This window comes from Labrus bergylta, chromosome 10 (assembly GCF_963930695.1).
Source record: "Labrus bergylta chromosome 10, fLabBer1.1, whole genome shotgun sequence".
NCBI lineage: Eukaryota > Metazoa > Chordata > Actinopteri > Labriformes > Labridae > Labrus > Labrus bergylta.
This window is the reverse complement of record NC_089204.1, coordinates 15,719,351-15,863,529: the sequence shown is the minus strand read 5'-3', so window position 1 is coordinate 15,863,529 and position 144,179 is coordinate 15,719,351. Positions and strand designations below refer to the sequence as shown.

Genomic DNA, 144,179 nt, shown 5'->3' with positions numbered 1-144,179 from the left:
TGCCTAAATACAATTACACAAATGTACAGAGATGAAAACATGCCATGTCATATTACACTGTGATAACTTTATTTCTTTGTAATAAAAAATACATAAATATAAATATTAAGGCTGTTAAAGTATTAATATTTTGAAACGTATTCGCTAATATTCAGAAATTTTAACACATTTTTAATTGTAGGTTTCAAATTCAATTTGTTCGCATTTAAAATTGTGGCCCTTATTTTTGAATGTTTGTACTGTGTTAAGATAAGGGAACTTAACTTTTTTTGTGATTCAACCCTGCTTTTATTTTGAAATAAAGTAAGGACATTCTGGTAGATCGAAGGTTACTTGTGGTCTAATTTGTTAATCAAGTTGGTCTTCATGCAAGTGATGAGTGTTGCTGGAGCTTTTTGACCTCTTCTAGCATTTCACCCTTCGTGCACCTTAATAGGCGTGCCAGAAAATCCCACTCTGCTTCTTCAGATCCAAGGTTATGACATTTACTTAACCCGAAAGAAAGGAACTCAATACGGTTCAAAAACTAAATAAAAACAGCAATAAGGAACGGCAGAAAGGAGAGTTAGTTAATCTAAAAATTATGCAACAATTACAGACCTTATCTAATTGTGATTAACTAGTTCATGCTGATAGCCCTAATAAATACACTTCATTGAAAATGTGTATTACCCACTGAGGAATGCATGATATTATGTTGGTGATAAAGGTGTCTGGCTTTGTGTTTTTCTATGTTTGCAGCACAGGGCCACATGAGGAGGACCATCTACACAGGCCTCAGCATGGAAAGAAATATTGTCTTATGTTTGGTCCAAGCTCCAGTCAATGCTTTTCCTTCAATTTGGTCGTCATTAGGGGAGTATTTTGGTGTGCTCATAGTAACCTGATACCATTGACTGATGCTGATCGCTCCCCACAGGGCCCCTCTCTCCCTCCCTCAGCCAGCCAAGGCGAACCCAGCTGCAATTATAATACTTAAAATAATTCCACAAAAGTGGAGCCATCATTGAATAATTCAGCCTTCCAGTCTTGTCAGGACTTTTCTAGACTTATGACATCATTCATTTTGCACATGTGTGAGCCTATAAATACCCGAACAGGAATCACATTCCCAGCAAATTTGAATGTTTTCAAATAGAGTTTCAAACTGCTGTTTCCTAAAACTGTGTTATGTCCAGCAAAGTGTCTCATAACTAAATGAAACCGGTGCTTTCACCCTTATCAGGCTTTGCAACAAAGCCCCAGAGTGGTCTGATTTGCACGGCTATGTAAACAAATCGTGTTTAATTTTACATGAGTATTTGCTTGGCGCCCGACACCCTAAGAGCACGGCCATATCATTAATAAGCCAGACTTGCTCATCAGACTGTAAATGGCTCTCTTCATGTATAAAATATCAGAGGAATAGAGTGGCCCTGCATTTCTAAAGAGTCCTGAATGGACCGCTACATTCTCAGCTGGAATTTATGGAGCATGTCAACACCTGGACTTGGCGATGTTTACAGCGCCACTCCCACTGTGCCTAATGGATGATGAAGGGCCGGTATGGACCGGTTCTTTTTGTTGATCCCTGGATGGTTCTGAGTTTAAAGCTGTCTTTTGGGAGTCTAAATGCTTCTCTGTACACAAGGCTGTTCACAGAGTGTATTAACCAAGTTCCATGCAGCCAAAATGCAGCTGCATAGAATTGTTAGTGCAAGAACCACACCTTCTTTTACTTTATGGCTCTAAGTTTGTTGTGTAAATGCTGCAAATACCCTTATCTTTCTAATGAAGTTTGAGCCGGGGATGCATATTTTATACAAAAACAAAATTACCAGGCATTGGGAGCAGTATCCTATCATACCAACCCAATCATTTCAGACATGAATGCAGGATATTCTTTGTAAAATGCAAAAGAAACCATATTTAATCGAAATTTCAACTGTAATCAATATATTCAGGATATTTCCAACAAAAAGTACCCAAGTTATTTTCCAGCATAACTCACATGACACAACCAGTTTTTAATAAGTACTGTGCTTACACTGATAAACTTGTTTAAGATAAAGAAAAAACATGGTTTCATTATAATAATAATAATAATAATAAGGTATATTTTGCATAAAGCTCAAGGCTGAATTTATCAGCATTTGCCTCAATCTATCCATCTGTCTATCCATCAATCCATCTTTCCGTCCATCTATCCCACCATTCATCCAGCCATCCATCTGTCCATCTATCTATCCATCCATCCATTTATCCATTCATCCATCCATCCATCTACCAAGTTCCTAGAGTCTTATTTTTCCTAAAAGCAGTTACAGGACTCTGCGACTGAAGCGTCCTTATGATGAAAAGTTTGCACCGGGTTGCCAGATAAACTCTTGAAAAGGGACCCAAAATGGATGGCGGGCAGAAGAGAACTGATATTTAATAAGACATGAGTCCCACAGTGAAGCTGCATTGACTCCATTGAGCTGAAGAAGTTTGAGGGGATCCTTCTTTGTAAAGGATTCATGCAGCATATAGCATGTCCAGACTTCCTGGCAGTTGATATTAACTATTAAGCATGGCAAGTTTTAAACCCACAAGTTGCAGAAGATACTTGCAGCAACTTATACAGTGCATGTGTGTTTTTTCCCTATTCCCTCTTGGATCTTTCTGCACAAGCTTTTCCCCCTCAGCACCCCATTTGTCTGCACTGCGGTGTGTAACTGTAAATAAAGAAGAAGCCACTCGTGAACGCTCCCTCTGCATAGATGATGTCCTAATTGAGAGATGCAGTGAAATGGTTATAGGGTGTTTTCATTTCATGGTTCACTCCACACTCACCATCCACTTGCACACGGTCCCTCCCCAGCACACATACACATTGACTCTGTGGTTTGCATCATGAATAAATTGAATATCCTCTTACTAAGCTACTAAATACATCTGCAGTGTCACGCTACAGTGGGTTTTTGGTGATGGCTGTTCTATACAGATGGTTGCTTCCCACCAACACATACTGTCAGAATATAAACATTTAGGTCATGTGATGTTACCAAGACACACATTCTGTATGGATTAAAGGCCCATATGCCTTTAATGTGATCCAAGGTCATAAGGTCAAAGATTCTGTTAAGTTCACACAAATATAATACATGAGAAAAGGGAATATAGGTTGCTGTAGGAAGTTAGTTGGTTTTTATTTTTAACCACGAACGCCTGATGTTGAATCTGAGGTTACATGCAGGAAGCTTACATTTTTGTGCATCCTTTGATGCTCTTAAGACAATTGTTTGGGGTTAATTTTCAGAGGGTTAAAATAACCTACACAAATTTGCTAACACAATAAACCTAACACAAAAAAACAAGAAGCGAGGATCTGTTTGTAAAGCACATTGAAGGGAATTTTGTTTTGTTTTCTGTGTCCACACACATTTTGATAGGAAATGTTATATTTAAACTATAATATTCCTCTGTGTTTGTGTTGACAAACAGATGAATTCTTAACTACCCTGTGCCAGACTCCCTCGTCCTGTTTGATGGCCATGTCTGGTCCAGGTGTTGCATATTGCAAGGAGCAGTGTAAGAAGTGAAACAGTGCAAGAAGCTCCTACATATACCAGGATGCATAGCGTAAAATCAGCCTAAGCACTCAACCACGTGACAGGATAACTTTAGATTCAGTTTTCACATTTAGCCGTGACGTTTTGTGGCTAGTTTGCAATACAAGGAGAATTTAAAGGCACAGTGAGCTTGAGCCAACAGACACAGAGAAAACTAGCAACATTTATATTTTTCTTACACCAAATGCTTAGATTAAATAGATAGAGATCACTCCTTGTGCATTTCTTCTGTACTATAGCAATAAAAACAGCCTTGTGCTACAATATGCAGCCTTCAAGTGGCACTTTTAAGAGAGTCGAGACCTGATAAACAAAGCCGTGTAAAGAAAGAAAGTGTGTTAAAACCAACCTGACATCTCCAGGTCTGCAAACTGGATGCCCGCTAAGCCAAGCGAAAAAGACACAAACACACCATTTTGAAGTTTCTGAATTTCCATTATAGCCTGCCCGAAATCTAGGGGTTAATCTCGTGAATATTTCAACAGACATCCATTAATTTAGTTGTTATAATGCCTTATGTATAACTTGCCTCACATAACCTCCCTCCTGTACTTTGCTGCATTGAAGGAGAAATGCACTTATAACAGAGAAGATGAGCGAAGAAGCTCATTGGCTATGTAGCCATGGTCTGTAGATCATTGGTCAGGATCTACCAGAGAATTTTATTGTTCTCTGTATAAGTGCAGTGTCCTTTTTTCGGTTATACAAGGACATTTTCTTTATGCATCAAGGCCTAAAGCAGGAAAAAAAAAACAGAAAATTTGGGGATGGAGCAACTTCTTTAAGCAAGATTTATGAGAACGTTGTACTGTTTGTGCAAGATGGTTTTATGTGTGTGAGTGTGTGAGTGTGCACGTGTGTGTGCGTCTGTGCGTGTGTGTGTGTGTGTGTATTACAGTAGTCGGTGAAGCACACAGCCAGAGGGCTCAGTGTTTGATCCCTGGCTGTAAAATGGATTATCTGGTGGCAGGAGGGTGAAGGGATAGCAGTGTGTTAGCTTTGAAAAAAATAGACACAAGTAAGTGCGTGTGCGTGTGTGTAGATTTGTGTGTAGGGGGGGTGCGGGTGTGTACTTGTGTGCCTGTGATCTCTGTAGTGGACAGCCCAGGGAGTGGGCGGCCCCTGAGGAAAACATGTCTTAAAAAGCTCTCTGTGGCTCCAGCTAATGCTCACTTTGTCACCCAAACAGGGTGGGAAAGATAATCAATAGCCTTTGATAGCTACTATTAGGGTTTTAACAAGCTTTTCCTCACGCTGGGCTGCTCTGCTGAGGAGAAACGAGGGGAGCAAAACGAGCCTTCATCATCTTAGCCCTTGCAACCTTGCTCTCACTGCACCACACCACAAGCTCTATTTCTTCTTCTGTTTGCGCAAAGATTCCCAAACCTTTCAATTAAGAGAAACCTATATAGATCAACAAGAAGGATGTTTATTTTCTTTTTGAGTTTGCCTCAGATTTGGGTATGCAAAAATGCATTACTGTTTTTAACTTGTACTGCAAGTTAGCAGAAAAAGTATAGAACAAAGTCTGGAAGACAGCACTGATTCTTCTTTTTCTTCTTGTGTAAACTCATATTTTGGATCATACTCTTCAATTTAGAAGTCCTCTGCCGCATCAGTGAATTCATTTAAACAGTTTGACACCAATTTGAATCAAAATTAGATATCAAATTAAACATTTACTTTCTTATTTCTGATGGGTAGTTGTATTTAGGATTGTATTTCTTTAAGTCTGTAAAAAATGTCTTCCTGTTAAGCTCATGCATACATTGTTGTGTATTTTGTATATTGTGTATTTTAAAGCACTTTGTCTTCTTAAGTGCGATCAAAACATTTTATTATTATTTGAGCCATCAAACTTCTTGATGTTGTTGAGATTATCTTGTACAGCCCTTTCTGAATGTTCCTTAATAACTTGGATCCTTCTTGAAGAGTTCGAGTTCCTCTCACACACACACTAAGAGGTGCCCACACCGTCACCCCTCCAGTTTGAGCATCCCAGTAGCACCAGGTAGGGGAGCACCTTTGCTCAACTAAATCTAATTTGTAGTGTCTGTGTTTGTCGCACCATCACAATAATTGTTCCCTCCTCAGCTGTTTCCCTGCTGTTTGTATCAATTTCCGTCCCCTCAAAACTAAACGATCAATTTATTTCAGATACTCCTGAGGTTGTTTTTTTTCTTCTGTTCAATCCCAAGCCACTCTTCACAAAAATTTGCCCCCTCACTTAAAACACATCATGCTAATGACCATAATTAACCCCAAAAAAAGAACTCCAATAATTACAGACGTTAAGGATTGCTCATTCAAGAGAACAGTGAGTTAATCCTCCATCTGAGAGGCTGATCAAGGTGTATTGTGTCGTATTCCTGCTAACACTTAATCTTCATTTACTAACAAGCAGTATCAAGTGCAGCTGAGCGTCACTATAGCTGCAGTCACCTTGACACAACGCAAACAGGTTGTAACAAAAGCCATTAGGGGCTGTGGGTGGACTGAATGAGTGATGGTTTATTTTTATTTTATCGAATACAATCAAGAGCCTCTTGAGCAAGGCCAAACATAAAGATCAAGGGTTATAGCAGTGTGTGTGTGTGTGTGTGTGTGTGTGTGTGTGTGTGTGTGTGTGTGTGTGTGTGTGTGTGTGTGTGTGTGTGTGTGTGTGTGTGTGTGTGTGTGTGAAGATATTGAGGTGTTACAAGTAGAGATAACTCATACATTTTCTATACAGCACATTGATTTGATTTGATTTGTGTTAGTGTTGTAAAAAAATTACAATTACTTTGAATTCATCTGTTAAAATGCAAATTTCATGTGTTAGAAATTGTGATATTTCTAAAAAGGTTATTCATTCTTGAGGACTGATAAAAATCATAAAATCTTAATAAAATATGTTAATAACTGCTTATGTGATTTTTACTTCACATAAGGTACTGCATTCATTCTTGATTCATTTTAACTTTTAAATTGTTGATCTGTAATCTGCGAAACCGTCTAACATCTGTTTGCCTGAGATCGATTGCTTCTGTCTCCTTCCACAAACCATGGAACTCTTACCCGTTTGGCTAAAGTTGTCTTATAATTTATTATAACACCAGTGAAATTCCAACAGGTGATTTGTTCAACCGTTGAGGAATGTTTCTGTGGATGTCTGATAAACTTATCAACTTTCTATGGAACTGCCAAATATACTGTAAAGCAAGAACTGAGTTCATTCCAGACTTGATCTATACTGTACTTTAAAACAACAGAAACATATATTGTTGTCAGAATGCTTACTTTTCTGCAGCTATTTTTTATGCAAGCATTATGTTTAGCAGTGACCTTAAGTAAGGCAGGAAGAGGGTTTTGTGTAATTGATGCAATTTTCCCTCCTGGTATTATCCAGGGAGAAAGGCATGATGGGTAAAGGGATGCATGGTGGTAACCCAGGTGGGGCCAATCTTTCCTCTCAGTGAGATCCAATAAGAGCCATTACAGAGGTTTGGTGTGGATCACTGTAGCGTCACAGTTAACAGCCTTACACAAGGAGCAACAGATGTATTATTTACACTACTTGTCCAGTGGAGATCTGTGTCCTGACTTACCACATTCAAAGACTTGTTTCACTTATTCCTAAATGTATTGTCATGGAACGTAATTATGACCTCAAACTGACCTCTTGGAGCTGAAAATGATAGTGATTTTTTGATATCATACTGGATGATAGTGATTCAGTAGTTGAGGTCTGGGTGAGAGAAACCTGCTGAAAGACAGGAAGGAAAACAGAGGCCGAGTAAATGAAATCTCATCCGTCTATCTACGTCCCTGGTTTCCTCTTTATCTCATCCTGCAGAAGAGGGAGGAGAGGCGAATTTGTGCTTTTTTTTTTATGGGGTTTACAGTAATGCTCAGAGGGTGAAATTATTCCTGGAGCCCGAGTTTAATTATTTCCTCTGGTATCAATACAGTCCACCGACGTAATTTCCGTGTTGATCTGATTAGAGAAATATTACATTCTGCCAGGGCACGGGCAAATTGACTTTGGTGGCAAGGTCTTGACAAGAACCAGACACGCAGCTTTATGCATCAGTAACGGCGTAACCATATTATCCATGCACTGCTTCCTTCAGTGAAGAGGAAGATGCGGGCTGTTTCCAATGAAGACAAAAGGGGAGAGGAAGCAAATTCAGAATGGATGATGTCGACGTGCAAGTACACACCTTCTGTAAGAGAACTAATACCCTGACATCAGAATTTAAAACATCAGTAACTTTGCTGATTGAATTATTAAGTCATTTAAAAAAAATCTTTCAAAAGATATAAGGTTAAAACTTAAACAATTAAAAAGAAAAAGAAAAAAAGAAAATCTCTATTTTTTTATTATTTTGATCTTCACAGCTAGAGCAAAACATTAATTAGCCCGCACAAGATCAATATTGGCTGTTAATTTTATCATCAAACAGTTTGCTGGTGTATTGTCCCAGAGCACAGCGACATTAAAAGGCCTGATTTGTTGTGGTTTCTTATCCATTTTCTCTGTTTTTTTACTCCTGCTTTAAACTCACTTTGTGTTTGCTTTTCACTTTTTTTTTATGTCTTCCAGGAAAAAAAAACTGTTTGGCCCACCCATTTAGATAAGTGCAGCATAAATAAAAGTGTTTATTATCCTAATGTCATTGACAACTTACATTTTCTGTAAGAACAACCAAAGGGACTTCAAAACTTCAGGGCTGAAAATGAACCTGAACTTTGGTTGGAAAAACGTCTTGAGGGTGACATTGTTTATATGAACCTAAAACATAATTTGGCATTTCTACAGACGAGTCTCTTCTTACTAATCAGCTAAAATATAAACTCAAAGCAATACAAAAGGTATTTGGTCAGACATAATGCATTATCACTTTTAGTCGGGAGCCATTACCATATTATAAATAATACATTTGGAAGAAGAAAGATTACAACTATAAGGAAGTAGTCAATGTAATGTAAACTTGTAGAACAGACTTTTAGCTTTTGTGTTTTTTCTTTCATTTATTGATTCTTTGAAGGCTGTCAGTGTTTGATGTAATCTATAATTGGTTGATGTTGATGGAAAGAAAAAGCAATAATAATCCTCTATTTTCTCTCATTATGTGTGTCCTCTTAACCTTGAACTATCAAAGGTCTTTCAATGACATAAGGCTTCTTCTTTTCAACAAATGAGCTTGTATGGGCGATGTGTGGAGAAACACAATTGGTCCCCTGCTTAAACTTGGGAAGGTTGCTGACTGCGGCCATTGCTTTTTTGACTACATATTTTATTTGTTTATTTTAAGATTTATTTTGGGGCTTTGTATGCTTTCATTAGAGAGACAGAACAGTGGACAGAGTTGGAAATCGGGCAGAGAGAGTGGGGAATGACATGCGGGAAAGGAGCCACAGGTCGGATTTAAATCTGGACTGTCCGCTTCAGGGACTATAGCCTCTGTATATGGGGCGTGCAAACTAACCACTAGGGCACCGGCGCCCCTGACTACATTATTAGTCTGGTCTCAACAAAAATGAAAAAGACACTACAAAATGCCTACAGAAATCCAGAGGCACTTTGTCAATAGCCATTTACAACAACTGTGCTGTTTTGGGATTCAATCTTTACCACAGGCAAAAAAAATTGGGTTACTTGCATGTAGAAGGAACTGAAGACAAAGTACGAGTCAAACAGAGTGCAGGAATGTGAGTCAGCAATCATGTAAAAGGAGAAGGAGAATAGAAAAAGAAGAGCGAGGAGGAAAGCAGGGAGGGCAAGAGTGCAGCCATGTGCTGGGCTGTACACCTGTACAGAGAACAGGTGTTTTCCGCCCCACTTGCAGGCCCCTGATTAGAAGCCGCCACGCTTGCCTTACTCCGTCAAAGGCTAGCTTATCCCCCCATCAGTGCAGGCCGGGCTCTGTGTAAAATGATGGTTAATTAGGCAACACAAAGCCACAGGCTGAAGGAGAATGAAACCCCACCCTTTCCCGACCTTCTGCTCTCCGTTTATACACACAGGTCTGTGTGTACTGCACACACTGAGGACATAGGAAACAGGAATATTTCAAATACAGAAGGATAAACAGACATTAGTAGATGAGTGAAAATCCTCAATTTCATTGTGCAGCTTCTTCCTGATTTAACCAAATTTACAAAGATGTTTCACCAAGTTTAATTAACTTTATACTCATAATTGGCGAAGCACTATTTCAGGGGTCATTATTGATGATAATGACTATTAATATTGTCCTTTCTTTGTTAGCTATAACAACATATTACAATGGCTGCAGTGAAGTTATAAAGAAAGGAGCTATCAATGAAGCACACTGTACTTTCTGCTTTATAACAAGTCCGATCCCTGGCTAATCTGCACATGGGGAAGCAATCAAAAAAACGAGAGGGAAAGAAAGTATAATCATGCACAGCTGCAAATGCAGGGGGGGTGGGGGGGTGGGTGGGGGGGGGCATGAAAGGTTGCATTACCAAACACTAAACACTTTCACCTGCACAGCTATGTTACCCAGCGTTAAACACTTTCACCTGGCCATAGTCTCATTTTCTATTTTTAATCGTATTTCCACCAAGAAGTTGAATGATGTGTCCAAATATCTTGGTAATAGAGCTACGATGGTGGAATAAAAGATAATTTTGGGGTTAGGTTGATCTAATTCTCAAAGAGCAACAGGCTTTAGTTATTGGTTCAATAACCCGCTTAACTAGCTGATTTTTCTGGAGCAACTTCAAGAATGTTGCCCGTTAAGAGTTGGAAAACAGAATGACTTGAAGACCACGGTATTTGTCTTCAATAGAGCAACAAACAGGGCAATATCTGTATCAATACATAGTTTCAATAGTCGATGGAAAGAAGTTATCTCAGTTCTGTTCTCTTTGGTAGCAACAATGGTGATAAAGGGAGATCGCTGGTGTATAACACAAATATAACTTTAAAAAAAGACCCAAACAACGCCTTTCTGATTGTTTTTACTTTTTATCTTTCTCAAATTTTTTCAATATATTAAAGGTTTTATGCCATCTACTTGCAACTTGGCAGAGAGATTGAAGAACGCTGTAGACTGTCTCAATGTTTTCTCTCTTTTCTCTGGCTATTTCATTATACCAAATAATACTTTGACTGGTTATTTGTCATACATTTCTTATTATGGCCTACAGGCTTTACTCACCTCTGTTAATTGCACTATGGACACTGTATTTCATATGTGTGTTTTATGTTTTTGTCATGTATGCTTGCTGTATACGCACTAAGCTTTTACATTAATTAAGTTCCTAATGAATAAATCAAGTCATTTGAATTGAATAAACAGCCGAGATAGAGATGGAGAAAATACCAAACTCTCGTCTTTAAAAGGGTAGCCCACAATTCATTGGGAGACATGGTGGCAATCCAATTTTTATATGTCTATTGATGGGATATAATGTTACAAGTGATGCAAGTTCTGTCTTCCTTTCATCCTTTTCAGCTGGCCATGTTGCCTCATTGATAACTGTCACTTATCGTTATGAAACAAGCTTACTTTCCAAAAGCCTGACTTTAGCTAATTCCCAAAGCAATCAAGCATGCATTTCTCATGATGCTCACTTTTTTTTTTTTTTTAGATTTTTAAGTTCTAAACAAATACTGCACTAAAATGCAGATCTACTAAGATTTACAAGATGATTTGTTGACAAAAAAAAACTCAGGTGGGAGGAGAGGGGAGGTGGAGTATGGGGCTGTTCAGGGGAATTGGTGTTTTGGCACGCATCACTCTCTGTGGAGCTACTGGTGCTCACATATCAGAGCTTGGATTCCTCTACAGGCTCAGGATGCAACACATAGAGGCAAAAGAAATATATGCATATACACATTTACACACATGCTTATATCGTGGCTACACATACACACACAGGTAGTCATACACAAGCTCACACTCTTACAGTACGTACACTTGTTCCCTCCAGCCATAAGCACTGCTCTGCAACCTAATTAAGAGAACAATTATGTTTGAGGCTATAAGGACTGAAATTGAGGGTCTTTCTGTGTACGTGTGCTGGTGTGTGTATGTGTTTCACTGCAGTCATCAAGATCATACAGTGTCTGATGAAAGAACAAAGCTAGTTGCCACAATGTCAGGTATCTGATACTGCAATGGGGTAATGGTTATCAGCAAGTGTGTCAATGCAGCAATGCAATACCATCATTTTTCCCCCCCCCCACAGAAAAACCTGCTGGTGTAAAGTAAATTATCATTTGAAGATAATTTGCAGTATCAGCTGATACTCAACACTAGGTATAAATAAAAAATGGTATAGGTATATGAAAGCTCACTTTGGAGACAGTGTATGACCACTCGAGGTCCAACAGGTACAAGTCAGATATATGGCACAGGACAAGCATCCAACACAAGTACACCTCTAGAATAAAGTCCCTGGCATGAAATGTGAAGTGCAGTAACTCCGCTGGTTAAGCTTTTCAAATTAAAACCCTGATATACTTTTTTTTGTGATGAGAGTATAGCCACATGTTCAAACAATGCTTTTATTCTGAATTGTTGTCCGGGACAGTTTGTTCAGTGAATGTAGTCACTTTACAAAGCTCTAAGCTCCCTTCTAAACTTTTGTTGAAAAAAAAGTCATTCATGAAACATTTAGTACGTATGCATGTGTGAAACATTTAAAAACATGAGGCATTGTAATTCTGTGTGAGTCTCTCTTGTTTTCTGCCTCTCTCTCATTCTCTCCCTCGCCCTCTGTCTCCAACAGAATAAAGTTGTTTTTGGGGCCTGCATGTTTGTGAAGTACCCAATTTTAATGTGATACCTTAATGTTTACAGTCTATGAGTGATTAGACTTTAGACTTTAGACTTTATTGTCCCCGAGGGGAAATTCTTTTTCACAGCACCGTTACTGTCCAGGGAGTTTGTGGTGACAGAAATATGTTTTGTATCACTGTCCGCCAAGTCTTTCAAACAAAATGACCCCTCTCAATCACTTCTGGCATTTTGTACATCCCCTTTCCGTCAAGATTTTGATGTATGAAAATTTGTTTTGGGACCGGTAAAAGTGTTCTACCCCTTGTAAATTTGTCTCGGCGTTTATATAAGTCTTTCACATCTTGTAAATTTGATTTATAAAATGTAAAAATGTTTTTCAAAATGTAAATTTGGCTAAACTTTTGTTAAAGTGTTTCACACTTTGTAATTTTCTTTTGCACTTCCCAGTCACCGTTCCCACCACTACCTGTCACATTTAAAAACCTAACCTCTTCCATAGTTTTGCTACCGATACCACAAAGAGAATCCCAAAGTCTGGAAGTTTTATAGTTTGCCTCAACCTGAGAGTTTTTGTTGTCATTTCTATTTTAGAGAACTTTTATGAACATACCGTAGGGTCTTGTCCAAACTATTCAAAAACTATCATATACCCACGATGAAAAGTGTCTCTCTTTCTTACATTTGAGCACACCTAGATGTTCATCTGACAGAAATGATATTCTGTCTAAGCTTATATCATAGTGTAGGTTTGTGCTGGCAGCACAAACAGGTTTCTGCAGCCAGGACGCCAAGAAGCAGGGAAATATTAAACAAAGGAGGAGAGAGCAGACGCTGAAAAATACCTGCTGGCCCAATACTGAGGCTCCATATGCCCAACTCTTCCCTGACTGCTGGCTGGCCAGCCTGTATGCCCACTCTCTCCCAGGCCTGAACGCACAACTACACACACAAATACACACACACACACATATGCAACACACGCTTCACTGGGGACAAGCCAGCAAGAGTAATCCTGGCCTACTTTTCTGCCTGGAGTGTACCGCAGCACCGACAACACACAGCTACAGAAGAGTAAAAGGAGGTGCACAAGGGGTGGATGAGGAATGAGGGGAGATGTAGGGGGAAGGTAGAAAGAAGTTGAAGGAGGAGGCAAGATGGAGAGAGCGGTTAAAAATTGGAAAGAGTGATGGAAAGAAAAAAGATGACCGTTGAGGGAGGACTGCCATAATCTTAAATTAGGAGGGTGGGAAAAGGAGAGAATGAGATATTGACAGAAAGTTCAAGAAGTTAAGTAATGACTTAACTATAACTTGTAGTCTGGCTGCTCTTTTGAAAATAAGTACATTAGTTAGTGCCGCTTACTTTTGCAGGGGGATTCCTCTTTTTTTTATATGATAAAAAGTTATATCTGGAAATAATAATAAAAATATTAATACATTTTATTTAAAGGCGCTCTTCAAAGCAGAGATAAAAAAAACAACAAAGTAACAATACATCGATACATTAAAAAGACAAATTTACAGGATGTGGAGGATTTACGTATGAGACCGGATTGATAATGATCAGACTGAATATGCCAGTTTAAAAAGATGTGTTTTGAGATGAGATTTAAAAATGGAGAGAGAGTGAATATTTCGATCAAGGGGTTTTCTAGACCATACTATGGCTTCTTGACATCTCTGCAAGCCAGTACATCGAGAGACGAAGCCACCCACCTATTCCAAACAGCACTGCGCTGCAACAGACACCTCCATCAACACTGCAACCAGCAATATCAGGAGCCAAGCAACTGGCTGTAAGAACAGCCAAGCCTTGTGGAGTACTAGATTAGTACTGAGAGGTCTGTGACAGCACGCACACTCCAGTCTTATCAAGTTGGAGTCCTGAGAGTAAGTTAAGTAGAGTAAGTCCTGAGTAAGGCCCTCCACCTTACTTTCTGTTTTAGCATCTGATGTTTGCGTTGCATGTCAGTGCAGAAGGCAACTGTCCAGATATTTCATTGCAGTTATCAGAGATTATTTGCGCACAACATTATATATTGTAGTTTATAGAATTCCATATTATTTCTCGTTGTAAACAGTCAGGCCATCTTAACATAAGTACAGTTAATTATCTGAATCAATACTGCAAACTTAAACTAGACAGAGGAGCCTGATTACTTTTTTGTCAGCAGGAACCAAGAAAGGTTCTGAATAATCCTGAGGCCTTTCTGCATTGAAAGAAGTGTAGATATGGATCACAGGGGAAGAAGGGTTTTTAAAGGGTCAGGGTAACTACACACACACACACACACACACACACACACACACACACACACACGCTCTCCCTGATGAAAGGTGTGTCTCTGCTCATGGGTCGTTTGTCGCGGGCATCTCCACGGACGGCTCATTGAAGAGTGCAAGGACCCCTTCATCTTTCACTGTGACAGGTCTCGGACACTGGGCCCCCCTGACAGACGACCAATAATTCACTGAAGGGGGGAGTGGAGCTAATGGCCTTGACTCTAGTAATGATCACGTCCAGATTTCCAGGCTGTTGTCGATGTGTGTGGATCAGACAGTGAGGCAGACTGCGTCCTCCCACAATCATCGTGTGAGCTGATTCCACATTGAAACTAGAGGAATAAGGTAAAAATATACTTTGTGCTTTTCGATAAACAGCAGATGGCAGTCAGTTATGCCCCTCCCACCCCTCTTAAATATTGACCGTTTTAGAGCATAATGACTGGTTCTACTTTTTTATGTTTCTCGTCAATAAATACTAAAGGCAGAGCATTCATTTATCACAGTTCCTTCATAAGTCCATTATGGTCCTGCTGGAAGTGTCTCCGAACTGGATCCAGCACCCGAGTGGTCTAAAGCAAATTAACTCATCTCATTGGAGTATTGGTCTTAAAATTAGATGTTGGGAGGCATATTGTTGGCACATTCCCACTTAAGGCAAGAGAAATCGACTGTGCCATTGAACAAAAACTATATCTATATCATGACAATAGCTCTGAATTTACCAACTGTTAAGCTTAGGATGCATTAGCACTGTTTACAACACATACAGTGTGTGGTGATGAATTCCTTCAGTTCACATAGGATGTCCATTTGTGTATTTTTCAGGAATCAACAATTTTCTTCTTCATCTGGAGTAATGTCACTCTCGAAGGAATGAGAATTATAAAATGAACAATGTTGCATATCAGCTCCAATAAACTGATATAAGCAACTCCGGTTTTCAAAATAAAATAACATTCCTTGATGTGCTCCAAGAGATACATTTAGCAGCCACTGCTAATTTCTGACTTTCAGCATTCAATACTATGGGGATTCCAAAACTACTCTTTCAAGAGATATTTTGCCAGTTAAGTGTTTCCTTCGTGAAGCTTTCTTTTCACTTGGATTCTCTGTCACTGAAGTTTGAGTTTCTATAGATCCATCGATCTGTGGTATTCTTCTATTCATGGTCACAAGGGAGTTTTATGCCTTCTTTGATTGTGCCTATGTCTCCTCCAACAATAACAGCAATCTGTTGTGCGTAACACTGTGCTCCTGCATTAGCACCTTCCTTTTCAAAGGTGTTCAATTCAGACACCGTCACAATCACCGCAATTTTTGCCAGGCTTGGCTCGGAATGCGTGTACTAAATCAACTTGTTTGCATTTTCTCTTCCCAGTATTTTGCACGCTAGGGCAGAAACGCCCCATATTGCATATTCATTAAGGCAAACGTACTAAATGGTCAATGCGTGTTGTTTTGCTCATATGAAAGACGCTATCCTCACTGCGTGCCGTTAGTAGATCAGATACCACATTTTTTTTGCTGGTGGTATCAAGTTTGCACACCTTTTAAGACACGCAAACCTTTAGTAAATCTGGCCCTTTGTCTTTACCAATTTTCCTTTCACTCTGAATTCTCTCATGAAAGAACAAATTCCTCAAAATGATCTTTACGAAAGTGCTTTGAAGTGACGGTGTGTTAACATGACATTTAACATGGTGTTCCGCCCCTCTTAATGTTTCTCTCTTCTATACATGCTCTGCACGGCTGAAAAGATCTTACGGCTCCTCTCAGTTGTCTGCACTGTGAAAGTTTGATGTTCCCTGTCTTCACATGTAACTGTATCCCTTGGAGCAATGACGGCTTTTCAAGCAGCTTCTCATCACAAGCAGAAGCTAACCATGATTAGTAATAGCACCATTGATTTTCACCATTGAGTAGTGAGCGCTCGCTCCAATCCTCCACACTCAACGAAAAAAACCTGTTAGAGATATTAAACTGCTGTGTTTCTTCTTAAAAGGGCATGTTTCACATTCAGTGAGAGGGATCAGGATCTATTAGGGTGTTGGTGATTGCACTGAGTACGAGTGCTGACAAGAAAGTGAGGGCTCCCTGTGCTAGACAGCGTGGGATTCAGTCTCTCACAATTTAACTACAGAGACGAGTTCAGAGGAAATAATATCACATTGACCTCGTGGAAAACTGAGCGGTTAAGTACTTTTTGTCTCTCCAAAGCCCACTGAGACTCACCTCAACCCACACATGTTCAATTTCCAGAAATAATCATCCGATACTAATCACAGAATAACACAGGCAAAGGATGTAATTATGATTTTTTTCCTTCTTTTTCTACAACTGTAAAACCTTAAGGGGTGTGACACAATAACCTCTCATATGCCGAAGGCCTCATTTGGAATAGAAAATGAGATGGGAGGACGTTATAAAAAGATGAATAAAGAGGGGTAGGGAGGGGTTACAGGGGGAGGCATGCAAACTGAACTCTTGCTTATGAATATGCATATTTATATTTGGACCCTGGTCAGTGTGTGAAAGACAATGGGGACTCCAAAGTTTTCTGGCCCCTTTGAGTGTATTCAGTCCTGATTCATACAAAGACAAATTTTCCGCTGAGGCCTAGTCAGAGATGGCGTGGAGGGAAGCTCCAGCACCCCTGAGCGTCCCTGAATCAGACAGACAGGAAGTGGTCCTGCAAGAACCCCCGTCCCCACGGCGATTCCCATGAATTCCCACAATTCCACTGGCCTGTTGGTTGGTTACGTACTCAGCGATGCGCCACCGTGCTCCCCTTGAACGCAGCTATTAAAGGGACACGAGGGGAGTGAAGAGCAAGACGGAGACAAAAAAAAAATCATATTTCATTCAGCGTCACAACATGACCCAGAAAACTGTAGATTGCCCTTTTTAGCCCAAACAAAATTGCCTTTGTGTCCGCAGATACAAGGGCGAAAGAGAAACAAAAGGCGAAATGAAAAGGGGGTTCTTCAAAGGTTAATCCGTTACAAGCAAGATCAGAGCATCCCTTCTCTTTTCAGTTTCCCTCCTTTCCCTTTTATGTCTGGCCATAAAGAGACGGTTTTATGTACACTCGAATGGCTGAGGCTCACAGAACATGCATGCGAATGAGAGGGAACCACAGGGGAGCAATATATCTCGACAAACATATATGCACATATAGAGAGGAAGAAGAGGGGTCATAGAAGAGAAGAATGAAAGATCTAGAGACATAGATAAAGAGGAACAAGAGAGTAAGCAGGAACAAAAGGGGGAAGAAGCAGCGATGAAAAATGGAAGAAAGCTATGACGGAGAGAAAAAGAGACAGAAGGGGAGAAACGGTCTGGAAGAAAAGTGGTCTGGTGCTTTAATCACAAAATCAGAGCTGGAGGAGCGAGGCAGGCATGCAGTCATCATAACGGATCCCATCTGAGAATGCTATTACAGCAAGGGCCTGGCTCTGGTTGCGGCTAATGCTACTGGGCTTACAGAACCAGCACTGAAGCTTTTTACTTCAGCCATGACTTGCTTTAAGTACCTGCTAAAATCTATGCCTGTTTAATATCAGAGCACTCGTCAATTACCAGGCTGTGAATGTGTGGTGCTGCAAATAAAACTGCTACCTGAAACTTGCAGGTGTGAAACTTTGCCTTTTGCTCACCTCAGCTTGACACTTTGAACCATTCAGGACAGTATGAATCGTTGAGTTGCATATTAGAAAGTACAACAAATTTTAAAGAAGAAGCTGCTCACTGCTTCAGAAGCAATAGATAAACATTAAATTCTTAACAATTTACAACTATACTGTATATTATTTAGTAATAAGAATAAAAATAACTTGTCTGTCAGAAGCACAGCTTTATTTAGATTTTACTTCATGCAGAGAAGATCCTTTTTAAATAATGTCTGAACATTCAAGACTTCTACTTTTTGCATTTTTAAACATCAATAACTTGTGTTACATGCTTGTTTTTGTTTAAGTCTGTTAACTTTGAATTACATATTAGTTATCCTGAAATATCTTTGATTTCTCAAATGAAGCAAAAACTTCTGAATTGGAACTTCTTTATGCAAGAATATACTGCTCCCTGCTGTTGCCTGTTCCCTAAAAATGAAGGGAAAAAAGTAATATAACATGCTTGAGTTGGAAACACTCGGCAACCAAATGCCTCTATAGTAGAAAAACACAAATTCACAGTATAGGTCTGTTGAGCATATGCCAACTTACCTGCAGGACTGGGGGATGGAGAGATGGATGAAGGGAGAAGGAAGGTTGTAAGAAGAGATAGAGGGGGAGGAAGGAGAGATGCTAGAGGGGGAGCAGGAGTCTGGAGTTAAATATTAATCCGTGGTGATTCATCTGCTGTGGAAGCCTCCAGGCTCCTTCTGCACACAGCCAGCTGTTGGCCCCTGTCTCTTGGCCCTGGACCTGGATGTGAAAGGTTGGGCTGCTGCCCAGAGTGCCCAGGCATGAGCTTCCCTGGCTGGGGGAAAGGCAGCACAGGCCAGGGCAGGTGGTGGTCCTGGCCGGCATGACAGTGTGTGAAAGTGTGTTTGTGTATGTGTGTCATTATGGGGTGTTACACACACTGTATAACCACAATTCTAAAGGTCCAACAGTGTGCGCTGGAGTCAACACACTATGTCACACCCACAGAGGGCAATGAGGCCTGACATTGTCAGGAGGTGAGGTACGGGGATGCTGCAGGGGTTCGAGGATTGAAAGATGGAGAAGAAGGTGGAGAAAAGGAGGCTGGAGACACGGGCAAAACCACATGTGCATTTTGAGCTTTTTGGCTTTGTATCTAAAACCAGCAAATTTTCATAAATGAAACAAGTGATAGCATTAGCAAAGCTGTTAATCAGTCCCTCAAGGATGGTAGTTGTGATGGACATTCTAACAATCAGTGTCAAGCCAATCTCGGCGCGTTTTGCGTACATCAGCAAATTTAACTGCAAATGTTTGTTTCATATTTATTCTCCTTAACTTCAGCAGTTTAGCAGTCTGTCTTGCTTGGACGTGTGACCGGGCTTGTTAAGAGAGGAGGCCACACAGTCACACATACGCTTTGGCTATCACTCATCTAATATAGCTTGGGTGATTTCTGCACACCAAGAAAGCCAATTTAACCACTGAGAGAAGGAAAGTGATGCTGATAATGTTGTCAAAGAAGAAGGTTGCATTCAGTAAAAAAAAAAAAAAAGAAAGAAAGAAAGTCCTGTAACAAGTTGTCTAGAAAGAAGGACCTGTTGGCACCGGTTAAGCTCTCAGGTTTGAGCATGCACCATGTGTACTTGCAAGGTGTTCCACTCTGTCCATCGCACCTTTTGCTGCATGGCATAGTCTCATCTCTTTCCTGTCTATCTTCACCTGTTCTATCATTAAAAGCAAACATTTTCCAAAATAATAATAAAAGAGGAGGACTTATATATATATGTATATGTTTTTTATGTTGTTGACATCATCCCTGTTTCACTACTAGCATGTTTTTTACACAACAGCTTAAGCAAAGGTAAGGAATATCTGAGCAACAGAAGCACAAAAGAACTAACCATCCTCCTCATTATATTCCTGGGTAAAGTATAAAGCTGTATCGCATGTTATCAGTACGCAGTAAAGCACTTGTGAGCAGGCATCAGTTGAAAAGTTTCTATGTTGGTTCTTTACTGTACATTTGCGAAGCTCACATTTGCAGGTGATAAAGTTAAGTTTCACTTAGGGATGTTATCCATCCAAGGTATTGTTCTGTGTCCAAGGTGATACTTTGATTTTAATAGCACAAAAAGGACATCGATCAGTATTTATTGTGCCCTTGTACCTTTGTACTGCCACGGTGTAATAAAGCACAGAAAGGACATAATAATGAAACGATCCTAATAGAAAAAGATTATGCAATCACAAGCCTTTCTCACAGAACAGTGAGAGACTTCAGTGTCATGCAAATTATCACCTCTGCTGCTGGTTCACTGCAAAACACAAGCAATAGGGGAGAAAAGTTGTTCTGTGATGAAGATACTCGGCAGGTCGACTGTAACTACAAAGAAACAAGAATCAAAAAGAGGTGTTTTCTCGCTGTTTCTCAGCAGGTGTCCCCTGAGCTCTCTGAGCCTTGCCTCAAACTACGCTCTTTGACTTTTCTCAGTGTTCCCTGTAAACCTAAGAAGAAAGAGGAGGGATGTGTTCACACCAAATGAAAAGAGAAGCCTTCCTAAAACGCTACAGGAGCCGACAGAACACATCGAAGGCTTGAAGAGTCTTCTCCGTTTAGTGTGCTGCCTCTTCTTTGCTGTTCCTTCTCCTTGTAGAGTTTCAAACTGGGATTCTCCATGTGAGAGAGGTAAAAAAAAAAAAAAATGCTTTACAAAACACTGTAAGCGCCAACATGAAAGTAAAACTCTAAGGAGAGTGAGTCAACATTTGTAACATTTATCTATAGAACACATTTCAAGATCAACCCTCCTACATTTTGAAAAATGGAGTCCTACATGTTAAATATGGCTCTGGAATAACACGCATCAGTAGGTTGAACCTAAAGAAATGTATGCCAGGATTGAAGGCATTATATTTCTTCTGTTGAAACTCAAGGGGAAAAAGTTCTAAGCGTACATTTTTGTTCCTGCAGTTACTTTGAAACGGCTTGTTAGCACTCACAGAATTCCTCACTGAAACCAGGGAACGCAGCTGAGCCCATTAACACCCTACACCCTCCATGTCCATGTTTGACATCACATAGCTCTTTTCAGAATACATTACATCTTCAAAATCACTTGTTCATGATGTGTATCCATGTAGGATGCCCACCCAGTCCTACAGTACCATTTCACAGGGCAAAGGACAGTGAAGAGGACGGTTACTACAGCGCCTTTGGGAAAGAGAGGAAAAATTTGTGAGGGAAAGAAAGAGAAAATGCTGGGTCATGAATTATAGAGCAGATCACTTTCGTCTGGGTCCAGGGAGAGAGGAACATCCACGAGAGAGGGAGATGCACTCCTTATTCTTCCATGGCCTGTCTGGTATGTGGGAAGCCACCGGGGAGAGCGATTTATGGCCAATTGAAGCGGCAGCAACATCCCTCGGAAGGCAACCAGTGGATCCATAGCAACGATCCTAGCGGGGCATATTAATCCCCTGCTTTATGTAGTGCTAAGTGTACAATAGTAATCAGGATTGGAGTAGGCCCCACTGATCATTAAGGGAAAAGGCTATATAAAGAATTCATAATGGGATTAGCCCACGGCGAATGGAGAAAGAGAGAGAGACAAGAGGGTGTGTGGGGAGGTGTCTGGAGGATGAGGACAGGGAGGACTGGGCAGAGGCAGGCGTGGGAGGGAGGGAGGGGTAGGCTGGAATTAAATCACCCATCAAATTGCATGGAGGAATTTTAATTTACAGGTTAATGTTATATTGTGTGACTAATCACAGCAGACCATTTGCATAAACCAGAAGAAAATTGGGCGAAATCAGAGGCTGCTGCAACAAGGTGGAAATGCTGTGTGTAGTTGTTCCTGGTGAAAATACACTGCTGAGTACAAAGAATGTGCTGAGATGACTCAACTGTAGTCAGTTGTACTGAGATTACTTTATACAATGTACAACTACTTCAGAGTCATGTGTCACTGTGTGTAACTGTACCAGTGTTCCCTCACTAAAAGGTAAGTGTAATTAAGTTTTTTTTAAGTTTCCTGATATGAGTTAAGTTTGATGTATGTTTTTATTTTCAGTCTATTCCTCTTTATTTCAAATTGTTTTGTATGTCTTTTGGTCAAGTTCTAGTTTTATCTGCTGTACCTGGGTGTGTTTTTCATCTGCAAGGCAAACATTTTAGTACCAATATATTAATTGTATATCACTCAGACCATAAAAATCCCAACAAGGGCCTCCTTAAAAAAGTTTTTTTTTAAGTTCATAGTTTGTCTAATCCAGTGGCGTACAGCAATCCACATCACATAAGATGCCAGTAGATGCTTACCAAACAGTGGAGGTAGTCAGGGCATGCTCGTCAAGACGGACACCCTAGGGCGGACCAATAAAATGCTGAAGGGGTCGACATATATCAGTCAATGTGGGAATGCCTCAGGATCCCCCAAGAGCAGCTGAACGTGGCATGGAAGAGGCCAGGTAAGCATCTAAAAATGATTGGATGGATTGGTGTGGATAAAATTTTAAAGATTTTAAGGTACACACATGGACTCTTATAAAGCCCAAGGTTGTCTACAGTGAAGATGATCAAAGATAATTGGTCCTGTAGTCAAATGATGAAACAATTATCATTGAAATAAAGCTGAATAGGCTTTAAAGGACAATGACAGTTTTCCCTCAATTACAACGTCCATTTATTTGAATTTACAGTCAAGCTAATTTACATCTTGCATTGTAGTTGACAAAGACATAGATTTGATACTTGAAGATACATTTTGTGTCAACTATTCCTAGAAATCTGGCAAAGGGATGGTTAGAAAAATGCTTAAATGAGATAATTAAATCAATATCTAAGGTTGTGGTTTCATAAGACAGTAACAACAGAAACCAAAAGGACCTGCAATCACCCTTTTAAAATAAAAAGTTATGTTAAGGGTATGCCCAACAAGGTATTTATTATCGGGAATTTGTAGATGACCTCCACAAATAGTTTTTATTATGGACACCTCCCAGGGCCTCATCCTGCTTGTGCCTTTAGTAGCTGAAGAAGAAGCAACAAAAGCTACATTTCCACATATATGAAATCAAAATACAGAGTTCTAATAAGTTTTAACTTTGTTCCCCCAGATACACGAGTGTTTGATGAACACCTGGAAAAAATATAATCACCGATAAGTTTAATTGTAAATGAATAATATTCACTTCTTCTGTAAAAAATAATGAATCGGAACTTGTTGATTGGCGAAATTTAAAGTCAGCTCAATTCAGAATACCCTAAGGCTGGTCGGAAACAACTAACTGTGGCCTATCTAGCAAGATTCAAAGACAATCACAATGAATACCATTGGCATCGTCTACATGTTTTACAATGAGACGACCAAGGCAACACAGGATTTCATTTCCCACTAATCAACATCAGGAATTTCACAAACAAAGAAGTCATGTGTACTGATGGCTGCTGCATGTCGTAGCAAGTTAAATTGTAAAGAAACACTTACAGTGCAATCTCTTCATTTGTGTCTATTGTCAAGACTTAATTGACACCCTGCAGCCAAAGTATTAACCAGAGCATGGTATAATAATAACTGTGGTCTTCCAGCAAGTTTCTTTCATACTGAGAAGTATGAAATACTTTAAATACCTTTTTGGTGTGTCTATGATGAAGAAAACTTACAGGGCAACCTTCTATAAAAAGTAATTTGACCCAACAGTCACAAAGTAAGTTCAGCTGAAGCATTTCCAGTACTAATTCTATCTAGGGCCTTGGCTCAGCCTGCTTTGGGTAGCTCCTTCATCACTGCGGCAGACCGGGGGGAGGACTTTATTACAGCCACAGCTCGTTAGCTTGAGTGGTCTTAATGAAGCAGCGTGGCGATCAGACAGAAATCATGCTGCTGAGGCCCTGCGTCATTACACCAGCCTTTAATTACGTTGATATATGGTCTCTATACTACAGAAATCCTCCAGGTCTCACAAGACTTCACTCTATCTCACAAAGACTTGTATTTCCTCAATGTAGGTAAGTTTAAGAGGCACTCTCAAGAGCAAAAACAAACACCTATTTTTGTACTGAGAATGTAGATAGACAATTTGTTATGTTTTTGTGTTTTAATTTCCATAAAACTCTTATTGAATAGACTGCTGTAGAACTATAACTTATTTAAAATGTGTACCAGACATTTAAACTGTTAACTGGAAGTGTGGACAGTGTTTTTTAATCCCAGCATGCTTCTCTGCACAGCAGGTGGGAGGGAGAATCTCAGGACACACAGGGAATCCAGGCCAACTCTAGGCGAGATCGGAAAAGGAACTTGACTGGGTGACAACAGACTTGAAAAAGGTAGTGTTGTGTTTCATTAATATTCATGGGTGTAGATCCAAATGTGTTCTCTTTCAGAGTAGGAGGAGAAAGACTTCCCAAAGGCCATTGAGGAGTTTGAGAATGAGTAAAACATCACATTTTTGATGGAAAACAACCAGAGAAGGGCTCTGATTGTCGTACCAAACAGGCAGAATACCTAAATACTTATCCATAACATTTTTCTTAAAACATTCTTATAAGAACATCTTCAATAATATTTGTGGAGTTTATGACCACTAAAGAGCAACTTTATAAACAGTTTTTTTTGTGCATTTCAATGACTTGACACTAATTTAATTATCTACCAGCAGCAGAAATGTACAAAGATATGCTGCAATGTGCAAATAAAGCAGAGAACAAGACTTTAGGCAAGTTGACATTGTTTTTTAAAGACACTAATTTGCAATTGTTTGGTGATTTAAGGTAAGCATTAAAAGGTACTTCATCACATTTGGTGAGTTATACAACTTGTAGATAGAATTGTATTTCGTTTACATGTACAGAAATCTTGTCAGTACCTTTTATTGCCCAGTATAATTTTTCAGTAGCTAGTAATGCCGCTCAATCATCACTTATGGGCATCCATGTACGTATGTGTGGTGGTGACTGTGTCTGCGGGGACCCTGTCCTTTGTCTGCATTTTCATGTATCGTCTTGTTTTGGTTGACTCAGGATGTTTCTGGGCGGGCTGTGTTTCCCCCAGCCAATGACAGCACACAGGTGAGTTAAGGAGTGGATTCAATTCAGCAAGTGGTTGATTTCAAACCAGCAAATATGACAAACGTGGACGTGTCGGCAAAGAAGACCAGTTATAGTCAGTGAGGGGAAACTCCAAGCAGATAAAGCTCGTTCCAAAACGAAGGTGAGCAGGTAAAGGTTGTTCCAAAATGAGGGTAAACCTTCGGTTGGCTTTCAATCCGGGATGTGGAGTTGGCCTGCTTTTTTTAGGACAGGCAGGTGCCAAGCACCGGCGGTTGGCTTTTGCTATTGTGTTAAATGATGGGCTTTTCGGTTACAACAATGTAATAGGCCTATTGGTAGCTTGCAGTAAACCTTCAATCTAAGTCCTGCACTGGTGGTGATGAGCCCAGGATTAGGGCTAACCCAGTTTGAATGTTGTGTTTACAACCTGCAACATACATTTCTATGGACTTTACCTTTAAGTTGTTGTTGTTGTTGTTATGTTGAAACTAAACTAAACTAAGTTTGTGAGATGTCTGCCTGGCTCATACCAACACTTATATGTGACATTATTGGGGGTAGAATTGTAAGAATAATGTTTCAGGTGATATGAAAGCTATTTTTTGGGATAAATAGACATACCGGTAAGTGACGCAGTAGCACATCTACAGGTGTAAAACATTATTCTCTGGCTTCCCTGGCCATTGTGTGAAACATATTCCACTTTTCTTTCATTGGCCTCAGAGTTATGATAGCCATATCATTTCATGCTTCCCTGCCTCCTTCATTATTCAAAATGAAGAGAAATCCAGTTATATAACACGAGGGCAGAAGTTCTTATGAGATTTGGAAAGCTCAGCACCAGACATCTTCACTCAGTGTTAATTGGTTTTGCTTTTGAAAGGCCATCATTTTCTTTCAGGCCCATTAACCATAACACTCTAGAGTCCAGGATTAGTTTGCACTCAGTGAGACTGCTGTGTTGTCGTTAAATTCAATTTAACAGGGCACCCACCAGTGCTAATTAGTGCTAACCCTGTGCTAGTTTGGCCACTCATCCTGTAAAACTGTGTTGGATCCCTGTTTCTTCAATCCTTGGCCTGCTGGTTGACTTTTTGAGTACAAGTCTGTGGTTTATCAAGAGAAACATTTCTTAATGTTTCTGTTCCTGCATTTTAAAGCCCTGTCACAAATTTGTCTTGATGAGCTGTGCTACATGTTTCCCATAACAGGTTCCAAATAGATCTTTCACTTCAATGGGCCTTAACAAATTGCAGTGACGAAGTAAAGAAATAAAAAAGTCCACAATGGCTTACGTATTTTTTAAGACAAACTTCTCATAAAAACTCTTTCTAAATAAAGTGAAATCATTTTACATTTGCATTGACTATTTTTATTGTTTTGTTGATTCCTTGCCCATCACAGAAGGGGAGGGTGTCAACTAGGGCTGGTTAAAAATAACGATTCATCAATGCATTGCAATTATTATTTTCCGAATTCAATATCGATTCAGGGATATCCTGATATCGTTTTTTTTGTTGTTGTAATGACACCCCTCTCCACTGGGGGCACTGGGGGTGCTGTGAATTCAGGTCACAATTGTCACTTTACATATAGTTTCTGTCCATGCCATTATAGCACTCTTATGTTTATTAAGTTTTTTTCTGTAAATTCAGCTCAGGCAAAAATGTGCACTTTAGATCATACTTTACATTAATGCTTTATTCTTTGTTTATTTAAGAGTAATGCAACGATAAAATACATTTTTGAGTAAGTTTGTTCTAAACCAATACAAACAATGCATACATAATTATTTCACAAATATTAGAAGGTACTGTGACGAGTTATCTGGGTATTCCTGTCATCTGTATGGAGTTAGATCAGTCTCAATATTCACAAATGCACACAGAAGGATTCACAAAGGTATTTCAATGCACACACAAATATAATTCATTCTGTATACATGTTGTGGACAATACCCAGCTCTAGTGTCAACCCAAGAGCATTATGTTACTGCATTAACACAGATTCCTATTCGAAACTACAATTTGGACAGTCAAAGAATCTTGGTGAAATACTTTGAGTTAATGTCTTATACACAAGGCGGATGGATCAAAGAATTGTGTCGATATCTAATTTTTGAAATGGTATGATGTCTACATATAGGCCAAGATGAATTAGATCAGAATTATTCCTAAAATTAGCATATAATCCTGGTTACAATTACAAGTATTGATTTTTACCAGAGCCGCAAAAAGTCTGGGACACAGCTTTATTAACTCCACTGCTATTTTTAATCACATAAAGACCTCCTTTCTTAACATTTTATCATGTTGAAAATATTTGTCCTTTGTGGAAAAACAATAAGAGCTTGTTTATTCACGGCACTCCTGCAGTTTTCAGTCTACTTCTAGGAGAATCTGACCTTTAATATTGACTCTCCAGCCCATCTGGCCAGCCAGATATGCTTAAGAAACTTTTGCACAGGACGCAGGTAAAAGATTCATAATTCAGCCCGTGGAGTGGGCAGGGGAGGGCCTTTCCAACGGCTTTTACCTAACTACCCCCTAAAAGCTTCCCAAGAAAAATACCTGCATTACAGAACCATGCTGTGGAGAAAGTGTATTCACTATAGAAGCACTCCCAGTACCTGAATAACAGATGAAATATTGAACATAGACTGTGGGGTTTCAAGTTTATTATTTAGGCCAAGATGGTCTAATTGCCTTAATGCAATGGAGTTTTCAAGCAAGGTGGAGACTGCTACTTCTTAACCCTCTACTTAAATGCAGGATTGTGAAAGGACCACTTTACAGCGCACCAATATTTTCCGCGAGGATAGAGGTTGGCACTGTACATTCAAGGTAGAGACATTAATTACTTTTTAATTTGTAAGGAGGGTTTTACAGACTCTTTAATTTTTCAGACTCAGGGCTCTTTACCTGAGGCTCTGAATGGTGAGGAGAGAGGATCTAAATCTAAATGTAGAAGTTTCTAATGCAGAGAACGATCGTGCTGCCTTCATTATTAATGGGTAAAGCATGGCTGCCATCAAAGCCAAATAGACCCAGAGGAACTTCGAGTATTATGAGGGTGAAGGAAGGCTTACACTCCGACAAACATTTTCTTTTCTTTTCCTTTAATTGAATGCGATTAAAATTAATTATTTTTCTCAAATACATTTTCATTTCTTCATCTTGTTTTGCTGGAAATGAAATATACTTTTTTTTTTTAATTACTCACGTGCTGTTCAACTATCTAAATCTCTCTCATTTCCAAAGCATTCTATTCTCACAAACATTGTAATACATCATGTAGAATAAATTATGTCTGGAAAACTAGCATTTCTATAATTGTATATAATTAACTGCTAATTGTGTCTGTGTTACACAATGCACCTGACAGAACTCAATACTAAGCCTGCATTGACGGAAACAATTATTCAGACCAAAATTTTCCAATTATATTATGTCTAAACTTGGACATAATATGAATTATTACTGAATATGGCTGAAAAAATAAGGTTGTAAGCCAAGTTTAAGGCTTTGGGCATGCTCAACATACATACACAGCAATCAATTTCCTTTGATGACACTCTCAGGGTGGGAAGGTAACAAGCTATTATGATGTCGTACCGCTGTGTTCCAGTTTGTAAGTTGTTTTGACAAGCTTTCATTTCACCTGTCGAGATATATCAGCAAGTGAAAACAATTGGGGGGGAAGGAAAATATGGCCATATTTCTGAGTTAAAAAGAATAATAGAAACCTGTTCCCAAAACAGCTAATGTTACCATTCCACTGCTCCTCACTATCTCATTATCGTATAACACTACAAATCTGATATTAACTTTCAGCCACTTCTAAGCAAATGGCTACATTAGCTAATAGGAAGCTATGTAAGGAGGGGATGTTGGTAGAGTCGTCGTCTTTTAACCGGAGGGGGGTCGAGGGTTCGATCCCAAGCTCCTGCAGCTACATGTCCGATGTGTCTTTGGGCACTTAACCCCGAATTGCTCCTGCTGCTGCTGTCGGCGGCGTATGAACGCATATGAATGGGATTAGTTACTTCTGATGGACTCACAACACATCAGTATTTGAATGGGTAGATGTGACATGCAGTGTAAGAGCAGTTTGAGTGGTCACAAGACTAGAAAAGCGCCATACAAGCTCAAGTATATATACCATTAACCATATGCCATAGTTAGCTGGTGCTGTTAATAATGTATGTGGTTAGTAACAACGTGTTACTAAATATGTTTAATATAACATGCCAAGTTCTCTCTCTTGACCTTGACTGTACACAGCCTATTCAGTTGCTGATCAATTTCAAAGCAAAGGAGTGATAATAAACAACACGTACTTTTTGGAACCTATAACACAGCAGTAGAGCATTGTAATAGTATTTGAGCTCCCCAGCCTGAGCATGATATCAGATGAAAGATGGTCGCTATTTGAATATCCAACAATTACTGATTTCATTTAAAAAACTGTCATAATGCTTTATGTCTTATTCCTATATATGCAAGTTTAGAACAGCTGAATATTGAACCCTTATCACAACTTCTCCAGCAGATTAGTCACTGACTTTTGAAAGTCTGTTTGCTCTGAGAGAAAGCTTGGCAGGAAGAGGAGGAGACAGGAAAAAGTGAAAGAGACAGAAAGACCCCGACATCACCTCTCACAGTGCCTACTCCACCCTCTGGTGTGTTGTGTTTGACATTTCCCAGTAATGATGGGAATTTTCTCCCCTCTCCTAGCAGGAGTCACCATTACTCCCCTCTTCAGCGGCCCTCCATGCTGGGAGCCACACAATCCCTCTGCGCCAGAGCCTGTGAAATCCCAGGACGCCAGGTCCAATGAAATCCAATAGAATGGCTTTTATCCCCTGAAGATACAGTACAAATCATCATTGGTTTTATCTCAGCTGGGGATGTCGATTTATCTAAATGAGCTTAGTCCCTCTAGCTGCCTCACAGAGTTATTTCTCCAACACCCGCCCCACCCTGATGCCCGCCCTTCTCCTCATCTTTCACCTCTCTCCTCCCATCGCTCGGCTCTCCTCTTCCTCCTCCCGCCCTGATTTGCTGAGGTTTAGATCCTCTCCATGTCTCTGTCCTTTGTTCTCCGCAGAGGGAGGGGGCAACAGAGGACGGGGCAAGTAATGGGATTGGTACCCTTCAGTGGGCACCAGTTTTGTTCGAAGCCTGCCTTACTGGCCCAAAGACAAGTGTGTGCGCCTGTGTGCGTATTTTTGTGTGTATGTTTTATTCTGAGTCCCTTTAGTGTGCACTGGAATGTACTTAATCTGCCTGCCATCATAATGCAAATGAAGCGCCCTGGTCCCAGCGGGGAGATACTGTGTGTGTGTGTGTGTGTGTGTGTGTGTGTGTGTGTGTGTGTGTGTGTGTGTGTGTGTGTGTGTGTGTGTGTGTGTGTGTGTGTGTGTGTGTGTGTGTGTGTGTGTGTGTGTGTGTGTCGTGGAACAGCAAGGCCCTTGACCAAAAGCTCTGGAGGGGGCATCAAAGAGTGGGCAAAGGCTTCTGTCAGACTAACACAATGGCTCGGAACCAGGTCCAGTTACACACACACACACAAACACATGCACACAAACCCAGAGGTCCATGAAGCAGAGTGAGATATGACACCATGTTGGTGAACTAGTGCAACTGTATTTTCCTTTTCGCTAAGTTTCCTCTGCAAAAGCATTAAATGAGTTTTGAAACCAAATTTATAACACCAAAATCCCTCCAGTTGAAGTATTCTTTAACAGTTTTACATTTTGAGTGTCTGTAACAAGTCATCTTAAAGTATCGCCCCTCTTCTGTCTCACTTTCTTTTCCTTCTCACTTTCTCTACTGGTTTTTGAAAGCGTGATTTACACACTGTTCTGGATTGTACTTAAATTGAAACATGCTGTTGCTGTTTCAGGCCGAGGCTTTAGTCACACTAATGTCGTCTTTAAATAATCTTAGATGTGAGATGTCCCTACACACAATTTTAGAAAAGTTCCATTTCTTAGGTAATTGAAAATATACTTTATGAATGATTACAGTGGACTGTATGGACTTAAAATACTGCAGGACAGTGGTCTGCAGCAGTTTTCATTCAATTCTGAATAAAATGACAAGTGATGGTAACATATGACATCATCATCATCAGAGAGGTACATGAGCTCGTAACAGCTACTTTGTGGACACATTGCAAGTCAGCCCTCCTTTCTGCATAACTTATCTCAACATCTTTTCCACTACTGTGGCAGTTGTTCACCATAATGTCGGCTTGTACTCCGACTCAACAATCGGCATCAGCATGCAGAAGCCTTCACCTTCCACAAAACTTCATGAGAGCATATCTCCAGTCATCATTCTTGGTATTAACAGACATGGAAGACTGCCTGTTGTCTGGCTCTGATGGTTTCTCCTTATGCTTTACCAAACGGCAACTTCCGGTGTTAAAACAATTAAGCCAATGTGGAAGTGAAAAAAAACCACAGAGTCTGCTTTGAGACTGGGTGCAGCACTGGAAGTCCATACACAGCCATTCAAAAAAGACAGTTTTTATAGCAGAAATTAACTTGTTTACAGCCTGGTTAAAAAATGGTCTGATTAGCTCATGTCTCTATTGGCACACACTGTACAGGTGGGAATTTTTTGATAACTAATCTGTTTTGATGTTACAAAGGATAAGAATTATTCATAAGACGCATAGCTGACCTGATTGACAGGCAGGCGTAGTGTAGCGGTCTGTCAGGTTGCTTAGGGCCTGCCTCAGCTTCAACTCTTAGCCTGGCGTGAGGTGGACTGAAAGTTAGGTTGAGACAGCATTTCCAGCATGGCCATCGCCAGGCTTTCAAAGGCCCCTGCAGTAACCAATAGATGGCCTTGCTAATTATCGGGGGCCAATATTCTGCATTTGGCCAATATCCCTGTTTCATTTTTAACGACAGCTGCAGGTGTGTCTTTCCCTGTGAGTCTTTGCTCACTCACCATAAATGGCCTGCCCACAACACTATCTGACTGGCTAGATGTTACACGAGTAACAGCCAATCAACACTGAAGCCTGGGCGCCACTTACATGCACAGAGACGAGAGCAGCCTGAAGCAAAGTCTTGCTTTGGTGTTTGTAATATTCAAAATTTAAAATTTTGATGGAAAGATTTTCATATTTATTGTTAATACGTATCAGTATATATCGGTCGTATGAACTACTAATAATGTATATCGTTAGCCCTAAAAGAAAACTGAGGACAATGAACTGTACATCATTGTCATCTTTTTTTTTGTCAAAGTACTTCCAGACATCAATTTTTCTGGTCACAGCTGACATGGCGCATTCTGTGTTGAACTTGAGCATACAATCAATTTGTGTGCAGGCACAGGAATAATGAAATGTTACACGAATAATGAAGGCAACAACAAGTAATCCCATAATCGTACCAATACCTAGTTAAATATGGTGGCAAACCCCTCTATGGGTTAGGGTTATATGCTTCCTTGTCAAAATGACCTTTGATGGTATACATAAAATACAAAGGACTTTCTTTTACAAAGGTGTAAAATACTGTTTTTCTATCAACTCTACCTTGTCCTTCTTCAAATCCTCACATATCATCCACATTCTTAAGATGAAGGTCAAGGTAGATTTTATTGTCCCAAAGGGAAATTACTTCTGCAGAGAGGTTATAGGAAATACTGTTTTCACATGGAAACTATAAATATTTCTTTAGGGTACAAGCTAAAGTCAATAGTGAACAAAAGGGAAAAGGAAATATACACACTGGATCTTTTCAGAAAAAGAGATGTGCTTTCAGACAGCTATTCTTTCAACATGTTTGTTAAATAATACAGATAATTCATTTTTACAGAATAGATATGATCATTTACTATATTTTAATTGCTGTGAATTCTACTTTTAATACAGAGGAAGACGATGTAAACTGGAATGACCAAAACCAAAAAATGTGTCTGACTTGCAATGAAAGCGTATAAAGGGCTGAAAAGTCACAATATGATTAAAGTGAAAACATTTGAGCAAATTGGCATGTGAACTATGCACACGAAACAACATCAACATGTAATTACTCTGCCAGCCATTTACATGTCTAAATTATCTGGCTTTGGTTTGAAAATATACATTTTGGCCCACATTAATATGCTTTAACAAAACTTTTTAAAACTGTCAGCGGTTCTCCTCCTGTCTGAACTGTAAATCCTCATTTCAGCGCTCTGACAGTCAAAGGTACAAAAATGTGGCCAGACCTATTAATAGCAAGACAGTTAATTAGATTCAAAGATTAATTAAGGGCTTATCTAATCCATCAAAGGGCTAAAGATAACTATCTAATTAACAATCTGAGTGAAGAACAGAGGCAAAGTTTGTCAAACAAAGAGCTCTGTGGTTAGATGTGGAAGTTATCTTCAACCATCACCCTGTGCCCATCTTTTGTTCTTCCATCCCTCTCTTTTACTCTTCCTCTTGTTCTCATTTCTTTGCCCTCTTTCCCTTACACACACTCTGCCTCCCCCCTTGCCCTGATGTTTATTGATTGCCAGAGTTCATACAAGAGCATCACTTAATGTGCTTGCTTTCATGTCCTGCCTTTGTTGCCGGGGCTGCAGCTCACGATATTGCAAATTGATCCGTCTCTCCCTGCCACCCTTTGTGTAGTGAACTACTATTACATTAGCTCTGATTCATGCCCCCACCCCCCACACCCGCCCCCCCAACCCAATCCTAACGCACTCTCCTTTCCCCCCTCTGTGTCTCTCTTTCAGTCATTCTGTCTCTTTCTTGTCACTCGGTGGACGGCATCGGCCCGGCTAAACACCGGCCTGAGAGCTGATTAGCCGAGCCACACGCCTGACTGGCTGCATTGATGAGCTCCTTGAGGTTTGATGATGTAGCCAATAAACGGACACTTTTGATTATCTGACCTCCAACCTTTGCTGTAACAACAAACACCCACCCTCATCCGCCCTCCCCTCTTGCTCCTCATTGTCCCCTTCATGCCTCCTTCTCTCCATTGTCCTTCTCAGGTGACAACTTGAAAATGAGGTCATGCTTGTGTGAACACAAACAAGGGCGCACATCCTCAAGGGCAGCTCATCCTTGAAATGATTCATGCAGGATTTTAACACCTTCTGGGAAAAAAACATGACGAGGGGATGATTTTTTATTTTTTATTTCATTGAATACATTAATCAATTTTGTCAAAATGTAGAATTAGAAAGTAGGAAGAGATTCCTAAAGTGGCTTGTGTATCCTTGCTGCCTAGGTAGGTAGGGCGAACGTCTTCAAAAAGTTTTTCCAAGAAGTTTTCTAAGTGAAATCTCTTATATGGAAAACTTCTTTGCAACTTGTGCTAACCTGTCCCTTTAGGCATTGAAGCTGAAGTTAGCAAACTCCGAGACTCAAGACAAGCATCCAATAATAAGCTTTTTCTCTCACTTCTTCGCTCCTGCCCCGGACAACTTGGCAGGATTTTGGAACGGAGACGAAAAACGCCGGAGCTCTTTGACGAGCCTGAGGTCTGACTTGGACGTCCTCCTGAGCCAATCAACAGTGATTCCTGAAGTCTGTATCCCTGACAGTGTAATTGCCTGTTGGAGTCCCCCCCCCCTCCCCGCTTAAAGCAGAGGGGCCTGTAATTAAGATTGGACGCGCAAGGACCACCACCATAACCACCCTTCGACACACACACGTACAGAATCCTAGAACCTCCCAAAGCTACTGTTGTCATGGAGAGAAGACATGAGAGCATGGGGGGGGGGGGGGGTTGTGTTGGGGAAGTCGAGGCTGCACAGGGGGTTGTTTTCAACTGTGTGTGAAGGCAGGGTGGGGGTCTGAGAAGAGAGCGATAAGGGGCTGGGGGACTGCGGCACAATCATCTTGATTTCTTGTGCTGAACGATTACATGCCACGCTAATTGCTAGCAGAGGGATCTTTAATAAATATTTCATTCAGCGCAGCATCATTACTGCCTAATGTCGTTATTAATCTCCGCCGGTAATTTCCACTCAGGAGAAGCGTCTTTGTGAGGGTAGACGCTGTGTTTTTCCACCCATGAGGAGGGGAAGAGAGAGTGGGAACAATGAGGAAAGGAGGAGAATTAGGAAGAAAGAGCCTGGAGAAGTAGCCTCAAAGTTATGGAAGAAGGAAAAATGAATGTAACGCGAAGAAGAAGCAAAAAGGGGGGGGACATGGTGAGGAAAAGAAAACAGTATGAACAAAAAAGATGAAGAGAGAGTGGGAGGTATAGCTGAGCACCATTACATGGATAATGTGGGAGCTAGCACTGCTGCAAATAATGTTACAGACACATGTCATTTCCTGAGAGACCTTTCCATCAGTGAGATCATAGCCACTAATTTGATTTGTACATGGGGAGGGGGTTGGTGTAACTGCCTCTGTAAAAAAAAAGATTTAACCAGGATAAAAGGGCTACTGCTGCCACTCGTGACTTCTAAAGGTGAAAGACGTGAAGAAAATCTAACCCGGCATCTTACCAACCTTACTTTTATTTATCTCCCTACTGATTGCGCGGATGTTGTTTTGTTTTTGTAAATTTCACCAACTAAATACCAAGATCTTCTCAAGCTCTGCCCAGGAAGTGCTTTAACCAGATAAGAAAGATTAGAGTGAGAATGCAAAAGTCAACCTCTTCATATTGGACATATATTTTGTGACATTTCCTTGAAAAATCTTCACATTTTGCTCATTTTGTTTTCTAGTGAACATTGAAGCACACAATCAATGAGAGTTTACCAAGCTTTGATTCCAAACTTGCTATTTTTTGCAGTTTCTAAACTCCAGTTTTAATGGAGCAAAAATATTTGTAGCCAAGTTCTTTGTTTCAGAAGAAAAGAGGACAGCTATGCTTAGCTAAAACTATTATATCTTAAGTAGTGGAGCAGACCATTAAAATATCTCTACAACACTTCTATTAGGACAGACAAAATGCACAAACTTTGCTTGCACAAGTACATTTTCCTTGCAAATAAAGCTAAAATGTTAAATGTCAAAGTAGCTGTTAAACAAAACACACGGTTGATAACATACCCTTCATTATTTGCAGACCAAAACAGAGAACTGTGCATAGTTCATAACCATGTTGTGCAAGCCACTTCATTCTTCATGCAGTTTAAGACATTAAGAAGGCGTGAAAATGGCAGCAAGCTAAGCCTTGGGCGAATAGCAAATAGCATTAGCAACCGAGCACACATTGCATTTAACTCATTCCAATATCCCTGCGTGCCTGCAGCTGCATGCTAGCTAACGGCTATCAGACAGGCTTATTCACATACATTTTCCACAGCTAGAGTGCTTTTTAGAGGAAATTCAATCTTTGGTAATAAGTGAATTTGAGATGGAGCATAAGCAGAAACTAAAAAGCAAATCCAAATCCATGTCGGTTTTATCTAACATTGTATTTCATGGCCCTATTCCAAACTCCTGAGAAAAGGTTATGAATGATTACCAGAAAAATGATTATATGCTTTGCATGATGTTTCAATAACATATCCATCATGCACGGTCATAGAAAGTGACAGCAGAGCCGGGATGGAATAGGAGGATGGCTAGAAAGAAGAGAAGAGGGAGTGATTTATTAGCTTACAATAAAAAAAAGGAGAAAAAAAAAGGCCTCGGCTGAACCATCCATCCAGACGGTACTTACGCACTCTCTTCTTCACTCTGCCTCCATCTTCTTTTCTCTCCCACGCATACAAACACTCGCACATGCACACACACACTCGCACATGCACACACACACACACACACACACACACACACACACACACACACACACTCACACCAGAGCCACACAAGTGATGGCATTGCCCCCAAAGAAAATAGAGTTGTGTGTACCATCCAATTATCTGTCAGGGGTGAATAATGGCCCCAATAATATATTCACATAGCCGTTGCCGATCAATTTTTAATCAAGCTGAGAAATATGGAGGAAGTGAAGCTAAAATGACCCATCAGGAACTCGCCCATAATGCCTCAGCAGAGGAGTCCCTAATTTTGCACCAATCAAATTACCTACTCCCTAGACTCCCTCCCCTGAACCCCCCTCCCCAGCTCCCCCTCCTTTATCTTGCCTTCATCCTAGGAGCGATAATGGTGTGTCCCAGTGTGGGGAAGACTAATAACTACAAACGGCCTGTTCTTTTATAAGGCTGGAGGTCAGGGGGCAGCGACCTTATTAAAGAATTTTTCACTGATGACAAACTGATTAGCTGTAACTATCTGAACAATATGCATTTGTCCACAGTGAGACAGCAGAGGCAGACACCTGGTTGTTTAATGGCTTTAGTGTATTTGTGTTCTCTATTTTCAAACCAGCCTAATGGTCCTTTATTTGAAATTTAAATGTTTAATGTTTTAGATGGGATGGAGATATATATATACAATGTTTTTTGTGAGAATGTGCTGGGGGGGGGGGGGGGTATGTACATGAGTATGTGAAGCGGAGTCTATGGTGAGGCTTGTGTGGGCCATTATAAAAAGATATTATTGGGTATCTTATTCGTGTAAAACATTCTATAAAGTCATTTAATACGACTTGATTATTTTATCTTCTTTGGCCACTTTGTCACATTGCAACAAACTGTCGACCAGTATTGTTTATCACATCATAAATCTGATGTTCAAAACGTCTAAGCAAACATTTGCATTATGGCATGGAGTACGTAAGTTATGCTCATCAACTGTTTTGCAGCATGACTCAACATTGGTTGTTTAATAATGGGCATCAAATACTCTTCTCTCCTGTCTGTATACTTTATCACCAGAAAGCTCCTCTTTATGTCCTGCTACCTTATTTGACATGAATCACGCTTTGCATTGATTTGCATTTTGATAACATGAAGAAGCCCGTAGCTCCAAAAATGAAAAATCAAGCATGCTGAAAAACAAGCCCATTGTAAACCATAGTACTCTGTTATAACACGTGCACATATCATGTTGTGCTGTATATATACAGCATTTTCTTACCCTTTCCTTCATAGCTCACAGCTACTTGTTTATACACACAGTACTCATACACATATTTTACTGTATGTGTATGCCTACAAACTTACACAAACCCAATTAAATTTTGACTGTGTAGTTTGTGAGGGGAATACAACCCTATAGAGCAGAGCCCAGTGCGCCTGATATGGGTCACGTACCTCTCTGCAGCGCTGGGGCAATCTGCAATGAAAGCTTTCCCATTTGTAATAAACTGCAGCCTCTCAGAAGAGCAATCCTTGAGAGAATCCAGCATGCTCTCTCCTCACTATAACAACCGCGTCTGTAAAACAAATGAGTGGGGAGGTAATTGCAGACAAACAAAAATTACATTTCCAATAAAGGCTCTTGTCTCTTTGGGCTCCCAGAAGCCCCCAGCCCTCCTCAACTGTTTAACAGCCTTAATATACCCTCTCATCAGGCTTCCTGTTGAGAATCCGCCTGAGAGAGGTTATCACAGCACAAACAGAGCTCATCTAATGTGAACAGGTTGAGGCTTTAGTGGTTGAAGTGTTTTAGGCAATTAAAAGGGGAAGTAATGGTGGGATAGATGGATGAGAGCATTAGAGAAAACACTAAAAGTTTACATGGCAGTACTTTATACTTGAACACATTCATGGCACTGTGGTAAGAGTCTCATAATAAGAAGCAGTTATTAGAACACCAATAATACAAAAAAAAAAGCTAAAATAAAAAGCCTTTAATCTAAAGAGCCTTGAAAATGTACTGAGTAAAAATCTCGATTTTTGGATTTAACCAACTTTAATGTATTGTGCAGAGCTAAAACATTTGGCACTTTAGTTTGTTTTTAATAAATACTCTAGAAAGGAAGCTGGTTTGGTTTTTGGGCTGTTGGTTGGCCTAAAAAAGCAATTTAGAGAAGCCACTCTGGGCTCTGGGCTCTGGGAAACTGGGATTAGCACCTTTTACGATATCTGATAATCCTTATAATATTACTTGATCTCTTGTGTAAAATAATAAATAGGGGACTTAATAATGGGAATAATTGTTTTGTGTTTCTGGTAACTGCAAGAGGTAAAATGAATTAAGGACTGGTGGAAAAAAAAGACGACAGAAATATATGTAATCATGAAGAAATTAAAGTTAGGGATGCTGGTTAAGATCAGCTGTTCAAGCGCACCCTACATACAGAGGCTACGGTCCTTGTCTCAGACCTCGACAGTCTGGGACATGTATTTGTTTGGCATGCACAGTATGGGTTGTTTAAAACTTCTTTACTCTCTGCAGATACTACAAAATGTTGTTATGAGGCTGCGTTTTGAACCTATGATCATATTTCCAGATAAACTCGTTTTAAAATGCTACACATATTATTTAACTTTCCTGCACTTGTTTGTATACGATCTTATTATAAACTTTTATTCATAGTCACACATTTTTGTACTTTGACACAGCCACAGAGAGATAATGCAACACACAAGTCGTGGCACACACATGCACATACACATAAAGAGAATTCCTCTGAGTGCAGCAGCAGCGAGATCAAATCAGTGTGTTTTTTTTTTATCTGATGGTGAACCTGAAATCAGGCCAAACTGAAAGTCCCTGCTCAGCTTCCTCTTATCAAACAGTGAACTCTGCAGCCCGGCCCCCTCACAGGGGGGGAATTGATTACAGCCTCGGGGCAGAGCGGCAGTAAGTCCACAGCTCTGTTCATTCCATTATGAGTCCCGGAGCCGAGCGGGCCGAGGTGGCTGTTAGCTACAGGTTCTGGATCAGACAGTCTGATATGACTTGATCTTGTAACAGTGATGGGTTGAGTGAAAGGTGGTGTAATGTGAGCTCTATGCAGGGTTAAGGGTTAATGTGACCTCAGTGGTTACTAAACAGCATCGGTCAGAGCTTTTAACCAGAGGTCACAGGGGTTCATATTGGTTCGACATATTTTACTTTAAATGGATGTGCTGACTGTCCAGGAGCTACTGTTGAACAACAAACTGCAGGATGCACGCTCTATGAAAAGCTCTTTAAAAGGATGTGTGGTTAGTGTGTCTGCCTGCACGCACAGACTGCATGTTTGTGCACACACCCGCCTTTGTTAAACACTCTTATATTATTCTGTGTGTGAGAGAGAGATCGAAGAGGGAAGCAAAGCAAGCAAAGAGTGTGCGAGAGAAGCCAAGACTTAATAGTTTTAGGGCATTCCTGTCAGGCTGCGTATGATTGCAGGTCCTCTGTGGCTTCCTGCAAACTTTAATGCTTAGACGGGTTTGTTGTAAACATTCTGAGGAGACAATGATGGAAAAAGTCCCTAAGATGTTTAACTGACTAATTCCTCCGTTTTCCTTTTTTTTCTTTTTGCCCATCATATTCCTTGCTTTGCCTCTTATCGTCCCACTGCAGCGGAAGAATCTGGAAATCCGGGGCATGCAAAGCAAACGTGCCCCTGTTTTTAAGTCATCAAAAAAAAAAGACATGCGTGTGTGTGCTACAGACAAGCATACAGGAACACACACACAACTCCATCTCACAAACAAAAACACCTTTTGTGTTTAAACTTTGCTTGAGGCATTTAATTTCTTCAATTAGCCTGACAAGTTTCAACTTCGTTTGCTCCACCAGACAGGAAATTAAAAATTGTATCTGAAACCACGAAAGAAAGACAAATCAGTATAGCTGCTGCTTGGCAAAGACACAGACCATCTTTAATTATAAGTCATTCTGAAAATGTAATTGTGCATTACTAATTAACTCCTGCCTTTTTATAGTTTATGACTGAAAGTCTCAGCCTATCAAATATAAATAATCGTCTAATTCAATTTTGTCTAATTTGTTCAACCCATAGCTGTCATATCAGAGAGCCTTGCTTCTGAATGTCACACTAAACAATGAGTGCTGAAACTTAAAGAGTTTAAATTGACGTTCAAATAAATCTTATGTAAATAAATATCAACTGACCATGAATGTCTCACAGTGGCTCTATTGTACGTAAAACATTTTAAATGGCATTGCAGCACACTTTGATGAAACAGACGTTATGCACAAAGGTTACTGAACTTTGAAAAGAGAAAACTAGCACTCATCCAGGCAAAGTGCATACAGGTGCAGGAAATGTGCTAACTGCAGAAAAAAGAGTAAGGTCTGCAAAATGTTCATCTCCCAACGGAAATTTTATTTTAACAGGGCAACTTCTCGATCTACAAGATCTTCCTCAGGTGCTAAATCGCCAAATTTCTGAACAGTGGGAGCTGAACAGTGTGCAGACCTTTCTTTCTTTTCTGTCCTTGATTGAACTTTATCAATTGTAGCCCTCATTTGTAAATTGACAGGATTTTTTTTTCATACTTTTTCCAATTAAATAAAAAAGCCTATCTGTGATCCATCATCCACACGCTGAGATCTAAAAGACCTTTTGTACAGTACATTTAGAATAAACATGTTCAGTAGATGCAAATTGTAATCTAATTAACTTTTATGAAACAGATGTGTAATTTACTCTCTGAACTGTTCTCGCTTTATCTCGACAACAACACACCAAACCTTAAATAAAAAACTGACCCACATCTTTTGTGCATGTAGTCATATCATGCACACTAATTGCAAAGTGGGACATATCGGCCACGTCTGCATTTCCATGCATGCACCCCCCCTCCCACAGACCGCCGGCCCCCCTCCCTCCCCCTTCCACCTCCTTTTCTCCTCTGATGTGTTTTTCATGTTAACACTTTGCAGTGCCTTAGGTACATCGTGCGGCTTCCCGCCATACACAGCCCCACCAAGCCCATTTAGAATGTTTTTATGGGATTACAACATTTTTATTTTTCAATTAAATTTTTATACTTTTGTGTTTTTCCTCCCTTTCTTCTTTAACGGATGTCTATTTTTCCTCTTACCGTTTTCTAATGTGCTGTTTTCTCCTCTCTGTTCTCTCTGTCTCAAAGAAATGCTGGTCGCTTGCTTTGTTTTGGTCCCAAACTGAAAAACTCAGTTTAACGGCCAGAAGAAGATGAGAACACAATTACTTATTTGAAGAATATTTTTTCTTTTAATGTTTCAGTTTTGCTCATACTGGAAGGTCAACATCAATTTGTAGTCCAATTACTTTAATTGTATAAATGGCAAAAACTCTTTTGTTCTGATGTACTTTTTAATATATAAAAGATGACATTCTATAATCCGCTACACTGCAAAAATACTTGGAGACTCTTATTTTAGTTGTTACATTAAGTTTCCATAATTGGCAAAGTCAATGCTTCCTGGAATAACATTGTTGATAAAACACCTTCTGGATATTTAGACTACAATTGAGATCCAGTGGCAGATAAGTAACACAACTATCAATGGAGGAAACCAACATTATCATTATTTTTTATAAAGTACAATTTAGAGAGTCCATCTCTTACCTGAGTGACTCTAAAGCATGTTTAACTATAAAGCTCGGTTTACTTGTGTATCATAAAATATGACTTATCAGCTCACACATTAACAGTCAGTAAGGAAAATCCTTAACACATTCATCAATAATTTAACACTTTCGCCACAACAAATTAAAGTCTCTTTGTTGTCCGTACACTGCCCGTACTTCTTATCTACATTTTTAATAATTTCTTCATTTTGAAAGTGTTGTATTTGTTAAAGGATATTTTTACCTTAACTACCACTGAGTGTGATATTAAATCACTCTTTTCTTTATTAGTGCTATACACTGGAAATACTGGGCTTAAATACAGAAGACATTAATTAATCACAATGTGTACATGTATATTCCCACAGAGAATACATGTGACCTTTCCATCCAACTTCTATAGTGAAATTTTACAATATTTAGTACTTAAGAAATCTATATTCAACTCAATCAAATTATTTTTGCAGAAGTGGTCATTTTCCTATAAACAACAAATGTAATCTATTCCAGTATGCAAGATTTACATGTTGTGATTGGAGGTTGAATTGACCTTAGCAATTGTCTGAAAGCTGACTAACCTTGTTTGTATGTGTGTGAACATGTGGAACATCTGCAGTTACTAAAACACATTCACAAACATGTCCCTATTCTTGTAGTTTAAAAGGTTTTGATGGAGAAACAGCTAGTAAAAAAACTGGACAGAGCCACTGTGAAGTGACAAGTTTGTTAAATGTCATTTTGAAGCCTCGACTCCTCCTAATGTTGACTTCAAATATTGTGTTAACTTGATCAAAATATCAATGTCTTTTAAGTAACATTACTGCCCCAGAACACTGACTGAAAGTAACAGCTGACCGTGATCCTGATAGTATTGTTAGGCACTAGATAGTTCAAAAATATTTGCAATTTTAGGCTACTAAAATATGAGCAATTAAACTTCTCGGTCAGAGAATCTTATATAAAGACCTGCCTTCAAATACCAGCCCCCTTCATATAAAGGCCAGATACTTTCTGTAGTGAAGTAAATAAAGGGATTAGTCAGTTAGAGGATTAACAGTACTTTACTTTTGGGCTCCAAACATTTCCGCTTGCAGAGAATTAGAATACATTCAGAAATGTTTTGGTTTCCATTTCTTGATGTCAAAGAGACATGACATCTGTCTGTACACTGACTAAGTGGACTCATGTATACTGTCTGATGACACTACAACCCACAAGAAACAGTTATCACTAGTTATTACTTAACCATCCAGTTAGTCCACTGTTCGCTTCCATGTTGTTGATCCTGCAGCAGTCATAGACGGTAAATTTGGATAAAAGCGTCTGCGAAATACCTAACCATAACCATAACCAGCGGTGGCTCCACAACACTGCCATCTACTGATTGTTCAGGGGAGGGTGTATTCGCATTCGGGTATATTTATTTGTGGATTGCAGTGTGCGGTAAGAATGTCTCAAAATTACGTCATCGAGAGAAAAGCCGATCCACAAATGCAGAATCCACACACAATGTCAAGCATATTTATTTTCAAATCTCAAAAATATATTTACAAATACACGTTTATTTATACAAATTAGTTTATTTATTTGTATGTCACGTTTTTTTAATATTTGTATATTTCTAAATGTATGCATATTTATGCATATCATTTCGATATGTATAAATCTTTTTGAGACAATTCTATCTCCATACATGCATGCTCGTTGTGACTCATGCAATATCGGCCATGTACTAAAAACTTGCTGGATGAAGGTTTGTACGGACATTAAATCTTCTCATTTAGGGGTTCCTCTGATTCTCCATTGTGTTGTTGTTAGTGAGATTTTGAGAAAAAGGTTGAATACATTGACGTGACTTGCCAAAGTGCATCTTGCCACGACATCCAGATAGAACGATATTTTGTTAACATGTTAGCATTTAGCACAGAACCTACGCTTAAGTATAACATCGCATGGCAGCTACTTATAGAAATTGAGTCTCTAAGGTTTTATCCTCTTCGATCTGTCCCAGAATACAGCACTATCAGAAATGTCACAGCACAACAAACTATTAAAAAGATACTATTAGCTGTTTGCTTTGAGTTTGCATAAAGGATGTATGTCTGTCCTGAAGCATCAACTACAGTTTTTTTAAAGCAGATATAATAAACCCTGATGTTCACCATGGCTGAATGGAATGAGAAAACATCACAAGATAGTTCACATTATTGAGTGAATGGGGATTTTCTGAAATAACATACACCCTAACTTAACAACAAACCATGTTGACAAAATTAATAGTACGATCCACATACGAACTTCACAAATTGTCACCTTGAGAAACTCTAAAAGCAACAACCAATCAATGAAAGGTGATTGTGCTGATCAATCAATCACATTTCTGAAAACAAAGGAGAGCAGAAAAATCAAACCCTCTCATCTCTTTCCCTCTCATCACCTCGCACCAATCTGAATCTCAATTTGAATGCTTCGACTGACGAGAAACCAAAGCTTTGAAGCGTCAGTCAGTCCGGGCTCTTTTACAGCACCCAGCCAAAGTAATGCCATATCACATTTGACACCCCAAAGCCTGAGGAATTGATCCCCCTGTATGGCCATTAATTGGGTCGGGGTTTGAACACTCGCTCGGGCCGAGCTTGGAGGGAAGGGTCAGAAGCGAGATGTGTGCCCGGCTCAGGTCTTTTGTTGCAGGGAATCGATGATCTCCCACCAAGAGGGAGATTAGTCCAGTCAGGTCAGGTGGTGCACAGCATGAGCTGGTGTAAGGTTATGCTTTTGAATATCAGTCTGATCCTGATATGTTGTTTTTTTAGTCTTATTTGATTTAACTCATTTGATGGCATTCTTGCTTTGTGGTCCTTGTGACAACAAAAATAACACATCCTATCTACTTTAAGCTCAATTCTGCATTTTTTGCAAAGGTTGGGCTCTACTAAAAAAAAAAGGATTGCTTGTATTACAAGTTCTTCGGCTCTTCTATATTGTTGATGTTGGAAAGTAAAAGAATTCCACAGGGATAACCTGAACCTAAAAATTCTGAAGCCAGCAGCTCTTACGAAGTAGTATACTTGTGCATTTGAAGATGAAGTAGAAGGGCCTGTGCCACTAACAGTGTTTTTCGCCCTGGGAGTAGATATTTCCTTAACAAAACCAATAGAGTCCAGCGTTTTCAGCTCTCCGCGTTCTAGGCGCAGCTTGGCATCAGCTGTTTTTTGTCACTCACTACACTTTCTACACTCTCAGTTGGAAATAGCTCAACTTTTGGAATATCCATCTCGCTCATCAATGTCTGTTAGGTGGGGGTTGTTTCTATAGTCGATGAACAATGATGAAATCGTGAAACAGACTGTGGATCATCTTAGATTTATTCAGCCATGGTCAGACAACACAGAAACACAACACACATGGCTGACAAAGTGCGGACCATCGCTGACCAAGATCTCACAATCATTGACAATCATTGGCAAAGTGGCAAAGTCTTCATCTTCACAGTGTTGCTTATATTCTGCTAGAAGGTACAGCCCACAAATTCCTGGCTGCTTCGTTACATCTCTAAAAGGCTAGAAAGAAGACATCACCTTGACTCTTAAATATCAGACATATACATTTCTTCAGTGTCAGAGTCACATTTCCTTTTCAGCTCACAACAGACACTTGGCTCCAATCCAAATATAACTCTGCTGCTATGAGGTCTCTTACACATATGTATTAAAGCTTCACAAACCTAAAAGAAGAATTACTCTTAGATGGTTGACACAATTCAAAGATACTGTATATCCACAAAATTATCAGGCTGAATGAATTCATGAAAATACATACTGACAATGTCACTTGTCCTTCATCGACCTATCAAATTCAAGAAGGTTGCAGGTCTTTTAATATGAACTTTATCAACAATGAGTTTCCTTCACACACCCAGACTCCAAGACTCGTCTTTTAGAGGTTACATTTTCCAGGTCTAGAGCAGCTGCTAAACCACAATTAATTTTTCCTTTGTTAATGTTTTATTTTCTTATTTCTTTGAATAAAAGCAAATATTAAGCATACAGAGCAATTTAAAACAGACTTAATGGTAACTATGAAAAGAGTTGAAATCCTGCAAGACAGCTTTTGTAACCTAGCAGCAGTAAGCGTCAGTGAGAAGCGCTCTGTTATTGAAGTTGTGGGCGATGCCGTGGTAATGCCAGCAAATGGTACGTATTCCTGACAGTTCCTTATTGGCTCTGCTGAAAAGTAAGTTAATAAGCAATGACACACACACACATTTCCTCTGAGGCCCAATAAAATGTCCTCTCCATTTATCACAACTACAAGTTCTTACAATAGGCAATTTCCTTATCCATTTCTATAGATTCCACGCCACAGGAACTATGAACTATCTTTGTAGAACCCTTTCTAGAGGAACCTTTTTGTCCCTGCCTCAGAGAAGGTACTCTGCCATCACCATGGCAGTGCAAATGCAGACAGAAAAAAAAATCCCATTGTATGTAGTTCTCAGGGAACTCCCTAGTGGATAGTTCCTCTTCAAAAGGTCAACAGAACAGTTTGGTGTGAATACACCTAATGATACTGAACAATACAGGCACTTTTTGAAGGGAAACGATGTCAGGTTAATGGACTTGATAGAACTAGATGTGTAAAAATGGACATGCAACTCTGACGCACACTCTTATCCCTCCAAAACAAACTTTTTTATTGCTAAAAATATTCCTCTCTTTCTCAACAAGTTAATTAACTTAGCATAATGACTGGAATAGAACACAGGAAATATGGTTGGAGAGAGTGGTGGATGATAAGAACATAATAAGGCATCAGGATCGAAAGTTGAACCTGCGACCAGAGTGATGAGGACTTCAGCCTCTGCAGATGGGGCGCCTGTATCAACTGAGCCGAACTGGGGTGACGCTACTCAAATTTGTTGAGTCAATTTATGACAACATAGTTTGGTGATAAGAGACCTACCAACTTTCTGTAGTTGACAAAATAAAAAATGATTTAATACCAAAATCAAGAGTCCAGCTGTGTTGTACCGTGCAGTGAAAAAAAAAAGGCCAAACCCAGTCAACCAGCACCATGAAGCTCATTAATCAACAGACCACGAAGGAGCAGCACAAAATATAATTCTAAAAATTAAAAAATGTGCTCCACATGGAATTATTTGTTACATGGACAAAGTGTCCAAGTATGGAGAGAAATAGTGAACTAGGTAGAGAAAGAAAAAAAAACATTGTAAAACAGACAAAAGTAAGAGCCTAAGAAGCAAAAAAGAACAAAAAGCAGATAGTGGAGAGCAGAGAGCAGAGAGCAAAGGAGGTGAGAGCTGACGGCTTTGGCAAGGCCAACACAGGCCTCAAACAGACCAGTGCTAAAGGGCCCAGGACAAGTGTTGCCATGTCCCCCTGAAACCGCTGAGGCCGCTGGGTAATGAATAAACAAACAGCCCCTCCAACCATCTAGCCTCTTCCTGCTCTCCATGTTTGGCAGCCAACACAGACACTCACACACACTCGCTCTCACACATACGAATATGCACATACAGAAACTGGCACATGCACAAAAGCAATGCACACAAATGCATGCATGCATGATTGCTATCGGCCTGACAGCCAAAACACAGACTCACAAACATGTAGGTTTTGTAGAGGACAGTGAATGTGTGTGTGTGTGTGTGTGTGTGTGTGTGTGTGTGTGTGTGTGTGTGTGTGTGTGTGTGCCGGTGGTGTTCTGTACATCCAGCTGTCTGTATGCTAGAGTACATTTCCTGCTTTGACTATTTCATATTCTTCCATCTGTATGCATTCTATTTGCCCATATCGATTTATTGAAGCCAGTGTGGAGACATTTGACTGGCTTAGCTAAAACCAAGCAGCCTCCGTACATTCCCACACTTGTGCCATGTATAACCCAACTGAGAAATCCCCCACATGTCGACACAGAAGCATGCGACAATGCCATGTCAGAGCTTATGAAAGCAAGAGACGTGAAGATGCGAGACTCACGGAAACGTTGCCTCGGCTCTTCACATCTCTTGGCCTGACAGTCTGAGAAAATGTTTTTAATTATTCAACTTGGCAGATTGAGAAGCCAAAGACATAGCAAAGGCCTTTTAACATGTTACTTGTTGTGACACTGCTAAATGGCCCTCACCACAGCTGAATGAAATATAGATATTTTGTTTTGTTTGCGAGAGGTTTAATTTGCCTTTACGCATCGTTGCCAAGGCGAAGGGATCCGCTCATGTTTAACGGTAAGAGGCGAGTAAAATAAGGAGGGTTGAGTGGGCGAGGGACAGAGGTGACGAACCTCTAGATGTGATCTGATAAACTAGGACATCGGAGGACATGGGTTTAATTTATGGGGGTATCTAAAGGGTAGGTATGTATTTCTTTAAGTTTGTCTTAAAGTAAACAGGTACAAACGTCATCACTGTAGAAGGTTTGCCCTTGTAGCCAATCTTTCATTCAGAGGCCTCAAAATGAGACAAGATATATTCTTCAATAAAACCAGACTGATTTAATGATTGTATGTCTGCTGGTGACTCTTAAAGCCAAGGGGTGCGAAGTGTCATTATTTGTTTTTTTAACCTGCAATTTGGATACAACAGAGCCAAATCCTATTCTCTTGTCCATTCAAACAAAAACAGTGGCAGTGTGTTTACAATTAACATACCTACAATATTAATGAGTCAAAGGCCAAGGGGTCTCGACACAAAAAAAAACATTAAAAAGTTCACAAAAACGCTTCTTAAATTGAATGTTAGGGTGACTGACTTCAAATGGACAGCAAATTTAGACAAGCAACTGTAAACATGTAAAATTAACCAAAAACCACATGAATCTCCCAAAAATATCATCATAGATCATTTAGTCTTCACACAGGGTCGTGTGTTTTTGTGGGGAGAAATGTGTAGTTTTTCATGAGATCATGAGATCAAGAGATGAGCCAGCAGTAAAAGAGACAACAAACTGACTCAGAGCAGTAACACCAAGAGTTCATTTCTTTCCCCAAACATGCACACTCATGTACTTACACCATCCACTTCCTCTCTTACCACACATGGGCGCTTATTGCTTTCCATCAGACACAAGATTTCATGGCAACCTTGACCTGTCTGCCTATCATAAATTACCAACAGCCTCCTTTGGCACCTCATTCTGGTGTGTCATCAGCTCAAGCCCACAACATCCATTATGCTACATCAGAGCCTAGGTGAGTATATTGTATGTTTTACACCTTCATTTGCAATTTAAGCGATCCTGAGCCGTATAGCAGCATGAGCATAATGCTGTACTGAGAGATATTAGAAGTTAGTCATGGGGGGTCTGAAATGCTGAAGATGTATGGGACAGTTTTTCATATGCTTCGTATAAAAAAGGGCATTAAGAGTCAACTGATTTCAAGGTAAATAAATACAAATTGGATCTCCTGTAGAAATATACAGTTACATAATCTAAATTAACTGCAGACAACAAAGGCTGTTGCAAGAGGAGTAATAATTACATCCAGCTTTATCAAACAAATTGTGCTTTTAAGCTGCAGGTCTCTAAGCTTTAGTTGTGACTTTAAATAAATCAAAGCCAACTTGTCTTCATTGTAACTGATGCCACCTCAAGCGACTGCTATAATTGTTTGACAATGTGAAAGTCAAATAAAAAGCATACTGCCAGCTTTTTTACACCACTATACTACTGGGTGGGATAGTCAGGAAGATGGGGGAAAAAAACAGCTTCCAGGTAATGAGAGAAAGGAGCAGACGATAAGAAATGAAGAGTGTAACGGGAGCCTCACTTTGTGATTAAGCCTGATAAGACTGGAGCATCTCACAACTATAAATTTGATCTGGAAGCAGCTTTAATTGAACTTGGCAATTAAAGTGATTCAATGCTGATCATTAGACCTGAGTTGCAACTACACTTACTCATTTTCAAAAACAGACAGAGCATGCAGACAGAGTACTCGCACACAAAACTGAAATGCTTGACGCAAAAGAGAAAACAGTTCAAGTGAAAAATACTCCCCCATGCTTCACTGATGCTCTTTGATTGGTTTATTCATCAATGTTTTGACCTCACTGGCCTCTAATAGTTCTGCAAAGGCATCAGCAGATTATGTGTAACATGCAACGATCACTTTCATCAATAATAGTATGGCTGTCATTGTAATAGGGTGTAAAGAAAACAAAGTAGAGGGTCAGATTTTCAACAGAGAGAAACAAATGTCATGAATTGAATGATTGATTCACGTTAACCTTGAGGGATTACAGTAGACTTGTGAGTAGATGTATATGTGTCACTACACTTTACATGGATGCAAATGAGTCTCTGACAGATTATAAGGACGCATACAGACATAGAAGAGTGTGTGTGTGTGAGTGTGATATCAGGGTGTGTTTTCTCTGCTCTCCATGCTGCTCGGCTCCCACAGTGCCCCTGGGACCCATCTGCCTCCCTGTTATTAATTCATCAGGCTTAACCATGCAGCACTTTATGACTCTGTTTGGACTGACAAACTATCACACACCCCTACCTCTTTCTCGCTCTCCCTCTTTCAGGAACATGGTATCAAAAAACAATATCTGCCACTGGTTGTTGAACCTACACCTACAGTTCATTATGTATTCATACATGTCATGTTTTTTGTCTTCCATATGAAGTTTCGTTGTCCATATGCAGGAAGTCAATAAAGTGCTTTGATTATTATTGTTCTTATTTATTTCCTGAACCAATTTTACATCTTTCTACAGTTCCAAAATGTACCTTAAAGCTCCTTTCTAATTCCACAAGTGCTGTCAAAAGATTAAAGAAGTTTAATAGAAAACGAATAGAAAAAGAACTTCTCATAGGGTGAAAAAAAAATACTTTTTTTTATTTTTTAAAGAGAGCCATGAGACTTCTCTTTGCAGCTCTGAACTCAAAAGATTTAGTTCACTTTATCACAACTTCGTCTCTGTAACTAATTCCCATCACAAAAACACAGCTGATTGTGACCATGTTAAAATAAACCCCCTTCAGAAGAAGACATCTGAAGTGTGCATTGAAAGATAATCTAAGAATCAATCAATGCCCTTCACGTGAATGCGTCCTGATTGCCATGTCTAAACCTATTCCAATCCAAGACAGAGAAACCAGATCTGAGATTGCGGCACTTCAAAAGAGTTTATCTAGCTAGTATTATGTGGCTGTAAATAGCAGCAAAAAAAAGACACGAGATGCACTCACAAGAGAGCTGAGGAACTGAGAGACAGTACAAGTTCAGAGGGAGGAATTGAGGACAGAACCTAAAAGATATATTTTACTGTCTAAACAAGGAACTCAAAGGAGGCAATGCGTTCCTAGAAATATGCAAAATTATTTATTTTTTTTAAATCAAAACTAAATAGCTTTTTCCAATAGTTTTGCATTTTTTCAGCAACGGTCATCTTCAACTTTTCTGAGAGAGAACTTAATATAAATTGTAACCAGCATCAAAATCCATGTCTTATCCTACATCTGTTTCACTATCAACCAATAAAAAATACTCTGAATCCACAATTAGAAACCATCATCTGAAATAATAACTAAAAATAATAGCACTATGGGAGCCGAGCAGCATGGAGAGCAGAGAAAACACACCCTGATATCACACTCACACACACACACTCTTCTATGTCTGTATGCGTCCTTATAATCTGTCAGAGACTCATTTAAGATTAAGAATTAAGATTAAGATTTACTTTATTGATCCCACAAGGGGAAATTCTGTTTTTACACTCTGTGAGTCATGCAACAGGCTGAAATATACATGCACAAACAGGATCCTATGGACATGCACTAACGGAGAGATGTCAGAGTGACGGAGCGGAGCCCGGCAGGCGCTCCTGAGCTGGTGGCGGGTAGGGGGTTTGGTGCCTTGGTCAAGGGCACATCGGCAGGGCTCAGTAAGTGATCTGGCACCTCTCCAGCTACCAGACCAACTTCCATATTTGGTCCGCACCAGGACTTGAGCTCGCGACCCTCCGGTTCCCAAGTCCCTACAGACTGAGCTACTGCCGCATCCATATAAAGTGTATAGTGACACATATACACCTACTCACAAGTCTACTGTAATCCCTCAATTTATACACACTAAATGCACACCAGCTCATGTCATTTATGTTCTATTCAATCATTCCATAAAACTGTAATATGTATTATTTTGCAGAAATGAAGGAACTCAAATGCCTTGTACTATGCTCATGTTTTAACCTATTTTCTCATTCACAATATTCAAATAATCATTACTGTAACAAAAGAGAAGTTGACATACTTGGCAGAAGTGACATTCCTCTTTTCACCATGTCCTTCAGAGGCCAACACTGAAGTTGAGTACATCCAGAGGATGTTCACATTAGCCCACCAGCGGCTTAACACTGTGGTTATACTGCCCCCCAGTGGACATGATGTGAACACACTCATCTGCAAAGGAGAGTGACAGACAATCAGCATCTGGGCAACATGCAGAAGTCAAGAGCAAAATCAGTTTCATGTTACAAGATGAGTGATCAGAGGAGGAAGGCCTCCTTCAATCGAAACATATAAGAGGGGAGACAATCTGTGACTGTGGCGCCACTTAGCCTGATTTATCATTCTTATTCATAATATGTGCAGGACACAGAATTTGTCCAACACATATTTTGGCTGGATTTACTTATCAGTAAGACTAATAGATGAATATAAAGGAATTAACTTCACCTTTTTCCTTTTTTGCATGTAAAAATTAAGTTATATGAACACATGCATGTCAGGGTGACCACAAAATTGGTGACCCTGAGCCTCTCTAATACAAAGACCCTTCACATTCCATTTGGAAATTACACAAAGCTCTAATATTGAGACCTCTCTGTAGATAGTATATCTATATTGGACATGTGAATGGTTTTAGAATCCAACTTTACAACATTTTGTAGATATGCAATTGTGTTTCCAGGCTTTATACATATATGACAGTGGGAAGCTGCCCCTTGGAAAACGTACATGTAAGTTTAATTATGCTTATGAACGTTCAATTGACACGTCTACACACAAAAATGGATGATTTGTCAAACCTCTTCACCATGCATCTCTGCACAAAGAGGAATTAAATACCAAGTGCTTCATATACTAATATCCCTTATTGTTGTATTGTTGTTATAGCCTTGCCAATGCATCAGGAATTTACAAAAAATTCTGCAATCCACTAGCACACACACACACTTCAGGGTTGGTAAGTTAGTCTCTTACATATGTGTTGACAATCCTCTTGTTTGACTCTCAGAGTTCTGACATATTTCCCGGCTTAGAGCCTCTATGGAACAAAAAGATTGACAATGTTTGAATATGGCCCAGACAGCGTGATTACAGACCTGACAGTTTGCCAGTTGTCATTTTTAAGGAAAAGTCGAGAAGAGAAGCGAGAGATAGGAACACAAAAAAGAGACTCAAAGTCACTGGGAAAATATGTTGTGAATGACGCTCTCTGTGGAGCAAAGGAGTGAGAATAGATGACAAGCGCTGGAGAACAGTGATATCACACAGTTTAAGTGGGAGTGAAAAAGTTGGAGAAGGTAAAAGGATGAGAAAAGAAAAAAGAGAGGTATGAAGGGTATAATTAGCTGGCTAAAATACAAGTGTTTAAGAAAAGCTAAGAGAGACATAGGGGTTTTATTCGCTCTACATCTTAGTGGCACAGTTTGACAAAAAGACGGGGAAGTTAAAGGAGGATTAGTTCAGGAAAAATTTCAGAAGGAAGCACAATGATAAAAAGGCACAGAGCCATTCCCTGATGTGTGAAAGTTAATCTTGATGTTTTGACACTTGCTCGATTTTTTCATTATGAATGATAATGGGGGCTTTGTGGGCATCAGATGGTTGACTAAATACAATGTCCTTTGTTTGTTTTGAGTTAATCTCTAGAGCTTTATTATCACTCCACCACTTTGTATACTGAATGTTGGAACAGACCAGGGTCGTCCAACTACTACTTAAATATGTCAAAGCTGTGTCGTCAGAATACTTTCATTCCAAAGAGTCAGGTAGGGATTCTAAGTTCTCAAAGGCAGCTGTACCATGTTTCTACTGACCAAATACTTGAGAGACAGCCATAGGCGGGGTTTTTTTTTTTGGCAGATTTTGACTTACAAGCATGGAGAATGAGGTAATGGGTTATCAGTTAGATGCGATCTGTAACTTCACTGCAAGATTCCTAGGCTAGCGGGGGATCATGGCAGTTCTCCCTGCAACTTATGTAGCGGTCTTTGACGTAACATCCGGTGTTTCCACAGCAAGCATAAACATTCTGTCTGTCATGGCAGCTCATCATGGCGACCGCCTCGACAAGACACGTCCCGTTACAACAACAAAATCACAGCTTTTCTCTGGCTTTGATAACTGTTGGAAATATTTCAGGTAATGTAAGTACTCAACAACAAAAAATATAGAACATGGGTTTAGTCTATTTTTAAATAATTTTGATATTTTAATGTCATAAGACTGGACATATTGTACGTTTAAAAAGAAAACATGTTTTAGCTCCTTGGTTAAACTGCTGCTAGCTCTCCGTCTCCTGCCCCAAGCCACCTCACTTAGTACCTTTCCCTCCAGGGAGCTTTTTCTTGGCAAACAGAGCTGTTTATTTTACTAAAACAGGCCCTCACTTCAGCTGCTTTGTCTAATTAAAACGTTGCAAAAGCATCAAGGAGTAGGTATTTTATTTAACAGCTAATTGTGCTGACGCCAGGGACTAGGGATATTTTATGCATACACTTTCTGGGATCTTGGGGGAAAGAACACAGTTGCATACACACACACACTTCAACACACAAATGCACACACAGGAGATCAGTTTCTTGCTCATTGGTGGGATGAATTTTAAACAGTCAGGAGTATCGAGTTAATCAGTGAGAATTCAGTGGGGGAATATCGGGTTGCCTTTTAACAGGGGAGGATGCATGTATGATTAACACGCTGCTCCCTATTGAACCGAACAGAATAATTGTCTTGTTTACCAACAGGTGTTTTTAATCTAGACACAGGAATTAACAATCCTTGTTCGTAGGGGCTCTCAGGGGTTGTCATGTTTGAGGTGTAATGACTTGCCATTTGTCTTGTCAATAGTTTATCCTAATTGATTGTTTTACATGGATGGGTTTAGAAAGGACAAGGCATACCTCAAAAAATAATTTGTCAGAAGTACTTCTAATGGACAATTTCCACGTTTACTAAAGCGGTTTTCAATGCAGGAGAGTTTTAAATTTCCGTGCATGTCCTTTGCATGGCCCAGGGTTTAAATCAAGTAGCCAGAGCCATTTTCACACATGCTCTCCTGAACATTTCTAAAAAATGTCAGGACAGCCTGCTTCTGAAATCGTCCGTAGTCTTTTACACAACGCCCTCATGCAGGAAATGTTCCCTGTTGGACATGGGGTTGGTATCAGGAAGTAAGAAATGTCATAAAAAGTATGGTGCAGAAGTTATAAAGCAATGGAGTGTGACACTTTGATTACAGTTTTTGCTTTTATATCAATGCTACATGTAACTGGGAGAATCCACAGATATAGGTGTATTCTGGAGTGTACCCACTTAGGTTCACTCTTACTTATTTAAAGTAAGTTATTTCAATGTTCACCTGTCAGTCTTGATATGAATTAACATTTCATGACGTTCATGTCAGTTAAAGCGGTTTCACAAAAACTATGTAAAACCAAAGAAAGACCACCCCAACACCATCTGAATAAACACCAATTGGGAGGTATCACTCCACATATTAAGGTGAAAACCACTTGCACTTTGTTCTGTCCTGTCTCAGATGCATCTCCATGCTTTTATTGCAGCTGAATAATAGACAACCTTCTTTGTCCGTTATAAACGGTCAATGGCTTGCTAGTGGCTTCGATCTCCTTGCTTTAGCTCAGCAAGTATAGCTAACACATGTCGATAGAGGTTTCTGCTTCATCCTAGCATCTTTATTTTTAAATTGTGAGCGCTATAAACTAAACTTTCTTGCTGGTTGGCATCCTATCTGCTCTAGAGCCATTTGAGTAAACTACGCCTGTTCTTTCGCTAACAGTACAAACGCATAATGAAAGATTATCACACTGAACAGCATGGCTAAAATCAAAACAACAGTACTCACATGAATAGCTTCTGACTGGTTTATTGTTTGATCATGCTGCCTTTGCTCTACAGTTTATGTGTATTTATTTATTTATTCTCTCATTGTTTTTCTCTGTTTTATTGATTTTCTTACTGTCTTAATTGTTTTCCTTTCAAAAGCCTCCTGAGGAAAGGTGTTGAGAACTAGCATGCTTGCTAAAACACTTAAACAATGCATCTGGCTCGTCCAATGTATCTGTGATGTCCATGCCAAATAAAGTCTATTATTATAATTGTAATGTGTTACTGTTCATGGTTCATCCCTGTAGGTTCTTCTCAGCAGACTTGTTGCCAATGGGAAATAAATGTATCACATTTACCTCGTATTTTTCACTTGTTTTTTGGAAATTCTTTCAGCAACAAGACAAATAAAGAATATCACCTATGTTGCAAATACAAAGTACTTATTTTCCTCCAATAAGGTGTTGAAACTTGGGTTATGGTCTACGTTGGCTTTGGTTGGTTTGGACAAAGATGGCATGAATGTCGATTTATTGAAGCAGTAAGGGGATAGGGTTATAAGGCAGAGCTTGTATTCCCTTTTCACACGTCAGCCAGAAGCTGACAGGTTGCTAAAGGAAAGGTATTTTAACATCCAATTTCAACAGTTTTGTGGGACAAATGTGCGAAACTAGGGGTGAAAACGAAAATGGAGAGAGAAAGAGAAAAAGGGACCTACACTTTTAAATGGACTGAGTTCTTTTTGTCATTCCTTTTGTCCTGTTGAAGGCGAAAAAATACCTGACAGGAACTCACTAATACCTTTAATCAAATGGGTGTCTCTCTGCTTTCATTTCTCACCTAATGAAACCAAAAAAAGGGTTGGAACTAGAAATTCTCGATGGTATTAGGGTTAGGGGTTAGGATAACAGCAAAATGAGAAAAAGGAGCTGCATTTTGCTGATGTCCCGTCATAAAAAAATTGGAGTGGTGTTCATCTATAAGCTTATATAATATCTGTCTAGAAGTAATGATGAAATTTAACATGTTTGCAGTTCTTTTTGTTGGTGAGTAAATGTCAGACTAACACTATCTGAGCCATTTGTAGGGAACATTTGCTGAGCAATATAACTTGAGATTCATATTCATATATTATTGTTATTAATTTTTTTGCTTTTTGCTGTATTATATCGCTGTAATATAGTATAAAAAAGGGATTACTTATATGAAATACTTCATAGACCACCAGTGGTCCAAGAACCCCAGTGTAGATCGCACTGCTCATACTGAGCAAGAAGACGAAGACCTTTGTTTTTTTTTTTCTTTCATTGCTATTCACACACTACATCCCCCCTCAAACAAGCCTGTGACACAATACCCAACTCATTTCTGTGCATGTTACCAAAGAAAAAAAATGGTATACATTTCTGCACTCAGTTTATTGTAGTTTTGTTTCTCCCCTGCAGGGGGGTGTTAAGCTACTACTGAGAAGACCACATTTCCTGATATGGCTCTTCCATAATAAAAGCATGTCAACATCATAATAAGCAAGGACTTTTTTGTGAAGGGCTTGGCAGAAATAAATGTTTTTATCATGAAATTAAGTTAACATTAACAGCGCGACAACTCGTGGAGATTATAAATAAAACTGTTGGGAGTTTTAGTAATGACAGCCGCTCCACTGACCACAATCAGCGCTTCATTTAATCATCTTGGACTTCAGACATGCAAGTCAGCAGTTAAAACACGCGTTGTAATGGAGATGCAAATCCGTGCTGTGCTGACTCAGCACAAAGCCTATGTCAAAGCCTCTGACGGATGGAAAGAAACTATTGCAAGCAAGCACGCCCACCTAATGTTGCCGTTATTGCTGGGAGTATACAAGTTGACCTGATTGCTGTACCACAATTCACTCTTATTGTAGACATTGACACTGTGACGAGGAGGAGGCAGAGTCTCCTCCTCGTCACAGTGTCAATGTCAAAACATACACAAGAATAGGGAACTCAATCTGAGCCCCTGTCTGTCACAAATCACTATGTAGCGCCTGTTGTATTTACCCGCCACTGTGGCTGGTAGGTTTAGCAAACGTGTTGCCTCGGGTGTGTACTATAATAACCAAACGTGTTTTTAAACCATGATTATATATGTATGGCATGTACGTAACACCAGTACTGACACCAGTTTACTGTGCACCTCTAGGAGAATATCCTAACAGACAGCAGTGAGAGGAAGTGGCAAATTGAGCAATAGAGCTGGCTATACAACATTATAATGAGAAGTTTTGCCTTTATATCACTGCTACCTGTAGTTCAACACAATCCCAATACCAACAAAAGAACGAAAAACAACAAATTGGAAAAGTGAAAACATAATAAAACAGTTTCATTGCATACATAGATATCTCACCATTCATGTGCACACAGTCTATTATTGTGAGCTGGTCGCATTATTTACTGCTGTTTTTACAAAGCAGTTCTTCTTTCATCTTCACACGGGAAATTCACTAAGGGGATGGCAGGAAAAGTCTGGGTAAAGTCAGAGTGAACATTTAGGCTGTTTGCATTCACACATGCTCACCTGAAAACTTCAGGAAGTTTTAGGAGTTTTGTGCAAGTATGTAAGCATTATTTGTGAAGTAATTATAGGTTACCTTTATCAGGAAGCTCCCATTTTTATAAATGGGGGATTATTTATGATGACGAGATCCAGAACCCCAGTATCTGATTAACCAATTGAAGTTATCAAGTATAACTTTAACAGCCAACTATTTGGATAACGAATAAATTGATTTTCTCGATGTCTTTTGAAAAAAAATAACTAATTTCTAATTTATGGCTTCTTGAATGACAGTACAATAAATATCCAGGAGACATTGAAGGTCACAATTTAAGGCTTTTTAAATATCAAAAGAAAAAATGTTATCCACACACACAACCTCCTTCCTGCTATTAATGGTGTAAAATAAATCAGAGTATCCGTAAAAGATTGAAGCTGAACTTAGGGCTACTCTTGAAAGCCCTCCTCCCCTCCAGTGAGCCCGGCAGGATCCCGTCCTATTTAGAAAAGGGTTAGCCAGGATTAAAGGGTGTTTCTGTCGCTCTTATCTAGTGTTTGAGCACTTGATCACAGAGGCGTGCCCTAATCCGAACATCGATGCAGTTCCATCAACACGCTCTCCTGGAGCAACTCGCCAACAAAGGGGCTGTTGGAGCTTCTTTAGATGGGGCCACACACGCACACAACCCTACCCTTTCTCACACACACACAAACACACACACACACACACACACACAGATCCCTTTTTAAGGAACACTGTTTCTGCTGTTGCTCTCTTTGATAGTTGATGCCAAACGTCTAATCTCATAAACTTCAGCTTGTTCTCTTCTGACGGACACAAGACTTAAAATCTGTGATGCTTTAGAGTGTGTGTGTGTGTGTGTGTGTGTGTGTGTGTGTGTGTGTGTGTGTGTGTGTGTGTGTGTGTGTGTGTGTGTGTGTGTGTGTGTGTGTGTGTGTGTGTGTGCGTGTGTGTACGTGGGTTTGTTTGGAAATCCAAGGGGAAGATTAACTCAGGTTGGTTGATCACCAGTGGGTTTGTTTATAGCTGGCTTCAGACAGAGATGATAAGCTGTTTATGTCAGATCTATCATGAATAATTGCAAATGTTTGGGCCTTCTGATGTGGGTAACATGATAGCCAACATGTGATGCAGCTCTCCACCAGTGTAGATAAGCAATCAGCAATCATATCTTTCTTGAAGACACTTTAATTACTTAAAGCATAAATATTTGACACTAAACCAACATCCCTCCTTTTACAAATACCCTGGTTTTGCAATGCTTTATTGTAACATCCAGACTTTTTTCAACCATGTCAAAAACTAAGGGGGTTATTTTGATATTAGGTCTGTATACTTGTGCTTGATTCTCTAACTTATTTTGTGTAACAAAGAACTTAAATATCTTATCTGACTTCTTTTCCCCTTCTATTGTCACACACACACACACACACACACACACACACACACACACACACACACACACACACACACACACACACACACACACACACACACACACACACACACACACACACACACACACACACACACACACACACACACACACACACACACACACACAGGCAGTATGCAAAAGAAGCTCAAATAAGATTACTCGCATTTAGAAAAGTTCCACTCAGGTCCGTTATCACATCAGGCGATCTGCGTATGAGGAGACTTATCGATGATGATGCATATCACAACAACAATCATAAACTACGAGTGTAGGACAGCAACCGCAGCAAGCAGCTGCAGAATATCAAAACAAAGGCATGAGAAGCTTCAGTCTTCACTTGAGTATTGAATCTCAATCAGTGCATTTACGGGATGGACGTACAGACAGCTGACCTCTCTCTCTCTCTCTCTCTCTCTCTCTCTCTGCTGATGTGATTCTGCTCTCTCTTGGTTTTGCTGCACATTTTTTTGTGTTGCAAGGGGCCCGGGAAGGCTCAGTTAAGAAAATATAAAAAGCCCTTTTGCAAATCTGTGCGCACATTTAACAAATCTGTGCACTCAATGAGGTCCGGATGCTTTCAATGTTTATTGAGCATCAGCGCTCTGAGTGCGGAAATTTGCTTTATAAAAACATTTTAAAGGTCAGAAATATACAGCAATAAATATACCTGGGCAGACCAGCTCGAGTATATCATCATCAATTGTGGGAAATACTGACCTTGCAATTTTTTTTCCAATTCCAACAACTTCTTCTCAAATTTCATCAATCACCCAGTTTCATTTTGGTTATTTGTGGAAAACTTCTGAGGAGCAATTCTTTATCCCCATTTTAAACATGTGCTGCTAAAAGTTTTGTAATCCAAAACTTTATTTATTTTCTGTAAAGCTGCCGCTAGGATAAGGACTTATGAAAAAAAAAAAGCCTGTGAAATACAGAAAATCACTTTCATCACCTAAGAAGATGAGTTTAGCAATAAAATCCAGCTTTCTGGTTAGATTATTGAATGTGGTCCTAAATTTCCTTTATACAATTAAGCATTGCTCTATTTTCCAGTCTGATAAAGAGTAACGTTACATATGTCTACGACCAAGGCAGAGAGACAAATGCTGAGAATGGTCAAAGAGAAAAGAATGACCTCTTTCCCCTTTTGTGGGCCTGCTGGCTATTTGACAGGACTGTATATCATACTCTTGGATGAGTAGTAATTGCAAGTGACTGTTCTGTGTTTCTCATAAGTGGAGTGTGTTTTCGGTGTGTATGGGTGTATTGGGGGGGGGGGGGGGGGTCAGTGGTGTTTCAGGAAAAAATAAAAGGAGAAGTGTTGTATTGGCTGTGGATTCTTTAGGAAATTGCTGTCGCACACACAGGGGCTGGGGCCGAGGCCTGGTGGTGGAGACAGAGTCTGGCTCCCAGAAGCATTACTAAGCCTGCTGGAGCCAGAGAGGCCAAGCTGTGTGTGAGGGTCTGCTTTGATTGTACTGCTGGCTTTGTGGGTCGTGCAGCACACGAGAAGGATATTTTATGTGTTATTAGAATTGACTCTTATGTCATAATTCTAAAACGGTATCATCAAACAGGGTCTGTTTTGAACACCGGATGTTACGTAAAAGACCTCTAAATGAGGAAACTACTGAAAGCTGCAGTACAGTTGCTGTATGTGCTGCTTTGATAAAAACGTGATGTAAATTCTACTTGGCCACATTGTCAGTAAACATATTGTTTTCCTCAAGTCTAGTACTTGGTAACTAGTTACTAGGTAATGATTAAAAAAAACAGCAAATCAATTATTAGCATATTTTGAGCATTAATAACAATGACTTGTATGATTAATAGATTTCTCATTAATTTTATTTTAATGTACTTATTGATCAATTAACAAACTTGGCTTTTGGCCAAGGACCAGGATTAAGTTATATTATTGTCTATATTGTTTTGTTTCTTCATAATGATTAGGCATTAAATAAACTATTTAAAACATGTTTTATTTTATAAGAATTAGGTTTCAATGAATATTTCACTTTTTAGCGAACTTCCAAGTATTTTCTTAATCCATCGGCTGATTATTCAAATGTGTAAAAATGTTTAAAAATGCACTTAATTTCTAAAAAATTAAGAAACAAGTCAGGTCAAGAGAGAAGCTGGGTCTTGGTGGTGTCTGGTATTTTGGCTTTAAAATGATTTACTCTTTATTTTTTTGTCAGCTCACAGTCTAAAAAGAATCTCCAATCATGTCAGCTTTGTGAGCTGACTTAAACACTGCAATAGTTTACAAGTAAGCCCTTAAAGTAGCCTTTTATAACAGTTATGACATGTAAAGACCTGTATGATGCCAAAATTAGAAGGATTTTTTTGATATTTGAAAAGGAATCAGTACATGCATATCTGTCTCCCTCTGGTGGAAAAGGTTTGTAGTAGTGATTAAGGGAATAAGGCAGCAGTTTGACCAGACTGGTAAGCCTGTCTAAGTGACTTTAATTTGCCCCCAAATCCCCGTAAGAGCTGTTAGGTTGGCCTTTGACCCAATACCACACACTGGGGCAACCTCATTTATCACCTGGATGTGGAGTGTTGTGATAGGGGGGCGGGGGTAGGAAGAGGGGCTTTGGGGTATAAGCACTCTTGAAGGGAAAGGGGGCTTTTATGTACATGTACAAAAGTTACAGACAGAGAGACGCTGTCTGGTTTGATTCTGATTGGCTGGGGGGGCCAGAGAGGTCAGGAGTCAGGCCTGATGAATGTTTTGTGATACTCAGGAGGGGTCTCTATGATGGGGGAGTGGTGCAGTGTAGTGTGGTTTGAATTAGAGACAAATTGACCCCCTTAAAAGTTCTATGTATTTAATGTTTTGACAAGAGCTCTTTCAACCCAAAGAGGTCAGAGCAGTAATGATTCCTCTCTACTTGATCTAAAGTCGACTTTTTGAGGCACGAAAGAATTGCAAAATACAAGTATACTCCGATATCTTTAGTCATTACCTGAGAGTTAAAAACTCTCAATTACAAAGTAAAATTAAATCACTTATACAGTCAGAGATACAGAAAATAACATCTGTCAATCCAAGCAACAAGTCTCTTCCACCTGTAACAGCTCCACAACTTGAGATAATGTCAAATCCAGGCAAACATCATTCCCTTAAGGATTCTGAATGTTATAACTAATTGAAACAGAAATATTTTAGAAGATAAATTAAAATGGTACTTCATCAGCTGCTCCATGTGGTGTAACAGATGTGACACACAAAAACTAAACTCCTTTTAGTTTTAGATTTACTGAAGTGTTCAAGGCCACAATATGCACCAGGGCACATCTATGAAACTGGTTTAGCTATTTCATTCATCTGGAATGCTAAGATATTTAACTCTTTAGAGTTTGCATGATGAAAGAGTAAGAGAGAGAGGTCCAGGATATCACCATCAAGAAGACTGAGAGGAAAAGCAGCAAATAAAAGCACTTTTTCATCAACTTTGACTCAAAGTTACATGGCTTACCAAACACTTAAATAATGCACCTTTGATCCTTGTCATTTCTTACTATAACCCAACAAAAATGTCTGCTCTGAAAGAGGCAATGCAGGATCAAAGTCAACTCAGGTTTCAATAATTGCGCCTTCGAGAAAGCACTCCTGATATTCTCTTAACCAACACAAAAAACTGTAGTGTAGAAATACTATCTATAGATTTCATTTCTTGAGTAGACTACAGTATATTGTATAAAGACACAAAACATAATCAGGACAAATCACAAGTAAAAGTCGTTAACTTCTTAAAACTCTCACACAACAGCAAAACAAAAAGTGAACACATCATTTCAAGCAGCTAAAAAAGTCTGTAACACCTGAAGCCCTATGAACCAACACCGAGCCAGGGGGGGTTAGAGTTCAAAACTCACTAAAATACAACTTAAAGGGCAACAATAAAGGACTACAATAAACTTAGCCAAACCCTGAAAAACACTCTTGTAAATTTGCAACAAACATTTAGGCTACTTTAGTCAATAATAGGCTATAGCTCATTTGTTTTTAGTTTTACATTTAATTATACATCTTAAAGGGGGACATTGTTTAAAATAATCTATGACAGTGTTCCCAACTTTTTTTTAATTTATGTAAATTTTAAAACTCCAAATGAAGTATTCAGTCTGGTTTAGGTAGCCTACTTAGATAGTCCACCTCACTTCTGGTTAACTACTTAGCTAACTATATAACTATTCTCCAGAAATTATACTAATTCGTTAAAATCCTACTTTGGACAGTTTATGAAAACATGGTGTTACCGTGGCGTGAACACTTACAGTCTACCTTTCTGTCACGTCGTCATGGCTCGTGTCTGACTGCTGTTGACGAAAATATTGCGCAAGTCTGTTTCCGTTAATAAAGATGCGTTGGCCCACACAAAACACACAACCAATTCTCACAGTTGCGGTCTTGAACACTCCTGCGTGTTTGCAGCATAGATTGTATAATAGTCGTCTGAAATGTTCCAACAAGCAGCCCTTCTTGCCCAACACTAGGTGACAATTAGCCTGCTTGCACATCTGTGTGGCATCAATGGACTAAACAGTCCATTTCAAAACACAGGCGATAAAGCAAAATCATCTGTTTGGACTCATAAGAATATATTAAATAGCATATAAGCTATAATGACACTTCCAAGATCAATAACAATAGTGGGCCTTTATAGTTTTATCAAGGAATTTGGCATATGGCAAAAAAAAAAAAAAAACAATATAAGGCCTATATGTATTTATCACTTTTATGTATGAATGTAGGCCTACATGGCTACTTAAAGAAAACTTTGATTTGTTTCTTTACTGTTTCATATTAGCCTTCTTTCAGCCCCTGAACATTTATTACTGACATGATAGTAGGCCTGACTGTTATTCTGTTTTGCTAGTGTAGGCTACATATGCTATTTGTTCTAACAAGTTATCAGAGATGGATTGAGCCATGAGTTTATGTCTTTGAATGAGTTAACAGATATTATCACTGATAGGTATTTTGTTCCTATACCAAAAAGGCAATTTACTCTCATAGTACTGGAAGTGTAAATACTAGCAACTACCACATTGGTCAACTGACCATAATTCACTTTTTTGTTTGTTTTCATTTGTTAACATAAGCGAGCATATGAAAGTTTGACAACAGGTGGTTGGAGACAACACATCTGTATGCTCAGTTAAATGTTCTTTATGGGGTGAAAAATAAACTAATCCATTCCAAATAATTTTTTTATAATCGCCTACTCTAGCCAATAAGAGTAACTGGCCTTATAACAAGAAGAAATATGTTCTCTCTGGAGTATAAATATGACAGTTAATGGACCTTTTCATCATTGTATTTAAGTTTCTTCTTACTTAAGAGGAGGGCTAATGATATGAGTGACTGACTGTGGTACAATACATAAGTCCTCTGCTTGATTAAAAAGTCTGTTTCCAGTGTATGTCAAATTGCATTTTCCAGGTTCTGTGTCACATTTTTGTGTAAAATACCGGTAGAAATGTCTATCTGTGTTATATTTACAGTAAGAACATCTCAGAGGCTTAAACCGCAAATTTAAAAAAGTGGCGGTAAATTTAACAGTTACAGTAACAGCCAATTTAGCTGCGGTGATATTTGTCACACAGAAATTGGGATTATGATAAATAATACATTTGGCCACCTCTACCAGGAGGCCTCTAATGAATTGGAAGAGCTGGCGCGCGTGTGTGTGTGTGTGTGTGTGTGTGTGTGTGTGTGTGTGTGTGTGTGTGTGTGTGTGTGTGTGTGTGTGTGTGTGTGCGGGTGTGTGTGGACTCATTAACTGTTTATATACACAAGGGATGAATGACCTTTCAATATCCTAAGGGGAAATTTCAGCTGCATGAAGTACATACAGAATTAAAAGCAAATATTAGAACAGTGTAATGATACAAAAACAACATACGCTGACAGAAACCAGACATAAGTTAAATAAATAAATACACACTCAGCTGTACTTTTAATGGTGACAAAAAAAAGTCTGCAAACAGAAAACTACACTTGAGATGCTCCTTGATAATAATAAAAAAAACATTATTTTGTTTTTTTGTTTTTAGCTCATACACTACCTTTATTTTGAATCTCATACATTTTCAGAATGAGAATTTAAGAATTAGTTTTAGCGTTTACAGGGACTGGAGATTTTTTTAACTGTTTTTTTTTTTTACATACTTCAGACAAAGTCATACATGCAATATGTTGAGTTTCTTTGAAGAAGACTAATCAGCGTATACCACATTGAGAAAGCGTTTTATTTAAATGGTTCAGTAGTTATCACTGACCAAAGTTGGAATTTTCACATCTAAACCACATGGTGGCAGAAGAGATCCCAATATGGTGTTTAAAGATGTCTGTCCTTCTTAATCGTCCAATATGGGGTAACCAGTCCATTCTAGCAGCAAGAGCAGATGCAACATTTAAATAATGGGAATCTGAAGGAGTTTAAATTATTTAAGACCACAGACTCAGACACAATGATGTCTTTTGAGAAGCTGATGTTTGATTACAACAACAGTAGAAAGCATTTTTTCAAGCATATCAAAATGAGAAATTTTGTAAAACAAAGTACTGCACTTAAGAGACCCACACTACCACCTTTAGTAAGGTGACGTTAAAGGACAGTCTGAGGAAAGGTATCATGTCAGAAATATATAACATGTGGAATTCTAAATCAGTGGTTCCCAAACAGTGGGTCGGGACCCAAAAGTGGGTCGCGGAGCCGTTTTCAGTGGGTCGTGAATGTGTGCCTGGAATAAAAATGCTATCAAGTAGTCTAAGCACTTTTTTTGTTCATTCTGTTTCTTTGTTCTTTTTTTAAAAGACATTTTTATTGTCATCATGTCTTAACATACAGTACACATATTTTATATTCAAGACAAAGATGACAATATTTTACATTTTCATAAGTGGTGTGGTGTGAAAAGGTTGTGTCCCCCAGTGATACGTGGAAATACTAAAGAAAATAACATAAATGAAGTAAAAATAAGACTTACGATACAGGAACATGTATTACAGTTGTTAAACGTATATTGAAATCAAACTCAGATAGCTTGGATCTGTATTCCATAAATGAATGAATTTTTCCCTCCATCAAGGTTTTTCCCCTTTCTCGCCGATATTTAACAGCTAAGGAAGGAAAAATGAACAAATTGGTTATATATATATATATTATTTTTTTAAACTAAGAGGAGGGAAAAGGAGGGTTGAAAAAATAGATAAATATAACTAAGAAGAATTACATTAAATTAAAAGAAAAAGGAGAGAAGAAGAGGAAGAAGAGAAAGAAGAGAAAAAAATATAGATTTGTTCTATAACACTTTGTACTGTCTGAGGTCCAAACTGCACCATTTTTTTTTTAATCAATCTGATTGATTGTGAAATCTAAAAAATTTGGGTCAGGATTTTTCATGAAGGAGTAGTTGGTGGGTCCTGAGGCCTCGACCAGTTGAGAACCACTGTTCTGAATCACCTGAATACTCAGAGTATGAGCCGAATGCCTGGAAGGAAACGTTGCAATCTGAAATATCTGTTGGAGAACAGAAAGAAGCTCATACTCATACTATGTCTACAGATACACATCTGAAACTACAGTAAATGGTTAATGTAGACCTATGTGACACCAGTGGATGTAAATATAACAACAACACATCAGACCTCTGCACTAAATGTACTGAGACTAAAGGAACATTGTCTCATTGCATTTGGCAATGTAAAATGAATGTTGTAGGAAGAGGTGAGCCTTACAATGGAGACGATCATTTCAAAAGCAGTCTTACTTGTCACTAAAGTATTTCTGTTGGCCTTATAATTATTGCAAATATGAAGAACATTTTTGGACATGAGCTTGCTTTACATAAAAACAATGTATTGCTTTGTGTTTGTTTGTTTGTTTTATGTAATTGATTTGTTTTCTTGCGTTGTTGGTAAATACAGCAACTTTACATTCTTTACATTTACCATGTGAATGTAACAAGTTGTATCTTACGGGGCAACTGGGCCTATTGTGTGTGAGCCCTTATTGTGCTTAAACTTAAACACTATTGTAACAAAAAGTGTCCATCCTCAAGCGATCACAAATTAGATGTTCAACAACTTCTGCAGTTTTAGATTCAGATACAGGGTCACCGTTTTAAGAAATTATCTTTCATAAGAATTTTGTGGAGCACCTGATGTAGCTCAATAACAACTCCAATACACAGATCTTTCTACACCAGCACCCAGGTCCTCAGACAGTGCTCGGTATTCTCCTAAGTTTGTGAAAAAACAATTCAATTGATATGGTCTTCTGCTAAATAAGCAACTGTGGAGTCAAATGGACAGCTGCTTTAAGGGATTGAACTCACTGAATTATCTTCTGTAGAAAAAAAAGGGCTGATAAAGAGTGTTGTGGTTTGGCAATAGGAGTAAGCTGTCTTTAAAAAGGTACAACTTCCGGTGTAATTTCAGTGGACTGTAAACACAAATATTACATGCAATTATTTTCCTACAAAAGATACTCAAACTAATTAAAATAGGGGAAAGACATTGATTCACATGAAAAACAGGTGGAGTTCATTAAGTGAAACAGTTTTTTAAACAATAGAATAATAAAACTGGATTTGTATGCATAAAAACTAGACTGTGCCGGGCTTGGAATGGGATAGGGGGAGAGATGGGATAAAATGCAGGAACAGGGATGGGGAGCAAGGGGGTGGGGGGTTGTTCAGGCAAGCCGTCCATCAACGATCCCGTGGAGCCTAAGAGAGCTCAGGAGCTCCCAGGAAAATAGGTGGTTAGTGACTGAGATTTACAGATAGATACATGCAGTAATATGATGTACTGTATATGCACAGAGAGAGAGAGAGAGAGAGAGAGAGAGACAGAGAGAGAGAAGCTCAAGGTGCCAGTTCCCCGGTAGTCTAAGCCTATAGCAGCATAATTAGGAGCTGCAGTCTACACCAGCGCCAGCACTAACTATAAGATTGATCAAAAAGGAAAGTTTTAAGTCTATTCCTAAAAATACAGACTGTGTCTGCCTCCCGGACCCTGGCTGGAAGACGATTCCAGAGGAGAGGAGCCCGATAACTGAAGGCTTTACCTCCCATAGTGCATTTAGAGACTGTAAGTACCACTAGCAGGCCCGCATTCTGGGACCGTAATGTTCTCGAAGGGTAGTACGGCACTGGTGGTGTAGTTCTAAGTAAAGTGTGCTGTGTAAAAGAATACAAAATCAAGGTTTTTCTTTTCTCAAAAAACAGAGATGTGAAAATTAAATGAAGTTGGGCGTTTTGAGCATGTGATTCGCTCAGTTGCTCCTTGATTGAAAGACTACAATCACCATGTGCTAAGCCTCTTTTTCTAAACTTAGTTCTATTCATAGAAAAAAAGTTGTGGTAGTGTGTTTACGATAACTGACGTATATAATCATTAAATAACGCCTGTTTTGTTGCTGTCTTTATTCTGACAATCCACTGGTCAAAACCTTCTCTCAGAAAATGTAGCGTGTACAAATCACCAGAAGAGGGCGCTACACCACCATAGTCTCAACCATGTGTTTCTTTTTCGCCCAGGCATGAACCTGAAAACAATGCTGGCAACTGTTGAAGGCAGGAACATAAATCTGGCAGCACTCAACGAAAACAAAAGTGGTTTAATCATCGAACTTTCCCGCACTTTAGAGGATCAATAGGTGTCAAAGTGCTCAATCTGCGGAAAAGTCCCCCTAACAAATAATACGAGATTACAGTCACATCTGACATGGATTACCGGAGATAGATTAGTAAAAAATTAACAGGATTATCCAGGAAAGCCCTTTGATCTGTTTCGTTTCATCAGACACACATTTTCAGTTACATGTTTTGTTCTTTTTCTGTCTTTTGTTATTCAACAAATAACCCTTAAATCTAAAGTAGTCAATCAATGCAAAATAGTTCAGATAGCCAAATTTCGAATATGGGCTACAATTGCATTTTTTAAGATGTAAACCCAAAGTCTGAATTTGAATCTGAATTACGCACAAATGTAATGTTATCATACGACTGGGATATTTTTTTATTTTCAATGCAATATCTATAACATACCAACAGGAAGTTAAGTGATTTCCATTTGGGAACAAAGGTGACATGTCCGGATTTGAAATCAAGGATCCGGAGAGGGGAAAGAATGGGAGGGGGTCGTTTATCAAGGGCCCCTAAAGGCTTGCAACCATCGTGGACCCTCCACCAAAATGCAGACCGACGTCACCGCTTCCGCCCCGCACCCCCACCCCCACCACCACCCCCTCCTCCTTCCCCCTCTCCCTCCTCCCTCCCCCGGCGTCGTTGAAGCAGCTTGGCTGCCTGCAATCCAACATGGAGTAGAGAGTGATGGGGCTCTAGCGGGGCCACCCCTCGGTAACAACAGCGACGACGCGCTTTTACGCACAACTGGAACCGGAGTCGTCGGTCAAAACATGCGCCTTAGGACTTAAAAACGGAGTGTGTTCCTGGTGTGTCCGTGTGTTTGCGTGCGTGAGTGTGTTTGGGGAGAGGGGAGGCGAAAAGAAGAGCTGGAATCGGCTGCTAAACGCTCTGTTTAGGTTACGTTACCTACTGAAGGCGATGGGGTTTTTAAAGTTGTAGGAAAGAGGATATTTGCGATCCAGAATATATTGGGTGCCTCCAAGGAGAAAAGAGGCAAACGCGAGGAAAAGAAGACGGAGGCAAAGCCAGTCGAAGGCAAGCCAAAGAGCCGACAATCGCACAAAGGCGCAGGGGGGATTTATGCGGAATTTGAGACAGAATCGGAGGAGCCGCGGTGAAAGAATGACGAGCGAAAAGTATGCAATCGCCGTGGTACATTACCTGAGGTGAAACGAGAAAATGATAGAAGAAACACACCCAAACGAGTAAGTGGCTTTAAGATTTCTCTCTCTCTGTCTTTCGTTCGTCATTTTCAGTGCCTACAGGTTGTAGATGGGTTAGGGCAACTTGGTGGAATGTGCAGCCCCAAAACTCCCCTCACAAAGCTTCTTGAAAATGTATGTTTTGCTTTTTATTTAATATCATGAACTCTGTTTGGTTTTGTGCTTGGTGCAACTGTGAAGCAATGCATTGACAGTAGTGTAGAACAGGGTTTCTAGGGCCCCCACTTTGTATTGGATTAGTCTTGAGAAGGAGAGAGAAAGCAGAGGGTAGGAGGAGGGGGAATAAGCGTGGGTGGATCGGAAACATTTTCTGAAAGGATCTGAAGCGAGAGAGCAGGCCCTGTTGCAGCGTAACTTAGAAACTCAAACACGCCCCGAAGTTACACCTTTTATAAACACACAAACAGCAGCGAGCTCACGCACCTCTTGTTTGTGCATTGTTCTGCGCAAAAAAGAAAAGAAGAGGAAAAACCCAACGGCGTTCACAGAGACACTTTGGCTTCGTTATTTGGCCACATCTGTATATTTGCTTCCAACAGAAGGGGGAAGTCTCACAGGATATGAGATATCCGATATGCCTCATCCGCCATCTCTTTCTCAATCGCCCTCATTTGCATAGCCTACCGCGCTCCATTCATAAAAAAAAAAAAAAATACTGATTGTAAACGACGACTAGCTCTGAAAGAACTACGCGTCTGTTTCTATTTAACTCGTCCCCCTTTACACTCGCGTCTCTGTGCCCTTGTGTGACAGACATATCCGTGCACTGTGCTGTCGGCTAGCGTCTTGCGAAATGTAGCTAATATAGAGCAGTACAATGTGTAGGCCCACCGACCTGTTTTACGGCACCCATAGGCCTATATGGAAGCGCTTGAAGCTTATAATTAGCTAAAGTCTACCGAGAAGAAACTGTAGCTAAATGTGAATAACATCGAGCAGGTGGCAGAGCACGAATGATATTGTGTAACCCAACACGAATAGACCACACAGGCTTTATAATTATTCAACGTTAGGTATGCAGAGGGGCCTTTTGTCAAAGCCAATCTCTTTTTAAGTCTTAAATGGAAATGTGCAGCCATGCCATATAGCCATTTCAATTGCTGGCTCGCAGTGCAGGTTTACGCAGCTACAAGGCTGTATCGATAAAGCCTGTCGTCTCTGTCCCAGACTAGCCCACACGGGGCTGTACTCGGTTGGTATGTCTGCCTTGCAGGTCTCTGTTGGTGGGGGGTGTAAGGGCGAAGGGCACCGTGGGGGATGTTCGCGCTGCCGTGGCGTGACGCCGACTCATTCATAAAAGGCCTCTAACCTTCAGCGCGTCCCCATTCATGCTTACTGACCATTCTCGCCATTAAGAAGCCAGTGGATATGGGCTCTCTGACAGTCTGTCCCCTCCCCCCCCGGTCCTATGGAGGGGGCAGAGACAAGGAGAAGGCACTGAAACATTGCTCCTGTCGAGTTCTGTCGAAATGTAGCTATAATGCTCATACATGGGAAAGACTAGACAGTGCAATCATTAAGGCCATGGTGTTATAACTAAATAGAGTTCAGTCTTAGTAGTGTGTCTTGTGCTATCTGAAATGCTTTCAAACGCCCCCTCATGCCAAATAACTATAGGGTGTATCTGTTTGGCCTTCTGAGTAATATATTTCTAAATAATCAGTTGAAATCTTAACTGCCCCCTACTTCCGGGTGAGAGGGCGTTTATATGGTGATGTTTAGTTATTCTTTCTCATGGGGTGAACTTCGGTAACGTCAACCATGTAGCCTGAAGGTCAATAAAACATCATTCATTGAGTAGACTCAATGAATGATGTTTTATTGACCTTCAGATCCATTTCTGTCTTTTGATGGGGAATTCTACAGTCTGTGGTTAAAAAAAGCATTTCCAAACAAGCTGTTGACTGTTAAAACAATATGCAGACCTATGCATTTTACCAGTAGGTCTACTGTATATCTTGGCATATTGTTGGACAAGAGTTTATTGTCTTATTACTTTAATGAACTGAATCAGTGCGCACTAACCTGCTCGTTTGTGTTTTATGGTTTTCTTATCATAAATAAAGGCTTTATATTGGACTAGGGCAGGTTCAGGAAATAAAAGGCACACCTTTACATTTTGTGTTACGCTAAAGGGTGCAGCAGTGTTGCTTTTCTTCCCATGATGTAGCCATGTCACATGTTAGATATCTCACTACCTCTTTCACTTTGTGAGTGGTTAATTGCATCTGTAGTCTGGTAGTAGTGACCTTTTTCTGCTGATGTGCTATGAAGGTTAAGCCACACACTTTACTTGCTAAGAAGGAAAGTCTGTTTGATGCGCCAGTTCATCTTATAAGTGAATGCTGGCACAATTTGTTAGTGAGGGCCTGTTAACGTGACTAAAAGCTGAAGCCATCATGTCCTAAATTTGGAGAACATATGTCTTTACACTGTCCTTCTGAGGTCATCCATTTGCCTTTTTTTTTAATAGAAGATCTCTGTTGCACATGTACACCCTGCATAGTCACATCGCTAGCAGAGGTTGTATTGATCTGGTGTGTGTTGCTGCAGGGTCAGCATGTGCACAGTCAGTATTGGACAGGAGATGCCCGGTGACATTCAGCTAAGGTCAACTTAACAAACGAAATATAATCCATCCCTGAACAAAAGCACTCATTAACTGGCAAACACAGCAGCATGGACTTAGCAGGTCTGCATGTTCCCTCAGCAAGACTGTTCTGTTCTGATACTATAAACTTGACAGGTCTGAAATTTCAGGGCCGTGGAAAAGTTCATCACTAAAATTATGTACTATTGGCAGAAAAACATGAATGTGTTGCATCCATCTGTACGCTGCACATTAATCAGTGTAAATTGATCAGTGTAAGGGAAAAAGAGGTTGTTTTTGTAGTCAAAGTGTGGGCCCTGACATCAATTAAAAAACATGTGTTGGGGCTGGTTTCCATTTAGGTCTATTGACTAAGCATGTGGTGTAAAAAAAAAAAAAAAAGGTCCCACCAACTGTCTCTACTGTGATGGTTAAGAGGAACTCATCATGAAAGCTGACATTTCCTGTTGAAGGTTTAGACGGCTTAATAGTTTTCTGCTGTCAAACCATTTTAGTCACTAGCCGGTGTGTTGTTTAAGTACAGTGTATTTTAATTTTACTGTAAGAAGAGTGCATATGGGTAACTTTTTACAAGACGTGATGAGGTGGCTTGTCTGCTTTGTGTTTACTCTTTAAATTGCATTCATTTCTATGATAGGTGATCACATATTTTAAAAAACAAAAGGAAACGAGGAGAGCATTGAAAATTAAAAAGCGACACGACACCAAAAGAAATCTATATATGTCAACCAAATGCACAGGAAAGTCTGGTAATATTTATGGACCGATGTGTGTAAAAAGTTTGTAAGTAACATGCATTCACACACAGTGTTATAAACATCCAAAGAGAATATAGACTACTACAACATTTCCACAAATGAACTTCTTTTTAATTTTTATGTCTCTCTGTACTCCCTCTCCATACACACACACACACACACACACACACACACAGGCACGCACATGCACAGATGCATCATGTGGAACAGATCCTTGATCACAGTATTTCCTGTGTTTTACAAAGCAGCTCATCACTGGTTGCAGTCTGGAGCATTTATATAATGAACCTGTTTATATCAGGAGACAATGGACCCAGATTGTTCGCTTGTTTGTTTGTTTTTTTGTTTGTTTTATACAAATCTCATCACATCAAGTGACTAGTTTACCTAGATTATAGCTTGAGTTTCATTCAGTTCTCACCACATTGTATAGCAATCCATTGGGCCAGTTACTGACGACTCAAATTCCATTCAGTTCTTTTGCTGATGAACTGTGTGAACTCTCACTTCCTCCGAAAACAGTCCAGGTTTTTCCTTAGTTTGATGTTACAGAACGTGGTTGATTTTGCTTAAATCAACACATACAGTTGATTTTCTATCAATTATTTGCTTATGTAGACAACTGTTACAAAACTGTACATTGTGTACTCTGTTGTTTCCTTTTATCTGTTTGAGAAGCCCCTAGCTTATAATTTAGCTCATCGCTCATCAACAATTGTTTTCATTGTGTGGTGTTTAAAGAAAAAGGTTCTTCTTTTAAGGCTACATTTAGAGTTTGATCACCTGGCTGACGGTATCTGAATGTTTTTTGCTGTCCCAAAAGAAATATGTATGCCTGCATCCTACAGGTCAGTCTCTGCCCTCCCTCGCCCTGGTTTGTGTAAAGTGACTTTTCTGAGAGAAGTTTACGGTTTAGAAAAAAAGTTCAAACAGTTCTTTTGTACATATTTCTTAAGTTATTTCAGACCGAGGCTTCTTAGAAGTTGAATGTTTTCTCATTAACCGTTAATTAGACTTCTCCTACAACATAAATTAGAGAAAGACTACAGGCAATTTAAAACTAGCCACAAATAGCATCAGGAAACAGCGCAGCCCGTCATGTGTAGTGGTAAATATACCAGCATATTTAGACTAGGAAAGCCCTGCGAGAACAGACTTTCTAGTGTTCATTATGCAAATCATTTTCAGTTGGTTTGCTGCCCTGGAGCTGGTCCACAGGCCGTCCAATTACAAGATAAACCATTGACATCTGACAGTTTATGTAAATGAATACAACCTGATCAAACACACCAAGGTTGACATTTTGACGGATGTCTGATCATTTACATTTGACCCTAAGCGATAAGCCTAACAGAGTACAAGAGGATATGAGGGATTATAGAGGGTTTTGATTGGCTTTTAAGAGGTTTAGAGCCAATCAGCTTATTTTCCAGTATGGTTTCCAACTTTAAACAAATGAAAGTGCTGCAGGGTCACCTTAGGGGACGGCTGCTTAGCATTGGAGTGCAGTTACAGGTTGTTAGATAATCTGTAATAGCTGCAACCAAATACAGCCTGAACATTTCATTTTCAAGTTGATTTTGGATCGTAGTTATCTTCTATTATCACATGTCATCAAGGCTGCAATCATAGTTATTTGGAGATATACTGTATAGCATATAGTCCTAAAATTCATTTTAAAATAACAAACAGAAATTAAGCAATTTTGCTCCCACAGATAATAGTAATCATCTAGCAGTAACCTCTGGTGATTAAAAAATAAAAATTAAGCCAACGCAGATGGACAAAAAACTGTAGTCGTTTGAGTGTTCACTTAGGACTAGCTCGAAACCACCAGGAGGTCCCACACACACCCATTTTTACAGCAGAAATTAGCATGTTTGCAACCTGGCATAAGCAATTATTTGGGTCAGAAGTTTAAACCAGGCTTTCGGGTCTGCCTCGGCTCTCCATCTTTGCCTGTAGCTGGGTTGACCTAGAGCTAGTTTGAGGCAGCATTTCCAATATCGAAAGTAACCACCATCGTTGGACTCAGAAAAGTCTGCCTCAGAAACCAACGGGTGACTTCAGTGAGAGTATGTCCATGTCTTATACAGTCTAGTAATCATGCCATGGTGTAAACTCCCATGGTGATTGTCCAGTTGAGTATGGGATGTTATCCATAAAAGTTCTTCTGAGTATCAGTGTCAGGTCAACTCACTCACTCACTCACTCACTCTCTCTCACACACACACACACACACACACACACACACACACACACACACACACACACACACACACACACACACACACACACACACACACACACACACACACACACACACACACACACACACACACACACACAAACAGAGGCATGACTCCCTGTGCTGCCCAGACATGCAAGCACTCCATATAACTACAGCTGATTGACAGAAAGCCGATCAAACTTCCCCTCAGGAGCCTCCAGAGTCAATAGTTGTGAATGAACTTGCCCTACCACGCCACACCACACTCTCTCACTCTCTCTTTATCTCTCTCCCTCCCCCTTTATTTTACATTCTCGTATTAAAGTGAAAACGTGAAATACAAAATGAGAATTAATAAAAGACCCTATTCCTTGATTTGTATGTTAATAATTTAACAAAAAATGTCAGACCTTTCCGTAGTTTATTTTACGTAGTCAAAATATGCTTATTTGTAATTCTTGCTTTACTTGATTTTCAATTCTTTTAAAAAACTTTGCCCATGTTTATCTCCTATTTTACCTCCTTCTTGAACCAATTACCCAGACTAGACCCTTTTATGAATAATCTAGCACATACATTAGAATATTTGAATTTATGTTCTGTTAATGTTAAAAAGATACATACACTGTATATTCCCAACCCAAAATTGAGGGGATTTAATTTGAACAACTCTGTCAAATTTAGCAATTTAGCAGGAAACATGAACAGTTAGAAGCCAATTATGTAATTAATTGTATGACAAACACACAGCTCGCCCCCTATATACAACAACTGTGACTACTTCCAAAGGCTGCACAGAAGTGGGATCACTTCATCCCCCAAAATCTTGACCTATTCAGATTGATGATTCAAGGCGCGAATTGCACTTGTGACGTTAAACTTTCACCATAAATGCCACAGAAGTAAGGGTGGAGTGATAACCCTTCTATACCAGTAACAGACACATTACAGGAGCGGGCAGAGCCAGTGGCAGAGAGCAACGCTGTGTGTGTATGCATGTCTGATTCTGTGTGTATGTGGAGCTCCCACTGTGGATTTACATGCTCTATTGCACTTCTGCAACACTGTGACGCAGACTGGGACACCAATATTATGCCATTGCGGAATCTAAGTGAATGTAAAAAGACATGATGATAACAGAGCTTTGTTACGGCGCTGTTGCGGAACTGCACTAAAAAGGGCTTAATAGTGAAAGCAAGACGTCACATTTGCATAAATATCGCACCCGTCTGAATGGGGCTAATATGTGTTTTGTTTATTTAAATAATGTTTAAAGGCTTTATATGCGATTTTTTTTGATCCAGCAGATGTCTTCCTTGAGCACCAGCATGAAACCAAAACAACTCGTGCTGCATTGTTGTGTTAGCATGCTAATACTAGCGATCTTTATTATGCTCGTATCGTCACACTGCATGTAAATATACTCAAAATGACCGTGATTTAGAAACGCTTGCGTGATATTCAATTAAGCATTGAGTACATTATGTGCTTCTTCTTTTCCCTAGTCCCTCAGTTAAACAACTTTCATACGCGAGTGGATGAGCCATGACTCACATAGTTATTTTCAGAGGATATACTTGATTTTTATAATGTTTTTTTTTAAATGTTCGGGCTCTTATTATGTTAGCTGTAATCATTTTACTTTAAAAATTGATTAAATTAGGTTCCGTCTCCGTTTGTCGCATTGCTCTAACCGACTTTACTACTGAGTAAAACAATAAATTCAATACGGAAATAACCCTGATTGTAAACTAGCTTCTTCGTGATTGCCAAAGACTGTGTGTGTGTGTGTGTGTGTGTGTGTGTGTGTGTGTTCTACAGGGACAGATCAACCCTGAACACAAATGTGTGTGTGTGGTTCTGTTGATCAGGCAAAGGCGCGGCCAGTCATTCCTTATCAGAGGAAGTATAAACGCCCTTATCACACATGGCTGGGCTGCCCTCACTGGCCCTTTATCTGTCACACATGAGCTGGATTCCAGACCTGATAATCAGACCGCTTCCCTGCCCCCTTTACTGTTTTATGGCAATGTTGTTACTCGCAGACCACACCAGGTATTATCAGGAGCTAGAATACAGTGTAGCTCTTCTTACTGCTCTTGCACTAAGTTTTCAAAAGCTATAGTTTTTGGGTGTTTTGATAGAATGCTGTGAGGCAAATGAGACTTAAAGAGTTCACTCACTGTGCATCAGTGTGACTCGGCAGAAAATCTGCATGTGTGTACTCAACCCTCAGCTCATGCCCTCATTACACGGATTACTTGCAAGTTGTGTATAACGTATACAGACAAATATAGATTAAATATACATATATATAATTAAGGCTGCCAAATTATTACATTTTTTTGCGATTTTGCTAAATTTCATTCGTTAAATTTCAGTTGCATCTTCGAAATCCCATTATTTTGCTTTTTAAAAAAATGGTCAGGCTTTTATTTTGAATATTTTTACTGTCTTAAGCAGAGATTACTTATTTGCTGTTTGATTTCAATCCTGCTTTTATTTTGAAATAAAGTAAGGGCCTTCTGGTAGAACTTAGATTACGGCATTAACTTAACCATGGAGAAAGAGAAACCCGGTACGAATCAAAAACTAAATGATAACAGCTGAAAGGTAAAAAGGAAAATGTTTGATGTCATAAGATGGGATGCAGCAGTGTTTTTCATCACTGTGACTACAGGAAGTTACTGCAATGCTTATGGTGCACCTCAAGCACAAAATAGCATGCAATGCAGTTTTTTCAGAACAACTTCTTTGATATTTATTTAGTATTATACATATAATGTATATATTGCTGTTTAATTGTTTTCACATTGTAACCAAACTGAAAATATCTGAAAATTTTCTCTTAAATTCTGGCTAGAGCTTTTGTCCAAAGCAACTGTTATGAACATATTAGTTTAACAATGAATCTTATTTCTTTTGGTATTACAGCCTACAACTGTCAGGCCCAATAGGAAGCTGTTGTCGAAGAAGAAGCATTCTGCATGAAGGATGATACAGGAAAAGAAAGCTTATAGTAGTGAAATATATCCCTCAGGAGCTGATTGAGACCAAAACAGAGCTTGTAGAAAAGTAAATATTGCTCCTATCCACCAAATTAGCTTTAGACAGGACACTAAATTCCTTCTTGTGATGCTTTGTGTCTGCTAGTGTAACTTAGAACAGTTTTCAAGGTGGTATTATATTAGCTTTGTGTCTACAGCTTGTTTACTGCTGCCCCAAGTGGCCACAGATATTTATTTATATTTGACTGGCATGGTATTAATAGTGCTGAATTGTATCCAATCCATGGCAGCAAGCATAATTATATTCTTCAGCAAATGTATTCAAGTAGCTGTGAACATGATAAAAGGCCTCCTTAAAGTTTGTACATGTGTGGTCAATGACATTTTATTGGCATCTTTGCATACCAACCTACTGAATTTGCTGCTGTTTGTTATCGTAACAATACTCTAGTGTACGTCTCTTATTAAAATAATAGTAAAACAATAAATATATTTATGGCCTATACACTAAGTGGAGGTTCCTGTGAGTTGGGCAGAAGGCAGTTAATCAGAAACGTAACCGAAAGACTGACAAGACATAACCACCGACAGGCAACAGTACACTGTGGTACAGCTAAGGCTATTGCAAGACGTCTGGCCACATGGTAACAAGAGTATAAAGACTGTCATAGGAAGTAGAAGCAAGAACACACCTAGCACCTTTGACCTGATGGCTCATATCGAATTATAAAAGTATATGATGCATCAATTGTTTGCACTTTCCTTATCAGCCTGGTGGTGATGCATCCTCCCTACCTTGCTTCTGAACTGAGTCATCATTCAACTTTTGACTAAACGTCCTCATGCCACCTAAAAAAATAACCATAAAAAGTTCTTGTAACCCTTAACAAATGTCTGAGGAAATAAGATATTATAAAACACTGCAGCATAACTTTTGGTTCAAATACTATCGGTAGTATTACAGTCACACTGTTGAAGAAGTATGAATAAAGTTTAAGGCGTGAATACCTGCAAAACTGTTTGACTATAATATTGCATCACCCGCCTTTTCTTAAAGTGGGCATCATAGTCCCTTTTCGGCATTGGTACCTCGTGCTGCATTTGTGGGGACCGATTTAGATTCACAGCTACCAAATGCATGTGTGTGTCTGTGTTTATTTATGCCAGAATGGATGGTCTCTCCCAAGTGTATTAAAGTAGCGTGTTGCTGCTGGTTGTGGCCGTCTGTGTGTTCCAACCACAGATTACAGGGCCTGTCAGCAAACGGGGCTCTAAACATGGGTCACAAGACGGCCCAAAATGTGACAGGTTCATCTCAGAGAGCTACAGAGAGCCTGTATCGTGTATCTAAATGCTCACGTGCTTAGAAGTTCTTGTTATTTCTGTGTGGTTAAACTGGATGTGAGATTCCCTGTGTTGTACACTTGCTCGTGTTAAAGCTAGCCGTACATGTGGATTTGTATCTTCACACCAAGCCTTTCTCTGTGAAAAAAAAAACTAATCTACATGCAGAATAACTTCATGGGATGTAATTCTTAGTTTAATTTTGTTGTCCAGTATTTTGTTGAAATATCAGAAAGAGTGGTGAGAAGACAGAGTTGTTTTTGAGACAGTATCTCGTCCGCTGCTGTTCAGGAAAAAGTTGCCATCATTACTTTTATCCTTTCAAACACAACTGTGTAATATTGGTCTCCCAGTCTGTGTATTCCCATTACGATACAGAGTTGAGTAAGACCTGAAACACAAACACACTTAGACATACACCCCAAAGCGTTCTCCCTTGCTGGGCCCGAAACCCCTGGAATGCCTCTGTAACGCATCTGTTACTACCTCCAATGGTATTACAGAGGTGGGACTACTTGGTCCCTGAATTATGCCTTTGTGACATTCATAAAGAAGGCGAGATGTTACAGGTGCATAAATATCGTGCCTTAAATGTGCAGTCTGAATAGGGCTCTTGACACACAACCACTCACACACTCTCGGTGTTTTCACAAATGCACAAAACTAGTAAATGTTTCTCAAACGCAGCAGGAAATACTCCGGATAATTAACAGTGAGCAAGAGGAAGGAGGTTATGGCTTATATTCTGGGACCAGCACTACAGAGTCATATAACATTGGACAGTGTTGCATCGTCTGCTATTCCTACATTGTCTTTTACAACATGTCCTAGCTTCTTCTATCTGACAGGGCTAGCCTTTGCTTTTAGGTGCATGTGTGAACAAGCAATTCAGGAACAGTTCTGAGGTAGTTTGCCTGGAATTATCCGACAATCTTTTGGAGTGTGAAAAAGGCTTCCGATGCCATACAGATACTGAATACAGTGTCTGTTCAGTGGTTGCTTTTTACAATATGTTTTTGCCAGAATGCTAAGTGGTTAGCTGCTTACCAACATGTATATCATCCAACAACAACATTTCAATACAAGGAACTTGGGACTATATTTCTGAGTATTAAATTTAAGTCACAAGTTGTTTCCAGTGTTCTGAATGCATTGTTATCAAGAGTGCTAGCATAGCTGCTGCTCCAAAAAAATCTATAACCAGTTGTTTATACTACATGAAATATTTTCTAACATTGAACAGTCAACAACATAAGGACATGTTATTGAAATTAATGAGCTGTGATTTGAAAGCTTGTTACCAGAAAGCTAACCTGTAAGGCTTAATATGCTCACACTTAAATGTAATATAAATCAAGTACATCCTCTGAAAATAACTCTGTGAGTCATGACTGTCTACAATGGATGTAACACCCGAGTCCCACTGTCTGTAATGCTTTCCGAGTCCTATCTTCAGTTTGTTTACATCGCCGGACAGACGGCCGGCTCATCTCCTCGCGTATGAAAGTTGTTTAATTGAGGGACTACAGAAAAGAAGAAGAACATACTGTACCCACTGCTTAATTGAATGTCACGTAAGCGTTTCTAGATCACGGTCATTTCGGGTAAATTTACATGCAGTGTGAAGATACGAGCATAATAAAGATCGCTAGCATTAGCATGCTAACACAACAATGCAGCGCTGCAGTTGTTTTGGTTTCATGCTGGTGCTCAAGGGCGACATCTGCTGGATCAAAAAATCGCGTATTAAGACTTTAAATATGAAATAGGCTATAGGCATTGTAGCCTCTAATTAGCAAGGTCAGCTAAGTTGCAAGCCTTCCCCTCAGGGAAAATAATGGAAATATAAATAGATCATTGACGTGTCTGTTTTGAATTTCTTTTATTTTCTTTGTTGCCATTCAAGTTTTCCACGTGGCTAAATAGAACCTCAATGACTCATTTGCTCTCATTGTGGTTTGACATGACACATGGCATGATTAGGCTATGCCTACAAACTGTAACACTTGAGCTCCACTCTGCAGAAAAAATTTAATCAACCAGTTCATGTTTCAATTTTTTACTATGTAATTTATTTGCAAAATGCTCTGAAATTGACAGTAAATTAATGTCCAGGCTTGTTTCTTGTTGACTAGATTAAAACACGACTGGGTTATTATCTGAATAGAAAATTCAGCTCAGATGAATCTGTAGTTTATTTTCTATTTGTCTGCTGTCACTGAGTCAGTCAGTCTGTCATTCAGTCAGTTTTATGAATGTGTGTGGGTGGGAGTTGGTGAACCAGTTTTGCCACCTGTGTGTATATGTGTGTTTGTACGCGCATGTGTGTGTGTGAGAGAGAGAGAGAGAGAGAGTGTGTAGTGCGAATCCCCTGGACGGTCTGTAGGCTAATTATATAACAACACCTCTCTCATTCACTCCCACTCTGCCTCCCTCCCTCAGTATCTCTCTGGTTCTCTTTTCCCTTCATCCAACCCACAGACACTCACTCTTAAACACTCTCACACACACACACACACACACACACACACACACACACACACACATACACATACACACTCACACACACACACACACACAAAGTGAGGCATAGATGGAATACACAGAGGTACATCCTGTTATTGTCAGATCATTCATGAGGATTGTGGCCATGTTCATTGTGTCCCTGTGAGGGTGGTGGCCTGTCATGCTAATGCTTGAGAATGTCTTGTATTTAACTATTCAGCATCCATTGTATTGTCTCATGCATTGGGACTGAGGACTCTATTGACTGCAGAGGGAGTTTTTGTCAGGTATTGTTTTGCACTGGTGTACAGACTAAACTGTAGCTATAGTATCTAAAAGTCTGTGTGACAGAAAATAAGTACCCACCAGGGCCAAAGGTGAAGTCTTCTGTATCGTAGTCAAACAGAGAAAAGAAGCAAATCTGACATTTCTGCAATCAGGGATCATTTGGAATTTTCCTTAAACAACCTGTGGGTAAAGCTAGAAAATCTCCTGAATTCTTTACAGAAAGTGACAGACATTTTAATACTTTCTATTTATTCAGAATTTGTTTGATCAAAGCGAATAAAGTTAACATCTACAAATCTTCACACTTGTAATAAACACTTTGGACACGTGTTTTAAGCAATGATACTACGGACAATGCCACGATATAAAACTGCTAGGGTCCATTGTGGGACATTTTCACAAATAGTTACTTGGTCACCTCAGTAAAGTGTCTAGCCAAGATGTGACTTGTATCGTTTCCTTATCAGTTAAATAATTGCATGTTGGCCTAAACCAAAGAAACAACAGTACATTAAATATTTGACATGTTTTTCTAATGTTAGTGATACGGCCTTCATTCTGTATTGCAGGCAACCATGACTTCATTATCTGTAATCAGTACATTTTTAAATATTTTTTGGGGCACATTGTGCCTTTTATTGTAGAGATAGGACAGTGGATAAAATCGGAAATCATGGATAAAGAGAGTAGGGAATGACATGCGGGAAAGGAGCTATATGTCAGATTCGAACCCGGGCCGTCCACCTGGAGGACTACAGCCTCCATACAGGGGGGCGCGTGCCCTAAGAATTTTAATAATGAATCATCCTCCCAGGCTTACGTTTGCCTTTTTTTCCCAGGAGGTTTTGACCAAGACCAAAGGAAGAAAACAAAGCTAGATTTACATTTAGTGTGTTTGTATGTGTGTGCTGATTTGTCCTGGTGCAACACCTCCCACCTCAGCACAGCGACCACCAGGCAAAGTCGTGACTTGAGACGCCCTCCAACATTCTGGCACTCTGTTAATCTGGTTCTATAATAACCTGCTGCGGCATAAACACACTCTTAAACAAGTTTGAGTCTAGTCAGTGTCTTTACAAGTTTAGACTATGATAAAGAATAGTAGATGCTGCCTGGGGAAGAATCTTTGTTGCCTAAAGAGCTTTTGTATGTTGTGCACGGAAAATATTTGTTCCAAGGCTTAAATACACATTTTTATAGTCTGTCCTGTTGCTGCCCTGAGTGCTGTTCTTGTTTGTTTTTTTTCCTCAAATTTATGCATTTATGGCGTAGTTGCTACACTTTGTTTATGTTCGAAAAGCTTGCACTACAAATTGTCTTCTAAAAATGTAATTGTTTTTTTCTGAAGTTATACTACAGAAATTAGTGTTTTTTTTCTTTGCAATTAACATTTAACATGATGATTTAAGTTTAAAAAAATCTAAGTATCATTTAACATGTTTATTAATAAGATGATTATTCAAATGACAAAGTGAAAGTCTTTTATTCCGTGTTAATGTTCAGTCCACAATAATGTGTTGTGGAGACCTTCTGCTACTAGACCGGATTTCTAAGGTCGTAATACAAACATACTTTAGTTGCTTTCTATTCACTCTTCATGTGTCTGTCTCTATCTGTCTCTCTGCAGTGACAGCTACATCGTGCGTGTGAAAGCGGTGGTGATGACGAGGGACGACTCGAGCGGCGGGTGGCTGGCCCAGGATGGCGGAGCTCTGAGCAGAGTCGGTGTGTGCCGACTCCTGCCCCCAGAGCTGGCCCCCGTTCCAGCCTCTTGCAGCTCACAGTTTCTTATCAGGGGTGAAAGGCTGCGGGACAAACAGGTAAAATATACACACAAACAGACATTTCATTCAGAGCATACTTTGATATTTAAAGGAAACAATATGGAGAATCTGCTCTGATTACATGGCATGTGATTGGTTAAAAGGTCATCCTGGACTGTCCGCTGAGGAAGGACATCAAGTACACCATAGCAACACCCACATTTCACCATTGGAAGGTGGAGGACAGGAAGTGTGGCCTGTCCTTTCAGAGTCCAGCTGATGCCAGAGCATTTGACAGAGGGGTTCGGAAAGCAATTGAAGACCTGGCTGAAGGTACGCTTTGCTGCACCCAACAATTGTCATTTTACAGATCAGTCGGGATTCACAAAGTCCAAGTCAACCAGATGAAGATACATTTTTTTAAGCAGGCGATCATCATCATAAGGTGCAAGAAGAGATTTAGAAACAGGCTGTCACTGAAATCTATCTGACTGGCCAGTTGAGCACTCACCTCCCATCAGGAGACATTCCCTGTTGGGCGGGTTGGGGGTCTCAGAAGGCATGGCATGATGTATCAAGGAAATTATTCTGACCATTTTTGCCTTTATATCAGTGCTACGTTTAATTGGACTTTACATACGTTTAATACATATTGGCACACAGAGAAGAGTATTAAGTCACTTCATTTCACAGAGTTGTGCTGATTTCCCATTTGCTGCAGTACGTAATATTGATGCAATGTACATCAATATTACCTGCCGCCTTAAGCATTATCTTTCTAGGTGTCTGGCAGGAAGTAACCTGGTAAAGTTGGTCATGAAAATGTTGATCATCTGCGCTCAAATCCCAAACCCCAAATGTCGGGAGATTTGTGCCTGTGTGAACACACCATGAAATTTACAGTTGACAAAAACAGATCATTAGAGAATAAAAGTCAAAGATGATTCGTGTATCACCATAGTATCTTCCTGTCTTTTGTTAAAACTGCTACAATGTCCCCCTCGAGGCTTTACTTTCATGGAGACAGCTTCCATTTAAGTTTTGTGTCCTTGTGTTGAAAAATGTTACTGTTTTCTTCTGTGCAGGCTCCACCACCTCCTCTACAGCACTCCAGAATGAGGGCGAGCTGGGTGATGACGACGTCTTTACCGTAAGCATTTATCTACATATAATCCAAGATAAAATTTACATTTTCTTGTTTGAGGTAACTTTGATACATTTCTTTGCTATGTGAAATTCCCTGACATAGTAAGACAAAAATGGGTGTTTCTTGTAAGATGTGCTGGAAATGGGACCATTACAGATATAAAGATAACATGTTCAACTTAATAGTTACATTTCCGCGCAATGTTTCCACACATATTTCTTCACACATTAGGCAGTACCAGGATATTATTTCAAGGTGGAATTCTCAATGAATGGCATTCAGCCTCAAACAGCCCTGCACTACACGATGCCAAGAACCTGCCTTGGTGGGCTGCATGGCTACGTTATTTAGTTGCTTATTTTCCAGTGAGACTATTTCTCATGATCACGGAAGGCTGGACAATAAATTCATAAATCATTACACAAATGCACAAACCAGACGTCGGCTAAGGGGGCTGTGGCTCAGTGGTAAAGTCAGTCAGAACCTTTGAAACAGGAAGATTGTGGGTTTTAACCCCCATTTCCTGCAGACACATGTCCACGATCTTGGGCACTCTAAATTGCTTCCGCTGCTATGCCAGCAGTATGTGAATGTGTAGTTTAAAAGTGCTTTGAGTGGTCAGAAAACTAGGAAAAGGTCAAGTCCAAGTCCATCTACCATTTACCATTTAGTCCTCCTGGGTTAGATGTTTTTCAACTTGATAACTTGAAAAAACATCCTTATCATCAACATCTGTATTTCATGCACACAACCAAAGCTTTCTAAAAAGCTATCAGACAGTACAACTTGCACTTGTATGTGGCAACCAGAATACTTCCACAACCAAAAATATTGTCCCTCCCCTATAGATTCTGCAAATATATTAAGAATCTGTATATAGAAATCCAGACTTTGGTAAATGTCACCTTGACCGTTCAGTCTTCTAAAGTAGTCCCCCTGCAGAGTTTCCAATGACGTTTATCTCATCATCTCTTTATACAAATAGTTCCAAATTCTTATCAATTACTGATCGTTTTCACAACTGCACTCCTGAGTTCTCAAAATTTCCAGAGAATTTTAGGATCTCCCTTGAAATCTTCCTGATCTGGTTGTTCAGATATGAACCTATAAGTGGGAGACTATTTCTGTCTGAGGGGTGGGTGTGGGATCTCCTGAGGCAAGACATGACATTAGAAAAAAACAATGCAGAAGTGACTAATTAACTAACTGAGCCCCATATATGACACTATAATCTTAATATTTGCCTTTATATCAATGCTATGTTTAGTTCGACAGAACTACAATATTGACAAAAGAGCCAGTCCGAGCTGGTTGGGACAGCACACACTGTCCCTGTGTAGTGGACCTAGCTATTGTTGCTAACGACCTGTCATGTGTAGATGTAGGTTGGTCGTGTTGATACAGTAGTCCACCTTGCTTTTGCAATGGTTCATATTGCATGACTCATGTCCAACAAATGACCTACTCGTGTTTGCGAAAAGCTGAAATGCTACCTTAATCTTTGCTTTCAGTTTTGCTGTCAGTGGAGTTTCTCATGTATGATTGTTTGGTTTGATTTGAACGAGTTCTTCTTGATGTAGTTTGGCTTCCACTGCCTCCTATTGGCTTTATTTTGAACTGCACCAAAGGCTTTGTGTCTTTGAAAGCTATATAGATTCGGTAGCATCTGCATCAGTGCACGTATTTGCAAGGAACTCATGGCGATATATTGCTGTATTGATTTTTTTAACACAACCCGAGTCATCTCCCCATCGCTCGAGGTGAATTCTCCTGACTATATTCTGCTGCATACTTACATCAGCTCACTCGGACTTCATGTGAAAAAAATAAGGGGCTGGCAGGAGAAACTCCAGATAATGTCCAAGAGAAAAAATTGGCAGTTTGCGTTCACACATGCAGCTCGACCTGAAAACGTCAGGAGTTTTTCAGGAGTTTTGTGCAAGTGTGAACATGGCAAACGTTTGTATGTGTTGTGTGTATTTTGGTTTTTATGTGCCGGGCCTCTCTACCTTAAGTTAGCATGAAGGACCCCCTCCCCCCACCCTGTAACCTGACACCAGGAGCAGCAGGCAGGGTCACAGGGTCACTTCCTGTATCCCACCACTGTGCTCTCTCCTGGTGACCCCCCTGCCCCCACCCTACCCTCCCATTTGAAAAAGAGATTCGCGACCAAACTAGCAGCTAGCAGCTGTTTCCCAGCTTAGTGCGAGCCCAGTGATTTACGAGAGGAAGTGCCTCGTGGTTCATCTTTGACTCAAGCTGTCTGTAAGGGCCAAGACTAATAGGTGCTCTGCTGGGAGTGTACAGCCACCACAGAGACGCATACAAACACATCACATGAGGAGGAGAGGAGGGAGGCTACACTGCTGTCAGAGGGTGGAGCAGTCCACAAATATTGAGCATTAGACTTTTTTTTTTTAGGAAAGTGGACCCTCCAAGTTCACCAAATCAGAGGTGATTTATTTGTATTTATGCTTAAAAAGCTGCCATATTCATCAAAATAAAACTAAACTGCTCACTGCTCAGTTTAAACTCTAAAATAATCTATTATATTACAAAAAGTGATTAAAAAGAGAAAAACTCCCTAATCCCCTTATAGCGGAGTTTAAAAAAATATTTAAATAAATGAATGGAAAATGACGTTTGACTGTTCTCAGATGAACAACATGAGGAACCAGCATGAATACACAAAACAAAAACGTTAATATTTTGGGCACATTTTTACAGAGATTTAGTGAAGGATTCTCATTGGAGTAACATTAAGTTTTTCCTAATGAAAATGCAAATACGAGACCATCGTCTATAAGCACAAAAGATTAAATATTTGAAACTATTATTTTTAACCATTTTTGTGTGAAAATAAAGTCAGTATAATATAAGTCATCACTGAAATTCATGCCACTGTTTACCATTATTATTGATCCTTGACGGGTGTTAGGCTGCACATTTTATTTATGTGACAGCATAAGCTGGTGAGTGAGCGATTAGTGTCCAACATGTTTTTTAATTGTCTCAAATCAGTGCGCTATATAGTCCTCTACATATAATTCCCTGTATAGTGAGTAGGGAATGAGTGTGTGATTTTTGACACATCCCTCGTCTCTTCTGGTTAAAGTTTTAAAAGCACATGTGTGTGTGCTGCAACCTTTGGTGTTGAAAATGCTGAAGTGCAAAAGCCTTCAGTCCCAGCAGTGTCCACCTGAGGCTGGCTGCAGAAGCCCAAGTTGTCATAGACACACCGATTCAAAAATGCCTGTTTTTACAGCAGAAATAAACATGTTTACAGTCTGGTTCAAAAAAACAAATTTGGCCTACATAGCTCATGTCTTTATCGGAACACACTTAATGCATTTTTAATCACTCATCTATTTTGATTTTATGAAGGATAAGAGTTATTGATAATAAGGCGCATGGCGGACCTGACTGATGAGCAGGGGCAGTGTAGCTGTTTGGCAGGAAAATGACAAAACCCAATTAGAACAATGTTAATGCAAGGCTTATTTATTTTCCTTATGGTGATTCAACAAACCTTAGCTGTCGTCCGACATTTGTACAATGAATTGAGAAATCCTGGATGCATTCATGATCACGTACAGCTTATTTTTCTCCTAGAATATGCTTATGACCTTTCCTAAAGTTAGCGGTGGCAGGAGAGTTAGCGAGGCAGGTTGTGGACAGGGGGAAATGCTGCAGCAGATTTACAGCCTTGGGGGGGAGGGGGGCACTGCAGAGGGGGGAGAGCAAGGATGTTCATACTTCCCAAAATTATTTCTCATTCCCCAAACCTAAACATAACCCGACCCTTCCTCTGCCCCCAACCCCACCCCCAGCACGTCTCTTTTCTCTGTCTCTATTTTGGCTCATTCACAAAAGGGGGAGTAAAAAGCTATTGAAGCAATTCTGGGCTCATCCCAGGAGAGTGAGACAGGACTGTTGAAGGATGAATTCTCTTGAGCTTTGAGTCTGGACATGTTTTGTGTCAGAAAATAACTTGAAATGCCCTCCATGCAGCCTTGGGCTAGAATATATGGGAGAGGATGTCCAGAAATATAAACTCTCCCCCTCAACTCCTCTCTGTCTCACCGTCCTCTGCTTTCAGCAAAAAGTCTGGTCTGTGTTTTGGATTAGTTGCAGCCGTGGAGGCCCAAGTTGTACCGTATCAGCTCCTCCCTCCCCCCGGTAATGTCTTCTCCAGGGGGGCGGGGCTTGGAGTGGAGGCAGCATGTTCTGTTATTTTTGGCCGGCTGCTCTGAGGGCTTTGTAAGAAAGCTGGGGGAAATTCTCAGCATGGCGGTATCCATGTGGGGAGTAGGATATAATAGGGATAGCTTCAGCAGACAGACAGACAGACAGAAAGCAGATCTGGGTATTATAATAAATAGCTTTGTTTTTAGGCTTGTTGGATTCCAGATTTTACACAGGGTGAACATTGTTTTAAAGTTTAGGTTAGTTAGGATTTCCAGGGATATGTGTGATCTGAAAATGACCACAGTTCACAGTGCAAAAAAAACAACATTTCTGTGAGGTATTTAAAAGCTGGTGTCATCCAGAGCAGTTGACTGAAGGGAATTGTCAGTGGATCGGTCATGGCCTTCAGAGGATCATTCCTACTGACTTAATTGAACCCATAGCTTTTGTTCCAAAGCAAAGTAGCTCCACAACACATTTACTGAAGAAATATGTTAATGTTAGTACTTTGGTCTATTACAGAAAAAAAAAACCTATGACATTTCTATCAACCTCAGATACATGTTCAACTAAAACAGCGATAGTCGTGAATGTTTCCTGCTAAATACCAGCATGTTGACAGCGTCATAAGCCCCATCGAAATATGCACAACACTCAATTTTGGGGTTTGCTGCTGCATGTGGAAATGATGACAGTAGCGTACCTGAAAATTTTCACCCAGCGTCCTGCTGCTTCACACTTGCTTAAAACTCCTGAAAATTTGTGAACACAAAAAGCCACATTCTACTGCCAGACCCCAGAGTACTTTTCCCTCAGCAAGTCAGAGTGAGCAGATATGAGAACACAGCAGGATATTATACAGAGTAGTATTGATAGAAAGTCAAGTATTGTCGTTATAGCGGTCTGCTTCGTCCGCTACTTCCACGTTGTTGTTTTTTTATGGCCTGCTTACCTCAGGAGACCCCCATGCCACCCATCCCGTCTGACAGTAATAGTCTCCCCCTGTGAGGTGCATATGTAAACAGCAAGATTAAGAGAATTTCCATAGCAGTCATACTGGAGTTATCTAGATATTTTCAGGAGTGCATATGTGAAAACATCTCTGGTAAATTTTTCTGCGTGTGGTCCGGATGGTGTGTGAATGCAGCAGGTAATATTCATGAAAATTCACCGCATGTGAGTGGGTGATGATGTTTCTATTTTGAGACTGGTTCTGATCACTATACATCATGAAACAGATTCATTATGTTTTTGGTTTCCCCAGTATGTACTCCTCTTACTTGCTGTTACCTGGCCCTGGTGAGTCTGGCACCCAGTGTGCATGAAATGTGTGTGCCTGAGTGCTACACAGCGAGTAACCTGACTGTCTAGTGTCTGGCCGAGGTTTGAGTTGGAGTGGAGCCTTGACCGACTTTAGCGGAAAGGGGACAGGATACTGTTCAAATACACACACAAACATAGAGTTGTAGAAAGAGAAGGAAAGAAAGTGAGATTGGGAGAAGGAAGACAGGTTGGAGGAGGAGGAGGAGGAGGAGGAGGATGGGGAGAGGCCGAATACAGGTGAAAGCTTAAAACGTCAACATTATTTATCAAAGATTTAATCATTTAAGTCATCGTTGAGTAACAAAAACCACAAAACTTTCTCTGGTTTAGCTTCTCTAATGGATGGGATTCAATATCAATTAAATCCTGTCCACTGTTTTATCAGGTGTAAAGCGTTATTTAATGGTGCAATTTACATTTAAAATTACGGTTCAATTTGCCTGATGCCTGATCTAGTCCAGAAATGCAGCACGTTAATGTATGAATGCATTTAGACTATGTGCAGGGTTCTTTTCGCAATGGTGGAAAAACAGTCAAAACTCAGAATTACCTCAAAAGATAGAGCAACGTAAGTGGAAGATAAGTTATTTTACATTCATTAGATGAACTTAGCTTAAACTCACTGAGTGTAATACTTTAGTTTTGCAATCAATTACCTTCCTTTTTGAAGCTAATACATGAATGATACCCATTGTAATTACAGTATAAATCTCCATGGGACAAAATGTGGTCAAAGTGATGGTAATTATATATTTTCTCGTCTGCTGTTGTTGATGATTTATGGCAGATGTTAATAACTTACACACACACTGATCCAAAATGTGGATCAAGTGGCTTTAGCAACATAGCTCACCCTTCCTGTTTTGTCGAATCCAAGTTGCGCTGCAGCTTCCTGTTTTTGTTTGTCCAATTATGTCGTCCTCTCGCACTAACTGTTTGTTTGGCGTATCCAATCAGAGTGCTGCTCTCAGCCTGCATCCTGTGTTTGTTTGTCCCCTCAGTACACCACAGACAGCTCATCCAACTCCTCCCAGAGACTGGAGAGCTCTTTGCAGCAGCTTGAGTCCTCCCCGCTTCCGCAGAGACATAAGTGCGTGCTGACACATCGCCACGACCTCCACGACCCTTACCGGCTGTCGGACCACTACTTCCTGGACCAGGTGAGACAGGGAATGCTGTTTTTTTTTATCACACAGTGATTTTAACAAGACTGGAGAAACAGGTTCTCTTTCCTAAATGAATGATTCTGGTATTCAGGTATTCTTAGTTTTACTTGTAATTTATCATAGTTGTTTAGCAGTGTGGGTTGAGCTCTGCCAGCGGTGCTCAAGTTTCTCTTTCTGTCTCCCTAGCCGCTGTGCCGGCTTCCTCGCCATGTTACCTTTCAGGAAGACGAGGAAATCGTGCGAATCAACCCTCGAGAGCGCAGCTGGGAAGGAACTACCGAGCGCCATCATGGCCGCCAGTCAGAGCGCTCCTGGCTTACGGGCTACGAGGACTACCGCCACGCCACTGTACGTGACAAGTTTATCCAAATGGATGACAATGAGTCCTACGTCCACTTTGCCAAGACAGAGGCACAGAAACATGACTACACCTACCCGCTGGCACCAGCCCTGTCGCCCTCAGACTCTGACCCCGCACTTGGACCCTTAATGGTCAATAAGGGCCAGGGCGGGTCGTATCGCCAAGGCTTCCCTTCTGTGGTGTCCAGCCAGCCCAGCTCCTTTCTCCCAAACTCGTCACCATCCACCAATGGTGGGAAGGGGCGGAAGGATGATGGGATGGAGCGTGCTCAGTGTGAGAATTGCGGAGAGGCCTTTTACATCTCTGACAACCGAAGAGGCCGGTGCCAGGATGCGCCGGATCCTGTCCGGGCTTGCATCCGGCGAGTCAGCTGCATGTGGCTGGCAGACACAATGCTCTACCACTGCATGTCCGACCCAGAGGGAGACTACTCGGACCCGTGCTCATGTGATGGGGGCGAGGGCAGTGGGGGAGGCCGACTAGGCTCTCGCTGGTTAGCACTGCTCGGTTTGTCTCTGGTAGCACCCTGCCTCTGCCTCTACCCGCCTCTCCACGCTTGCCACCGGGCAGGGCTCAGGTGCGGTTGCTGCGGAGGCCGACACAAGGCCCTGAGTTGAGCTGCTGCGCTTGGAAAAAGAAAAAAAGAAAAAAGCCTCTGAGAGGAAACAATGAATAGCTAAAACCCAACGCAAGCACAGGGAAAGGGAAGGACGTGGAAATACACAGAGGGGGCAAGTGGTCACGGCTGCTGGCACTTTTGCCTTGGTTACTCTTGGTTTCTCTACAAATTCCAGACACTGAAATAAGCCAAAAAAAAAAAACTGTTGGTGCATTTTCTAAACGGCCTGGGAAGATAAGCTCCCCCTCACGGCAGACAGTTCTCTTAGCTCTCCACATGGCCATTTCATGCTCTGTTTATAGTGAGAGAGCACTCTTTTTCAGGGGGCCTTTTTTATAGCTGACCTATATGTCATGTATCACTTATGCAGGTACTTTATACTTTGTACACTGACTCGGCGTCAAAGAACTTGAATTGTTCCTTTGTTCTATTTTTTTTCTCTCCTTTGATGTACGTGTTGCCATTTTGTTTATATTCTCTTCCAATATCAGGCCTGCTCAGCTCAACCCCAGCTACAAGAGAAATCAAACACTACACATTTCTGCGCGCGTGTGTGTGTGTGCGCGAATGTGTGTATGGTATATGTGCATGCTTAGAAAATTGCGCCAAGGCCTTTTGTTGTCTGTTCTGCGGCTTATAGTAAGGCTAATGTTTATAGACTGCATAGCTCCACCATCAACATCATTTGTTCACTGAAACAAATGTGGTACTCATCTTCATCTACTTCTAATATCCCAAAGATTTGTGTTTTTTATCTTATTTATTTTCTCTCTGAATTGATCTACCAGCAAAAGGGTGCTGGGTTGTGATTTTCTCACTGAACGAGACGGTGCTTCAAGATATACTGAGATGCTCTAGCACCCGTCTCCCTTCTCCTTTCATGTTATTTCAAACAGTGCCTAAACTTTCACCTAAACCAGGAACTCATCCAGTCTTAGACCTCAGTCAGCAGTCCGTGTAAGGTCAGGCCAGCACTGACGAATCAATCAGAGATACAGTTGAAATTGGTGCCCGTTATGCCTTAAAATGCGGGGTTTCGCTCCAAGCTTCACCCTTGTTCGTCTGAAGATGTCGTCTTTAATGAAAAATGCGCGAGCAGAGCTACGGCTCAGAGCAATCAGCCTCAACAAATACTCTTTAAAACTCGGTTTTCTACTGTTTTTGTGGTGAAAAGAAACTCATCAAGTGTCTAAACGAAGGACTTCAGTGTGCTTGCGATGTACAATCAGTTCCCCTCTTTAAGCCCTGCCATTCAATGGAGCCCACCAGTCATATATGTGGAACAGCAAAGTCTCAGCTGATAGTTTAAAGAAATACGTTTCTGACTATGATCAAATGTCCATATTCCCGGCAAAAAAAAAGAAAAAAAATCATTAGATTCTCTGTACTTTGGAAAATGAGTATGAAACATTTGCTTTCTTTCCTTTTGCCAATTGAACAAAAACTGAACTTGACGTGTTCAATGTCACTACAGTTATGTAGTAATTCTTATTTCACACATATTTATTATAAGTCTACATGTCCTTCCTGAGTTGGAAAAGTAATAATCTGACATTTTGGGAAATTTGTCAGTTAGCTTAGTTTAGCATTAACACCGGAAACCAGGGGAAATTTAGTCTGACTTTGTCTCAAGTTTGTAAAATCTAACAGCACCTCCAAAGCTCACTTACTAACTCAAATGATGTAGTCTGTCTTTCTTTTTTTTTTCTTTTTTTTTTTTTTTAAAGGAAGTGTTAAAACAAAAAAAATGGTTTTATAGGAGGCTATTCGTTTGGACTACTTCATGGCTGGGTGCAGTGACTTCCTGGAATCTCTACTGGTTAGAATTTTCTTTTTGGGTTAAAAAAAAAAATGTTCTCGCCTTTGGACATCGCCAAGCTTCAGGCTTCAGGAAGCAAGTACTTCAAAGAGTGTCAACGGATATTTTCAGCCCCTAATTTTTATAGGCGAATGGATCCAAAGATGCATGCTACTGGTGCGCTCCATTCTTCCTTCCTTTCAAATATATTTTTTTTCTTATACAGCATCATGCCTACAAATAGTAACATCAGATGTTTGACAACAGCTAGTTTGAATAAGCAAAAGTAACAGTTAAATTGTGTTCATTCAGGGTTATAGTAGGTGTATTTATATTCAAACTCAGGCATTTGAGGAACATGAAAACACTATCCGTATCTGCCTGTTCCGTTTGAGTGACACTACAGCCGACCAATCGGACCCTTCACACTGACAGTACAACACACAACTGACAGCTGCTTCGGTGCTTTTTGTGTTGTTTAATCCCAGGTCATTGCACACATGGGACCAGGAACACAGTTACCTTTAAAAGATTAAAAAAAGAAGCAGGATTTGAGTAGGGCCCCATTGGAAAAGAAGGGGAGCCTTAAAAAACAGCTGAAATCCTGAAGACAAACATCCATCCCTGATTGTTTTGCCAAGGAAATGTCACTTACTGTGGTTGAAATGCAGAATGCCTGAGGATGTCCTTTTTCCTCCCCTGGTTGTGTCTGTTTCATACATCCTGTCCTGTGTACCAGTTGTACGTCCTTGGTGTGTGTGTGTGTGTGTGTGTGTGTGTGTGTGTGTGTGTGTGTGTGTGTGTGTGTGTGTGTGTGTGTGTGTGTGTGTGTGTGTGTGTGTGTGTGTGTGTGTGTGTGTGTGTGTGTGTGTGTGTGTGTGTGTGTGTGTGTGTGTGTGTGTGTGTGTGTGTGTGTGTGTGTGTGTGTGTGTGTGTGTGTGTGTGTGTGTGTGTGTGTGTGTGTGTGTGTGTGTGTGTGTGTGTGTGTGTGTGTGTGTGTGTGTGTGTGTGTGTGTGTGTGTGTGTGTGTGTGTGTGTGTGTGTGTGTGTGTGTGTGCGCGCATGTTTTTATCCCACATCCCTTTCCCCTCTCCTGCTCCTTGATCCAAAGCTACTGGGATCAGCTGAGTATGCTAATACACACGAACACCTTTTCAGTATAATCAGATCCTTTAAAGATGATCTTTAATGTATCAGGGACAGAGCCAATCAGATTTTAAAGAGTGTGTTTGTGCATTAGTGTGTGTGTGTGTGTGTGTGTCAGCGTTTGTTTTCTCTGTCTCGTCTGGTGTTGAGTGTGTTCTCACATGTCAGAGCCATTTACAAGTGCCTGAACACATCCTCTTTTTCTCCTCGTGTATTTAAATTGATAAAATTAAAGAAACAACTCCCTGTACTAAATTAGACCCATTTTTTACGCTTAGTATTTTTACCTCTGTAAAAAAAAGAGCAAAAATTATATTATATATATCAAGTGTATGTTGTACATTTTTATTTCTATTTTGTTTTTTTTTAAATTGCTGTTTCTAACATGTACGATGGATGTAGCTCTTGCTTTTTTCGAGAAGGAACAGGAAGTACTTTGTAGATACTGAAGGGTGGCCAGGTCTGTGAGAAAACTAAAATGAAATGTGTGTCTTACCTTCCGCCTCCAATAAAATAAGAAAAAAACAGTGAAACCACACAAGACTCAGCTCCTTAATTCTACACTTCCAATGATGGTACATGCATCCAAAACACGTACTGTAAAGATAAAGGGGACCATGCTTCTTTTTTTGTTTAACAAACCACAGCTCTTCTGCATGAACTACGTCTGCGTTACTCCCATTTTTGTGAGAGAATCAAATAAAAGCATAAACGAAAGAAATGTGCCATATGATTCATGTCAGTGGATACCAGTTTAAAAAAAGAAACATAGATGTGCGTCATCATTTTTTTAGAAGAGTAAAAATTGCAATCACAGCACCTCCTTTCTGGGTTTGTGATTACACGCAGCAGTGCTTTAATCAAAATGCAGCTGTCAACATTTGCCGTTAATAAACACAGTAAAGTTGCTAGAAATGTTGTTTTTTTCGCAGGTATTTAATCAATTATATGAAAAAGTAAAAAAAACAAAAAAATTTCAAATCAAAAATGTTTGGTGATTAAAACTAAGGAATTGTAATCACCAATTTTAGAATGTTTTAGTGTAATGAGGTGCATTTTAAAGGGTAAAAATAAGTAATTGGGTCATTTAAATTAGCTACAGAAAATGTGTAAAAGAACAGACTTGAAGAGAGTCACTGAATAGTTTGAAGCCACAAATAAAGCTCCAACAGGTAAAACATGTTTACACACATGGAGTGTGTTGGTAGTAACTCAGTCTGTAGGAACTGGGGTCAGAACCAGAGGGTTGCCAGTTCAAATCCCAATGCAGACCAAACTATGGAAGTTGGTCTGGCAGCTGGAGAGGTGCCAGGTGACTTCTTGAGTACTGTTGAGGCGGCCTTGAGCAAGGCACCTAAACCCCCAACAGCTCTCTGCTTTGCAGTGTGTAGACTTCTCTCCACTAATGCTGGTCCACAGGTCCTGTTTGTGTTTGTGTTTTTCAGTCCAATGTATGTGAGAAGCATGTCACTCAATAACAGAATGTAAAGCAGAATTTTCTGGTATGTAAGTATTAAATGTCAAATTAAAGTATGGAGGACGTCAACCATGATGATCGCTAAGGGATGAAAAACATCAATCAAGGCCTGAATTTTCTGAAACGTATTTATTTTGGTGCACTTTGTAAAGTATTTAACCACAAAGAAAAAAAAATCCTGTGCTAGTACACCATTTCATTCTCTTCAAGATGTCTTTCCCCAGCTGCCCTCCTCCTCAGCAAGAACATGTGATAGCCATCGAGGACGTCGAGCTGTTTGACTCAGGATGTCTCTGGAAAAGCATGTGGGCGATAATGATGGAGCGCAAGAGAGAGAGAGGGGAGGAGGAGGAGAGAGAAAAAGAGAAGAAAAAAAAGGAGGTCCCTGAGGGCTTTTTGGGGGCCTGCTAAGCAGCTCAACGGCTGCAAACAGCATCACAGTCCACATGTGCAAACATTTAAGATATCTGCTCGTGTAATGGGGTCAGCGTGGCCCCTCTCTGGGTGCACGGAGAACCAGTGCTCACTTCCCAGTGAAGTTTAGAGAAAGGGTTGGCTCGTTCCGCCAGAAAGGACTTTTTTTTTGCCGCTTTCTTCCTTACAACTTTTATATTGTGCTGTTTGCACCCAGTGAGCGTTACTTTTCCAATAGGGCCTTTTTAGTTGTTGTCATTTGCTTCTCTTACACTCATGTTGAGTAGATATGCAGCAGAGGCATTAGAAGGAGAAAGATAATTGTTTAAGCATTGCCTGACTGAGTTTAAACCCTGCACCTGAGATAAAACCGCTGCAGAGTTCAACATCTCTCTACTCCCACCCTGTGGAAACGGATTTAGCTTGTGTTAACGGGTTTTGCAAAAGCAACTTAAAAAAAAAAAGAAAACATACATTCAGGCAACACCAGTATGGAAAAAAAACGACATTTGTCACAAAAGTCCTCTTTTTAATATCTTTGTTAAACCTGTTAGTGGGGAAATGCACTCAGGCGCTAAATCTTAAACTAACACTGTCAAGAATTTAGAATCTTGTGTCGGCTTACTTATGTATTTTAAACACGAGTAAACCACTTTGTAATATATATAACTAATGAAAACCTCCACATTTAAGATATAAGATTAGGAACATTCAGAGGGAGGGACATTTTTTTATTTCTTAGTCTGAAAAAAGACTGAAGATAATACTCTCTAAAGCTCTTTAACAATGTCACAAGGTCTATTTAGTTACGGTTCTGGGCCAGTATTTGCAAACATTCTGAGAATCCTCTCAGAGACCTCCTAGCAAGGATCTTTTAGCCTCAGAGTGATTTAGGGACATTCTCAAGGCAACTCTGAGCAAAGAAGATACAGAAACTTTTATCTTAGTGAGGAGGCGGGGTTGACCCCGTTCCTAGGTATGACACATTTTTTCAGAAGCTGTGATTGGTTGATCCAAAAGAATTGTCTCAAAGAAAAGAACACTTTGAAATTAGCATCTGCGTGATCAATTGTAAGTCGTACTTTTAAAGTACACAGCCTACAAGATGTTTGAAATCGCATGCCCACTTGTGCAGCAGCTCCTTCACGTGCTGAGGAGTCTTAATTAGTGGTTGGAAGCACCTGTGACGGTAACCACATGTAGACAAACTCAACATGCATGTCTCACTTGGCACTGAAAAAAGTTATAGATGGATTGAAATGATCTGCACAAATCATATTTGTCTGTTCGCCCCAACTTCGATTCAATAAGAATATTCTTCATGTAGTGTTTGGAGAACATTTCTCCATTTTCTCCTCAGCTTGAGAAACTCTTAGCCTGTTAAAAGTCCTTCTCACTACTCCTAACAGTTTGACACCTTAGGAGCTCTCTTAGGGGATAAGATACTTTGTGAATAACTTTCATTTTTACAAGGATGTAGTCTAACTTTAAGGGGAAATTCTTAGAAAACGTCTTGATTCCAATAATTTTCAGAGAATTTTGTGACTAGGAGCAACTCTTAGTGTTTAGGAAGCTTTGGGAATACGGCCCTTGGAGCTTAGCAGGTTTTCAAAGATGTTTTTCTTTATGCACTTAGCCCTAAAACCAGGCGTCAGAACTCAGTCAAGAATTCCTGACTTTAAAGTACAACCATCGGGAGGGCTAATACCCTCGGGGTTATGTGCAGAGGCTATGGTCCTCGTCGCAGCGGCTGTGGGTTTGAATCTGACCTCGGCCCTTTGCTGCATGTCATTCCCTACTCTCTCCTCACAACATTTCTGGTCACTCTTCAGCTGTCCTCTCCAACAAAGGCAAAAAGGCCCGAAACATAACTTAAAAGAGAAAGTACAACCATCATAGAGAATTATTTCCAAACTGAGGTACATGGAAAGTGGTCATTTGGTTGAGTTTGTGGAGAAACAAAGGTGAGATTTTTACCTGATAAGGCTTTTATATCTGAAATTATAGTCAGATATAAAATTTATCAAAATAAAATTATATGTATGTTAAAGTACAATATTTCTTCCAGGGAGGTAGCTCAGGTTATTTAAAGCAAAGAATGATTCTCTTAAATCTTATATAACGTATATGATTGTAGTTCATGTTCTTTGTTCGGACCAGCTCTCTTTAAACCTGTTGATGCCTCCGTTTGTGCTCAGCCAGGGAGGAAACATCAAACGCAGCTTCAGAGGTAACAGTTCAGGGTTAAGAGGGAAGTGGCAAGAGTCGAGGGATTAAAATGGAACAAGTCCGGAAGGGTCTGGGTGAGATCTTTATTTCGAGCCACGGAAAGAGAGCCTCTTCCTCTGGTGGCGCCAGTCCTCTGCAACTGTTCCATTTCCTCTTCCTCTTCCTCCTCCTCCATGTCATCTCCATGGCTCCATCCTCTCCTCTAGTGCTGCAGTTTATCCGTCAACACAGCTCATCTCTCGCTCAAATGCAAAAGACTAGTTATACTATGATATAGTGACAGGTTATTCTAAAACTTTATGATTAAAAGAAAAAACAGTCAAACATAAATGTCCTATTTGTGATGTAACCAAGTCCTTACATGAGAGTTTATTTTGCTTTCAATTTAGTCCTTTCTGCTCTTGATGATCCATCAATTTATGAAAGAAATAACTGGTGAATTAAACTGCTGTTGGTTGAGGACCAAGAAACACATATCTCCTGAATATTTCGACAACCCTTTAAAAAATGGTCTACAGAGTGAGGTTTAAGACTACACTTACATCAACCAAATTAGTCTGATCGTTTTATTCTAAACCCACCCAGAACCAAAGCTTTTGATAACTCTAATTTCAGATTTGGATTATAATAAATTTATATCAAACCTCTGCTCAATAAAAAAACATTTGAAATAATAACCTAAGCAGAAAATAGACCCTCCTGACAGTCAGTTAGAAGGTAGTCCGCGTGTTGCAGAGCTGGAAGGAAATGTGCACACGCTAAAGTTTCATAATGTGGTCGTTTGAAGTAAAATGAGGAAAGAGGTCTTTAAACATTAGCTTGCATTTACCACTCTCGTCTACTGTTCAGAGTGGACCAAGGAACATCTTTGAAGCTTTGTATTTGAAAATATATTGACTTTGGACCAGGCAAAACTGTTTTTTTCTTGCAGCCTTATGAAAACATTCATTGATAATCATATTGTTTGCTGTGAACTGTACTTTAAAAAGACCCGATTCAGGGAGCAGGTTTAACAAATGACCTAGTCAGTGTACAACAGAGTTCTTTTATATCACTGTGTTCATACATTGACGTTACAGATTATACAAATAAATCCACTTCCACATCTTTATAAATCACTTTTCTTTATTTAAATCAGCGTTAGGCAGTTATGCTATGAACAACACAGGAAAATAAAAACAGTGACAAAAAGAAAGACAATAAAACATGAGATCCAGTTAACATTAACTGCACTTGGCACTGGATAGGCGTTCATGGAAAGAAGGAAAATAATATACACATTTGTCATACTCAAAAATAGAAGTGCCTCCAGTAATCTTTAAGTCAACCGTTGGGAGTGAACACCGGATAACTTCTACATGGTCTCCGCAGAGTTTTAACTTCATGGAATACCGTTTTACTTCGCCGGTTTTGAGGTGCCCTGCTGGGCCCAGATTCAAATCTATCTTATAGACAACCCGGGACTGCCTCCGAGCTTTGGGTGCATCTGAAGGAATGCTATGGATTAGATGCTATGGCGATGTCATGGCCTGTAATATTGCTACACCAGCTCATAGCCGTTCAATCAGCTGACACAAAGAGAGGAGGCTGTCGCATGCGGAACAAATAGCATCACTCCCACCCGAACCCAACCCACATCCCATCATTGTCTAACCACCCGCAAAGACAAAAGTACCATCACACGCCCCTGATGTCAAGCTCTTTTCCTCTGTGTATTTGTCCCTTTATGAATCAACCATCAATTCTTCATAAAAACATGGAGGAACTTCTGTTGTAATGATACACTCCGTATTAACGATGGTAGTAGTGCACAGCAACAAAGTCAATGAAAAAAGTTAAAGAAAGACAGTTTAAGATATAAATCATACATCCAACAAAATAAGAAAAAAAGCAGAACAAAAACGTCGTCCCTCCCCCAGAAAAGAAAAGTCATGATATCGTTTATAAAATCGACATAAAAATGTGATCAATTCTCGCTGACCTGGAACAGATGCGGCCCGTGGCTGTTTGTTGTGGACCCTGATTGTGATTTTAAAGATGCTTACGAGAAAATTTGCATCAATTTATCCCCCCCCCCCCCCCGGAGGTTTATCTAAGGAAAGAAGCTTTTCACTGCAGTCACTGGGTTTAATTGCAGAATCTAACCCACAGCAAAACCTATGAGCAGGTAAATGTGCAGAGTTTGAACCACAGCACTCTGTGAAAAATAGACTCCTAAATACACCAGCAGGGCAGCATTAACCCTGTCATTTCCTAGTTTAAGTAAAGGAGGGGGTTCAGTGTGAAGGAGGAACTGGTTCTTGGGGGCTTGCAAGAGAAAGTGTGAGCCAATCCCAAACCAGGAGAGAAGAGAGAGGACAGAGGAGGAGAGCAGGGAGGTGGAGGCTTGATTTCCTCAGATGTTAGACGAGGATCAAGAGCCCAAGAGAAGAAGAGGGATAAATAGATATATACTCTGCGATGAGGGCAAGAGAGAAATATGTATATGCCATGTTTGTGTAGGTGTGTGTGTGTGTGTGTGTGTGTGTGTTCGTATATGTGTGTGTGTGTGTGTGTGTGTGTGTGTGTGTGTGTGTGTGTGTGTGTGTGTGGTCTGTCCGTTCAGTACTTTATCTGACGGTGACTCCAAGTTTTTCCAGCACACGGACTCCTTTCTCCTGGTACTCCTCCCGGGTCAGCCAGAAGTTGTCTTTGTCCTTCATGATGTCGGCAAGCACGGCTCCACCCAGGAACACCATGTGCTTTCGCCTGGGAGGATCCTCGATTCGAATCTTAAATTTCTAAGAGACAAGAGCACAAAGAGACATATTAGAGAACTCCATGTAACAAAGAAACATCACGCAGTCCAAGGCTCCGATATGATATATATATGTTTATATATGTTGTCAAAATGAACCTCAATTTACAGTTTCAGTCTGGACCACATGGATCAAAAATGGACTCTTCAAATTTCTGTAAAAACTAATTAAAGAAATGGACATAAAGAAAAAAATTAAATTAAAATTAAACCACATACAAGAATTTGAAACACCAGTTTCTCTCTCAATTTGAAAGCTCTATTTTTGGTGGTTATGACTTTACTGTAGAGAAAAGACAGTGGATCGAGTTGGAAAATCAGAGTGGGGAATGACGTATTGGGAGAGGCGCGACAGGCCGGTATTGAACCCGTGTCGCCTGCTTCAGTGAAGACAGCCTCTGTATATGGGACACGTTAACTAACCATTAAGGAACCAGCACCCCAACACCTGATTCTCCAAAATTAAGAATAATTTATTACTTTAAAAATCCACAGATCTATCCATTCAAATCAATTCTTCTTTCGTTTGTCTGTGCTGTAAGCAGGCTGTGAGGTCTCAATACTCACATCTTAACCAAATATGGCAAAAGACGCGATTTCTGTTTCTGTTTCGCTCGCTCGGAAACTTTCTCAAAGTAGTTGCAATAAACAAACAAATATTTAAATGATGCGAGCTACGAGTGAATGATATGTGTTGGGCTACAGTTGGATTGTTTTCTGGACAATAAGATCACTTGCAATAGCACAGGACTGGACTAGAGTGAAAGGTTTTAATGGAGCTTTTTTAGGACCTCTTCTGACAGCTTTCAATTCAACAGGTTTGTTGAGTATTTCAAATCAAAACTATTTGTGGATCCATCTGGATGATTTTTTTTTTCCACATCTTCTCCTGCATGATGTAAAAAAAAAAAAAAAAACACCTTCATTGCATATAGAGACTTTTATTTGAAATAAGTTTGTTTAAAGAGAAACTGAAGTCAGCTGCAGTTGTGGGCAGAAAAAGTGAAGCACATAATGAGTTATTTAACTTATGAGTCATCTGTAGACCTTTTGCTTACAGAAAGGCTCTGTGTAAAATAATCTGTCTTTGGGGACGCTGTCTTGGAAAATTTAATCAGTGAAAGTTTTCCATAATAAATAGTTATCATTTGGAGGTGAACCCTTCATATGGTGTTATTAAAGTCCCCTGTTTAAGTTAAATGAATGGCTTTTAATATAGCACCCCCTGGTGGCTGTCTGAATACACTGCAGCCTTATGAGGCATCAATGATAAACTTCAGCACGTATTCACAAAATTCAGAGAATCCTTTCAGGGAACACCTTAGGTAGCTTAAAAAAAATCCTACTAAGGAGTCCTGGCTTAAGAGTGATTCAAGAAACCTTCTCAGAGCAACTCTGAGCAAGGAAGTATCAGAAACTTTTATCTTAATGAGGAGGTGTAGTCGACCCATTTGCTTGGTATGATACTTTTTTGCAGAAGCCCTTGGTTGATCCAAACATTTGAGGAAAAAAAGAAGTGCGCTGTTATTGATAATGGGTAAAGAAGGCCAGTGAAATTGATTGGGCTCAATCATAGAATCTAGTCAGACATTGTGTAATAATAATTATAACCACTGTAGAATTAACGTCTCTGTTGAAAAAAATTGTAAGCCGTACTTTACAAAATGTTTGAAAACACATGGCCAGTAGTGCAACAGACTCTTCACATGCTGAGAGTTGCAACAGCATGTGAGAGCCTTTACTCAGTGATTAGATGCACCTGTGGAGTAAACCACATTTAGACTCGCCGTGCATGTCTCACTTTGCACTAAAGAAAGTCCATGATGGATTGAAATGCCTGCATAAATATTTTTTGTCTGTTCAGCCCAACTGTGGTTTAATAAAAATATTTTTCATTCATTGTTTGGAAAACATTTCTCCAACTTCTCCTCAGCCTGACAAACTTCTAAGCCTCTTAAAAGTCCTCCTCAATACTCCTAACAGTTTTTCACCTTAGGAGCTCTCTTAAAAGGCTAAGATGTTTTGTGAATAATTTTAAGTTTTTTCAGAGATCAGGTCCTAACTGTAAGGGGACATTCTTAGAAAATGTCTTGATTCTCAGGATTGTGTTACAAGAAGCAACTCTTTGTACTTAAGAATCTTTGTGAATACGACCCCAGATGTTTTGGAGACAGACAGTTTGTGTAGTGAATGCATATAATTCAAGATGTGTAATTTATTTTAATATGAACCGCCAGAGTCCGGGGTTTAACCTCATCAGGACAAAGGAGATACTGTCAGGTGTCAGTCATTGTTTACAACTGACTCAAATATGTTCCCTTTTTGGTCCTTTACTGCTCCCTCACATATGGGAAACCCCGCCCAGGCAAACTTAAACAAACCCAGAGAATCAGATGGAAACACTGATCCACATCAACTGAGAGGCCAGGTGCTGTAAAGTTAACTTTTGTCTCATCTAAATGTTCAAGAGACTCCAATATTTTTAAGGACAATATCTGTTGTAGGTTGGACAGTTTTCATAATCCCAGTCACACTGTAAACCACGTCTGCCCAGTTTTAGCTCACAGTCCTTCTTTAAAGCTTCTCACAGAGTCAAAAGAAGAGTTGTAAATGTTCATGTACTCACCGAAAGCTTGTCCACATCTCCCTTCAGCACACGCTCCAGGTACAGCTGCTTGAGTTCCCTCTCCAGCCGGGATGGCAGGCCCGGGTACATGGTGGATCCTCCTGACAGCACGATGTGTTTATAGAACTCAGGCCTGATGACGGGGAGACAGAAAGACATGAATCCTACAAGAAATGTTTCGTGTTTACTATGCGAAGGGCACATTTCTCCATTATTAACGCCACAAATGTTTAGAATTTACTTTATAGACACTGCACATTCAAGTATTTCAGTTTATTGAGGTGATATCTAAAATACAGATTGTTCAGCTCAAACAAGGCATAAATTATGACTGACTAGATTTCCAACATTACATTTTCTTGGAAATGTCCACTCTTTCTTACCCAAGGATCAATTTTTATTATTTCCATACGGCACAAGCAATATTGACTTTGATGTCTAAAACCTTATTTTGCATCATTGAGAGCTCAGCTGGCCAAAATACAAATCAATTTTGCACATTTCTCTCTGTTTCGAGTGCTTTTTAATGTTGAGTGTATATATTTGTGTGTGTGTGTGTGCTCAAGCTGAACTTTGGTTGGCCTCACCTGGTGTCTATGTCGGCTGCCTGGATGGTGTTGAAGAGGAGTTCGGCCACTCCGACGCCCTCCACATTGATGAGGTGGGGCTGAAACAGAGCCTCCGGGGCCTCAAAGCGCTCTCCTCCCACCTTGATCACACGACCATCTGGCAGCTGGAGATGTGTGGGAGGCAGGAGATGAAAAGAGAAGGAAAGAAGAAAATGTGACACACATGAAGAGGTAGGATTTAATGGATGACTCAACGGAGAGTCAGAAATCTATGCGCAATGTATGAAAGGACATTTCTCAATCAGCCTCTTGTGTTTGAAAATAAACGTCCAAGAAGGCCCGAAAGAAAGTTAAAGCCCGGAGAGAGTGGACTACAAACTGAGCAGAGTGTGTGTGTGTGTGTGTGTGTGTGTGTGTGTGTGTGTGTGTGTGTGTGTGTGTGTGTGTGTGTGTGTGTGTGTGTGTGTGTGTGTGTGTGTGTGTGTGTGTGTGTGTGTGTGTGTGTGTGTGTGTGTGTGTGTGTATAAAAAGGCTTCATTCAGCTGAGGGCAGTGAGAGGAAGTGAAGCCCAGCCACTGGCTGCGCAGGAAATGATGTAACGCCAAGTTCAGGGCCTGTTCGGCCACAGTTACATTGCCCTCCTTGTTTCGGCACACTCTTGCACACTAAACGATACTACTGCTTACACGTTCATACACCTACACACACACAGTCGCCTACACTAACCCAAACACTCATGGTCAGTGAGCTCTGAGACACAACATGTGCTCGCTAAGGCGTGCAGTAGCACAGACTTCAGGACCTGCTTTTAGATTCTGTGGTCCCCTCTATGGGGGAAAAAGGGCCTTGGAAAGAAAAGCAAGCTGGGTGGAGGAGCGCTGCAACCTCATATGTTTGAGTCCCAGAGAAAACAGTTAGTGACTTAATCAGCACTCCCCTGTCCTCAAGTTGCCAACAGAGCCAACAACTGGCACATGCTAGTCTACTTAGCTCAGCACAAACACAGATTTAGTTACCCTGTTAGTTTTGATTACTTTTAAATACTGCCACTTTTGAGAAACAAACCCTTTGGGAGGACTCTCTTTCTACAAAACTATTTTAAGCAGAAATGGGAAACGTGTGTGTGTGGTGTGTAAAAAAAAAAAAAAGTAGAATCCCCTGAGGGCTGGAAATATTTTGCTTTTTTTTTTATGTACAGATGGCTAAACTTAAAAGCAGCTTCTTAATGTGTCTAACTAAATAAAGAGGAGTAAATTAAATGTTGTTTTTTTTACCTTTTATTCCACAGTCGTAGTACAAAAATAAAATCATTCATTGCCCTCTGTATCCTCAAACCACATCACACAAGTTTAATTTTGAATTCATGAGTCTGATTTAGATAATTTCTCTTTTTCTGAGAAACCAGATGTTCTTATTTTAATCATTTGTAGCATATTTACATGAGCAGTGACATCAAACGTGGCAGGAAACAAGGGGACGGTCAGTGGGAAGAAATGACGTGTGCGGGAACCTTGATTGAACAAAGGATTGTTTAAATATTGGCGCTATCTATTATTGTCTCTAATTTATTTTTCCTCTACTGGTTTCAAACCGGAGACAATAATGCTCAGCCTGTCCAGGTGAGGGCAGCAACTTCATTTTAAGGCTGACTTCACGCTTGCTGAAAAATCTGTACACTGGATGAAAGACAATTACCAGATGATGAGCTCAGCAGCAGTTTAGTGAAACGATTGTAGAAAAGAAACTTCCTATTTGCTTATGTAGGTAGATTTATTTTATAAAACAACCTGTGCTCTGATGCAACACATGTTATTCATGTCTGTAAATCACATATCATTCTGGATTGAATTGGGTATTATTTTGTTACAATGGCCAATATCTACCGTGTATGATTCCACCAGCACGGTGGTCTCCAGCGCCAGCTTCTGCTCCTGCTCGATGTTGTAGCCAACGTAGCATAGTTTCTCCTTCATCATGCGCACCGTTTCGAAGTCTGCAGAGTGGTTGAAGGCGTAACCCCTCAACAACAACAACTGCAAAAGAGAAAGAAAGGGGACATGGGAATGGTAAAAAAAAAGAAGCAGAAGGGGTAAGTTACTTACTGGGACACCTTTATAGAGCTAATGGTAAAGCTACACCTTTGTATTCTCAAAATTAAAGAAGATATAATATGAACACGCCAAATTATTCTGGGATAGAATTACAACCTAACTCAAAGTTACTTAATTTTCTAAAGTTTGTAACACCTAACATTCATTAAAACAACAGTTAAACATTTTACTTTGGAGGTAATAGCACCAATAATCCTTAATCATGTGCAGATAATATCTGAAGAGCAGGCCACATGATGCTGTTACCTTGATGAGGTAGCGGGTGATGTCCCTGCCTGCGATGTCCAGGCGTCTTGTCAGGTGGGGCAGACTGAAACCCTCATACACTGGACAGATGTGTGTCACACCGTCACCTGAATCCACTACCACACCGGTCAGAAGGCCTAAAACACACACACCATCAGTTCTAGTTATAACAAATATAACTCTGGTACCAGCATCATCCTGATGGGATATGTCTAGAAGAGGTTTAGTATGAAAACTTTCAAAGAGAATGGCAAAATATAAACAAGTGCAAGTGTTTTGTTGAATGTGTGTCTACTTACCTTGGGCATACAGTGTCAGCACAGCTTGAATAGCAATGTAGACTCCTGCAAACTGGTAGGTTTCAAACATTACCTGAAAAAAAAAAAAGCCGGATAAATTTTTTTTAAAAAGTGACAGCCTTTGTTTTATTGGTAGAAACAAATACAGCACAAAAATAAATAACACATTATGAAGCTTAGCTAAATAGCACTTCTGCAACAACTTAAAATTAAATTTACGATAAGAACACTTAAAAAGTGGCATCAAAAAAAAAAAAAAAAAAACTACACGTTTTTTCCTAAAAAGTTAGGGTGTCTCACACTATCAAACGCAGACATCTATTGCTCTGCCTGGCAACAACCTGTACCCCGTGCATAGCTTATATATATCTCAGGTGTGCACGGTTTTAGGAACATACCATGTATATATACATATATATATATATATATATAGATAGATAGATAGATAGAGAGAGATTGACTTAGTGTACTGTAACATCCAATAGTGATGCACAGTACAAAATATTGTAAGACCCCTTTCAACAAATAAATCTGAATCAATTGACAGAAATCAATGCTAGCATACTTCAATAATTTTTTCGCGGTTCTTGGTGGGGTTCATGGGGGGCTCAGTCAGGAGGATCTTGCAGTTCCGAGAGTCGATGTTGAGCTTCTCCGTGCCGAAGGTGTAGTCCCACAGGTGCTTCATGTCATCCCAGTTCCTGACGATGCCGTTCTCCATGGGGTAGTTGACCTCCAGCATGGAGCGTAGCTCGCTGGCCTCATCCCCAACCATCAGGTCCTGGAGTGAGAGGTCAAAGAACAACAATATTTAGAAGCACTGCAGTGCAGTGAACCCACTGGATCATTCACTGTCACTGAGATTGGGGACGATCATTGAGTATCACTGTTGGGCAATATAGTTAGGCATTTTAACTTTCCCCCCTTGGCCTGCTGATCCCATAAAATCAGATCATCAAGTTATCCATCAGATGTTCTTGCATAAAGTATCATTGTGCTTTAAAACTCAGTTACCCAGCATGCACAACAAGCCATTATTTTCCATGCGACTACACGTGGAAACACTTGTGTTTCCCTCTAGCACCAGTAGACCACTAAGTTTAGCACCATTCAACTAGCTGCATGCAAGGCAGCCTTGCAATGTAAACAACGGCTGGGTTAGAGCTCAGTGTTAGCCACACAGTCAAGCATATCACGTTCCATTTGGAGACATCAAAAGACGACTGGAGGCAGCCTTTTTATTGGTTCATCCTGTGTGCTTTGGCATTAAACAAAGTACCAGTCAAAGGCTCTGCCTCCATGTGGTCTCCATAACAAAAAAAGTAAAAAGAAAAGCAGATGTGCTTCCGTCTCCAACTTTCAGCTGTTTGCCATCATGCATCCTTGAGTCTGGACACATCCTCTGCACTTGAAAAGGTGACTTGTAGGTAATAGGTAAAATGCTTAGAAGAGGAGATTTCTTATAACAAGTAGAGTGATTACAGTTAGAGCTGTGATTCATTAACACAACATTTATCATTTGGCAGCCAGCATTCTAGCTGCAGCTGAAATGTTCAGTTCTGTTAGCTTGGTGTTTGATTATTTCCGAAAATAGCAGCAGGATTTAGGGGAGGTGTAGCTGTCGGGATGAACCATCAGATCAGAGACTGTGAAAATGGAATCAGGCCAAAATCTCTTTTAGTACTCGCATCGATAGCAGCTGGCCTATGATTCATCACAGAACATTTCTGCAACACGTTCAGCCTGTGAAGAGGAGTGCAGTAAAGAAAGAGCTGTACATCTTTCTGACTCTCTGACACTCATTAGTCCAACAACACCTCAATCATCAAACTATGTGGGATGAAGAAGAATGAAAACATTTTGTCAGTGAAAGAGATGGAAGAAATCACATTAAAAATTTCAAACAAAGAGAAGTAGCCTTTGGTTAAGATCAAACCATGACATGACTCTTGGAGCAGGCAGGACTAGAATGCACACACCGACCTGAACTTACCATCTTCTGGGCATTCTACTTCATCGTGGGGGAATAAAACATGGAGGAAGAGGAAGGTAGATATTAAAATAAAAAGATGAGTAAAGAAAATAATTGGAAGAACAAGAGACAGAAAGAGAGATAGGCTTTGTGCTTAAATAGGAGGACTATTTCAGACATTTAGGTCTCTGCTGTGTAATCCACAGATCTTCACCCAAATGACAGCATCGTCTGAAAAGATATCTTAGTGGAGGGAGTGCCCTGGAGTTACTTTTGTTTCCACAAGGAGGAGCTCTAAAATAACCTGGTGAAACTGAAGCGCCTCATTAGTGATTTCCTGAAAAGATTCATCCTTAAAATCACAACTTTCAAGACCAAGAAACATTAATTTCAGGAGCAACAGGTGGACCAGCTCTTACCTTGATCTCAATGTTTCCAACTTTGGCCGTTGAGCGGATGATTGGCCTCCCAACAAGCGCAGGGAAGATGTGTTCTGGGAAGTTGGAGCCTGCATAGCCGCACTTGACAAACTAAAAGACACACACGAGAACCAGTTACCACAGAGGAAATACATTGAAATACTGATGAGGTTAACTTTGAAGTATAAGGAAGTCAACTTCACTGTCATCCGCTGATAACAGTGAGCTTTAATTGTGTGAGATAACAGAGTCTTTTTTTTTAATGATGATCTACAGCTTCAAAGAATAACTTACACATTTTATGTTAAAAAAAAAAGAAATTACACTGATTTTATCTTATCCAGGCACTAAAATCACAAAGCCTGTTTTTGGACAAATTATTGATGTCTTTAAAGGCTTTATATGCGATTTTTCACGCTTAAATGTAATAGAAATCAAGTATATCCTCTGAAATTAACTCTGTGAGTCATGACAGTTTGTTTATGTCGCCGGGACGGCAGGCAGACCCCTTGCGTATAAAAGTTGTTTAATTGAGGGTCTAGAGAAAAGAAGAATAACATACTGTACTCACTGCTTAACTGTGTTTCTAGATCACAGTCATTTCAGGTAAATTTACATAGTAAAGATCGTTAGCATTAGCATGCTAACACAACAATGCACCGTGAGTTGTTTTGGTTTCGTGCTCAAGGGCAACATCTGCTGGATGAAAAAAAAAAATATATATATATACACGCATATAAAGCCTTTGTGAAAATGTTTTAAAATCCCTCATATGATTAGGGTATGAGCTGGGCTTAATTAATTAAGTTCTATGAGATCTATATAAATAGTGAGAGAGTATTTTTCAGAAAATTTACAGTCACTGAGAAACTCCTCGGTGCTGCATGGACAGAAAGACAAAGCAGGTCAAGGCCCTTACTGTTCAATGCATTCGGCTAAAACAGTTACAAGAGCTCAGACAATTACAGTCACTGAACTGTAAGACTGTTTTTAAGAGCAGGAAAAAAATGCACCAAAGCATTATTGGGGAATTATGAGTGCTGAGACAACAGCCAAAAAAGCTAGTGACGAAACTAGTGAGGATTCTTTACTCCATCATGATATACATTTACTTTAACAAATAATCAATTAATAATATACTCTACAGAATGGAACAACACAACTCCTACACACCCACAGAAACGTCTTCAAATTGCTTCATTTATCCAACTAACAGAAAAGCGGCAAATCCCAACGTTCAGGAAGCTTTCACTTGCAAATGTCCGACATGTTTGTGTGAAAAATTACTGATTTAAAAGATGAATTAATTACAGGAGTCTAACCTTTTGTTCAACCCGCCAGTGTAAATGGATAAACTAAAAAAATATCCACTAAGTACAGATTGTATTTCTTATTTGAATATTTGATTTTAGTATTTGTATATTTCTGATATTAGGCATCTACAGGCTTGCTCCAACAATATTTCGTTGTACTTGTACAATGACAATAAACATATCTTATCTTATTCAACAATCAAAGTAAACTTTGCAAAGAGAATGTGTCGATGTTGGGCTGTTTCCCCTGGGAATTTGCATAAAAAAGATTTGTAAGAGTAACAGGTGAGGCCAAACCCCCTGTGTGGAGAAATGCCACTCAAATCAGCTGCAGCTTGATTGATCATCTCACAGAACTAGTTCACCTCCTATTGTGTCTTTTGGAAGAGGATTGTAAAGTTTAACAGCAGACTGAGTTGTCCTCCTTTTAGAATAGAATAGAATTACTTTATTGATCCCAAACTGGGAAATTGTGGCGTTACAGCAGCAGGTTATCCAAACACACAATATGAGCAAAAAACACAATGTTAGCAAATCTAAACACAATATAATATTAAATACAAAGTAAATAAGCACTAAAAATATCTAAACTAAGAATGTGAATATATACAACCAGGATTTGACTATGTGCAAAAACAGAGTTGTAAATTAAATATGAAATATTAAATGTAAATGTGCAAAATATAAATAATACATTTTGTTTTTCAACGGCATGTATTTGCAGGTGTACAAAGCAAATCTGCACTGTCAGATATATCAGTAGACTTGGATGTGAAACAGTATGTGTGTATATATAAAGGCTTTAAAAAAAAAAATCGAGCGACCTGTGGTTGTGGTTAACTTTTTTTTTTCTTATTTCCTCTTGACTTCTCAATTCAACCCTGACAGGAGGCAGTTTTTCTTCTTTCTTCTTGAAATAGTCCTCTCTCAAGAAAGCCTTATTAGTCATGCTGAGACAACATCCTCTTTGACTGCTGACAAGGTCCAGAAAGAAAGACCTAAAAGACTTGCAATGTCTAGCCCCTGAACATAAACACTTGACTAACACTTTTTATAACTACTTAATGCATCTGGGTACACAGTACGAGATTTCTGATTGTATAAAAAAGGCTGGTTAAGGATGCATGCATGTGTGTGTGTGTGTGTGTGTATGCAAAACCATTAAAATGCACTGAATCCGCTTGTAAGGTGACATAAAAACAGATTCCTCAATCAACCTGACAAGTCCTAGATAACATTAACATAAACTAGCCGACGGCAATTTTCATTACAATACTTAAATCGCAAACATATGCAGTACGGAAATGAATTAAATGTAATTTCCGCATTGTTTGCAAATGAAATCACAGAAATGAGCGACGCGGACAGCAGAGCTAAAACCACACAGCTGTTTGGTGAGTTCAGAAGCCTAGCAGGCTAACTAGTTAGCAGACACAGCTAAGTAACCATTGGTTAATAATGAGCTGTTGTTGCTCTGACTTATTTCATTATGGATACGCCGTTGTGTTAGATATAGTCAGAGTCAGGTGTTCAACCTCTATTCCCGCAATTACACACTCCACATGTGCTGTTTCCATGTCAAGTCTGATTGAATGAAAATTAGCTCGCTAACAGTGTTAGCTAGCTACCCAACCCAGTTTAGGGCTCGCTCGCTGGCTCAGACGCTGACAGCCTCACTTCCTGTTTCAGCAAAAAAATCGTTCGACATAAACGACACCGTTTGAAGAAAGCCACGGTTTATAATAGTGTGTCAGAGCAAAAGCAGTGAACTCACCCCGGTCCCATTGTCACAGACCACCACTTTCCTTCCCTGGCTGTCCATTATGTAAAAGCCCCAGTTGCCGCTGAACCTTCCTCAACTTTCTTCAGCAAGCCGGAAGGAAGACACACCAACCCGGGCGAGAGGGGAGGAAGGGAAGGGTGCTCATCCGGTGTGCGTGTGTGTGTGTGCGTGTGTGTGTGACAGAGCACTTCAGATGACAGTCACTTCACTCAAAAAATAAATGCACAACTTCAAAGTCTTTATTTTACAAGCTCAAAGTTATCTAATGTTGCACAATATGCAACGCGTACAAAAAGAGTTATGTCTCTTCGTTTTGAGGTTTAAATGTCATTTCTTGCCCCAATAACAATCTGGATCATCATCATAACTTATAAATGAGTCTAAAAAAAAATCCTTATTTATGATTTTGAAAAGATACATTTTTGGTTAATCTTTTTTTTTTTTTTAAATGTAATTATTTGTTGATTATGCATTTTTATTTTGTAGGTGGTTATTTATATTAATGACACAACTGCAGGTTTAAAGTTCTTCAAATGGGCAGAGAGTGATCAATAAATGCAACAAGATGTACAGAAAGATTATGTGTAGCAAAATCATGACTGACTACTAAATTACCATAAATGTAAAGAAGGTTTTTTTTTTTTGCAGAGTCAATGTATCTCTCAAAGGTTGTTGCAAGATAAAAGTGGAATCAAAAGTCGAGTAACCAGCTTTGATGGCCGAGTAGCAGCATAAGATTAAAAAAAAAAAAAAAGAAGGGAAGAACCCTTTTAAATAACCTTTAAAAGAAAACAACCAAACACTTTTCAAAAACATCCAAAAGGTAACTTCTCTCGGTCACCTTTAGTACTTAAACCTTTTATAATAAGCTGACTTCTTTTATAAAAACAATAAATAATCAAACATAATTTACGGCGGGGAGCTTGATTTAAGATTCTATAGTTTGAGTGTGAGTTAGTTAAAACCTAAACATACTTTAACAATTACCTATTATTATTATTATTAATAATGAACATTGTACAGTGCACACAAACAATAGTAAAACTGCAGAACAGTTTCTGTGCATTTGAAACATTAATGTACATTTGAATTTAAGCAAGGACCTGGTACAGAGAGAGAATTTAATGGCCAGTAGGTGGAGTATTTTGACCAAAGCAGGATCAGCACTCTGTTTGTGAGTCCATAATTCCTTGCTTCCAAAAGAAGTGTTTATGTACTGTTTAAATATAGTTTAAGTGCAAACATCACACTTCACTGTAATTCAGGTGAACAGCACTCTTTGGGTACGAGCACGGCTGGGAACATGAGGACCTTGGCCCGCATGAAAGACAGGTTAGGCAGTCCAGAGAGCACCCTGTTGGCCTCCTCACTCAGCTCTTCATCCTTCTGAGGTTTCCTAAAAAACAGACACACAAATTATATTCAGAGATTAAGGTACACAGAAAAGACAATGACATTTTTAATTATTTAAAAAAACAAAAAAACAATACTATGATAATAACATATGCATATGTTGACCTGACTAAAGTGGTAGTTTTCTCTGCAGCTGACATCAGGCGATTGAAAGTGTCCTCCATGTGGATTATGGTAATGCTGGTTTCCAGTTTGCTGATGGTCAACTCATACAGCTCACGGTCAACTCCTTCACATATAAGTGTATACACCAAACACACATATCAAAGAGACAATGAGAGTAGAGGACTTACACGCCCACAATATTAGCTAAATTTAGCATCAGTCTATTTTTATCACAAAGGATGCAACGCTGTTTTCTTAAATCATAGACCTGATAAATGACACAAAATTTGCATTTCTACACAATCACACGCTGACCTGGAGGAGGACTGTTGCTACCGCTGCTGCTGTTAAGGGACGTACTCTCCTCCTCAGGACCAAAATAATCCAGGTTGAGTGCAGAGCAGTCTATGCTAACAAGAGGACACAGAGGCTGAGGTTTGTTGTGGGCTGAGGAGGGACAGGGAGACTTGATTTCTTATTCATAAAAGGAGAATGAGCATCTACTTATCACATGTGATGTTTTCTCCTTTTACTGAGGCAGTGATGAGACACACACAGCACAGAAAACTCAGGAGCATAATGCAAAGCTGCTGTTATTAAACTTCATATATCATTTATATCTGAATTAAGAGGGCCTAATTCACAGTATTCATTCTGATGCAAATTAGGTGATATTTAAGGATATCACAAAGTCTGACATGATAATAATTTAACTTGATTCAACCCTCTGCATAAAATAAGTATTTTTTAAACCAATTTTCAACAGAACAATTTTACAAACAGTTAGGATACATCTAATTCTAAGAAAGGAGGAATCAATCCCACGTTTGAAGATATTGTGTCTGCTGATACAGCAACAAGTTCAACATGTATCTGTTATAATGTAAAAATGTTACATTCAGTATTATGAAGTTAGAAAAACTGTAAGGACTGAAAAGGCCAGATTGTATTTTTAAACTGTTCTTTATCATTGGAATAAAACAATACTCAAACTTTGCATTAAAGCACAGAGAAAAGTAATACAGCCTTCAACAAGAGAAATAAACGGAGGAGGAAAGATTCAAAACAAAGCCGAGAGGATCAACTGGTTTATTTGAGTATTTACAAGGATTTCAAACTAGTCTTAATTGCAGTGCATTCAATCTGGATTTGAGCAGTACATCTGAAGAAATAAAGAAACACTTTTGTCAACAAACTATAGGTCCAGAGAATCTCACCATTTGAAACAAAAAAAAATACTTCTTTTTTTTTTAAAGAATTGCTGGTATAAAGGCACAACTCATCATGAAATACTGTAATTGCAGTTACAGAAGACTTGTGGAAACACTGTTGGTTTGTAATGAAATGCTCAAAAGCAGATTTTCTTTCTTTCATTTCTTTTTACTTCAATGCTTAGGAAATAAAACCTCTTTTATCATATTGAGCATGCTCATACAGTGTATGCTTCAGTGGACGGCGCTTTGAAAAGTAAAAAAAAGGTATAAATAAGTCAAATAAGTGACAGCAGTCGGCAAATCTGCTGCCTTCTCTCTGCTCTGCTCACTTTAAATCTTCAAATCATGTCGCAGAGGAAGACAAAACTCAAAGACAGATGTCATATGAACATGTGAAAAAATAACATTATGGAATTTATATAACTGACTAAAACTAATGCTTTAATGCATTAGTGGTCACTTGCACAATTAAGAAATGAGGGACTTTTGAGTCTTTTGCTTTGTTCCTACAGTAAATACTGTGACTGTGTTTAAGATTTTGGCTTAAAATACTCTGCCCTCTGCTGGGCATACATTTCTATTACAACACTTGACTGTTGTAAATGTGTAGTAATTGTTTTCTTGATCTTGTCTGATCCCTAAATAGCTGACTTTTTTTAGGTGATTCAAACTGAACAAACCGATCTTGGCAAAGATGAGTATTCGCTTTAAATTAGTATTTATTCCAAACCTAGGAGGGAAGGTGCTTGTATTAAATATAAGTATTAATATTGTCTTAACTTGTAGACCCAGCTCATCTCGGTGTCTTTAAGAAACTACAGGTAAAGCTTCTGATCTCTGACAAACAGTGCGTCGGTCTGCATGCTCCAAACCATAACTACAAATGTATTAATCAATCACAGTTATCTTTATGAGCAATTAATACACTACAGTGTTTCTCCCTTAAAATAAATGAATGATACTTTAGTGTCAGATCTCACACTTCATTAAATTACAATAGCTGTAAAAAACTACTGCACCAGATGTGACTGTTTTAAACAAATATATATGTTTTTTGTTTTCCTGATTAGAGAATGACTGTTTACTGTGTTGGTTTCTTCTGATCTCTCTTTTCTAACTTGTGTCTAACATAACTGAGGGAAACATGAAACCCTTTGCATGTAAATATAAACTATTAATACCTTTTAAAACAAGGACATGTAAGGGTTAAAAAAAAAAAAGATGATGCCGTCAGATCTTTAGGATAACTTTAGCTGAATAATACATTCATGCACTTGGCAAACGTTTGACTTAAGTATTAACACTGCACGAGTTTGGCGTCCACAGTAATAAATTAAACTAAAAGCTCCTTTAGATAAACATATATATTCAATCAACAAAGCACATATTGTTGCTCTGCTTCTTGTGTTGACAAATATTTGGTTCAGCGTTTGGTGCTTTGAAAATCTGACATGAATTTGGCATTAACAACCGATTTCTTTTGTTAGCACAACTTTAATATCAGAATGATTCATAGTAACAGTATGCACGTTTTTTAGTAGTCTGCACATAAGTTTTTTAGAAGTCTTTACCACTATCCGTTTTTACCACATTAACATGACCACACGGTTACCTCGTAACAAGTGGAACTGATAGATTTTGAGATAAAGAGGGAACAATAGGTAAACATGAGACACTAGATTAGCTGAAGGAGGGAGAGTTCAGCGTTTCCCCTGTTTATCCTCTGTGACCAGCGGGGGAAAAGATCTGTTTGGCTGTCTAACTTTGAGTCCAGGTTTGGGTATGAGGAATTTTTTACATCATTAAATGTTTCTTTTTTTCAGAGAAATTTATATGAAATTACTTGTTGTTTTTTATGAGAGGGAACTCATTTATATCAGACGTAATTGAGGGGAAACAAAGCTTTAAAAAAAAAGAAGCACAACATGCCATAAAGGAACTGAGGAGTCGTCCAGATGAGTCAAGAGCAAACTCTAAAGAGATTTTAAAGAATTTTTGGCTAATAAGAAGAAGCCACATAGGGGATGGCTGAGACTGAAGTCTATTTCCAACCCCAGAAGTGAGGGGCTCGGCGAGGGGACGTACCATCCTGAGAGCTGCTAAGGCCACGCCTGCTCCAGTCCAACTGGCTGGAGGGAAGCTCCTCCTTCACAGAGAGAAGAAAACTGAATAAATCAGCAACTGAATACAACAGCTTTGTTTGTGATTGGTTGAATACATGTTTTTTTTTTTTTAAATATCTAGTAGCTGCAGCATGAATTATCTCATGTTTTAAACATTTGAAAGCTTTAATTTGTCAAATAAAATGAACTTATTTACCAGCACTGAATCTGTTGAGGGGTGTGATGTGATCCGAGGCCCTGGAGATGTCCGTGTTGTGACCACCATGTGTCCAGGAGAACAGACGGCTGGCGCAGAGTCTTTGGTTGGCTCCAGCATTCCCTGATGAGTGACAAGGGGGGAACAATTCTAAACAATTCTAAACAAAAGGTTTGTAGCATGGATTGTCATTGATAACAGCAGCTGAGTAAAATATACAGCAAATGGAAACCTGTAATCCTACACCATGACAATGCTTCTTCTTCCAATAAGACCAAATTCATTTACTTCAATCTAACAATTGGCTCACCAGGCTGGATGCAAAAGCAGGGACGGCCACTGGCCTCTTCTTCATCCCCATGTACACCTTTCAAAAGGCAAACACCAACAAATGTATTTATTTTCATTTTTATATACTTTATTCATCCCCTAGAGGAAATATAGGTTTACACTCTTCTCATACACACAGGCCCAAAATACACACAGGCCCAAAATACACACAGGCCCAAAATACACACATGCACAAACAGGATTTGTGGACATGCATTAATGGAGAGATGTCAGAGTGGGGCTGCTACACAGAGAGCGCGCTAGAGCTGGTGGGGGGGGTTTGGTGCTTTGCTCAAGGGCACCTCGGCAAATACAGCAACCAGACCAACCTCCATACTTCGGTCCGTACTTGAATTGGCGACCCTCTGGTTCCCAACCTAAGTCCCTACAGACTGAGCTATTGCAGTTCTGTTTAACAATGGTGTTAAACAGAAGTGAGTTCAATGTAAAAAAAACATCAAATCTAGATATTACAGCGTTGCTAAGAGAATAAACACTCCTGTGTCATCTTGAGCATACTCATACAGTGTATGCTTCAGTTCACAGATGTTGTAAATGAAAAAGGTAGGTGAAAAAAATAGGTGACAGCAGTCTGAACATCTGCTGCCTTCTGCTCTGTCAGTGTTACATTTTCTATTTAAATCTTTGAAATAAGTGTTAGAAAGACATGGCAATTACTTCCCAAATACAGAATAAAGCAAAGACAGATGCTATTGAAACATATGCAAAAATGACATTAAGAAATACTTGTTGTAACAGAAGTCAAACTCATCTTTTAAATGAGTTAGTGGCTGATAACACATAAAATAAACTGACTTTAATGTAAAAAAAAAAAAAAAAGAAAAAGAAAAGAAAGAAAAAGGCATGTCTATAGATGTTACAGGGGATTATAGAAGTCTGTTTAGGATGTATTTAAGGACTTTTTAAGGAGCCATTTGGAAAGACATTGTTACTTGAGGTGTCCATGTTAATGTTATCTAATACATGTTGCATTTTAAGATTTTGTTGTTTCATTTATACAATGAAGGTTTACATGGTCTATAGATGTTTTTGGTGTCTTTGTGTTCTTCTAGTCCATCTTACATCTGCAGACCACACTGGAATAAATAATGTTAATGTAACTCATGTAAAAACTGAATAATTTGCTGTCTCACAATCAACAGAACGTTACAACTTGTGAGCTTATTTTGCTCTATGTTCATTAGGAATATACCAACGGTGAAGGATTTCCTCTGGCTTTCAATTGGTCAGTTACTTGTGAAGATGCTTTTGGGCTTGCTGATATCTGCTGTTTTAATGTTATTATCATGTTTTGTCAAACTCACAATGTTCCTTGTGTCCACACCGAGGCACCGGAGCAGAGTCGTGTTTGTGTGGGAACCTCCCCACTGAAACTGGAGGCCAACTGCACTGTGGAGGTCAGGATGTTGCCACCACATCCCCCCCTGAGTCCTGCGTAAGAGTGAGGAAATACCTAAAGAGCTTTAAGGTGTATTCAGACGCAGTACAAACAAAAAGGGGACAAGGGAAAATACAAGTGGAACTGTGAAACATCTGAAATGCCAAGGATGGCCATATAACGTACAAAAAAAATCCAGGTAGATTTAGTCACTGAACCTAACACTGGGTTTGTTTTTGTTGCTCCTTCATGAGTCACTTGTGCAGACCATGTTTTGTTGCAAATTTCTTCCAGCTATCGTGAATTTCTAAGAAGTCATCCTCACCACTGAGATCTTGAACAGTGAGGCTGTGTCTCCTCCTCCTCACTCTCTGGGGAGTGAAGCAGAGCACCAAGGCCGAGCACCTCGACCTCACCTTCCACAGCTGGGACCTCCATCTCTGGGAAACTGGCAAGCAGGAGCTGCTGGACACGGCCGGACAGTGACTTCTAGCAAGAATTAAGAGAATATGGTGAGTTCTTACCGGCCTGTTAAGTTTATTATGGTATGCATTTTGAAATACTGTGTGATATGTAAAAACAACAGATCAGGGTTGTAACAAAACCACAATTTTAAAATTAGACAGGATACTAATCAAATCCAACAATACCAGTTTTGATACCAAAGCAACACAATACTGGGTCATTACTTGTTTTGAAATACCAAATATTGCAAGCAAACTCCTGCCAGCTATCTACACTGTCACACTGTCTCCTTAATAAAAATGTTTTTGCTCCTTTATCTTGGTCTTGGTATCTGATGTATATTCTGTTAATCATTTGTTGTTTGCTCTATGTGTGAAAATGTTGAGCCGCTGTCTTGGCCAGGACTCCCTTGTAAAAAAAGATTGTATATCTCAAAGGGAATATTACTTTTGTGGACTTTAGAAAGTTCTCCCTCTTCCACACGTGGCAACCTTTGGTTCAAAATATGCCTGAAAATCTGTTTGTCTTTTAAAAAGCTTTGGTACTTTCAATTGATCATAACAATGACAGAGATTGTGTCATTTTAAAACACATGGTACTGAAAACTTTAAAAGTACTGATCATTTTGAGAACCTTTCAATAGACGGCCCCTTGTCAATAATAACATATATCCTCTGTGAGCACCAATTGACTTAAAAAACAACCACAACAACAATAAAGCCAGTTTTCAGGGAAAACATGTCCCACCTGACAGCTGTTCCTCCTGGTTTCTCCATTCTGGCCCTCCCTGCCTTGCTCCTCCTCTATGCTCCCATCAAACTCTAGGGTGTTGACTTTCTCTTGGGACCGGCTCAAAATTGTTCCCTCCTCTGGGTTCTTGAAATCTGCCCACGCCTCCTCCCCAGCCTCCAGCGTGGGTGCTGAGCAAAAATCTGCAAAGCTGTCACTCGGTGGGAGGTTTCCCAGAATCTGCAACCCTGCATCAGCTGTTTGGACTCTTCCTTGGTCCCTGCGGTGCTCAAACCCACTGTCTTTAAAGTCTGCACATTTGTTTTCCGAGTGAGATCCAGAATGTGAGGTAGCAGAAGTTTCCTGAGTCGCAGATTGGTTGAAATAATAAGAACCCTTTCCTGTGATAGACTCTCTAAGATCAGCAGTGTTGTTATTTACAAAAGGGTCTGAATGCTGGAAGTTTTCAAGTTCTTCCTCATCATCAGTCTGGTCCCAGTCGGTCTGTTCCTCTGGTGAACCAAGAGATGAAACATTTGGTTCCAAGTCAACAGAAGGACCTTCAAACGACCAATCATCGTAGAGGGAGACGTCTGAAGCGGACTCACACCCACTGAATGTTTCGGTGACAGTATGAATTCTCTTCTCTTGATCCTCTCCGTCTTTACCTGATTCTCCATCCTTCTGCATCCCTCTGGTCTCCTGGTCTCCAGGATCACCTATGTCCTCCTCTCCGGAAAGAGGCTGTTCAGATGGAAAATCCAAAGCTGCTGCAGCAGCTTCCTGAGGTTGTTGTTGGTCCTGAGATGATTGCACACATGCTGCATCTCTTTTCTCACAGTGCTGGAAAGTGCAAATGTTTTCTTTTGCCTTGGATTTACAATAAGATCTGGGCTCTGACTCCATAATGACCTCCTTATCTGGATCACAGATTTTTTCAGCTAAGCTGTTGGAAAAGTTTTTCTCATCTATTCCAACTAAGGGAGTAAAACCACAGCACCAGGGATGAGCAGCCTGCTCTGTAAACACGGTGAAATCAGCAAAGCCTGTTTCCTCCCTGGGAGAGAATGCATCCACTGCAGAGGCTGCAGAGTTGTGGTCTCTTTCTGAGTACCCATTTGTGAGGTGCAAAGGTGACTTAGCATCACAGTTCTGCTCTTCCGTGTTATTATGGCCCTTGCTGGACCCTGAGGTCCCAGTAAAAGTGGGTTGAGATTGTCCTACTGGGCGGCTACAGCTGCAGTGGGGTTGGTGGGTGGCTGGTTTCATGCTGGGAAAAGAATATCTGAGGCTGGATGGTGGACCAGAAGAATCAACAAAGCCAGGGGGAGAGCAGGACGCCCCTAAAGAGAATCCCCCAAAATCTCCAAACTCGTCCTCCTCTGATCCCGCTTCACCATCATCATCATCCAGTGGAGGAGGGGAGGAGGAGTACAGGGGCATGATGTGTGGCTCCATGGGTTCTCCTGTTGGGATCTGAAGGCCTCATGCACCTAGAAGAGCAGAGTAAGACAGAAGAAAGAGGAGCATCAACAATCAATTCATTTTTGTGAATGAGCAAAACGTTTTCGTGTGTTGATATGGGTATGTACTCAGCACAATATTGTCAATCTTTTCAATCCTCAAATGTAATTAATAAACAAGAGCTCCAACATAGCAGATTTTTTTTCCATTCCAAATAGTTTAGGGCATGAGGTCAAAGATAACTTAGTAGCTAAGACAGGCGAGCACAACACTGGGAAAAGATCTCAGGATTGAATAGTCTGCGTGTCATAGGCTATTTCCTGGTTTATAGTTAAGGCACATTTAATTGTCTTGTTTTGGTTGAAACATTCAACAGACCGTAGTGGAAATAGAGGAAGCTGCAAAGTAAACACATGGGTCGTTCCGCATGTAAAATCTCACCTTTAAAACACAATTTCACTTTGTCGTATCCCCTTTTATTGTCTCAAAGGGTCAAATTCTAATATTTATCTGAGGAACCACAGCCTGCCCCCCCATTCCTGTACTTATCCTGTTGTGGAAAAAAAAAAAAAAAAAGTGTCCAGTCAGTAAACTGATAGAGAAACTTTATCCGCAGCTTTGTACTGCTTAGATAACAAGTTCACAGCAGCCACTTCACGGTCATGGATAAGTGTCTGCATAAAACTATCCACACTAATACACAAGTTTCATAAGAAAATCAACAAGCTGCATTAAATCAAATAGTTTTTTTTGTTTGTTTTTTGTTTACAAAACAGGTTATTTAATCGTATTGTTTGACTTAAACAGGCAAAACAAGCCCTGATGCCTTGATGCCATTTTCTCCTGTCTATTATTGTCAGACAAGACAGACAGGTGTGTTTCCATGACATAAACAGCTGAATATAACGGGAGATAAGCAGAACTTGTTGATAAAACCTGAACACTTGTTTACCTAACGATGTATTGGAAGTAAAACTAGGTAGTCGTAAATCATTACCAGGGCGTCAGGGTTTAATATGAGGTGAGAAACCCACATCTCATCCCGCTGCGTTCATACCTCACAGTGACTGATTAGCTTACATGACCAGCAGCTAGCTCGTACAGCCAGTGCCTAGCTTAACGGCAGCTTTCGTAAAAAAAAAAAATATGAATAAAAAAGGCTGACATGCTACGTAAACTGGACAAACAGCGAGATGGCAATATAAAGTTATAGTTTTTTTTATTTACCTACACTTTGTCGTCTCTTTACTTCTTGTCTGTCAGTGCCGCAGCCTTGCTCTCCATCCTCTGTCATCATTCTCTCCAAGTATTTAATGGGACAGGAAAAAAAAATCAAGAGGTATCACTTCGTCCCGTTTTTCATATCCTGTAATTACGTACCAAGAAGAGCATTTGGGAGCGTCCATTTTGCATTTACTAGAAAGCTTCTTCTGAATAGACAATCTTTGATGTTAAGCGCGTTGGTGTAATAGCACCATCTGCTGGGGAGACCTCAGAATTAAAAATACTTGATCAATTCTCAATTCCTGGGGGAAAATAGAGCTCTGATGATACTTTTTCTGCTTACTTTGTTCTGCTTCTTTACTGTTATGACTTGGATTTTGTTAACAGTTAACCAGAGTGCCATCAAAGCTCTGTACTCGTGTTGAAAAACACTAAAGCTACCATAATATGGTAATATCTGGTTGTATTTCTGTGCAAAAATAACCTGGAATGCAAAAATGTACTACTAATATACTGGGATAAATAAAGAAATATACCAGCATAACTTACCTTTTTTATATTCACAGAGCTTTTTTTTAATATTAGAACAATGATATACTTTTTTTTGTTCAAGTTCAAGTTACTAAAGTAATTTATGTTTCAGTGTTTTTTATTACTTTCTTGGGTACTACTGAGAGAAGCATTACATGTCCTTACATTTGTGCCAAAAAAGGTAAAGCATTCGAACCAACCTATATGCAGTAGCATTTGGATACATAACGAACCGAATGTCGTGTTTTGGAATCTTGACGTGCAGTGTTTATGATGTATGTAGGTTTAATAAAGGGTACATAAGGAATTAATGTGGCTGCCTGGATTTTTGTATGGAGCTGGGACGTGAAGAACTACTCCCCATGCTGATATTTATCCAGTTTGGATGGCAGCGTGAGGTAGGTAGAAGACAGTGTTCTAAAAGTCTTTGAGAAATTAACAAAGAACATTGATGCAACATTAATTCTGAGTATTTAAAGGGATTGCTGTGAAAGACAGATGCTCTTTTATTACAGTTCATGAAACACATTTTTGAAATTTATATATTAAGTATTTTGTTACAGGTTTGTAACTTGATGGCTAAGTCTCACATAAAGTTTTTTTTAATCAGCAAAAATCAGAGGCTGTGGCAGAGATCTCCAAAGCACCACACCAACAAAATGTCCCAAGAAAAATCTCAAAGGAACTATGCAAGTTATAAGAACAAGCACATCTTTGGTTGCTGGATATCCAGCTTTTCTTTTAGTACTAAGCTTAACATTACACCTCACTATGAGGAACCAAGAACATTCACTATAGAAAATGTAGTTGACAAAACACTTTGTATCAATTAAAAAAATTAAATGTATTTTAATAACATTAAACATTAAATTGAAAGCTACTATCTATCTGCATCATACAAATACCTTAAAACAATTAGCTAAAGTTCTTTATCCAGCCCGTTATAATAATAAAAAAGATGGCACAGAATGGTTGAGTGGACCTTAAGAGAGAGAGACAGACCCCTCTATCAGTTGTTTATTGTTTTTGCTTTAAGTACAAGCAACATACAGTTTACATAAAATAGTGAACAATGAATTATTTTCTGATCACATGGACAAACTACCTTGTCGGTCGTCTGTGAACCAGAAGGTTGGGGGTTCAATCCCCAGTTCCTTTAGCCACACGTCTACGTGTCCTTGGGCAAGACACTTAACCTCAAATTGCTCCCTCTGCTGCGTGTGAATGTGTAGGAATGGATTAGTTAATACTGATGAACAATTTACATAGCAGCCTCTGCCGTCTGTGTGTGAAAAGGTGTGAACGGTTGGGTGTGAACAGCTGTGTATAAAGCGACTTGAGCAGACAGAAGACTAGAAAAGCACCCTACAAGCTCAAGTCAATTTACCATTTCATAAAACAGAGGAATTCAGGGAAATGAGCAAAGATGAGGCTAAAGAGGAGCAGAGGAGTGAGTCTGAAGCCTCATCTGTAGAGTGTGTGGCAAAATCCTTATGGGCAGCCATGGCAGCCAAGACCTCGTTAGACAGCTGAGCTGGTTTAAGGGATCGGATGTTTCGATGGTATGAAACCATTTTTGGCCGTGCCTGAGGGAGTATCGGTAAGGAGACGGTGAATTGAAGGAAGAAGCGGTCTGATAGATGCAGAGGGGTGACAGTCAGGTTAGACAGTCGAGCTGTTCTGAGTCAGAATCAAATCAAGAGCATTGCCTGCTTTGTGGGTAGGAGTGGGAACCTGCTTGAGGTCAAACAAGGACATGAGAGCTAGGACGTATGCTGCCTAACTCTTCATGCCTAACATTTAAGACACAATCTGGTATTTATAGCAGCATTGATGCTACAACCAAACTGTATATCGTCTAAATCTAATACAGGAGTGCGTATGGCTGAACAAGCAGTTTGAGTGGAATTTGGCACAAGTGCTAGTCTAAATAAAATCTGAGGAGATTACAGGAGCACAGAGTCCACGGAGAGGCAGGGGGGGTCCATCAACCAAAAATGGAAAATGAGTAAGCTGAAGCAGCCAAATCACTCCAGCGTTTGACTCTTTGCATTTTCTTATTACCTACATTCAAGATATTGTTGTTGAACCTACCATTCCAAAACAAAGGGGTTCATTTTAATAGTCATTATCTTTTAAAAAAAGATGTTAGATAGACCGTTGTTGTCTTACATGTCTATAGGTTTTTTCTCCTCAACCTCTGGTCCTTGTTGTCTTTCACTGACGTATCGTTTCCATTGCTCGTGAACCTCAAAATGAACCTTCAGCTCTGAATTGGTATAAAAGGTTTTGCCACACGTTTCACAGCGAAAAGCCTTCTTTTTCCGTTTGTTTTGGTTGCCTGTGCAGTATATCAGATGTGTTTTGTTGGAAACGCTCTGGCCACATTTCTTACAGTAGTATGGTTTCTCTCCTGTGTGCACCCTCAGGTGGACGTTGCGACTAGAGCTCTGAGTGAAGGTCTTGCCACAAAAATCACAGCTGAAAGGTTTTTCACCGGTGTGAACTCTGGAATGCTGAATGAGCTGGTACTTATACCTAAACTCTTTGTGGCATTCAAAGCATTTGAAGCGTTTCTCCACTTTTAAATCATCTTCAGTTTTCACTTTAACTGGTGGGCTCTGGCAATTTTTCGGCTTTTTGCAAAATTTTAAATGCTTGCTTATAGAAAAACTTTTCCCACAATTCTTACAAAAATATGGCTTTTCTCCAGTATGCACCCTCATATGAACAATTCGACTTGAGTTCTGTGCAAATGTTCTGTCGCAGAAATCACACTTGAACGGTTTTTCACCCGTGTGTATTCTCGTATGCACGACAAGGTGTGGCCTTTGGTCGAACTCCTTGTTACACTTGAGGCATTTAAAGGCTTTTTTGCCTTTGTGACTCCTGTCCACATGCCTTATAAGAAAAGAGTCCTTCCTAAAACATTTGCCACAAAAGCGGCACATTTTTTCATCCCTCGAAGGCTGTTCCAGTTCCACGATCACTTCAATGCTGTGACTCTGAGGAGGCGATGATGATCCTTCATCACATTCGCCGCCTATGCTTTCCATTACGCTGACTGATGCAGCAGTGGTCGACGGGAATAGCTCACAGTCACCGGTCGGTTCTGATTTAGGAAGTCTTACTTGAGCCCCGTTTGAAGTAACAGCCTCCACATCTGGACTAATAAACAGATCCACCCGCTCCTCTTTGACCCGTGGGTGCTCTCTCATCTCCGTCTCCTCCTTCATGACGCTTCGCTGTAATGTGTGGAGCTCAGTTCCTCAGAGAAGAGCTGGTTGTCTAAATCAAGGGGGAAAAAAAGACATTAAATGGTAAATATCCGGCTCACAATTATAACAACTAGTACAAGTAAGATGTCTGCAAGGTTAAAACGTCACTTCATCTGCCAAGGTTGAGTTTTCATTTATGAAACTTCAATTCATGTTCATCAAGCTTTGGTTTTCCAACAGCAACTTAAGTAACATTAAAGCTTCTCATCTCTTACTAAAGTGTGAGGTTTAAAATTGCCTTATCCTTCATAAACACCCTGTGAAATTATCAGCTAGATCCTCTATTTAACTCCTACTTCAGACATCCCCACTATCCTCCTTCCTCAGCCCCTCGCCCACTTTTAAGTACTTATGCATCTGCAGAGGAAAGTTAAAAGTCTTATACCTGCAGACGAAGTTGGATGTATATTAGAGTTACCTTAAACCTGCTCTTACACATTTATTTCGCATGTGAAATGATCTGCTCCTCGTTTTGAGTCCTCTTTTGGCGGGCAGCCCTCTTCATGACTCTCTCTTTTTAAACACGACGAGGCTTCGGGCTTAATGTTGGCGGTAAACTGATACACGAACTTTCAAATATTGGAAGAGAAATCAGCACAGTGCAGTTAAAATAAACAGAAAACAGGAAACAGCCCGAGTTCAGCGGTCCCTGTTCAAAATCATGACGAATCTTCACCAGCGCCCCCTGCTGCCGTGGAGGACTGAGGGGGGGGGGGCCTTAATAAAAAACATCAGCGTTTATGATAATCCTTTATTTATCCCACAATGGGGAAATTTACAATGATGTCACTTGGGGATATACCCTTGAGGCCCCTTTCCTAAAATGATAAACGAAAAAGTATATATTTTAAATTATAAATGATGAATAAGAGAAAATCAAGATGTTTAAATGTGGCTCTATGTTTATCAAATAAAATGCTTTTTTTTTTTTTTTTTTTTTTTTTTAAATCAAATTGACCTAAAAGTAATCAACTAACTCATCATCCATCACTTTATCTTAAAGTTCACATGCATTTGTATCACTTAATCTTTTAATTCACTTCTTTTCATCGCCTCTACTTTCCTGATTTAATTTTTGTTACTTTCACCCCTCGTCGGGTTTTAAGGTTCTTAACTTTTGAAGCAAACTTAAAGATTGACAAGCAAAAACACAACTTTTTAGCACAAGATGGATTTATTTATTTGTATGCAAGCCTGAGACATAACTTGCATTAGATGACTTTCTGCACCCTGTAAAGCTGCCAAACATGAGACAACGATGACATACCAATATCATACAGCCTAATATGTCACAACGTGTTATGAATATCTGCTGGATGTACACTCAACATATCCAGCTCGACATCGGGATTGCAACCTACCGTTGAGATCAACCTTTGAAATAAATATTTAAAGGTTGAAAAGTTACATATTGTTCATTTAAGCCTCCAGTCCAGTTTTGAGCAGACAGGTGCAGCTCCCGCCTCCAACTCCAAGCTCTGCCAGAGAATAACAGTCACTGCTGGGCCAAATACAAGCAAAGTCAGAAGATGTCTCCAACTACCCCTCTGCCATTAACCTTCAGCAACCATTCAAAGATATTACAAGCCTGAATGCCGGGGTGCATAAAGCTTTATTTTCATTTCAATGCAGCCTTTAAACTGTCATGTTGAACATAATTTAAATTGTGACTTTGAACATACTTTTCAGTACTTAGAGAATTAAGTGAAGAGATTTAAATGCTTCACAGATATATAAAATGTTTTGACTTGATAGTTGGTAAGTATTGAAATATTAATAACCAAAGCAATTTTTTACCCTTTCTATTTCCACTTAGTGTGCAAGTGCATTTAACACTTCCGGTGGGCTCTGTTCGGCCCCCCGCGTCAGTCGGTCTGCCTCCGCCACTGTCGTGTACAGCCTACAGGCTATGACAACTATACGTTTGTGATGCTTACCTGCTTTAAATTATTTCACTTCAGGTATTAACACGGTGAGCTGTTACCAGTAAGTGCAGAAAGGACACATTTAAAAAATAAATTAACTCGTAGGAAACATATTTTAAGGCTCTGGTAGTAGGAAACTCAATTCTTCTTCCTCTTTTCTTTTGATTAAGGTTGACAAACCAGCTTAAAGGTATATTATCACCACCTACTGGACTGGAGTGTGAAGCAGTAAACAATAGCACAAAAAAACAATAAACAAATAATACTATTGAAATAATCATAAAGAGAGAGACCTCCTCCAAATAATAATCCTGTTTCTTTTGAGGATTTAATTAGATGTTTGAATGTTTCCTGGAAGGTATCCCCGAGCTGAGACTTATTTTAGCACAGTAACACAAATCAGCCATCAGCGCCCCCTGCTGACGCGGAAGATTTTCCTTAGTGCCGCCAGTTACGAGTTATGATTGTCAAAAAGTATACATTTATATAGTATATATTTTAAAGGTCAAAAAGCTGGTATACAGTTCAAATGTAAACCGTTAGAACATGTCTGAAACAGTGAATGAGTAAAAGTGAATAAAAAGTCATATTGTAGTAGGCTATTAACAGGGCTATATTTCCCCCTTAAAATGCATCGTTGCAAGAAGTATTTCAAGCTTTACCTTAGTGATAGTATGAGTATAGTGTAGAAATACTCATGCATGTTGCTTTCAAAATATTTTTAAAGCAAGAGAAAAAGTATGAGCACCTAAAATGCAAAAAGTAAGTGTACTCATTGGCTAGAATCACGTGTCAGAGAAATATTCATTCAAGTTCTGGATTGCATTTTTTGATGCATTAGTGTAAAGGTATCTTTAACGTTGGTGACGCAGCTGGTAAAGGTAGGGTTAACTTCAGGTAATTATTTGTTAAAGAAACATTTAGAACTTAGTTAAACATAGATGCAGCCACCTAGTGATAACAGTTAGTTTGCAGTCAGGGACACAGAGCACCAGAAAATCTCCAAGATGAGAAGTTTATTGGTTTTGCAAAGTAGCTGTTTTTACAAAAGCATGAGGCGGTACAAAGAAACACTTTTGAGAGGAGGGGTCTTTCACCTGGGTGGTAAATGTAGTCTTCATCTAAACACTGGTCCAGTGCAAATTTTCAGTGAGACCCAAAATCAAGGTCAGCTCAGGATATTTTGGGGACTTTACATCACGTCATAAACGAGAGTGCTTCTGTTATTTGTGAAGCAGATTTTTGAAAGCTGCTCAGCTGAGAAATAAATAAATAGAAGAGACACAACATGATGCTTTGGGACCGCCTGGTTATCCTCAGACTTTGTATATCTTTTTAAAAATGATGGCTCGCCTTGCTGTATGGTTAAAAGAAAATCATTATCGTTTTGACACTTTGACCTTCACCAAGATTTCTCGTGTCATACAGGGAAGTACAATATGTTATATTTGAATATGTCAGCGCTGAACCAAATACACTTTCATCATTATAAAAAAAACTCTACTTTCAAGATGCCTTCATATAAACGTCAGCCAAAAATGAGCACGTTACCAATACAGTAGGCATGACGTTACCACACACAACCCTGCTGGTTACACTGTAATAAATAGAAATAATAGCATGATTGTACAACCACACAACACATTAGCAACATTTCAGCCTACTTCTACTCAGACACTTCATACCGTATATGGATATCATGATGTGGCCGTTCTTACATCAGTCATGTATGTTTTAGCACTTTTTTGAAAGTCATTAAAGTCTTGCACAGAAAAGAAAAGCTCGACTTAAACGATTGGTCCATAAAGGGTTAGTTTGGTCAAAGTTCATCATGTGGTAAACCGTAACCTCCATAAATACTAGGCTGAACAGAAGAAACATAAAATGGGACCACAAGGGGGAATCCGCCCTAAAAAACACGCCTTACACAGTTGATGGCATTAAAGAAAGAGCATGCTTAAATGGACCAAACACTGACAATATAAAACCTCAACCTTTCATGTTTACAAAATGCCAGGTAGCTTACATGCACAACAAAATACTTTCTGCTGGTAAATCAGCCTGATGTTAAAAAGGAGACCAAGGTCCAAAATATATACATCCTAAGTCCATGAGCAGGGTCATGTTCTTCTTAAATCACTCTTCATTTTTACTTTCAGGTAGGAAGAGGAGGGGGGGGGGGGGTCTGCTTCACCTTTTATTAAAACACACACAAAGAGCTGGGATTTCATCAATAGATTACAATCAGAAGGAGAATAACATTCAGTTGCCTTTCCAAATGGCTTGAGAAAAATTAAAACAAGAGTTAAAAAGAAGAATTATTATTTCTTATAGAGTTGTTCTTGAAAAGACAAGGGATCAGGAACTGGGGCCTGTTGTTTCAAACATCATTTTAAGGATGAAACACAAATGCTTTTAGAGAAGTTCTGATACCATTTTTACTTCCTGCTTCGGATTCTTAGACTTTTTATTGGCCAATATCAACAGTTGCATCGATAGGAGAAAAAATAAACATAATATACTGGTGGAGAAACACTGATTGTTGACGTTTTGCTACCTTTACCTGAATTCAGTGAGTTTTTGGAGGGCCGATAAATGATGTTGTCAGGTTGCAGCGTTGATTGGAATACTCGATGATACCCAATACAACATTTGAGGCATTATCATGAGGCCGATACAGATACTGGTATTGGTACCACAACAACTCTAAAACATAGTGAGGTTTTCGAAGCACATGTACCGAGGCTGGGTGTTTTTTGTTAGAATATGAGCTGTGAGTCCCTTAAATGACCAGCGTGTAGGAGTTAGAGGCGTCTATTGGCAGTGTGTGTGAGGGAACCGGTCCTCGTCCATGGAGTCCAGCAGCTCTTTCCGAACCAAAGACTGACACCATAGAGAATCTTTGGGATTCTTTTGACAGTTTTGCAGCGACCAAAGCTTGAAAGGGGCACTTTACGGAAAAAAGATGGTTGCAAGTTCACCACGAGTAGCTTCTAAATCCCACACTCTGCTTCTTTAAAAGAACAACCTTTTTTTTTTTTTTTTTTTTTTTTTAAAGTGTGCCAGTACCTAATAAGTAAGCTGGAGTACCGTGCCAGCTGATGTACCTGCACCACAACACCACCTGTGCAGAAAACCTCAAACACACCGTTTCTGAAAACTCAAAATAGTCCCAACATAATTTGCTATACACTGCTCTATGTCAAGTAAACACATAGGCAGCTCAGATCCCCACACACTCACTCACACAAACACAAAACCCTCCCTGATTAGAGCCCTTTAATTCAGAAGTCTTGAATTGCTCATCTCCCTCCTGCAAAGCTCCAAACAAAAACAATACTGACGCCAAAAACCTACATTACACCGTTTACACACACTGCTCAGTAATGATCACAACTTAACATGGGTAATATTAACATATTGTTAAAGGAAGATTGTCGAAAATGTAGTGTTGCAAATGTATAGTCACCAGTTTATAGAAAGAAAACACAAACACACCCTTCAGACACAATTGTTACTGGATTTTTGTACACTTCTGTTTGGATGTAATACTGGAGTAATGGTGCGTCACACTGGCTCATATCTCTCCCAAACTGCACTTCCCTTCATAACTAACTGTACCCGTTTCCTGGGTGTGACCAAAATAAACCAGCGGCTGCCAAGAGAAAACAAGGAAGACCCTGTCTGACCAACCAGGAGAAAACAAGTTTCGCTCCAGAGCCGTCAGTCCAGGAGCAGTGAAACTTATTGCTATATCAAAGTAACGATGATAATTACTTAACCTCTTCATGTCTCAAGATGTCATGGCTTACTCCAAAATTCACAGCAGAAAGAACGAGACGGGAAACCCTGATTGGCTGAAAGACTGAAAGAACAAATGTCCAAAAACATGGCAGCACTGAAAAGTATGCATCAAATTCTCTGCTTGATGTGAACGATAACCTCAGTAACCAAATATGGTCACAGTTTCTCATACCCAGTTGAAGTTGTGTTGGTATTTCTAGCTTTCTAAAACGTCACCTCTCTTAAAAAAAAAAAGAAAAAAGAAAAAAAAAAAAAGGCGTTATAAGATGCGACAGATAAAATGTGTCTACCCTAATGAATATTTTAATAATGTAAGTTGCAATTACAGGAACAACTTTGTGTAAGAAAATGATATGCTCAATTGCCTTTGAAACTCCTTTGTTTTATAAGCCTGCTCTGACAGCTGAGAAGGTGATCCATTATTGTTTAGTAAGAAATTCAGGATTCTTTTATGTTATAACTACCACTCATAGCTTCATAAGAAAAGGTTTTCATAAGTAAAGGTTTTCCAACACTAATGAAAGCATAATTACCTAACACAAGGGAAAAAACTAATAGGCAAGTTCTTCTTATTTTCACATTTTAAGAGAACCTATATCATTTTACAGAGTTACCATTCATTTCTAAAGCCTTAAACTGCAACCACTAGTTGATTTAATGTTATAAAAGTGAGGTAACTGCCATGTAGTTCAATAATCTATCAACATTTTTAAAAATGTCATTTATTGTGAAAATAGCCTGTCCAGTAATTGATAATGGAAAAAAAGTTAGTTGCAGACCTAATGATGCCAAAGGTTACATCTTATAAACCCTTTGTTGAAAAGTGGTACCAAAAAAAAAATCAATGCAGTGAAATTCTAATGCAAAGTACTCTAAGATGTTCTCAAAGTAAACTGAGCACTGATACAGACTGAGGTGTAAACAGAGCAGCTTAAGAACCTGTGATACTGTGCGTTATGCTTCGAACTAATCTCGACTGTTACAGTGTGTTTGTTATAACTTCCTTTCTGCCTCGTTAAAGGATAAGACATGCTGTGTGAAGGGGGTGGGGTTATGGAGACAAAACTATGTAATGAATTTAAGACACAAAAAAAATTACAATTATTAGACCTGCTGGCTGAATTAAACACAGATGGACCTGCTCCATGACATCTACCTGGAATGATTCAGTAAACAATTTTAAAAAGCCATAAAACACACAAGACATACTGTAGGACTGAAAACGGACCACCAACAAACTGTGACATTAACTTCATCATGTTGTGCATCACTATATCGCCTACGCTACTATAGAAACATGGATACTTTACATTCAAAATACCATCAGGATCTGATCCTGCCTCAAAAAGACTTGCTGCAACTGGATGTGACTTAAGGATTTTAGTTTCGTTTTTTGCTCAGCACACACCTGACAGCACCGTTTCTTCAAAACCAGTGCTTTTTTTTTTATGAGAATAACTTGCATACTGGTTTAGAGTACAATTTCAGATGAGGCTTGCATGAAAAATCATATTCTAAAACTAATTTGAAAATATTCTTGCCCATCAAAGAAAACAGTCAGAATTCGACTTCATGCCGGGACATTCCCTCTACATGAGAACGGCTGCAGCGATGCCTAAAATAAGTACCAACACACAGAGAGTACAGCATGGGACGATTCATGACGTAATCCTCAATTTTGGGAAATTAGGTCGATGAGTCTGCGGCGTGTTGCCATGACAACTCAAGGGATCACAGGGGAATACCCTATGGAGAAAACATGGTGTAACTCTGCACTCCACTGTGATCAGATCAGAAAACGACTTTTAGACGATAACTGGAATAAGTAGAACTTGAAAAATCCTGTTTTTGAACCTAAGATTCATCATGTAAGCACCTCTTAAGTCTGATACTGCGTCATTTGACAGAATATTTGTCACCTTTAATCAGTTTCTTTTAGTATCCTCTGCTTTTAATCTTAATCACAGACATGTAACAGTCCATCAACAAACTTTTGGAAGACGTTAACATGGCCAGAATTGAAGTGCAGAGTTCAAACTTTTAATCAGCCACTGGAATTTGAGATTCTTCCATAATCAACATTTTGTCATCATATTAGTTTGTTCCGGATCAACTCGTTTCTATGATATCCTCATTATGATCCCATCACTTAAGTGTTCTTGACACCTGCTTCTGCCTGAGCATCCCAAAAGGATTCACCATGAAGTTGCTATTAATAAACCATAAGATCCCTGAACTGACAGAACTGGGGCTACGAAGAGGAAAAACCTGAAAATGGAGCGAACACATTCCCCATCAAAGCTTCATCATATCAGATTAAATATAAAGGAATGAAAAGAAGTGAATGAACTCTAACTTGTCACAGCCGGAGCCCTTTTCCAGTTGCTTTGTCTCTGCCGTGTTGCATGATGGGTAACGGACAATGACGTAACAGGCTTGTACTGTGTGTGTGTGTGTGTGTGTGCGCGCGTGGTCTTCTTTGATCGAGTCCTTGCTTCACACTCACTTGCAGAAACAGGAGGAGCGGGAAGTTAACCCAGCTTGGTGATCTGTAGATCACCTTGTATCCGTACTGTGTCGATAGCGGGCAAAGATTTTACTTTGTGATAAAAGTCAAAGAGCTGGTGTCCGTCCACGAATATCCGGAACCTCTGGTGCTCGCAGTGGATCTCAATCTGCAGCGATGATAGGAGAGACACGGACGGAGAGAAGGACAGGACAAACAAGGAGAGGGAGACAGTGAGAAGCTTAGATGTCAGAACTCATCAATACTATAAACTGAGATTAAGTAAAGTACATGAAAGAAAATATCAGTGCATAAGGAAGTAATGACATTGGCATTAGTGCATCGAAAAAATGAAAGGAAAGCTTCAATGTTGGTGCCTTCTCACCTTCTTTACAAGCAAAAAAAATAAATCATCTGCCAAGTTTCTCTATGGTTTTTCAACACATTAACATTAGTTAAATCTGCTCAAAAACAAACTGTTAAAATGTCAAGTTTCTCACTGGTCCTCGGCTTCTAATCCGTGTGCTTTGCTAACACACCGCTTGCTGTAGCATTAAAGGTAAAGGACATGCATAGTGATATTTATCATCTCATTAGGCCGCCGTCAACAAATGTTGCAGCGTTCCTTGAAGCAGATCTCTGCCTTTTTAAAAATAAAATAATTTGAAATCCCTTTGTGTCCAAAACACTCCTTCACATTTGATATTAGTTGATGATGATGATGACTTAGCGATGCAAATTTAGTCAGCTAATACATTTACAATGAGCTAACTCTAATATGTCACTTAAAAATCAGAGATTTATTTAAACTATAAGCAACTGCATGGGGTGAAACTGATAATCTGCTTTAGTTGAACATCTGTTTTCACACATTAATCCAACAGAGAATTATTCTGCATAAAGAGACCAAACCACAACAATAAAAAAAAAGCACGATCAAGCCTCCTAAATGTCAATCATCAGCTTTCACACCACCCAAAAAAATGTTAGTCCAACATTCAACTGTCGCTCTGTTTATCGCCACTAACTCCAAAAAGAAATGTCTTGCTATTTAGCTTGTACATTTCAACAGCAGGATGCTAACTTTTTCACACTTTTGAATGTTGATGTGACAATATTAATCCCAGCAGCCTTAACTTAATACAGGAAACAATCAGAACGCTTAATGAGAAGAATGTGAACATTTTATTGCCAGCTGCTAATCCTGTTTGTAATCTATTACGAAGGCTTAACAAAGCCAAATCAAAATCCAGACTGATGCTTAAAAAAAAAACATTTTTTGTATCCAGACATCCAAATGCTGTCTGATAAATAAGCAAAAAAGTATATGTTACTTTTCCATAAGAGCTCTGGCTAACCTCAACCAACCAAACCACTTTCCCTACAGTATGTTTGGAGCCATAGACAACCAATCCTGTAGATGTGATCCCACCTCCCAACACTGACTGTTTCACTGAACTCTAGCCGTCCTGCTCTGAAACCACAACTCATCATGTGTCTGTCCACATGCCTGAGAGTTTGTGAAGCAGCAATCTGCACGGTAGCTTTAATCTACAGCCTCCAGCTTTGTTTTAGCAGAGTCATGAATGTGCTAACCTGCGTGGTCACGCTCTGACAATAAACAATGACACTTTATCAGGGAGCTGACATTACATAACCAGACACAGGGATCAACTCCTAAAATAGGTCAAAGCTAGTGGTTGTTTTGTTGAGGCGCGTTGTGCTTTCTTTACGGCCTAAACCATCCTTCTTTTATCATGAATGACTTCAAATGTAGAATTAAAGTCCAGTGACGTCACTTTCGAAACTGTCACACACCGTATGTCTTACTCATGTGCATATTCAGAATTATTAGAGCGGAACATGACGTTACAGAGTCCCCTCTGGTCATATGAGAACTACTCATCCTGCATTATAATGCTCAGTCGTCTACTTCATCCACACGCATAAACAGCTGATGCTGCCGCTAATGTGGTTAACAGCCCGCTACACAGAACACAGCCTTAATCTACAGAGGATCTACAGAGGATGGATATAATGAAGCATGGAAAGCATTTCCTGTTTTTTCTCTTATTTCTACATGCAAAGGGCAATTACTAGGAAAGACATAAACTATACACAACATTCCTATTTGAGGTGAAAATAACATTTTTTTTAAATTACTGATGAATATGTCCTTTTAAGTAATCGATTTATCGTTTCATCAGTAATGTTCCATAAATGTAAAAAAAAAAAAAAAATTCTCTTGACAATTTTATAACCCACATAGGCATGTCTTCATTTTTTTTCTGTCCACATTTAAAAATGTAAAAGCCTCAGTGAAATAAACAAGGGAAATGATGGTGCATACTGAGATTTTTCATTAGCATGAGGCTGCAGGCCAAATCACAGCTGTGCTGATGTTCAGTACAAAAAGGACTCCCTTATGTACAATGTTCTTTAATTAACCAACAATCTCAACTCACTGCCAACTGTTTTCCGCCGACACTGGAACAGTGAATCTTTACACTTGTGTCTTGTTTCTTAACTCATTTTGCACGGGTTTTTATTTCCCTTTGCTCAATTTCATGATCGCCTTCTTTCCACCGCTGTAACAGTTTGAAAGTAGAACAGTGCTTGAAACAGCTATGACAACACATGAGGTTATGTGATGTGGTCAAACAACTTCTCTTCAAGAACACTACAGTACAACGTTCTGACTTTTAGTCCTTTTGGTTATTACATAATTTTACTTTGCATTGCAAGACTGTTTAAAGCAGAATCAGAGCAAAAATATGATAAAGTATTTGCCAAATAAGATCCAAAGGAAAAAAGATTGAAGTACACCATAGAAGCTGGAAGCAGGAGGAAACGAGAGCTCCCCCCCTATATTTATAAAAGTACAACAAAAAATAACAAACTCTCAGCCTGCACACAGAGATCACCACAATCACTTCAGTAAGAAAAGGATGTTTACCCTAAAAGGCTGATCAGGGATGAAGGGAAAGTAGGAGGTGGATGCCTCCTCCCCAACCCATTTTCCAGAGACACGGGCGCTGCTTAGGAACTGGCGGTCAGAGAAGCGGGCAGTCAGTTTCAGGGCCACGTCATGTGGAGGCTCCTCCTTCTCCGAGTCCCGGCCACAAGTCAGGCTAATGTCAAAGCTGAACGAGGAAGGTAAACAGAGGATTGAGGTGGCGACAGATAGCATATGAGCCCAATTACTAATCAGGATTAATTTAAATTTTGCTGCTGTGTAAAACCCAACCATTGCTTGTTAATTATGCATAATCCATGCTGCCGGGTTTGGTTAACCGCCCCTCCCCTGCAGCTGTGCTGTTTACACACAACCCTCTTTGTGTGAGTGTGTAGACATGATTACAGTCTCCAACTTGCTGAGGAAACAGTTGTGTATTTTGAGCCTCGGAGCTGCTTTGTTGGACAGAACGTTCACATGAACTTTGCCATGAAAACACTACCAGCAGCAGCCACTGAGCGGGATGAGGTCACTGAGGGGGGGTTTTCTTCCAAGTTTGACAGAAGTTTCCATGTAGTGTAAGGACACACCCAAACAAGCCTGCCTTGCATGGTCTTCTTTTTCCCCTTTTACCCCCCCTTTTTCCACCCAGCTTGTTGGGGGGGGGGGGGGGGAACGCCCTGTCTCTGCATACTTAACAAGCCACTGTTCTCTCTCTCTCTCTCTCTCTCTCTGGCTGCCCACGCATTACTCACTGTGTCCTGGGTGGCTGTGCAAGTCTGACTGCCTTCAGAACAGAAAACACATGCCCAGATTATCTGTGCATACGCATGACATAATAGTGTTTTAAACATAGTGTAAAGAACGCACGACCACAGATAAGGATAGTGTTCATGCACTGTTGAGCGTTATCTTACCTGTCTGGCTCCAGGTCGACAATGCCCATCACTATGATCTTCTTCCCTGGCCGCATGCCGCCCCGGATCCGCCCGTTGAATGGCACAGTCTACGCAAAGTACATTAAATTCATTACGCACAGCCCGGGACGAGCGCCAAACAAGGACACTTAGGAGGTAGCTGAGGCTATTCCCTACCAGGAGACGTGCTATATCCTCCTTGTCAGGTGAGATGAGGCCAGGGTTCCCCGGCGAGTCGTTCAGGTGGTCATCCTCAACGGTCTGCAACACCAGTGACAAAAGACACAGCATGCAGACTGTCATTTACAGAGTGCTTAGGTAAGGAATAAAGTGACCTGGCGTGGTTTAAACACACCCCATAAGGTTTGCAGGCCCTTATATCAACACAAACACACACATACACACACACTGTGTGGCCTTGCACGCGGGGAAACTCGACAATAACGAGGTGGCAGAGAGGACCTGTCACGTTGCTGTCAGGTATCCGTGTCGTAAACCAAGTGAGAGCATAATAAGCCGCGTAAAATCTGCAGTTTTAATGCGACACACACAACCTCACATTCAGTACACCGCTTGACCAAGCTTAGGTGAGCGCGCGCACACACACACACCGGTACATTTCACCTCACCACGTATCGGATTTCCTCTCCGGCTACACATGAAAGAGCAGTCGGGTCGCAGTACGCCGGACACTGTAGCCTACTCTGCATTTTCAATAAGCGCCGGATAATCGTCACAACGCCGAAATTCCAAGTGCGTTATCCACTCAGCAGTCATTTATTCTTCACTTCACCCCCCCCCACCTACCACCCCTACCCGGGCCCCCGTGCAGCTCCAAAATACTCACTATTCCGTCCTTTTCCGCTGCCTGCACCGCCATCTTGAGCTGAATAGCATAGGATGCTTATTATCGGAGCAGAGGCTGCCCTGCCGGAGAGTGTGGTGTGTCAGCGTCGTGGCACTGACAGGAGGATATTCCTGTTCCTGCCTCTGTTCCTTGGTCTCTTCGCGTCTGACTGGGCCCCTACAGAGAGCACATGCACCGAGCAGGACACCCCCCCCACCCCCCTCTCTCCCTCCTCCAGCTCCTCTGTCCGCCTGCAATGGGTGGATATCTGCTGACGTTTGCTTTATAATAATTACTGCCTAAAAGCTTAATCCCCTTCTGTTGGGACGAGGCTAATCAGACAGATTTTCCTTCAACCCTTCACCCAATTAAGCGACGCGCTCTTCTCTGCTCTTTCTATTTACAGTCGCAACAGTCAAATTCATAATTCACATTTAGCAACTGGTTAGTATGTCAGCTCACAGAAATGCAGCTATCGTCTGCTCAGTTAAAATGTGACACAGTTGGGCTCTGGCCTAATTGGGCAAAGTGTGCACGCTCAATACATT

At 39.8% G+C, this 144,179-nt stretch overlaps 5 protein-coding genes across 12 annotated transcripts; 1 reads left to right on the top strand and 4 right to left on the bottom strand.

Annotated features, from left to right (window-relative positions):
• The first annotated feature begins 71,099 nt into the window (after nucleotides 1-71,099).
• LOC109987810 (sprouty-related, EVH1 domain-containing protein 2) lies at nucleotides 71,100-97,626 on the top strand. The gene is made up of 6 exons (XM_020639048.3): nucleotides 71,100-71,677; nucleotides 86,067-86,259; nucleotides 86,367-86,535; nucleotides 87,288-87,352; nucleotides 93,862-94,020; nucleotides 94,213-97,626. Exons 1-6 carry the CDS (start codon nucleotides 71,652-71,654, stop codon nucleotides 95,002-95,004), a joined length of 1,404 nt encoding a protein of 467 aa, XP_020494704.2. The 5' UTR covers nucleotides 71,100-71,651; the 3' UTR covers nucleotides 95,005-97,626.
• Nucleotides 97,627-103,177: 5,551 nt separating this feature from the next.
• LOC109987803 (actin related protein 2) lies at nucleotides 103,178-116,352 on the bottom strand. 2 transcript variants are annotated; one of them, XM_065959195.1, is made up of 10 exons: nucleotides 116,197-116,352; nucleotides 113,110-113,220; nucleotides 112,712-112,726; nucleotides 111,284-111,499; nucleotides 110,719-110,791; nucleotides 110,420-110,556; nucleotides 109,946-110,095; nucleotides 108,081-108,226; nucleotides 107,494-107,626; nucleotides 103,178-104,850 (listed from the first exon to the last, which is right to left on the bottom strand). In XM_065959195.1, exons 1-10 carry the CDS (start codon nucleotides 116,242-116,244, stop codon nucleotides 104,680-104,682), a joined length of 1,200 nt encoding a protein of 399 aa, XP_065815267.1. In that variant the 5' UTR covers nucleotides 116,245-116,352; the 3' UTR covers nucleotides 103,178-104,679. The 2 variants fall into 2 exon arrangements, with proteins under 2 accessions (XP_065815267.1, XP_020494689.1); XM_020639033.3 differs by lacking the exon at nucleotides 112,712-112,726 and having other exon boundaries at nucleotides 116,197-116,351.
• Nucleotides 116,353-116,430: 78 nt separating this feature from the next.
• Nucleotides 116,431-127,063, bottom strand: aftphb (aftiphilin b). Of its 4 annotated transcripts, XM_065959194.1 has the most exons (10): nucleotides 126,871-127,063; nucleotides 124,198-125,672; nucleotides 123,311-123,474; nucleotides 122,912-123,068; nucleotides 121,567-121,623; nucleotides 121,257-121,379; nucleotides 121,023-121,083; nucleotides 118,039-118,128; nucleotides 117,724-117,847; nucleotides 116,431-117,601 (listed from the first exon to the last, which is right to left on the bottom strand). In XM_065959194.1, the coding sequence occupies exons 2-10, from the start codon at nucleotides 125,635-125,637 to the stop codon at nucleotides 117,457-117,459; spliced, it is 2,361 nt and encodes a 786-aa protein (XP_065815266.1). In that variant the 5' UTR covers nucleotides 125,638-125,672; nucleotides 126,871-127,063; the 3' UTR covers nucleotides 116,431-117,456. The 4 variants fall into 4 exon arrangements, with proteins under 4 accessions (XP_065815266.1, XP_020494688.2, XP_020494687.2 ...); XM_020639032.3 differs by lacking the exons at nucleotides 116,431-117,601; nucleotides 117,724-117,847; nucleotides 118,039-118,128 and having other exon boundaries at nucleotides 118,799-121,083; nucleotides 122,912-123,038; nucleotides 126,871-126,971; XM_020639031.3 differs by lacking the exons at nucleotides 116,431-117,601; nucleotides 117,724-117,847; nucleotides 118,039-118,128 and having other exon boundaries at nucleotides 118,799-121,083; nucleotides 123,311-123,471; nucleotides 126,871-126,971.
• Nucleotides 127,064-128,370: 1,307 nt separating this feature from the next.
• On the bottom strand, nucleotides 128,371-131,334 carry LOC109987827 (zinc finger protein OZF). Of its 2 annotated transcripts, none has more exons than XM_029278301.2 (2): nucleotides 131,112-131,334; nucleotides 128,371-130,686 (listed from the first exon to the last, which is right to left on the bottom strand). In XM_029278301.2, the coding sequence occupies exon 2, from the start codon at nucleotides 130,632-130,634 to the stop codon at nucleotides 129,567-129,569; it is 1,068 nt and encodes a 355-aa protein (XP_029134134.2). In that variant the 5' UTR covers nucleotides 130,635-130,686; nucleotides 131,112-131,334; the 3' UTR covers nucleotides 128,371-129,566. The 2 variants fall into 2 exon arrangements, with proteins under 2 accessions (XP_029134134.2, XP_029134133.2); XM_029278300.2 differs by having other exon boundaries at nucleotides 131,095-131,333.
• Nucleotides 131,335-133,602: 2,268 nt separating this feature from the next.
• Nucleotides 133,603-143,840, bottom strand: LOC109987805 (galectin-related protein). Of its 3 annotated transcripts, none has more exons than XM_020639035.2 (5): nucleotides 143,632-143,840; nucleotides 142,962-143,054; nucleotides 142,785-142,873; nucleotides 141,868-142,054; nucleotides 133,603-139,080 (listed from the first exon to the last, which is right to left on the bottom strand). In XM_020639035.2, the coding sequence occupies exons 1-5, from the start codon at nucleotides 143,662-143,664 to the stop codon at nucleotides 138,937-138,939; spliced, it is 546 nt and encodes a 181-aa protein (XP_020494691.1). In that variant the 5' UTR covers nucleotides 143,665-143,840; the 3' UTR covers nucleotides 133,603-138,936. The 3 variants fall into 3 exon arrangements, with proteins under 3 accessions (XP_020494691.1, XP_020494692.1, XP_029134131.2); XM_020639036.2 differs by having other exon boundaries at nucleotides 142,962-143,045; XM_029278298.2 differs by lacking the exon at nucleotides 143,632-143,840 and adding an exon at nucleotides 143,414-143,551 and having other exon boundaries at nucleotides 142,962-143,045.
• Nucleotides 143,841-144,179: the final 339 nt, after the last annotated feature.

Bases quoted from the DNA above. Each gene is read 5' to 3' on its own strand.
- LOC109987810 (XM_020639048.3), top strand. From the start codon at position 71,652: ATGATAGAAGAAACACACCCAAACGA. The intron at 87,353-93,861 runs GTAAGCATTTAT...TTGTCCCCTCAG, and splicing joins GTGATGACGACGTCTTTACC to TACACCACAGACAGCTCATC. The intron at 94,021-94,212 runs GTGAGACAGGGA...CTGTCTCCCTAG, and splicing joins ACCACTACTTCCTGGACCAG to CCGCTGTGCCGGCTTCCTCG.
- LOC109987803 (XM_065959195.1), bottom strand. From the start codon at position 116,244: ATGGACAGCCAGGGAAGGAAAGTGGTGGTCTGTGACAATGGGACCGGG. The intron at 110,792-111,283 runs GTATGCTAGCAT...TTTTTTTTTCAG, and splicing joins ACCGCGAAAAAATTATTGAA to GTAATGTTTGAAACCTACCA. The intron at 107,627-108,080 runs GTGAGGCCAACC...CCCCGTCATCAG, and splicing joins GCAGCCGACATAGACACCAG to GCCTGAGTTCTATAAACACA.
- aftphb (XM_065959194.1), bottom strand. From the start codon at position 125,637: ATGGAGCCACACATCATGCCCCTGTACTCCTCCTCCCCTCCTCCACTG. The intron at 121,624-122,911 runs GTGAGTTTGACA...GCCTTTTGAAAG, and splicing joins GTGTGGACACAAGGAACATT to GTGTACATGGGGATGAAGAA. The intron at 121,084-121,256 runs GTAAATAAGTTC...CTCTCTGTGAAG, and splicing joins CCTCAACAGATTCAGTGCTG to GAGGAGCTTCCCTCCAGCCA.
- LOC109987827 (XM_029278301.2), bottom strand. From the start codon at position 130,634: ATGAAGGAGGAGACGGAGATGAGAGAGCACCCACGGGTCAAAGAGGAG.
- LOC109987805 (XM_029278298.2), bottom strand. From the start codon at position 143,494: ATGCAGAGTAGGCTACAGTGTCCGGCGTACTGCGACCCGACTGCTCTT. The intron at 142,874-142,961 runs GTAGGGAATAGC...TACTTTGCGTAG, and splicing joins AGGATATAGCACGTCTCCTG to ACTGTGCCATTCAACGGGCG. The intron at 142,055-142,784 runs GTAAGATAACGC...TTCCTCGTTCAG, and splicing joins GTCGACCTGGAGCCAGACAG to CTTTGACATTAGCCTGACTT.